The 138435-nt window shown below is 54.3% G+C and overlaps 7 protein-coding genes, 3 long non-coding RNA genes, 1 pseudogene and 1 gene segment (V, D, J or C); 4 read left to right on the forward strand and 8 right to left on the reverse strand.

Annotated features, from left to right (window-relative positions):
• Positions 1-2848: 2848 nt before the first annotated feature.
• LOC135317403 (feather keratin Cos1-1/Cos1-3/Cos2-1-like) lies at positions 2849-5668 on the reverse strand. The gene is made up of 2 exons (XM_064473699.1): positions 5603-5668; positions 2849-3175 (listed from the first exon to the last, which is right to left on the reverse strand). Exons 1-2 carry the CDS (start codon positions 5666-5668, stop codon positions 2849-2851), a joined length of 393 nt encoding a protein of 130 aa, XP_064329769.1.
• Positions 5669-30493: 24825 nt separating this feature from the next.
• LOC135317404 (olfactory receptor 6F1-like) lies at positions 30494-31271 on the reverse strand. Its single transcript, XM_064473701.1, is given in 3 exon segments — positions 30494-30549; positions 30552-30575; positions 30578-31271. Coding segments are annotated over 3 exon segments (705 nt in total). The 5' UTR covers positions 31203-31271.
• Positions 31272-35207: 3936 nt separating this feature from the next.
• Positions 35208-53766, reverse strand: LOC135317218 (feather keratin Cos1-1/Cos1-3/Cos2-1-like). 2 transcript variants are annotated; one of them, XM_064473094.1, is made up of 2 exons: positions 53301-53743; positions 35208-35635 (listed from the first exon to the last, which is right to left on the reverse strand). In XM_064473094.1, exon 2 carries the CDS (start codon positions 35612-35614, stop codon positions 35309-35311), a length of 306 nt encoding a protein of 101 aa, XP_064329164.1. In that variant the 5' UTR covers positions 35615-35635; positions 53301-53743; the 3' UTR covers positions 35208-35308. The 2 variants fall into 2 exon arrangements, 1 of the variants encoding a protein (XP_064329164.1); XR_010376278.1 differs by lacking the exon at positions 35208-35635 and adding an exon at positions 50713-53062 and having other exon boundaries at positions 53301-53766.
• On the reverse strand, positions 40122-40427 carry LOC135317405 (feather keratin Cos1-1/Cos1-3/Cos2-1-like). The gene has a single exon (XM_064473702.1). The coding sequence runs from the start codon at positions 40425-40427 to the stop codon at positions 40122-40124; it is 306 nt and encodes a 101-aa protein (XP_064329772.1).
• A 4700-nt stretch (positions 53767-58466) lies between the features above and the next one.
• LOC135317406 (feather keratin Cos1-1/Cos1-3/Cos2-1-like) lies at positions 58467-58772 on the reverse strand. Its single transcript, XM_064473703.1, has one exon. It carries the CDS (start codon positions 58770-58772, stop codon positions 58467-58469), a length of 306 nt encoding a protein of 101 aa, XP_064329773.1.
• A 9177-nt stretch (positions 58773-67949) lies between these two features.
• Positions 67950-69444, reverse strand: LOC135317312 (olfactory receptor 6F1-like; annotated as a pseudogene).
• Positions 69445-73115: 3671 nt separating this feature from the next.
• Positions 73116-74800, reverse strand: LOC135317194 (feather keratin Cos1-1/Cos1-3/Cos2-1-like). The gene is made up of 2 exons (XM_064473049.1): positions 73902-74800; positions 73116-73545 (listed from the first exon to the last, which is right to left on the reverse strand). The coding sequence occupies exons 1-2, from the start codon at positions 73977-73979 to the stop codon at positions 73219-73221; spliced, it is 405 nt and encodes a 134-aa protein (XP_064329119.1). The 5' UTR covers positions 73980-74800; the 3' UTR covers positions 73116-73218.
• Positions 74801-87730: 12930 nt separating this feature from the next.
• Positions 87731-93765, reverse strand: LOC135317407 (feather keratin Cos1-1/Cos1-3/Cos2-1-like). Its single transcript, XM_064473704.1, has 3 exons — positions 93664-93765; positions 90250-90363; positions 87731-88140 (listed from the first exon to the last, which is right to left on the reverse strand). Exons 1-3 carry the CDS (start codon positions 93763-93765, stop codon positions 87832-87834), a joined length of 525 nt encoding a protein of 174 aa, XP_064329774.1. The 3' UTR covers positions 87731-87831.
• An 8166-nt stretch (positions 93766-101931) lies between these two features.
• LOC135317199 (uncharacterized) lies at positions 101932-103826 on the forward strand. The gene is made up of 2 exons (XR_010376274.1): positions 101932-102343; positions 103727-103826. It is a non-coding gene; the product is annotated as an uncharacterized LOC135317199 (long non-coding RNA).
• Positions 103827-119724: 15898 nt separating this feature from the next.
• Positions 119725-122717, forward strand: LOC135317200 (uncharacterized). 2 transcript variants are annotated; one of them, XR_010376275.1, is made up of 3 exons: positions 119725-119944; positions 120674-120779; positions 122392-122717. It is a non-coding gene; the product is annotated as an uncharacterized LOC135317200 (long non-coding RNA). The 2 variants fall into 2 exon arrangements; XR_010376276.1 differs by lacking the exon at positions 122392-122717 and adding an exon at positions 121755-122362.
• Positions 122718-125654: 2937 nt separating this feature from the next.
• Positions 125655-127549, forward strand: LOC135317198 (uncharacterized). Its single transcript, XR_010376273.1, has 2 exons — positions 125655-126066; positions 127450-127549. It is a non-coding gene; the product is annotated as an uncharacterized LOC135317198 (long non-coding RNA).
• Positions 127550-137799: 10250 nt separating this feature from the next.
• Positions 137800-138435, forward strand: part of LOC135317195 (immunoglobulin heavy variable 3-48-like) — a 2732-nt gene continuing 2096 nt past the window's right edge. Inside the window, 2 exon segments of the V gene segment in view lie at positions 137800-137970; positions 138397-138435. The exon segment at positions 138397-138435 is cut by the window's right edge and continues 2096 nt beyond it. Of these exon segments, the coding sequence occupies positions 137913-137970; positions 138397-138435 (97 nt within the window).

The raw sequence follows: 138435 nt of genomic DNA on the forward strand, positions 1-138435 counted from the left end.
CCTTGGCCACAAGGGCACATTGTTGCCTCACGGTCACCTTGCTGTCCACCAGCACCCCCAGGTCTTCTCAACAGAGCCGCTCTCCAGTAGATGAACCCCCAGCCTGTACTGGTGCAGGGGGTTGTTCCTCCCCAGCTGCATGACCTTGCACTTGCTTTTGTTGAATTTCATCAGGTTCCCCTCGGCCCAGCGCTCCAGCCTGTCCAGGTCTCATTGGGTGGCAGCACAGCCTTCTGGTGTATCAGCCACTCCTCCCAGGTTGCTATCATCAGCGAACTTGCCGAGGTTCCACTCTGTCCCATCGTCCAGGTCACTGATGGATATATTGAACAGGCCTGGACCCAGGAGAACACTGCTATTTACGGGCCTCCAACCAGACCCTGCCCTGTTGATCGCAAAGAACCTGCAGTCTATCCCCCCATTGCAAAATTAGAGACAAAAAGTGGTGCTGCTTCATTGATCTCAACAGCTGTGAAAAATATCTGTTTTGCTGGGAGTAACAGAGCACTTACAGTGGCAAGGGGCCTGACAGGTGCAGAATTCTTGTGCACAACAAAAGAGCTACAAGGCAAACTGGAGTGTCTGTGCACAGGAAGGTCATGCTGAGTGACATCCCCTTCACTGATTCATATCCCCTTGACACATTCATATAGGTACCAGCCTCCTGTCGGAGGGGGAAAAGAAAAGTAGAGTTTTAAACCAAGCCACAGCCTCAGATATTCCAAGACCTGTTTCCTCCTTTTACATCTTCATTATGGTGCTAAGGATGTCAGAAATGTGTTTGGAGCAAGAAACTCTTGCGAGCTTTGTCATACATTGTATAGCCACGGCCATAGATGTACATTTTGTGGACAGCTCTGCGGGTCTCGTGGCTGTGCATTTGCCCTGGGGATAAGGAAAAGGTGCCTCAGTTGCCGGCTGTTGTGCAGGTCTGGGGAATGCTTACAGAGGTGCAAGGCCATGCCTGTTAAAAAAGAAGTTGCTTGCTTGGCTATGATTTTCTGTGAGAAGTTTAAGGCCTAGGCAGAAAACCAGCACGAATGTAAAGCTGGAAGCGTGGGACGTGCTATGAACAGATGGGTAATGTAAAGCTGCAGGAGTGTTTCACAGCTGTGAACAAAAAGCCAGAAAAAGGGCAGGGCTATATTATCTATGACAGGGAGTGTATGCAGGAAACCGGGACACATGACCCAAACTCCATTTTCCTGTGGAATCAGCACCAGATGGACTTATGTATGTGCAGTTTCCTTATAGTATTCCCTGATCTGATCCTCTTCCACCAAGGATACGTTTCCCTTGTAGCAGACTTTCCCTCTGGCCTCACGGACGTAGGACTCTGAAGACTGATCTTGCTGGTAAAAACAGGCAAAAAAGGTGTTCAGCACCTAAACCTTTCCATGTTACATGTGTCCTTAGAGAAGCCCTTCCTGTTGCCTTTGACATCCCTTGCCAGATTCAGTCCCGGCTGGGCTTTGGCTTTCTCAGCCTCATCCCGGCATGCTGGGACAGTGCCCCTTTATTCCTCCCAGGTTACCTGTCCTTGCTTCCACCTTCGCTATGCTTCCTTCTTGTCTTTTGCTTTTGCCAGGAGCTCCTTCTTCATCCATGCCGGCCTCCTGGCACGCTTGCCTGACTTTCTGCTCATTGGGAGGGGCTGCTCCTGAGCTCGGAGGAGGTGGTCCTTAAATATCCACCAGATGTCTTGATCACCTCTTGCTTCTAGGACATGGTCCCACAGGACGTTTCCAAGCAGATCTTGGAAGACACCAAAGCCTGCTCTCCTAAAGCCTAGTGTTGTGAGCTTGCTATTTTCTCTCCTTGCTGCTCTCAGGAACCTTGTGGCCACAAGGAATGGCAGCTGTGCTGGCCATGGCCCCTAGATTGGGTGATGGAGGGGAGGGACAGGTGGAGTAAAGGACTGTGGGCCATCCCCAAGGCTATTTACCCATTCACAATTCCTGCTATCCTTTGGCAAAATCTTCTTCCAAGTCTCCTTGCCCAGCATGGCTCCAGCCAAAAGAAGAGAAGAACTCTTCCCCAAGAGCCTGTGGGACTGCTGACCACCTGGGGCCTCCCACATGCACACAGTTCTTCTGTGGAGGACAGCAGTTGCCACGATTCCTGCCCATATGACGTGCTCCAGGGCCAAGGGAGTATTTCTGAGCAGAGATGCAGCAAGGCAAGGCCACGTGTCCATTGACTATAGAGTAACTAGGGTTGTATTCCTCAGCTTCAAGAGGCAGAGCCTGAAAGAGGACTCTCTGTAGTGTGTCCCACCCTCCAATGCCTCTAGGAGTGATGAAGGGTCCCTCTGTGCCCCCACCTAATTCCTCCCACAAAGCAATGTCTTTCTCCCTCAGCAGGCAGTCTGCAGATGGAAAGACCACCTAAGGGACAGAAGCAGGGTTGCAGCAATTTTTTAATGAGTCTATAGAGGGAAATGAGGTCAGTCCAAGAGGAGGCCCCCAGTGTGGGGAGGAGCAGGAGCAGCCAAGAACCTGTTCTCCTTTTCCTGTGGCAGAGCTCCCACAGGGCATCTCTTGACCTGCCTGGCAAAGGGACACAGGCTAGCAGGTCATTCACGGCTGGATTCTGGGGTCCTCACAGCAGGCTTTGATGACAGCACAAGACAACAAAGGAAAGAGAGAAAAAGGGTGAGTGGGAGACAAGAAAGGCAAACATTGGCCACGTTTTCAGAGAGGCCAGGCTGGCCCCTTCCAGTCTGCCCTTGCAGGGCAAGCCAGAAATGACCAGCTCCTCTGAAAACAACGCCTTGAAGTTTGATCCTCTGTCCAGCACCATGTTCTGAGTTCCTGGAGGTCCTTATCCAAGGCTGTTGCCAGCATCTTTAGCAGGGAGGGCATCTGCTGCCACAGTAGCGGCTGGTAATGCAGGAGAGGTCAAAGCCCCCGGAGGAGATGGGCACTCCATCACAGCTGAGGATGCTGCCAACAGCAGCGGAGGTGGACGAGCCCACCACGGTGCTCTGTGGGAAGGAGCTGAGGATGGGGCCGGGCAGGGTCACCACCACAGCCGGGGGCTCGATGACGACAGTGGAGTTCTGGCACTGCCTGACACAGGGCTCATTGCAGCTGTTGGCCAGCGGGGTCGGGCCGCAGGGCTGGCAGGGCTGGCACTGGTCATAGCAGGACATGTCTTGGTGATGCAGGTACACCTGGGAAAGAGGTCAGGGAGGAAGCAAAACTTGGGGATGCATGAGGAGCAGCCTCTCACAACACCATGAGCGATGCAAAGAGAGTGCAGGGCTGGGAGGTGCAGGCTGTGCAGAGATGTATGAGGACTTCTTGGCCTCATCCTGCCTGGGGCCAAAAAGACCCACCAGCTCCTGTGTGGCTACTGCCTAGCCCCGAATTCCAGAAGCCACCTCAGTACAGTCCCAGCTTCCCTCCATGTCTAACCTTGTACCCACTTCCCTCTCCTGTGACAAGGAGACCCACAACCTGGCATAGGACAAAGCTGGTATCAGCTGACAGGTCTGCTGAGGTGAGACCTTCTTTCACAGGAAGCAGAGAAGGAGAAGGGGCTTCAGACTCACCTGACTCCCAAGGAGAAGGAGGCAAGAGAACTGAATGAGAGAGACAGGAGCTGGGCTAGCTTTTATCATGGGCCTTTACTGCCCCAGGCTGCCTGAAGCATCCCTTCCAGCGGTCATTATTTTCTGACAAGTTCACCTTGAATGCAAAACATCCCAGCTAACGCTGTGGGCTGTGTTTTGGTTTCTTGAATGGCTGTCTTTCCATTTCCTGATTTATGCCAGGCACATTCCCCAGGGAAGGTGTCTTTTGCGTGACAGGATCAGAGGACCAAGCATTTCCAGAGCAAAATACGTCAGTTTTTGCGCACATGAGCTTACGCTCACCCAAAGATCAACCCATACGTGTGCACTTATAGAGGTGTGCGCACACATGTTTCCAAAGGAGCCCATCTCCATACCAACATGTAATAAATATAAAAAAGAGAGAACATCCCCTTTGCTGCAGCCCCAGAAAGAATTCCCATCTTACAAGGAAAAGAAAAAGCATCCTGCAGCGTTAGAAGCTCCCGCCTGACTTTCGCCATCTCCAAGGAAGAACCCCAGCCCTTGCAAAGAGAGCAGTGCCACAGTGCCACACGCATGTGGCAGCGGAAGGGTGTATGTCTGGGGCAAGACAGACTCCCCTCAGGCTACAGACACTGAGACATCAGAAGTGATGTAGTAGTGAACCTGTCTCTAGGCTCCCTTTGAGCCAAATACCCTCTCTTCAAAAGGCAGACAAATGCAGAAGCAACATTAACTTACAGAGCAGCTGAAGAAATGGTTTGGCTGCCCTGTGAATGTTCATGCACCCTTCCTATTTTTTTTTTTTCCCTCAGTTTGAAATGATGCGCTGGCCTTTTTTCTTCTTGCGTTTTGCATGCAGGTGCAGGTGGTGTAATTGCCTGTACCAAGAGGGAGCTGCCTGCAGCCTCCTCTGTCACCACGAGCTGGCCGAGTTTAGCTTGCAGCCAAGGTTCCTACATGCAAAACACTTTCTGCTCATAATAACACAAGAGTAACAAGAGTGTATTTGGTTTACCTGGCAAGGTTTTGGTAGTGAAGGGGCTGCAGGGATGGCTTCTGTGAGAAGATGCCAGAAGCTGCACCTATGTCGGACGGAGCAAGGTCCAGTTCCTGGTGGCTGCAAGATGGACCTGCCACTGGCCAAAGCTAAGCCAATTAGCAACATATTTGTACCTAATGTGATAACATATTTAAGCACATTTTTGATAACATATTTAAGAAGGGGTAAAAACCATTGTGCAGCAGATGCAAGGGAGGAGTGAGAAAATGGGAAAGAAACCGCTCTGCAAATACCAAGGTCTGTGAGGAAAAGGGGGAGGAGGTGTAACCAGAGTGATGGAATTAACCAACCATGGATGTTGCTATACTCCTTGTACAGCCCTCTCCAACTGGACATTAAGTCTGGGGACATGGAGTATACCAATCAGTGTATTCTTTGATCTGTATTTTAGTCCCTAGATAATCATTAATGTGAACGAAACAATAGACAATGCGCTGCTGTCAGAAAAGGATGACAAAATGCGGTTTCGTGTAGCAGACTGAGAAAACTGGCCAGGACTGACAAGATTAAGAGGCAAGTAGGTAAGAGGTAATTCTGGCAGGGGGAGATCGCGGCCACTGACTCACGGAGCACCGACCCAAGTAACACCACCTACTCAGAGGAGAACAATGAAAGGACAACTGAGCCTGCGCAATAATTTAGATGTGAAGCGAGCAAGTTTGTTCCAATCACCGAAGAGAATAATATCGAGTATGTATGGATAAGATGAATATGTATATTTCTGGTCTATATAAATCACATGGGAAAGGTGTGTAAGGTATGTACGTTAGGAGGAGCGATCCCCCTTGCAGCCAGCGCCGTGAATAAAGAATGCCAGCCTTTTAACGCATCATTGGTGTTACGAGGTTTAATCCCGATTTCAGTGACAGAGGTGCTCCAGTTGCTGGAGCAGAGATTCCCCTGCAGCCTTGGAGAAGACAAGGGTGATGCAGCTTGTCCCTTTGCAGCCCATGCAGATCCATGATGGAGTGGATACCTACCTTCCAGGCCATGGAGGACCTCACGTCACGGCAGGTGGAGGTGCCCTGAAGGAAGGTGCAGCCCATGGAGAGGCTGAGCTGGAGCAATCTCTTGATAGAAACTGTGTCCCATGGAGAGAAGCCCACACAGGAGCAGCTTTTCTAGCAGGACCTGTGGACCCACAGGGGACCCACGCTGGAGCAGTCTGTTCCTGAAGGACTGCAGCCTGTGGAAAGGATGCATGCTGGAGCAGTTAGTGAGCTTCCCATGGGAAGTCCTTCCCACGCTGGAGAAGTTTGTGAAGGACTGTGTCCTGTGGAAGGGACCCCGCCCTAGAGCAGGGAAAGAGGATGCGGAGGAAGGAGCATCAGAGACGACGTGTGATGAACTGACACAACTCTCATTCACCTTCAAACTGCAGTGTTTGGGAGGAGGAAGTAGAAGATGTAGGAGTGAAGTTGAGCTGGGGAAGAAGGGAGGAGTGGGGGGAAGGTGCTTTTAGTTTTGCTTTATTTTTCACTGTCTTACTCTCTTACAGTTAATTCGCAAAAAATTACATTAATTTTCCAAGGTGAGTGTGTTTTGCCTGGGACAGTACTTGGCAAGTAATCTCCCTGCCTTTATCTTGACCCACGAGCTTTTCATCATGTTTTTCTCCCCCTGTCCTGTTGATGGAGGGATAGAGCATCTTGGTGGGCACCTGGCGGCCAGCCAAGATCAACCCACCACTGACAGATAAAGCAAAGAGAGCCAGCATAGAATAGCAGAGATATTATGGCTGGAAGTACCAGGGATGTCCTGTCCCTCTTATCCCTGTGCTGTGATTTCCAACACTGCTGCCTTTTCATTGCCAGGTATAGAGCATGCCCATTCCCCAGTGACGGCTTCTTGTGAGAGCTGGGATGAAAGGCCCCAGAATTTCTAGGGCAGGAATGCAGCAGTGCTGGTAGAAGTCAAGTCACAGCCGCTTTGCCTCAACACAACTTCTAGGCAGTGTGCTGGGCCTGCAGAGAGGCAGCTGAAGGCAGGCCCTCAGCCTCCTCACTGCCATGCGCAGGAAACCAGCGGCTGGTGTTTCCAGCCCCTGAGCTCGGAGGCAGCTCTGGGAAGCCGGTCCATCTCCTGGCTCAGGGCCCTGCAGCTCTCCCAGGCCGTGCCTGGCGCTGTGCGGGGTTCTTGTTGCGGGGGAGCCCTTGCTCCCCAGGAGGACGGGGAGAGCCCATTTCCCCGGAGAGAACCCTCTGCCCGTGCAGAGCCACTGAGCGCTGCGGGGCCGGGCGAGCCCCCGAGCGGCGCCGGCGCAGGGCGCAGCCCCGGGGCGGAGCTGGCGGCGGCGGAGGGGCCGAGGAGAGAAGAGGAGGGGGAGAGGAGGCGGCGCGGCCGGAGCAGAGAGCCGGGGCTGGCGGGGCGCAGCGAGGCGCGGGCGGCGGAGCGGCGGGATGCGGCGGTGCCGGGGCGCAGGGCTGGCGGGGCTGGCCGCCGTGCTCCTGGGTGCGCGGGGCTGGCGGCGGCGGCTGGGGGCCGGGGCGGTGCCCGGGATGTTCCCCAGGGAGCTCAGAGCCGACTCTTCCCTCTCCTTCTTCAGCGTGTCTTTCCCCCTCCCTGCCTCTCTGCCACCCGGCGTTCCTCTTCCCTGCTCTTTTTATTCTCCTGATTTCTTCTTCATTTCTGTCAGTGCCGCCTGCCTGCACGTACGCCTGCATTTCCCTGTACATTCAGCAGCTACCGTTGCCCTGAGGGTAGCCCTCTGTCCTTCACTCTCACACCCACTCTCCCTGCTCTTCCTCTCTCCATCCATCTATCCATGCCCCTGACGTTTCTCTAATATCCGCATGCATGAATTTCACATTCCCTCCCAGCCTTCTCCTGTCGCACCACACACCCACGCCAGGATCGCTCTCCATCTCTGCTCAGAGGTGCACGTCCCGATCTGTTCCTGTCCTGTCTCGCTGCCATTCTTCCTGATGCTTCTCTCCTAAAAGAGCCATCGGAGCTGGGCGATCTTTGACAACCCTTGTCCTTTCCTTCTCTTTTCTCGGCAGTGGCTGCTGGCAGAGCCCAGGTGCAGCAGGAGCCGTCGGCAGAGACCACCGAGGACACCGGCATCAACATCACCTGCTCACACCCCAGCATAAAGATCACCGACTATATCCACTGGTACCGTCAGCTCCCGGGCCGAGCCCCCGCATTCATCGCGTTCTCTCTTAAAGAGGCCAAAGAGCTGCGGGACCCCGCGGGGCGGCTGTGGGTGGCCCCAGACCGCCGCTCCAGCGCCCTGCGGCTCGCCCGGCCCCGGCGCGGGGACGCGGCGGTGTATTACTGCGCCGTGGGAGACACGGGGAGAGGAGCCGGGGCTGCGGCCGGGCACGAACCGGCGCGGGCGGGGCCGGGCGTGTGTGTCGGGGGCGGGGGGGCGGCCCCGGGCGGGCCCGCCAGGGGGCGCTGCCGCTCCGCCCGCCCGGCCCCGCCCGGCCCCGCCCGGCCCCGCCCGGCCCCGCCCGGCCCCGCCCGGCCCCGCCCGGCCCCGCCCGGCCCCGGGGCGCTTCCCCCGAGCGACCGGCCCCGGTAGCGGCCCCGGCCCCCGCCCTCCCACCGCGACGCAGACAGGAATCCCCCGCGCCAGCGGCGGCGCCAGCGGCAGCGGGGCAGGAAGCGCGAGCGGAGCGGTGGCGGTGTCCGGCCGTGCCCGGGAAGGAGCGATTGCAGCCGCCGGCCCCGCCGGCTCCCGGCGAGGAGCAGCGCCTTGCTGCTCGGCACGGGCAGGCGGGCAGCAGAGACCCTCCTGCCCGCGGGCAGCCCTCGCTCCTGCCGCTGGGACCGGCTGCTGCTGCCATGGAACATACGGGGCCTCTTCTCGGGCTTCTGACTTTCCTCGCTGCGACAGCCAAGCCTGAGCAGGTGCTTCCCTCTGCTCTGTCAACACCGGGACTCGGGGTCCAAGTTGCTAATGTACATCCTGGTTCAGGAAGGAACAGCCAGAAGGGCTTTCACATTTTGTCACTTTGTTAAAGCTCACATATACAACTAGAGCTGAGTCATCCAGCTACAAGCTTTCACAAAGCTTTCAGAATGTTCCTGCTAGTGATAGAAAGTAATCTCAAAGAGTCAAGAGTTCAAGCTCCACACAGGCAGGAGAAGGGGATGTCGAGGTCACAGGCACCTTCAATCACTCCCCACAGCAGCTTGGCTTTGAGACCGTGGGCTTGTTTGACAGGGTTCAGAACCTTTGGAGGTGACGTCCAGGTGACAGGGTAAACGCTTGGACTGGACACACTGACCGCAGCCTCAAGGGATGCCAGGTTCCTACTTGTGGAGTGAGTCTGAAACAGATTTGCTGAGTTGCCCCAAGGGGCTGGAGTTCTGAAGTGTGTGGGGGCTGGAAGGAGGCCTCTGCGAAGAGACTGTGGGCTCCACTCTGGTGCTAGGTTACTAATGCCGGAGTTGACATAGCAGAGAAGAGCCAGGAAGGGCTTTCACGTTGTCATTTTGTAAAGCTCGTGTGTGCAGTTCAAACACAACCCTTCAGTTACAGGCTTTCACGCACCTTTCAAAAAGGTCCTGCTAGCATTACAAAGTGGCTGGTGTCTGCTGATGCCGTGAAAAGCCAAAATCAGGACTCAATAGTCTGAATGACTATTAAGCAGGTATTCTTTTTTGCAATGCTGGACGCACAGGGGATCACTCCTCCTAATATGCGCGCCTGCACAGGGTTAGCTGCAGAATTTATACAAGCTTTACGTACATATTCATTAGTTTTCCCCCCACGGGAAAAGATATCAATATTCATTATTTCCCAAGAACTCAATATCATATGCAAATGTCCTTTGCGCAAGCCTGTTGGTGTCTCCGGGTGGCTGTCAGGGGTCTCTGGGTGAAGGATATACTCTTCCTCACCGTGTCCGCTAGTTAACTTTTGCTTTCGTGCAAAATCAGTTCTGAGATCACGTATATCCTGTCCTTGAGGGATGGTCTGTTCTCGTTTAGTGTTTTGCTCTGCAGTTCCTTATCTTTACGGTTCTGTACATCTGCTTCTTCTAAGGTCAAATGTCGTCATCGTAAATTTGTTTAGGCGCTTCTTGTTTTGAAGCCTTTCTGACTCCCCCAAAGGCACAAGCTTTTACTCATAACAGTTCTAACTCTGTCACTGCATTCCTGGGATGTGCATTTCTGGAATCTACTTTGTACACACATCTCTTGGTATATTGAATCTGTTTTGTAAAGCAACGAGCTGGCCCTGGAGAGGGGAAGCTCTGCTGGAAGCTGGCAGAAGCAGCCATGGTGGCAGGCCAACATGGTCTAATCAATGCAGTGACATCACCTCACTAGGCCATGACAGCAGATGATTGCAGTGAGGCCTTCTGAGGTGACAAAGAGAGTTTGTACCTCGTGGAAGAGAGTGGCTGGTGAAAGGGCCCGAAGGAGTAATGGGCAGAGGGAAAGAGGAAGCACGTGGAGAAAAGTTTCTCTGTGGGACGCTGGAAGGTATGGGAGAAGCCCATTTCCAGCTGGATGGGTAAGAATGATAAGGTTTGGATCCCACCTGGACGTGGAATTCAGGTCTGTCCTCCCGCTGGGATGTTCCCAAAGACCTGTCAGAGAGGATTCAGGGTCTTGCAGGGAATGCAGGACATCTCGAAGAGCAAGCAATAGATATATATGTTAGACTATGGGGGCACAAAATAACCCGTTCCAGAATGACAATTCCCATGACCTGAGGGCGTTTTTACCCATGCTACGTCTGAAACGGATTGCTCATTTGGCCAATCTTTCCCTTTTTCTTCATGTCTGTAACATCTCGGGCATCCTGAAAAGTGACCGCCATGACAGCATTGCTGCCGGTGTTGCAGGGAGACACTTCAGAGCCTGAGCTCAACGTGGGGCTTCTCCCATGAGCCTTGACTCAACAGACCCAATATTCTCTGGGGACAGGAGCCTTTCAGTGTCTTGAGAGACTCGAGCACCTCAGCAAGTTCAGCAGAGCTCACCGTAAAGGCGTGTGGAAGGTGAGCGCGGCTGGTTCACTAAGGCTGTCAGATCAAGTCTCTTTTCTTTTCAAAGGGATGAAAAATAGAAGGGAAAGTGAAACAAAGCACACAATCACACCAATCTCTAAGTGATAAGGGAGACCAGGAGGGAGACCAGAGCTCTACAGCCGCTAACTGATGGGCCATTAGGAAACTGCAGGTGTGGCTTTGAAGTGGATCAGGCTGAGCTTTGTAAGGGACAAGAGGTGACAAGAGGAAGATGAGGACTATGGATGTTTGAGGGGGGTCCTCTGGGACAAGACAACACTTCTGAAGGAATGCTTAGGGCAAGGGTCAAAGGTGGGGGCAGAGAGTGGACTGGGGAGGCAATAAAGAGGAGGAAAGAAACAGGAGCCAGCTCAACACAAGGAGGGGCTGGTCAGTGCACTTGGTGGCATGAGCCCTGCGCCTCATCACCACAGTCCCCCCTGACTTCTTATGAAATCCTTACTTAGCCATCCTTCTGTGCATCTTCACTCCCTTTCCCAGGTGGGAGTGCTGCAAGGTCTGAGTGCCAGTAACTGGAGAGAGCGGTGTGAAAGAGAGATGTGGGTGCCAGCCACAGGGCAGCCACCCAATGGCCATGGGGTCTGTAGGCTTGGGTGCCAGCCACTGGAGAAGGGGCTGCAGGTCACAGGGCCTTTCTCTTTTTGTGCCAGCAGCTTGAGGGACTGAAGGATAAGCAGTGGGCTTATGACTCCGGGGGGTGAGGGGTGTGTGTTTTCACTGGCAACTCTATGTCACAGGCATACCTTACCCAGTCAAACAAAGGGCCACTTAGACAACGAAGGGAGTGGAGCATGTCTCATTTGGGGAAAGGCTGAGAGAGCTGGGACTGTTCAGCTCACCCCTTCCCCTGTGGAATACTTTGTCCTTGTGACCTCTGGGTTGGTGGCATCCAGCAGCCCCACTGGAGCCAGGTTCCTCTCTCACAGTGTGGGTTAGGCCAGCAGAAGAAGACACAGCGAGAGCCCCTGGGCTGCTGCACAGCAGGGTTCATCCCCTCTTTCTGAGGACTTGGGGGAGGCCATTGTTCCCAGGCAGATGAAGAATGACAGAGGAGAAGTGACAGGAATGGAAGAGAGTTCTGTTCCCTAGAGGAAATAGCAGTGTCCCCAGAGAGGTGAGGACCCCAGGGAAAGATGTGATATCTCAGTGGGGAAGGAACCCCTGACCTCCCAAATGGCCCAGCAGTGAATGTGCAGAAGAGCAGCTGATTCTAGCTGGGGAGGCGAGGGCTGCACTGGCAGCTGACTGGGAACAGCCTCTTCCCATGACTGCACACCCCACAGCCCCCAGGCACCCTCACTGTGGAAATGTTCAGAATGCCCTTGGCTGAGGGAGCCCCAGGTGTTGCTGCTGGAGGAGGGAGAAAGCCAGAAGAAGCATTTCAGGCACAGGAAGAACAGGCCATTTCTCTTCCCCGCTCCTTCCTTTCCTCCCCCAACAGAGTCATTTCGGGCAGCTCTGTTATCTCAGGGCTGGGAGGTGGTTTTCTGTCTCTCTGTCACTCAACGAACACGCCAGGTTGGTCTCAGCATGCACCTCAGATATCTCGTCCTCATGGCCTTCCTAGGGCATCTTCTGGGTAAGTCCTGGCTATTTGTCAATGCATACTTCTTCTTCTGTGGAAATCCTTGCCAGCCTTTTCAGGTCCACATGGGAAAATCTTTTTCAGTAACAGGAAAATGCTGGGAAATGTCACCTCACATGCGTGGTTTTGCACTGGTCCTCTCACGACACTCTTACTGTTGGAAAGGAGAGAGGAGAGATACCTCAGACCCATTCTCCATCTCTTCTCTCCCCTTATGAGCCATTTCTCTCTGCCTCTCTCTTCTGATCCACCTGCTGTCACCGTGGGAGGTCTCAGGTGCCTCTGCAGTCCCACATTTCTCCCTTTCCATCACAAATTAGGAGATCCTGTCAATGCTGCTGCAGGGACTTTAAAGCTCTCACCCCACTGACATTGTTAGGGTCCTCAAGCCTGTCACCGGGCAGGCACAGACCTGCTGTGGCCTGCAGTTTCCTCCTGGTTGGCAACACAGCCCGATCTCCCTCTTTAGCTCAGCTGTGAGTTTAGTCAGGGAGCTAGGAGCCCTGGGATATGAGAGGGATGGGGAAGGAGGATGAACCTTTTTCCTGTAGCTTATGGGCCCCTCAACCTGCTGGTGGGGTGCTGGTCCAAGCACACAAAGTCCCTTAGACGCTGCGTGAGTAAATTCCTGTGAGCACGTGACTAAGTAGGCATATCAGTCACTGGCCAGACCCACCCAGGGGCACCCAGAAGGCATTTTGACAGAGAGTCGTGGCCGCCTTTGCTCTCTCCTAGACTAAAGAATTAAACTAGATTTGAGTCAAGTCATCAGGATGCCTCCAGATGTTCAGCCAGCCCAAGTGCCAAGTCTGTGCCTGAGGGGCAGATGTAAATTGCATAGAAAGCTCTGCTGTCTGGTAAAGTACAAGCTGCACAGACGTGAGCCATTGCATTTCCATATTAGTGATGTGTTCATTCGCTATTAAGAATCGCAGGCACATCCATCCTCCCCAAAAGCAACCGAGTGTCTTTTGTCTCGAGACAGAGACACCTTAAAAATGGTTCCATTATGTCTTTCCACCTTGAACGTCAGCCATGGCAGTTGACTTAAGGAGCTGCTGTACCTTTTTCTTCTCCTGTCTGCATGACTGATGGTAAAACAAAACAAAGCTTGATCCAGGCAGTTCCTAGCACATGGGCCCTCATTCCCCTGCTTTCTGCAGGCTGCAAATGCTGAGGGCTGCACACAGAGGTGAGGTTGAATTAATGAAATTGCTCCCCAGTTTATTTGCAGGTAAATGCATTTTCCTTAAAAGCCATAAAAACCCACCCTTAAATAGCAGCTGAGAGGAAAAGGAGGCTTTGTATCAGCATACCAGCATTTCAGTTGACGTGTCTGTGTTGAACTAGTTGCCTCCCCTCTCAGGAGCTTTTCCTGCCTCCCCTCTTGGGCTTTGCTTGTGAGGAGTTTGAAGACGTGCAGGGTCAGAGAGTGGGTCATGTCTCTGCCACCAAACCAATCCCGGAGGGAGGCCTTGGGCAGAGGCGTTTCAGTGGGCCCATCACCTTCCTGCAGCAGCTCCACAGGTGCCCTTCCACAGGGGGAAGATCCTCTCCAACCCCTCTGTGGGTAAAAGCAGTCATTTGGAAAGCTTCTGGCCACCCTTGGGACCCTCGGGCAGCAGCCCCAGCCTCCCTTCCTGCCGTCCCTCTCTCCTGCTTCCCTCTCCCTCTGCACAGCAACTGTGCCAGCCTTCAAGGTCATCTTCTGCCGAGCTGCCTCCCAGCACAGCTCCATGCAGAGCAGGAGGAACATCCGTCCCCAGGAGGACACCGTGATCCTCCCCCTGGCCTGCTGCAGTCCCCAGGCTGCTCCCTTGAGGACACCAGTGACCAGGCTCCTCAACCTCAGGACATGCTCAGGAGGGCATTTCTAGGGAGAGACACAGAAAGGCAGGCCACTGGCTCTGGAGCTGCCTTCCACAGCGTTGCAAATGCAGGCTTGTGGATATGGCTGACTACACCAAATTGTCACAAATACAACCTTGTGTATCCTGCCAGCTACACCAAATTGTTGGGAATACGATTTCTTACACAGCTTCAGTTATCAGTGTAAGGTTTATTAATACATTTGAGATAGGTCACAGTATCAGGTTGTATAACTCTTAGCAGCATCAGCCAATTTAAAACAGCAATTTGATGGCATTTTTTACAGTCAACATAGCGACTTAGTTAAAGAGTTGAGAATGGCATTACTTGCATGGAAGAGGTGCACAAAGGAGAGCTGAGGTCTACTCAAGTTAGAATGATTCAGAGGGATCGTGGATGCAGGGGATAAGAAGGACCCTCTCGTTGAGTCACGAGGTTCAGAATAGACCCCCTTGCCTTCTAAACTTCTTGCAGAGAGAAGCCTAGGTGCAGCTACGTCCAATCTTAGTCTCAGACTTGGTCAATGGTTTATGTGAATAGGAATAATATATAGTAAAATTGCACATGCACACCCACCCCCTAAGGTTAACATGTGAATAAAAATCAGCTTTTTGTGAGTTTCATAAATTGCTCAATTTTATGTGCCGATATTCATCAGTGCGCTGCCGGAAAGGCTCACAAAATCAGGCCTGAGATGCCTTGCGAAATCGTCAACAGATGATCCTTCAGTCATCATGAAATCTACCCTGAGAGGCGTCCCAGCCCAGGGGGAGATGCAGGGTCACACAGCCCCCTGTGGTCCTGGAGAGCTCAAAGGGTCTCCCTCTTGGATCGCTAGTTATAGGATCGAGATGATCGGCTTTGGCAGAAGGGGCCCAAAGCTAATTCTGGCCCCAATTCTGGTACACAAGTCAGGCAGCAGATAGCCCCGGTGTGGACAGAGACTGCCTGAGGCCCAAGGCATTATGACTAAGAAAACAACAGAATAGGGCTCATCCTGGGATCTCGGAGTGGCCAAGGGGGGCTGCACCACCACACACAGTTCCCAGGATCAGTGCCCTAAAACGGCCCACAGCTTAGTGGCCCACACTCCCCTTCCTCTGGGAAAGGTGAAGGCCCCTCTTTTGCCTCCACTCTGGTCAGCCTAGATCAACAGCTGGCTCAGTGACCGCTTGGGAGAGTGTCCCCAGAGGGAAGGACAACACACAGAAGGAGGCTGGGATGCAGCAGAACTTTCATGCCACAAAGGATGAAAAGGAAGTCACTCTGAGTGGACTGCCACTGTGAAGAGAGCATCGGGACAGTCGAGATTTCGTGCCCTTTGGCTGTAGGAGAGTTCCTGCAGAGCATCCCTTGGCTTGCACTGAGAAGGAAAGGGTGCTGCAGGCCTCCCTTAAGCTGTCAGACATGGGCCGTGTTTTCAGGCTGATCCCTTCCAGCCATACTTTGCTCAATCTTGCTGAAAGAGAATGGCCAGGCGCTCCATCCTCCCTTCACTCACATGTCAGCACACATAGGAACACACGTGCACGCACACCCAATTGCACAGGGAGCCCTGTGCACGCACACACATTCGCCCCCAGGCTTGTCGTCACATAGGTGTTCGCATGTGCTTATACACACCTGCACACTCACCCTTGCATATGGATGCAAGCTCATGTACAAACACAGCTATGTATGTGCTCATCTGCAGACACATACGCCCATACACAGATGCACACAGGCACGCTGACACTACACACACTTGCTCACCTGCAAAGATGAACGTGTACACAAACACATGAACATGCACACATGGAAATGCACTTGGCCACACACACACTCACCCTCATGGGTGCACTTGCAGATGAACACGCAAATGCAAACACACAGGCACCGACCGTCCTGGTTTCAGCTGGGACAGAGTTAATTTTCCTCCTAGTAGCTGGTACAGTGCTGTGTTTTGGATTTAGTATGAGAGTAATGTTGGTAACACGCTGATGTCTGAGTTGTTGCTGGGTAGTGCTTGTACTAGTCAAGGACTTTTTCAGCTCCCCATGCTCTGCCGGGTGCACAAGAAGCCAAGAGAGCAGGGAGCACAGCCAGGACAGCTGATCCCAACTGGCCAATGGGATATTCCACACCATATGGCACAGTATATAAGCTGGTGGGAGTTGGTCGGGGCGGGACTGCTGCTTGGGAATAGGCTGGGCAATTGTTGGTGGGTGATGAGCAACTGCATTGTGTATTACTTGTTTTGTGTATTCTTTTATCATCATTATTATAATTATTTTCCCTTCTTTTTCTGTCCTATTGAACTGTCTTTATCTCAACCCATTAATTTGACTTTTGTTTAATTTTTCCTATTCTCTCCCCCCTCCCCCTGGAGTCAGGGGGTGAGCAAATAACCCTATGCTGTTTAGCTGCCTGCCGGGTTAAACCACAACAGGCACAAATACACCCACAGGCACAGGCAGATGCATGTGCACAGGAGGAAGCCCAGCCTCCCCACACACTCTGAGAACCAGGGCTCCACAGGCCAGCTCGCTGCCTCTGTGCCCCTGACAACCTTAGGCACGTCCGTGTATGAGAGACAAAATCCAGGTTAGAGACCACCCCCATTGCTGCAGCTCCAGGCGTTCTCCACTTTGCAAGCCAAAGTAATCTCAAAGCCTTACAAGCTCCAGCCCATCCCTGGTGATCGCTGTAGGGTTGCTGTGGAGGTCTGGGACCAGTTCCAGCTTCCGTGCAGGGAGAGGTGCTGCCCTGACATGCTGACATGGCAGCAAAGGACTGTGTGTCTGGGGTGAGCCAGATGGCCTGCAGCTGCAAATGCTGAGGCTGGGGCCTGAGAGGGGAAGCTGGCCTGATGAAGTTGCCTTAAGATAAACACCCTCTCTTCCAAAGCCAAAGGTGAATTCCCAGGTGGCATCAGGAGGAGATTTCAAACTGCCTGAGCCAAGCCCTGACACCTGTCAGTTAATCTGGCTTGTTGGAGCTCGTGGAGCGGCACTGCTGGACAATTCTGCCTCCCATCTGCACTGGAGCTGTGTCCAGAGCCACAGGAGTGGTGGCAGGAGGCTGTGCCCAGCACCGCCACAGGCATCAGGAGCCACAGCCTTGTGCCCTGAGAGCCTCCCAGCAGGGCTGGCATTTCACAAGGGTCCTCACCTGACATGGAAGGCTCCTATCTGGGTCTCCGCAGCTGTGACCTGCCTCCCTTGGAAGGAGTGCTGCTCCTAGCTATGCTCTGCAAGTGTAGCATCAGGAAGCAAGGTGCCAGCCAGATGGGTTTCTTAGCCATCTTCTCACAAAGCAGCTGCAGCGTTGCTTAGGCTAAAGCAGCTGCTGCTATTCCGAGCCACTGGGCAGCCATAATAGATGTTCCATGTGTGTTAAAAGCACGCCTGTGTCAGGATTTTCCATTGTTGGCTGCTGAGCTCGGCAGTTGCTGCTCTCATGGACTCCTTGTCCTGTCACTACAGGCCCTACTAAAAAGTCTTTCTCCATCTTTCTTTTAAACACCCTTTATATATTGAAAGACCACAGTGAGGTCTCCCTGCATCTATCTCTTCCTCTGGCTGAACAACCCCAACTCTCTCAGCCTCTCTTCATAGGAGAGGTGTTCCAGCCTTTGGATCATTTTCATGGCCATCCCCTGGAGGGCCCACTTTAACAGGTCCATGTCTGTCTGTCTTGGGAACCCCAGAACGGGGCATAGTACTCCAGGTTGGGTGTCACAAGAAGAGCGTAGAGGAGGAGAATCACCTCCCGTGACCTGCTGGCCGCGCTTGTTTTGATGCAGCTCAGGACGTAGCTCAGGCTGTCTGGGCAGCAAGCATACATTGCTGATTCATGTCCAATGTTTTTTCCACCAGTACCCCCAGGTCCATCTCTGCAGGGCTCCTCTCAATGAAATCACCCCCCAACCTGTGCTGATACTGGGGATTGCCCCAACCCAGGTGCAGGACCTTGCACTTGGTCTTGTTGAACTTCATGAGGTTCATGAACTTCATGATTAGAATCTTAGACTTCAAGAGAGCCAACTTTGGCCTCTTCAGAGACCTGCTTGGAGGAATCCCATGGGCTAGGGCTCTAGAAGGGAGCGGGGTCCAAGACAGACAGTGAATATTCAGGGACCACTTCCTCCGAGCTCAAGATGGGTGCATCCCTAGGAGGAAGAAGTCACGCAAAGGATCTGGAGATCTGCAAGGATGAGCAAAGAGCTTCTAGAGAAACTCAGATGGAAGAGGGAGATTCACAGTATGTGGAAAAAGGGACTGGCCACTTGGGAAGAATATAGGAATGTTGTCAGGGTATGCAGAGATGCAATGAGGAAGGCCAAGGCCCACTTGCAACTAAATCTGGCGAGGGATGTCAAAGATAACAGGAAGGGCTTCTTTAAATACATCAGCAGTCAAAGGAAGACTGGGGATACAGTGGGCCCACTGCTGGACAAGGAAGGGACCATGGTGATGCAGGATGCAAAGAAGGCAGAATTACTGGATGCCTTCTTTGCTTTGGTCTTTACTGCTAAGGCTGGCCCTCGGGCATCCCAGCCCCCAGGGGAGAGAGAAAAAACCTGGAGAAAGGAGGACTTGTTTTTGGTTGGGGAAGATTGGGTCAGAGATCACCTAGGACGAGAGGCAACAGGCACAATTTGGAACCTGGGAAATTCCATTTAGATATTAGAAGCTCCCTTTATTTTTAATTTTTTTTTTTTTGACCCTGAAAATTGTCAGGTACTGGAATGCACTGTCCACAGATGTTGTGCAGGCTCCGGCCTTGGAAAATTTCAAGACTTGACAGAGACAGCCCTGACCAGCCTCATCTAATGAGACCTGCTCTGAGGCGGGACTTGGAATGGGTGATTTGCAGAGGTCTTGTCCGACCTAAACTATGCTATGCAAAGAGTAAAAGTAGTGTGGCAGGTTTGTTTCTTAAAGTCTAGGAGTAAGGAGAGGACAAAAGCAGATTCCACTGGTTTTGAGGAAACTGAGAGTGGAAGGGTTATGGCCAAGTGGAAGGACGGCTTGCTTGGGTTTGAGTGTGGGTTTTTTCCTACAACAAGCGTTTCAGAAGCCGCTTTATAAGATGGGATGGGCAGTGTGGCAGGAAACTTCCTTTGTTGGTTCCTGAGATAGCTTTTGGAGATAGAGGGAGAAAGGCCACCGTGCTGGGGGTGCTGAGTGGGGCAGCTGGTGTCTGGAGGGTTTGGGTGCGTTGACCATTGCGTTTGTGAGAGCTGCAGCCTTGGGGTGTGCTGACAGGAGCTTGGGGCTAGACACCGTGCAGGAGCCAGGAGAGGCCACCCCAGCCAAGGCCTCGCGGCCTTCCCCCAGCCCCGCCTCATCTCTTCTGCAGTGGGAGCAGGCTGCACGGCTCGATCCAAGATCTCAGTGGGGGAGCAGAGCACCAGGCAGAGGTGGGCAACAGGCCCTGCCAGGAGAAGGGCTGGCCTTGGGGAAAGCTGCCTCGTGGCTGGGGGAAGGCCAGGCATGACAGAGCAGCAGTGGGAGGTTGGGCACTGGCTGCTGCCCTTGGGGTACCCTGTGTGGTGGGATCTGGGGGTGTGTGAGAGGCATGAGGGCCCTGGTGTGTGGCCTGGCCAGGCTGATTTCATCAGCAGCCTGGGAGTCACCTCAGCCCTGTGCAGGCAACTGTCTGGGAGGTGGAGGTTGTATAGGATGTATAGGATGTATAGGTAGAATTCCCCTCTTTACAGGCTTGTCATCTGCTGACCTCTCAGAGCCTCCAGCAGCACTGGGCTCCTCACTGGGGGATAGCAGTGGTCAGTTCCCCTCCTGCAGGACGTGATCCGAGGCCAAGGGGCCGTATCTGAGCAGAGATGCCAGAATGCAAGGCTTGATCTCCACTGGCTGTGGAGGATCTGAGTATGTCTTCCTCAGCTCCAAGAGACAGTGACTGGAAGGACCCCACTGCCATCTGTCCCACCCTCCCATTCTGCTGGGAAGGATGAAGAGTCCACTTGTGCCCTCACCTTCTCCCCCTGCCAACAAAGGCAATGCCTTCCATCCTTGGCAACACGAGACAATGTCCACCAAGGAAAGGATTATGTGGAGGCAGAGGCTGGGATGCAGAAAACTTTAATGACCTTTAAGGGGAAACAGGTTCAATTCTAGAGGATGCTGCCAGTGCAGGGAGAGCACCAGCGGCTGCTGAAAGTCTGTTCCCATTGCCCATGGTGAAGATTCTGCAGGGCATCCATCTGCCTGTCCCACAGAGGGAGAGGGGTCAGCAGATGCCCCTGGTGGGCTCTGGGAGTTTTAGCTCAGAAGACAAGAAAGAGATGGGAGGGAGTGGAAGGCAGGAGATTGAGAGTTTGGCCATGTTTGAGAGGGCTCCAGCTGCCCTCCTTTTGGGTGGGAGCACTGGATGTTCAGCCTCTCTGAAATCAATGGCCAGGAGCTCTGTCCTCAGTTTAGCAAGAGCTTTTGGGTTCTGGGCAATCCTTGTCCAGGCTGTCACCTGTGGCTTTAGCAGGGAGGGCACCTTCTGCCACAGTAGCGGCTGGTAATGCAGGAGAGGTCCAAGCCCCCGGAGGAGATGGGCACTCCATCACAGCTCAGGATGCTGCCAACAGCAGCGGAGGTGGACGAGCCCACCACGGTGCTCTGTGGGAAGGAGCTGAGGATGGGGCCGGGCAGGGTCACCACCACAGCCGGGGGCTCAATGACGACAGTGGAGTTCTGGCACTGCCTGACACAGGGCTCATTGCAGCTGTTGGCCAGCGGGGTCGGGCCGCAGGGCCGGCATGGCAGGCACTGGCTGCAGCAGGACATGTCTTGGGTCCAGAGATGCACCTCCTAGAGAGGGTAGGGAGGAAGCAGAACACAGGCTTGTGTGAGGAGCAGCCAAGTTGACTACCGAGCGGGCAGCTGAAAACTGTGCCAGGAGCCACACTGTCTTCATTCTCCTACAAAGAGCAGCGTTGCCCTGGTTGCTTTCTCCTAGTTCTTTAACCAAGAGCCCCCTCAGCCACATCCCATCCTCTCTCTAGCACACATTCCTCCTCATTCGCTCTCCCATGACAAGGAGCTCCAGGGCCCAGCACAGGACCAGACAACATCAGCTCAAATGTCCACCAAGGAGAGATCTCACTTTGGAAAAGGAGGAGAAAGGGCTCAAGGCTCACTTGTTCCCAAGGAGAAGGAGAGGCAAGAGAAGTGGATGAGAGAGCAGGGACTCAGGCTCGCTTTATACCTGCCTTTCATTGCCACAGGACCACAGGCGCCCTTTGCAGAGGTAACAATTTCCTGACAAGTTCATATTGAATGCAAACTATCGCAGCTAATGGTATGTGCTGTGCTGTGATTTCCTGCGCTACCGCTCTTTCATTTCCAGATTTCTGCCATGCCCATTCCCCAGTGACGGTTTCTTCTGAGCACTGGGATGACAGGCCCCAGGATTTCTAGGGCAGGAATGCAGCAGTGCTGGCAGACGACTCAGCTCAAGTACTGGATGGATCCAGAGCAGGGAACTGGCATCAGCCTGGGTCACTCTGGTGGGGCTGTTTGAAGTGTTGTTTTCAGGAAGAAGCTCCAGCGATCCTCAGCTGGACGTCCAGGGGTTGTCTGCAGGTTTTGACCCCATCCTGCATAGCAACACCCTCAGGAAAAAAGTCTGGCATGTTTTGACTCGTCCTGTCTCTGTGAAGTCTGTGAGCACACTACCAATGCCATGGGCATGCCTGGTGCCTTGCCCTTCCCCACAATGCTCTAGTCCTCCTGTGGTTGTCTCCAGCTGTCCTAAGCAAGGCCCGTGACTGGTTGTGTTCCTCCATGTGCCCCTGTCTTGTGTGCGCTTGTGTGCAGCCAGGTTGGTGTGGATGCACGCAGAAGAAGAGCTCTGTGTGTAATTCCACGGTGATATGTATAAGCGTGTGTGTCCTTCTGTGTCCCTCATCATGAGGAAATGTGCTGATCATGGCAGGGACGCTCTCCACTGCTCTGTCCATGAGCACCACAAAGCAGCATTTTCCCAGGGTCAGAAGGAGACTGAGTGTACTTGAGCAGCGATGGCACCAGACTACTAGACATCTGTGCAGGGAAGAGGCGGGGAAATGCAGCCTCTGTCTCCTGAGCCCTCCTTTTCCTGCCCCTCCGAAGCTCAGACTCCGCTGCTGCCAATTTCAGACCACAGCAGGGATGGTTTCACTCCAGGTTGGATCCGTAGTTTTACTCAGTACAAACAAATTGGGAGTGCCTCAGCACGGCTGGCAGTCCCCCACCCTGCCTCTCCACGCCAGGACATAGCAGTTCTCCCAGAGCTGCAGAGTTCAAAAGGATGGGGATTGCTTTATGGGCAAGGAGAAAGGCTGAAGAATCGTGCTGAGCATTGTGCTGGCCATCCCTGCAGAGTGGACCTGCTTCCAATGCCGTAACGGTGGTGCCTGGTATGGGACACAGGCCCCTCTCATGGCCAAGCCAATGCCAAACGTATTTATGCATCGACCAGGTGCTGCGTGAGGCAGGGGCTGAAACCTTGTCCCAAACAGGTGCTGAGCAAAACGAACATGAAGGCTGCTATAGCTGTGCTGTGAGTGGAAGGCCAGACCCTGTGGCTTGCACAGCAAAGCCAAAGAACCAATGACTGCTTTGGACTTCAGCCCACAAATGCCTTCATGCCCCGCACAGGAATCTTGGTCTGAGTGCCCAGCAACTGCCCCTGGGAGGGAAGGGACATTGCATTTGAGATGGCATCCTGCTGTCCTGCAGGGGTGTCTAGAAGAGAGCTCCTTTCTGACAAGGACTGGACATGGCGTGTAAAGTTCCTGAGCCCATGTCCCTGCCTGAATGTCTGCCTGCCTGGGCTCGGGTCTGACTTGGAGACAGGGCAGTTGAGGGCTTCCTCCCTTCCCTGTAGTGACCTTCGGTGAGATCAGTGCCAGGGAGCTCTGCTGGGAGAGCACAGCCGGAGCTGATTCCCCTCTCAGGGGAGCTGCTTTTGAGCTGACGCTCTAGTGTAGCCCTTGTACTCTCCCTGGAGGCACAGTTGCTTCCCAAATCCATTCCTCTCACGTCCCAGGTCCTTGAGGTGGTGGTTATTTCAGGAAGCTGATTTGCCACGCTGCCTTCTCAGCTCCCACCTTCTGTCTGTCCTACACCTGCGCTCCACGAATGCAGAGTGCATCGGCATGGCTCCAAAGCGGGTGGGAGATGTCATGCCGGGGCCGTGCTTTCCCTGAGGAAGGTACTTCTCCCAACACTTCCTTCATCAGGGCAGTACTGGTGCCACAGGGAACCCCCAGCCCCGGGCAGCCCCGGGGGATCCCACAACCGGGCTGTGCCGCCAGAGGAAGTGCTCCCTCTGCCAGCAGGGATGGTCTCTGTGACAGGCTCGGAGTGGGTGAGCCCGGGGTGCCGAGACCAGCCGGGTCCTCTGCCTCTCGCGACCCTTGCCCGTTCTCATGACCGCGTACCCTGATGGAGAATTCCGGCGCCCCCAGATGCCTGAGAAAGACGGGCAGGAGGCCGTAGATTATCGGGTCAAAGTGAGACCGCAGCGTGTCAGCCCCGCACTGCCTGGTGCCATCGCGCTCCTGTCGCGCCCGCTCCAGCCCCGCCTCCCCCGTGGGCAGCAACGCCGGCGACCGCCGCTCCCCGCCGCCCTCGGCCCCGCTCTGCGTCTGCCAAGGCCCGGGCGAGCCCCCGAGCGGCGCCGGCGCAGGGCGCAGCCCCGGGGCGGAGCTGGCGGCGGCGGAGGGGCCGAGGAGAGAAGAGGAGGGGGAGAGGAGGCGGCGCGGCCGGAGCAGAGAGCCGGGGCTGGCGGGGCGCAGCGAGGCGCGGGCGGCGGAGCGGCGGGATGCGGCGGTGCCGGGGCGCAGGGCTGGCGGGGCTGGCCGCCGTGCTCCTGGGTGCGCGGGGCTGGCGGCGGCGGCTGGGGGCCGGGGCGGTGCCCGGGATGTTCCCCAGGGAGCTCAGAGCCGACTCTTCCCTCTCCTTCTTCAGCGTGTCTTTCCCCCTCCCTGCCTCTCTGCCACCCGGCGTTCCTCTTCCCTGCTCTTTTTATTCTCCTGATTTCTTCTTCATTTCTGTCAGTAACGCCTGCCTGCACGTACGCCTGCATTTCCCTGTACATTCAGCAGCTACCGTTGCCCTGAGGGTAGCCCTCTGTCCTTCACTCTCACACCCACCCTCCCTGCTCTTCCTCTCTCCATCCATCTATCCATGCCCCTGACGTTTCTCTAATATCCGCATGCATGAATTTCACATTCCCTCCCAGCCTTCTCCTGTCGCACCACACACCCACGCCAGGATCGCTCTCCATCTCTGCTCAGAGGTGCATGTCCCGAGCTGTTCCTGTCCTGTCTCGCTGCCATTCTTCCTGATGCTTCTCTCCTAAAAGAGCCATCGGAGCTGGGCGATCTTTGACAACCCTTGTCCTTTCCTTCTCTTTTCTCGGCAGTGGCTGCTGGCAGAGCCCAGGTGCAGCAGGAGCCGTCGGCAGAGACCACCGAGGACACCGGCATCAACATCACCTGCTCACACCCCAACATAAAGACCTCCGACGCTATCCACTGGTACCGTCAGCTCCCGGGCCGAGCCCCCGCATTCATCGCGCTCGCTGTAAAAGGGGCCAAAGAGCTGCGGGACCCCGCGGGGCGGCTGTGGGTGGCCCCAGACCGCCGCTCCAGCGCCCTGCGGCTCGCCCGGCCCCGGCGCGGGGACGCGGCGGTGTATTACTGCGCCGTGGGAGACACGGGGAGAGGAGCCGGGGCTGCGGCCGGGCACGAACCGGCGCGGGCGGGGCCGGGCGTGTGTGTCGGGGGCGGGGGGGCGGCCCCGGGCGGGCCCGCCAGGGGGCGCTGCCGCTCCGCCCGCCCGGCCCCGCCCGGCCCCGCCCGGCCCCGCCCGGCCCCGCCCGGCCCCGCCCGGCCCCGCCCGGCCCCGCCCGGCCCCGGGGCGCTTCCCCCGAGCGACCGGCCCCGGTAGCGGCCCCGGCCCCCGCCCTCCCACCGCGACGCAGACAGGAATCCCCCGCGCCAGCGGCGGCGCCAGCGGCAGCGGGGCAGGAAGCGCGAGCGGAGCGGTGGCGGTGTCCGGCCGTGCCCGGGAAGGAGCGATTGCAGCCGCCGGCCCCGCCGGCTCCCGGCGAGGAGCAGCGCCTTGCTGCTCGGCACGGGCAGGCGGGCAGCAGAGACCCTCCTGCCGCAGGGACCGGGCGCTGCTGCTGCTCAGCGAGCAGGGGCTGGGCATCTCTTTCGCCCCACTAACATAGCCAGGCCCTCTTAGAACACCAAGGCCCAAATGAGTAAGTGCTAACACAAGCCACTGCTTTGAAACCACAAGCACAAGTGGTTTTTTACTATTGACTTTGTCAAACTCTGGGCTCAGATACACACTTCCTAACTCGGCCCTCCAGCTCCACAGCCCGCTTCCCAGGCACTCCTGCTGCTGGTCCAAAGGCATCCTGGAGATGCAGCAGTTCTACCTCAGCATCAATATGAGAAGGAGATCCCGATTGTCAGAGACACCTTCACGTGGATCCCGCGGTTGCCGGTGTTTGGGGCATAGAGCTTGTTGCACAGGACTCCCCTTAACCTCAGACCTAGAGCCACAAAGCGATGGGCTAGGTTGCCCTACGGGGCTGAAGGTCTGAGGCGAGTGAGAGCTGGAAGGAGGCCTCTGGGCATGGGGTGCTGGGCCCAGCCAGTCCCCAGTGAGGCCTGTGTGGCTGTAGGAGCTGGCAGAGCTGGCAAGTCCATGCTCAGAGGCTTCAGAGGCAGCGAGGAAAGGTACAGCCCTCTTCCCTGCCTCAGCCGGGGAATGTTGTGGCAGCTAGAGCTGTATTGCAAAGGAACTCCTGGCAGGTTTGCAGTCACTGGAGAGCAGAGGGCAGCCCACTGTCATTCTGCCATGGCCTCAACTGAAGAGCAGTACCCTGAAGTGCCCGTGGGAGCAAGGTTGGAATGGGGGCTGCTCTGCTAATAACCTGCTTCCTGCAGTCCCTGCCAGCTCTGTGAGCAAAGGGGCCTGGGTGAGAAGGGGCAGAGGAGCCCTGCTCCCGGCAGCCAACAGCAGAAGATATGAAATCAAGTGACCGTTTTGCTTGCCTGGGTATTGTGGTTCTGGGGCCCAAGGCGGGACAAGCTGCTGGAGGTTGTGGGTAGGTGAAGGGACAAAGAGGGGCTGCCTGTACAACAGGGAGCTGTGTGCCGCGTCCTCCCCCTGCCAGAGTGAGGGAGTTTGTCTGTCCCTGCGCAGCTGGTTTCTGCAGCAGATGCACGTTACAGAGATGTTGCTCTTGGAGTGCCTTCTCTATGGGCAGAGGAGAGGGGAGAGAGTGTGCCACCCCTGGGGCCAGGCACTTCAGTGTGTGCCAGGTCCTCTCTCCATCCAGGCACTCCCAGGGACAGGGTGGACAAGGGTGGGCACAGGGGTGCCTTCTCCATCTCCTGCAGAGCTGGGTGCAGGCCTGTGCAGCTGGCTAGGTGGTTGATGTCAGACATTCACAAGGGATGCCTGTCCCTTTGACATGAGCCCGTTACCTCGCTAGAGAGCCTTTTTGTGGTAGAGGCTGGGGGACAGACCCAAAGAGGCCTGCCTGGAGCAGCAGGGAGGGAGTTTTGCTCCACCCTCTGGGCTGTGGTTTGGAGGCCTCTTTGATCTGGCAGAGGCAGGGGAAGAGGTAGGGTTGCAAGCATCAGAACCCTCATGCTGGCAGGTCCCTAGGCACCCCATGAAGGGAGAGTGTGACATGGTCCTCATTTTCCTGGCAGCCCTGGTGGAACTGGCAGACTTTGGTGAGATGCAACTTTCAAGCTGGGGAGAATGAGGCCAGAGTTTGCGCAGCTGGTGGTGGAAGGGAGGAGATGTGAGTCCTGGCTCCGTGGGGGATCTGCGAGTGTTTCTGTAGGGAGAGTAGGGGCTGCAGGTGGCTACGGCAAATAACCTGGGAGATGTCAGAAGTAATGGGCATCAGAGGAGCAATAAGAACTGCCCTGAAATTCGCAGGCACTCAGCATTCCTGAGTGTGCTGCTAACACAGATGAAGCCTGAAGGAAAGAAAGATGCATGGGAATGGAGCAATGCGGCGTATAGGAGCTTCTCTCCTAGGTGTATTGGATACAATGCTACCAATGTCTGTAGGGGTGGTCGTAAACCTTGGGCAACACATGGAGCAGGCTAGCTCAATGCAAGAAGAGCTGAAATGCCATACAAGGACAGGGCAAGGGCAGAGGATGCGGTGTGTCATATGGAGGAACTCTTCGAGCAAGATGATGTGGTGAGAGGTGGGAGAGGAACAGCTGATGTCTTCTGCTGCTGAAGGAGAGACCAGTAGCTAACATAGGTCAGGGGCAGATGTGGGGAGAATGAGTGGACTGAAAGACCAGTGAGTATGGCTGAAAAGCAGGCTGATCTGGGGTGTGAGGAGCGACAAGAACCTGCAGAAAGCAGTGTGCAGGGCCAACCAGCTCAGCCTTTCAGAGGCTTGGAGAAGTGATATGGAAACTGGGGACAGTGAGCAGGCTGACGAAGTGATAGACAGAAAGGTACACAGGCAAGCAAAGCTGAAAACTCTTTCTGGCTTTACAGGTCATGCCCAAAGGGACGCTGTGCTCCAGTTCCCAGCAAAAATGACCGTCCAGGAGGGACACAATGCAACTCTGCACTGCAACTTCTCCACCAGCTATTCCAATCCTTACATCATCTGGTACCAGCAGCACCAGACCCAGTCCCCTCAGGTGCTGCTGCAGGTGGACAAATGGAAACCTCAGGTGGATTCAGGGAGGTTCTCCTCCAAGCTGTCTGCAGAGGACTCCCAGGTGTCTCTGGATGTGCAGGGTGCTGAGCTCCAGGACAGCGCTGCCTACTTCTGTGCACTGAGCCCACACTGGTGCCCACAGCTTGCAGCGCTGCACAGAAACGTGGTGGGGTGCTCTGAGGAGTGGTTCCCTCCCTGCCACTGCTTGCATGCAGCCCTGAGCTCAGCCTGCCCAGCAGTGGCACCTGGGGGCTGTGGTGAGGCTGGGCCTCTGCCTCCCCAGCCTGTGCACCTGCAAAGCACATGCCAGCCTGGATTTTACAGCTGTGTCTAGATCCAGGGTCTTTGATGATGAAAATGGACAAAGAAACCTGACCTGGGGCAGACCCATTGGAGGCTACACCATAAACAAACCAAACCAGGCTTGGGAATGCCCTCTGCTTAAAATGGCTGGTACACTGCAGTGAGTACCCAGGGCAGGTAACCTGTCAGCTTGTCTTCTTGTTCCCCTTCCCTGTGCCTCCACTGATGGCCACAGCTGGAGAATGAAGCTTGTGGCAGGAGTCACAACTGCTCTCAGGCTTTTGCCCCGTGGCCATAGTGGCCCAAGGAGAGAAGAGCCTTTCCTTGCCCTGCACCTGGGTGTCAGCAAGTGAAAAAGACACATCAGCCAGGTGCTGGACAAGCTTCTCTGTTCAAACCCTTCCTGCACTAATCCACTGCCAGCAAGTGGTCCCAATCCATTCCATGTTTCCTCTCCTTCTCAGGGAAATCACCAGTGCTCAGCTGGGAAGAAACCCTATGTCCCTGAATCCATGCTGGTTTCTCTGTCCAATGGATGGGAACCACATGTCCGTGACCTTGTTTCTTCCCACAGGGGACAGGACTGTTTCTGGGGACCTATTCTCAGGTGATCCCACCCCAGCACTGCATGGGGAAGCTCAGCTGGAGGGTGCTGACTTTCCAGCTGGATCCTACCCTCTGAATTGGAGTCTGTTGCTCAGGAAGCATGATCCCCTTCACCTGAGAAAGCCTAGGGTACTTGGTTGTTGTCCCACTGCTGTTCCAGGATGGCCTGCCTTCCCAGGCGATGTGGGTCTGATCCACCAGCCCTGTTGGAGGCTTTGCACGCCCCTATTTACCTCAGAGGGCTCTAGGCAGCGTTGATGGGGAATGGCCAGCAGCCCTCAGTGGCTTGCACCCCACTGTGCCTCGGGTCCCTTGGACATTTCAGGTGCTGCTTTTGGTTGCTCTCTGAGGCTGCAGAGGGCCTCAACACTGCACTGACACAATTCTCCCCCAAAAGCAAGGAATGACAAACAGTGCGGGCTACTCAAGGGTAGAGACAGGCTCAGGCTCTTTCTCCGTCCCCAGTGGGCTGTCCCAGGGATTTTCCCAAATGCCATTGGGAAAGAGAGCCCAGCTGACAAGGGTGGGCATCAGCTTGTCCTTGGGCACTGGTGCCTGGGCCCGGCTGCAGGTCTAAGAGCCAAGTGCCCAGGACAGGTGGACACAGGAGAATCGCCTCCCGAAGCACCCCTGCTTGCAGAAGGGAGGATTAGAATTTCGGTCTGGACTCAATCATCTCACCTGGAGAGCTCTACCCTCAGGCAAAATCAATGCCACACTGTCCATAAAGGTGTGCCTGGCATGTTGGTGCCTCCTCCTTATGGTCATGTGGACGCCCTTTGCTGTCAGGGAGCAGGAAGAAGAGCTTTGAGAGTGTGATTCGTCTCTTCTGAAATGACACTCACAGGAAGGGGAAAAGCAAGTGCCCTTTGGAAGTGCTAACGTCCTCCCAGTGAGTGTAGAGAGAGTCTTGCTACCCAGCCGGCATTTCACAGCTCTGCAGTTTGGGGACTTTGCCAATCTCATTGAAGTGATTCCACAACAAAGCCCAAAGTGTGAGGAAGGACGGACTGTTCCAGCCCAGTGTGGGGGTGTAGATGTGGAATTGCCCAGACTCTTTTAGTGTGAGGCATAGAGATTTGGATGTTTTTCATTAGAGATGTACAAGGCCATTCAGATACTGGATAGAGGGAAGGAAGGGGAGTGCATATTTTGTTGACTGCCTTATGCTAGGAATACTGGCTCTAGGTAGCGATGCCAGATACTGCCAGATTTTATCTTGAACCAGGGCATGATTCTGCGAAACAGCCATGAGGATGGGGCACAGATGCATCCAGAAAACGTGGGACTAAATGGAGAAATACATGTCCATCTCCTAAAGCAGTGAGCCGGCTGCTGGGACTTCTTTAGGGGATTGATATGAATCCCTGACAAAATGAAGGACTTGGGAAACTGGAATACAAACCTGTGTGAGGACCACTCCTCCAGGGTTCTGTTGAACTGTGTCTGGATGGGGTTTGTGACCCTTTCCAAGCACTGGTCTTTAGAGCACTGCGAGGCCGCCTGAATTTACCCAGGAGTGACCAGAGGGAGGTGGGAGCATCAGAACCGAGGCTCAGCCCAGCCTAAGATGGCTGTAAGGTGAGTGAGCTGAGCTCACTGCGGGATTGGTGGCTTCTCCCTCCCTGTGATGCTCAGGTGCACTTACACCTCCGTGAGGACCTTCTGCAGGGCAGAAGCTGTGGGAGGGAGCGGGTGAATCTGTTTGCTTCCACTGAGGCTCTTTGAGAAGCCACTTCACTTCTCCTGGAAAGCCCACCCCAGAGCTTGCTTCACTTCTTTCTTCCTGAGTGTGTAAATGAAGGGGTTCAACAAGGAGTTAAGACTGTGTTAAAGGGAATCGCAAGTTTGTTCAGATCCAGGAGTTCTCAGCCGATGGCTTGACATACAGAAGAGGGTGGAGCCGTACCAGATCATGATGACACGGAGATGGGCAGGGCAAATGGAAAAAGCCTTTTCCTGGCCATGGGCTGACTGGATTCTCAGCATGGAAGGGGTGACGTACATGTAGGACAGAAGGGTGAGCACACAGGAGGCCACCACAATAATTACGGAGACAAGGAAGGTCACTAGCTCCATGGGCCGTATGTCACTGCAAGAGAGGGCAAGGCAGGAATCTATATTGCAGGGGAAATGATTGAGGACATCTGGAGCACCTAGCGTTAGTCTGGATGTCAGAAAGGTCAGCAGCGAGATGGCCAGAAAGCCTCCCAGCCAGGAGCTGAGTGCCAGCCGAGCAGAGAGGACACTGCTCATCACAGAGCTGTATCTCAAGGGGCAGGACATGGCTAAGTGGTGGTCATAGGCCATGACAGAGAGGAGAAAACACTCAGTGGAGCCTAGGGAGAGAAGAAGGAACAACTGGAGGATGCTGACACTGGAGGAGATGGTCTCGCTAGTCCCCAGCATGCCTCCTATGGCTGTGGGAGCAACGCCCATAGCGTACCACATCTCCAGAAAGGAGAGATTACGGAGGACAAAGTACACCGAGGTAGGGAGGTTGCTGTTCTTCCACATGAGGGCTATGGTGGATGCCTTGCCTCCTACTGTCAGGGAGTACGTCAGTGCAAATACAACCACAGGGAGACCTGGGAATGCCACCTGCCTGGGAAACCAAGAAGGACAAATTCTTTCTTCCACACTTGTCCCAGTTGCCATGTGCCCCCCAAGCACCGAGGTTCATCTGCAGAGCCAGGAAAGTTTCTGCGTGAGTCTGCATGCCTGTGCTGGTCCTTCAGATGCTACTAGTAGTGCAACAAAGCCATCATCCCTGACAAAGTAGTTGGTGCAGAGCACAGGAAAACAGCACGTACGCTAAGTTAAAATCGTTGGGGAAACCCTTTGCTGCAGAAACACATTTGGACACTTAGATCTGACCCTGAAGGTCAGGCCTACACCATCAAATGACCATGGGGAATTATTTCTTAGATCGAGCGCGGGCATTTCCTTCAGATGATGTTGAATGCAATTGCTTCCATGAGATGAAAATCCCACTTAGGAAACTGTGGAGAGCAGGCTGAGGGTCTCCAGCTACCTGAAAGGCTGTTGCAGAGGAAGGGAAGAACATCCCTGCACTCTTCAAGGCAGGAAATACGGAGCTGCAATCTCCGTAAATGAGACCAAGGGAACAGAAAAACCATCATGACAACGTGGCGCTGGAAGAGATTTTCTGACCTCTTCAGTTGATCACAGGGGCTTCCAAGTGAGATGGCAGCAGCACAGGGCAGCAGACTAGCATGACAGTCATTACACAAGGACTCGTGGTCTTGTCTCTTTGCTCTCTTCCACGTCTCAGCACAGGAAGCTTTTGGAAATAGCTCCATTATCTCCACTGACATCTGCTTCTCAGCATGTCTATGAAGGGTAAGACGCACCTCTTTGTAATTCTGCCATCTCAGAGTTGGGGGAAGGACTTCTGCTGACCAAGTTGAAAGGTGTATGATGAAATACTCTTATCGCAGCTCCTCAGCTTACCCCCCTTCTTTGGGTGGAGAAAAGACACTTGCGAGAGAGAAATGGCTCAGCTTGCCTCATATACAGGCCTAAAAGCCCTCTAGAAGTGCCAGGTTGTTTCTGAGGACTCAGGCAGGAGTCCAGCGAGCGGCTCCGATGGATAAGTCGGACATCTCAACTTGGGAAGAGGTATCCATGCCTCAGTGATTGAAGGCAAAAGTCTCTGAGCTGCATGCCCTCCAAGGCAGCTCTGCTGAGAAGCCAGCTGAACCGAGGGCTCTCATCCAAGCCCTCCCTGCAGACAAGGGGGGATTCTTCATCAGCTCTCTAGGGGAGAATCGGTTTCATCCTCAGCTGGGTGTCTAAGACAGGTGGAGCTGCATCACCACCTGAAGGATCCCTTTCCCTCCTTTCTTCCTCTTTAGGCATTTACATACCAGGAATTTCATGTGGCTCAAGAGCAGAGGAAAGCCTCCTTAATCCCCTTCAATATGCAAGGCATTGGAAGTCTATGCTACATGTCTTGGGTGGGCTTCACTCACCAGGTGCTCAGCCAATGGAAATGATCCAACAACTTCTCTTCGTGCACCGTCCTCCACATGAAGCCATGGACCCCTTGGCTGAGGGACAACATTGGGAAGAAGTTGATTTACTGGAGGATGGATGCCAGACTAGACAGCTGGCGTAAACAGCACACACACTCGCACACGCACAAGTCTTGACCTCTAGGCACCTAGAGTTAGTTGAGAAGCCTCACACCCAAAGAGCGGCTGTCTACACCGTCCAGGGTCACCACACAGGTGTTAGACTTGACAGAGTCATCTTCTGCAAGTCCTGTGTCCAAGGCTCCAACGTGGCTGAGGGGAGACTGGTCTGCACTTGGTGTGAAGGGCATACGCAGCTAATGAGAGTAACGTGCCCATCTTGAGCCCACTCACCCACACTAAAGCTTTCTCGCTGCCATCTGTCTGTCCTCGAGTACCTTGGACATGGGTATGGGGTTTAACCGTGGGATGGGGGTGCTTGGAAGGCTAAGTAGATGTGGGCTTATTGCTCAGTGAGGAAGGGGACCTGGTGACAAATGACGGGGAAAAGGCTCATGTACTCAATGCCTGTTTGTCCTCAGTGTTTATGCTACGGCTTCTCCTCAGGCCTACGACATCCCTCAGTCCCCCGCAGACTCTGTGGGAGCGACGCAGCAGCCGCAGTAGAAGAAGAAAGAGCTAAGGAGCTCTTCCCACCATTGGGACATACACAAGTTCATGGGATTGCTTGGGATGCATCCGAGGGTGTTCAAGGAGCTGACTGGGCAGTCACTTCTCAGTCCCTGGGATGAACATGAAGCAAATACTCTCAGAAGCCTTTTCTCACCTCACGAAAGGCAGAAAGGGGGTTGGGAGCAGGTCACGTGAGACAACTGAGGGCAAAATATTCTTCACCAACCCCATTGCTTTCTATGAGGAGGTGACTGGCATTGCGGGGAAGGGGAGGGCCACTGGCTGTGGTGTACCTTGACTCTAGCAATACCTTTGATCTACCCTCAGGGCTGCACACTCATGCACACCTATACGCACACAGAGGTATGCACACTCACAGGCATGCACACACGCAATATGTGTGAGGTCAGACTCCTGCTTAGATATGAAAAACAAATCCCACCAAATGATCGATGTATTGGATAGAGTCCTACCACTGTAAGCACTTCTACAAGGAGTCTGCAAATGTGCATCCAGAGCCAACTCCTTATATACACCGGCAGCAGCACCGATCCTATGAGTGCTGCATGAGGCACCTCAGCCTGGCTTTGGGTCTATCCTCCAGCACCAGCTCTGCTGCCCAAAGGTGGCCACTGAGCATTCACGCTCCAGGATTGCTACAGGACAGTGCTGCGCCTGGTTCTTGTCTCCACACCGTCACCAAGGGAAACTGCCCTGCCTTTCACGGACCCCTTCTGTCTCTGGCATTCCTGCTGCCAGCCACTTTAACCCTTTCTGCATTTGGGCCATTTTCCCGGCGTGGCAGATCGTTCCTTGGTCACAGGTTACCACTGCTGAGCAGTTACAATCTGAATTTCCCCTGCAGTGTGCACACAAATTCACACACACGAGCACAACCGCACACGTGAGCTTACGCTCACCCAAAGATCAACCCATACGTGTGCACTTACAGAGGTGTGCGCACACACGTTTCCAAAGGAGCCCATCTCCATACCAACATGTAATAAATAGAAAAGAGAACATCCCCATTGCTGCAGCCCCAGAAAAAAGCATCCTGCAGTGTAAGAAGCTCCCGCCTGACTTTCGCCATCTCCAAGGAAGAACCCTAGCCCTTGCAAAGAGAGCAGTGCCACAGTGCCACACGCTCGTGGCAGCGGAAGGGTGTATGTCTGGGGCAAGACAGACTCCCCTCAGGCTACAGACACTGAGACATCAGAAGTGATGTAGTAGTGAACCTGTCTCTAGGCTCCCTTTGAGCCAAATACCCTCTCTTCAAAAGGCAGACAAATGCCCTTCCTCAGGGGGCTCATGGGGCTTCTGAGCCCTCAGGGCCTCCTGCCTTGCTGGGCATTGGTGGGCAGAGACACAGCAGGGCAAGGCCTGATGGTCACTGGCAGCAAAGCAGCCAGAAATGTCTTCCTCAGCTCCGAGGGATGGTGCCCAACAGTGGAGCCACTGCGGCATGTCCCAACCCCCCAATCCTCTCTGAATGAACAAGGGTGTCCTTGTGCCCTCACCCCTTTCCACCACAGAACAACACCCCTCTGCTTTGGCAGCTTGGAGAGTGTCCACAGAGGGAAGGACCACATGGAGGCCAGGCTTGAATGCAGCACAACTTTAATGAGTCCAGAGAGGGAAGCAAAGTCACTCTGAGTGGAGGACAGCGATGCAGGGAGCCCCAGAGGCAGCCGAGAGTGTGCGGTCGTTGGCCATGGAGAAGTTCCTTCACAAAGTCTTTCTGCCTGCCCCATAGATGGAGAGGAGACAGATGGTCCCCACCAGGCTGGCCTTTGTGTGCCCTTGCTGCCAAGGGGAACCAAAGCCAACAAAGTAAAGGGAGACAAAGGCAAGGTCGCTGAGATGTGCTGAAAACACAATCCAGGAGAGCAATTCTCTGCCCAGCACCATATTCTGAGTTCCTCAGGCTGTCTCCCTGGGGCTTTCCCAGCATCTTTAGCAGGGGAGGCACCTTCTGCCACAGTAGCGGCTGGTAATGCAGGAGAGGTCCAAGCCCCCGGAGGAGATGGGCACTCCATCACAGCTCAGGATGCTGCCAACAGCAGCGGAGGTGGACGAGCCCACCACGGTGCTCTGTGGGAAGGAGCTGAGGATGGGGCCGGGCAGGGTCACCACCACGGGAGAGGGCTCGATGACGACAGTGGAGTTCTGGCACTGCCTGACACAGGGCTCATTGCAGCTGTTGGCCAGCGGGGTCGGGCCGCAGGGCCGGCATGGCAGGCACTGGCTGTAGCAGGACATGTCTTGGGTCCAGAGATGCACCTGAGAGATAGACCAGAGAAGACTCAAAGCACAGGTACATGTGAGGAGCAGTCTGGCATGAGTCCATCACCAAAGTCAAAGGCACCTGCTGAGCCAGGAGGTAGGAACTGGGCAGTGAGGCAAAAGGGTTTCTTCGCCTTATGCAGACGTGGTACTGCAAAGTGTTGCCAGGCCCAACGAGGCTGCTGCCTGCCTCTTAAAAGAAAAGCCCCCTCTACCAAGTTCCAGACACTCTCTGAGTCAGACCACCACCGTTCTTCCCCATCTCAAGCAGCACCGCGACCCAGCATAGGATGGAGGAGCACACATCTGCATACACAGAAAAAGCACCTGAGGAAAGGGCTTCAGTCTCACCTGCTTTCCAAGGAGAAGGAGGCAAGAGAAGTGGATGAGAGAGCGAGGAGTTGGGCTGCCTTTTATGGTGGCCCTGACCTGCTCCAGGCCCAGACGTAGCTTCTACGGAAGTGCCAATTTTCTAAGGTGTTCATGATGGACGGAAAACATCCCGGGTAATGACATGGTCTGGGTGGTTGTTTTCCCAAAGCTGCCTTTTCATTTCCTGGCTTATGCCATGCCCATTCCCCCACGGAGGCTTCTTCTGAGTGCTGGGATCGATCGAGAGGCCCCAGGATTTCCGGGGCAGGAATGCCACAGTGCTGGTGGAAGAATCAGCTCACGTGCCGGATGGGTGCAGCGCGGGCAAATGCTGCTGGCCTGGGGTGCACTAGCGGGGTTGCCTGTGGCTGTATTGACTAGAAGGGGCCCAGCTGCTCCCAGCCCTGCAATCTTTGGCTGGTCACCCCAGGGCTTTTTGGTGTGAGGATATGCCATGTCTTTCTTTTTCCCTCCCTCCCTCCCTCCCTCCCTCCCTTCCCCGCCCCTCCCAACTTGCTCTGATGATCACCTGTGGTCAGCACTGGGTCAGAACTCTCCAACAAAGTAAGAGAGAGCTGTGTTTTGATCAGACTTTCCACCTGGCTCTTGTTATTGTGAAAGCCTGTGGGAGTGGGGTATGCAGAATCACAGGAACACAGGATCACAGAATGTTAGGGGTTGGCAGGGTCCTCTGGAGATCATCTTGTCCAACCCCCCTTCTTGAGCAAGCACACCCAGAGCAGGGGGCACAGGAACACATCCAGGCAGGGGTTTTGAATGTCTCCAGAGAAGGAGGATCCACCATGTCTCTGGGCAGCCTGTTCTACTGCTCATCACCCTCACAGGAAAGGAGTTTTTTTCTCATATTTAAGTGGAACTTCCCGTGTTCCAGCTTGCGCCCATTGCCCCTTGTCCTGTCATTGGCACTACTGAAAAGAGTCCAGTCCCATCGTCCCGACACCCACCCTTTCGATATTTATAAGTATTGATGAGATCCCCCCCTCAGTCTTCTCTTCTCCAGGCTGAACAAACACAGGCCTCTCAGCCTTTCCTCATAAGGGTGATCCTCCAGTCCCCTGATCATCTTGGTAGCTCCGCGCTGGACTTGCTCAAGCTTTCCCTGACCTTCTTAAAGTGGGGGGCCCAAAACTGGACACAGTACTCCAAATGTGGTCTCACTAGGGCAGAGTAGAGGGGGTGCATAACTTCCCTCGACCTGCTGGCCACACTCCTTTTAATGCAGCCCAGGATACCATTGGCCGCCTTGGCCACAAGGGCACATTGTTGCCTCACGGTCACCTTGCTGTCCACCAGCACCCCCAGGTCTTCTCAACAGAGCCGCTCTCCAGTAGATGAACCCCCAGCCTGTACTGGTGCAGGGGGTTGTTCCTCCCCAGCTGCATGACCTTGCAACTTGCTTTTGTTGTATTTCATCAGGTTCCATTCGGCCCAGCGCTCCAGCCTGTCCAGGTCTCGTTGGGTGGCAGCACAGCCTTCTGGTGTATCAGCCACTCCTCCCAGGTTGCTATCATCAGCGAACTTGCCGAGGTTCCACTCTGTCCCATCGTCCAGGTCACTGATGGATATATTGAACAGGCCTGGACCCAGGAGAACACTGCTATTTACGGGCCTCCAACCAGACCCTGCCCTGTTGATCGCAAAGAACCTGCAGTCTATCCCCCCATTGCAAAATTAGAGACAAAAAGTGGTGCTGCTTCATTGATCTCAACAGCTGTGAAAAATATCTGTTTTGCTGGGAGTAACAGAGCACTTACAGTGGCAAGGGGCCTGACAGGTGCAGAACTCTTGTGCACAACAAAAGAGCTACAAGGCAAACTGGGGTGTCTGTGCACAGGAAGGTCATGCTGAGTGACAGCCCCTTCACTGATTCATATCCCCTTGACACATTCATATAGGTACCAGCCTCCTGTCGGAGGGGGAAAAGAAAAGTGGAGTTTTAAACCAAGCCACAGCCTCAGATATTCCAAGACCTGTTTCCTCCTTTTACATCTTCATTATGGTGCTAAGGATGTCAGAAATGTGTTTGGAGCAAGAAACTCTTGCGAGCTTTGTCATACATTGTATAGCCACGGCCATAGATGTACATTTTGTGGACAGCTCTGCGGGTCTCGTGGCTGTGCATTTGCCCTGGGGATAAGGAAAAGGTGCCTCAGCTGCCGGCTGTTGTGCAGGTCTGGGGAATGCTTACAGAGGTGCAAGGCCATGCCTGTTAAAAAAGAAGTTGCTTGCTTGGCTATGATTTTCTGTGAGAAGTTTAAGGCCTAGGCAGAAAACCAGCACGAATGTAAAGCTGGAAGCGTGGGACGTGCTATGAACAGATGGGTAATGTAAAGCAGCATGAGTGTTTCACAGCTGTGAACAAAAAGCCAGAAAAAGGGCAGGGCTATATTATCTATGACAGGGAGTGTATGCAGGAAACCGGGACACATGACCCAAACTCCATTTTCCTGTGGAATCAGCACCAGATGGACTTATGTATGTGCAGTTTCCTTATAGTATTCCCTGATCTGATCCTCTTCCACCAAGGATACGTTTCCCTTGTAGCAGACTTTCCCTCTGGCCTCACGGACGTAGGACTCTGAAGACTGATCTTGCTGGTAAAAACAGGCAAAAAAGGTGTTCAGCACCTAAACCTTTCCATGTTACATGTGTCCTTAGAGAAGCCCTTCCTGTTGCCTTTGACATCCCTTGCCAGATTCAGTCCCGGCTGGGCTTTGGCTTTCTCAGCCTCATCCCGGCATGCTGGGACAGTGCCCCTTTATTCCTCCCAGGTTACCTGTCCTTGCTTCCACCTTCGCTATGCTTCCTTCTTGTCTTTTGCTTTTGCTAGGAGCTCCTTCTTCATCCATGCCGGCCTCCTGGCACGCTTGCCTGACTTTCTGCTCATTGGGAGGGGCTGCTCCTGAGCTCGGAGGAGGTGGTCCTTAAATATCCACCAGATGTCTTGATCACCTCTTGCTTCTAGGACATGGTCCCACAGGACTTTTCCAAGCAGATCTTGGAAGACACCAAAGCCTGCTCTCCTAAAGCCTAGTGTTGTGAGCTTGCTATTTTCTCTCCTTGCTGCTCTCAGGAACCTTGTGGCCACAAGGAATGGCAGCTGTGCTGGCCATGGCCCCTAGATTGGGTGATGGAGGGGAGGGACAGGTGGAGTAAAGGACTGTGGGCCATCCCCAAGGCTATTTACCCATTCACAATTCCTGCTATCCTTTGGCAAAATCTTCTTCCAAGTCTCCTTGCCCAGCATGGCTCCAGCCAAAAGAAGAGAAGAACTCTTCCCCAAGAGCCTGTGGGACTGCTGACCACCTGGGGCCTCCCACATGCACACAGTTCTTCTGTGGAGGACAGCAGTTGCCACGATTCCTGCCCATATGACGTGCTCCAGGGCCAAGGGAGTATTTCTGAGCAGAGATGCAGCAAGGCAAGGCCACGTGTCCATTGACTATAGAGTAACTAGGGTTGTATTCCTCAGCTTCAAGAGGCAGAGCCTGAAAGAGGACTCTCTGTAGTGTGTCCCACCCTCCAATGCCTCTAGGAGTGATGAAGGGTCCCTCTGTGCCCCCACCTAATTCCTCCCACAAAGCAATGTCTTTCTCCCTCAGCAGGCAGTCTGCAGATGGAAAGACCACCTAAGGGACAGAAGCAGGGTTGCAGCAATTTTTTAATGAGTCTATAGAGGGAAATGAGGTCAGTCCAAGAGGAGGCCCCCAGTGTGGGGAGGAGCAGGAGCAGCCAAGAACCTGTTCTCCTTTTCCTGTGGCAGAGCTCCCACAGGGCATCTCTTGACCTGTCTGGCAAAGGGACACAGGCTAGCAGGTCATTCGCGGCTGGATTCTGGGGTCCTCACAGCAGGCTTTGATGACAGCACAAGACAACAAAGAAAAGAGAGAAAAAGGGTGAGTGGGAGACAAGAAAGGCAAACATTGGCCACGTTTTCAGAGAGGCCAGGCTGGCCCCTTCCAGTCTGCCCTTGCAGGGCAAGCCAGAAATGACCAGCTCCTCTGAAAACAACGCCTTGAAGTTTGATCCTCTGTCCAGCACCATGTTCTGAGTTTCTGGAGGTCCTTATCCAAGGCTGTTGCCAGCATCTTTAGCAGGGAGGGCATCTGCTGCCACAGTAGCGGCTGGTAATGCAGGAGAGGTCCAAGCCCCCGGAGGAGATGGGCACTCCATCACAGCTCAGGATGCTGCCAACAGCAGCGGAGGTGGACGAGCCCACCACGGTGCTCTGTGGGAAGGAGCTGAGGATGGGGCCGGGCAGGGTCACCACCACAGCCGGGGGCTCGATGACGACAGTGGAGTTCTGGCACTGCCTGACACAGGGCTCATTGCAGCTGTTGGCCAGCGGGGTCGGGCCGCAGGGCTGGCAGGGCTGGCACTGGTCATAGCAGGACATGTCTTGGTGATGCAGGTACACCTGGGAAAGAGGTCAGGGAGGAAGCAAAACTTGGGGATGCATGAGGAGCAGCCTCTCCCAACACCATGAGCGATGCAAAGAGAGTGCAGGGCTGGGAGGTGCAGGCTGTGCAGAGATGTATGAGGACTTCTTGGCCTCATCCTGCCTGGGGCCAAAAAGACCCACCAGCTCCTGTGTGGCTACTGCCTAGCCCCGAATTCCAGAAGCCACCTCAGTACAGTCCCAGCTTCCCTCCATGTCTAACCTTGTACCCACTTCCCTCTCCTGTGACAAGGAGACCCACAACCTGGCATAGGACAAAGCTGGTATCAGCTGAGAGGTCTGCTGAGGTGAGACCTTCTTTCACAGGAAGCAGAGAAGGAGAAGGGGCTTCAGACTCACCTGACTCCCAAGGAGAAGGAGGCAAGAGAACTGAATGAGAGAGACAGGAGCTGGGCTAGCTTTTATCATGGGCCTTTACTGCCCCAGGCTGCCTGAAGCATCCCTTCCAGCGGTCATTATTTTCTGACAAGTTCACCTTGAATGCAAAACATCCCAGCTAACGCTGTGGGCTGTGTTTTGGTTTCTTGAATGGCTGTCTTTCCATTTCCTGATTTATGCCAGGCACATTCCCCAGGGAAGGTGTCTTTTGCGTGACAGGATCAGAGGACCAAGCATTTCCAGAGCAAAATACGTCAGTTTTTGCGCACATGAGCTTACGCTCACCCAAAGATCAACCCATACGTGTGCACTTATAGAGGTGTGCGCACACATGTTTCCAAAGGAGCCCATCTCCATACCAACATGTAATAAATAGAAAAAAGAGAGAACATCCCCTTTGCTGCAGCCCCAGAAAGAATTCCCATCTTACAAGGAAAAGAAAAAGCATCCTGCAGCGTTAGAAGCTCCCGCCTGACTTTCGCCATCTCCAAGGAAGAACCCCAGCCCTTGCAAAGAGAGCAGTGCCACAGTGCCACACGCATGTGGCAGCGGAAGGGTGTATGTCTGGGGCAAGACAGACTCCCCTCAGGCTACAGACACTGAGACATCAGAAGTGATGTAGTAGTGAACCTGTCTCTAGGCTCCCTTTGAGCCAAATACCCTCTCTTCAAAAGGCAGACAAATGCAGAAGCAACATTAACTTACAGAGCAGCTGAAGAAATGGTTTGGCTGCCCTGTGAATGTTCATGCACCCTTCCTATTTTTTTTTTTCCCTCAGTTTGAAATGATGCGCTGGCCTTTTTTCTTCTTGCGTTTTGCATGCAGGTGCAGGTGGTGTAATTGCCTGTACCAAGAGGGAGCTGCCTGCAGCCTCCTCTGTCACCACGAGCTGGCCGAGTTTAGCTTGCAGCCAAGGTTCCTACATGCAAAACACTTTCTGCTCATAATAACACAAGAGTAACAAGAGTGTATTTGGTTTACCTGGCAAGGTTTTGGTAGTGAAGGGGCTGCAGGGATGGCTTCTGTGAGAAGATGCCAGAAGCTGCACCTATGTCGGACGGAGCAAGGTCCAGTTCCTGGTGGCTGCAAGATGGACCTGCCACTGGCCAAAGCTAAGCCAATTAGCAACATATTTGTACCTAATGTGATAACATATTTAAGCACCTTTTTGATAACATATTTAAGAAGGGGTAAAAACCATTGTGCAGCAGATGCAAGAGAGGAGTGAGAAAAACCACTCTGCAGACACTAAGCTCTGTGAGGAAAAGGGGGAGGAGGAGGGGCTCCAGGTACTGGAGCAGAGATTCCCCTGCAGCCTTGGAGAAGACAATGGTGACCAGGAAGGTCATCCTGGCCCTCTGGCCCTTGGGAGACCATCTGTGGAGTGCTGCATGCAGGTTGGGGCTCCCCTCTCGAGAAGGATAGCCACATACTGAAGTGAGTCCAACAAAGGCCACCAGGGTGGGTAGGGGGTTGGCAATGTGAGAGGAGAAGAGCCTGAGCGAGCTGGGCCGGCCCATCTTGGAGAAGGGAAGGCTCAGGGGAGACCTTGCTTTCTGCAACTGCTTCTTCAGAGGAGACAGGGAAGATGGACATGGACTCAGATTCAGGCCACAGGGAGTACCTTCTTAGAGTGGAGGCAACGGACAGCAGCTGGGACATGGAGAAATCTGATTAAGCAGTAGCTTAAAAGAAGTAACAAGAACTGGAATGGGTTTCCCAGAGAGGCTGTGCAATCTCCACCCTGGGAGCTGTTCAAGGCATGACTGACTGTGACCTGGAGCAACCTGCTCTAATGGGATTGGTTCTGAGTAGGAGATTGACCTAGACGACCTCTGGAGGTGCCTTCTCACCTACATTTAGACCGTGTAACTCCCACCTTGCCCCTCCCCTCCCTGTCCCCAGCACACCCATGGGCACAGGTGTCCTCACAGACACTTTGCCAACACAACTTCTAGGCAGTGTGCTGGGCCTGCAGAGAGGCAGCTGAAGGCAGGCCCTCAGCCTCCTCACTGCCATGCGCAGGAAACCAGTGGCTGGTGTTTCCAGCCCCTGAGCTCGGAGGCAGCTCTGGGAAGCCGGTCCATCTCCTGGCTCAGGGCCCTGCAGCTCTCCCAGGCCGTGCCTGGCGCTGTGCGGGGTTCTTGTTGCGGGGGAGCCCTTGCTCCCCAGGAGGACGGGGAGAGCCCATTTCCCCGGAGAGAAACCTCTGCCCGTGCAGAGCCACTGAGCGCTGCGGGGCCGGGCGAGCCCCCGAGCGGCGCCGGCGCAGGGCGCAGCCCCGGGGCGGAGCTGGCGGCGGCGGAGGGGCCGAGGAGAGAAGAGGAGGGGGAGAGGAGGCGGCGCGGCCGGAGCAGAGAGCCGGGGCTGGCGGGGCGCAGCGAGGCGCGGGCGGCGGAGCGGCGGGATGCGGCGGTGCCGGGGCGCAGGGCTGGCGGGGCTGGCCGCCGTGCTCCTGGGTGCGCGGGGCTGGCGGCGGCGGCTGGGGGCCGGGGCGGTGCCCGGGATGTTCCCCAGGGAGCTCAGAGCCGACTCTTCCCTCTCCTTCTTCAGCGTGTCTTTCCCCCTCCCTGCCTCTCTGCCACCCGGCGTTCCTCTTCCCTGCTCTTTTTATTCTCCTGATTTCTTCTTCATTTCTGTCAGTAACGCCTGCCTGCACGTACGCCTGCATTTCCCTGTACATTCAGCAGCTACCGTTGCCCTGAGGGTAGCCCTCTGTCCTTCACTCTCACACCCACCCTCCCTGCTCTTCCTCTCTCCATCCATCTATCCATGCCCCTGACGTTTCTCTAATATCCGCATGCATGAATTTCACATTCCCTCCCAGCCTTCTCCTGTCGCACCACACACCCACGCCAGGATCGCTCTCCATCTCTGCTCAGAGGTGCATGTCCCGAGCTGTTCCTGTCCTGTCTCGCTGCCATTCTTCCTGATGCTTCTCTCCTAAAAGAGCCATCGGAGCTGGGCGATCTTTGACAACCCTTGTCCTTTCCTTCTCTTTTCTCGGCAGTGGCTGCTGGCAGAGCCCAGGTGCAGCAGGAGCCGTCGGCAGAGACCACCGAGGACACCGGCATCAACATCACCTGCTCACACCCCAACATAAAGACCACCGACTATATCTACTGGTACCGTCAGCTCCCGGGCCGAGCCCCCGCATTCATCGCGTTCTCTCTTAAAGAGTCCAAAGAGCTGCGGGACCCCGCGGGGCGGCTGTGGGTGGCCCCAGACCGCCGCTCCAGCGCCCTGCGGCTCGCCCGGCCCCGGCGCGGGGACGCGGCGGTGTATTACTGCGCCGTGGGAGACACGGGGAGAGGAGCCGGGGCTGCGGCCGGGCACGAACCGGCGCGGGCGGGGCCGGGCGTGTGTGTCGGGGGCGGGGGGGCGGCCCCGGGCGGGCCCGCCAGGGGGCGCTGCCGCTCCGCCCGCCCGGCCCCGCCCGGCCCCGCCCGGCCCCGCCCGGCCCCGCCCGGCCCCGGGGCGCTTCCCCCGAGCGACCGGCCCCGGTAGCGGCCCCGGCCCCCGCCCTCCCACCGCGACGCAGACAGGAATCCCCCGCGCCAGCGGCGGCGCCAGCGGCAGCGGGGCAGGAAGCGCGAGCGGAGCGGTGGCGGTGTCCGGCCGTGCCCGGGAAGGAGCGATTGCAGCCGCCGGCCCCGCCGGCTCCCGGCGAGGAGCAGCGCCTTGCTGCTCGGCACGGGCAGGCGGGCAGCAGAGATCCTCTAAATACTCTAAAAGCAGATGTTCAATGAAACACTTAATCATCCCATTTTTGAGAGCCTTGATGACGACGAGTTATTTTTCGTACTTTGCCAAATTGATAAATTATATATGCCAAACACCAAACCTACTGGAAGCTGCAACACAAGGTTTCTTTTTCAGTATACAAGCTTTCAAGATTTCAGCCGGCATGCTCTGTTCTGGGTTCATAGTAACACATTGCTCTAATCTAAAAATCTCTTGTATATATTTTGGATCATCAGTTATAAAAGATTCCCTACCACTTGATAAGGAACGAGTAGCACTAGACTGATTTTATCCCAATTTCTGATAAAAAGGAATCTAACAATGTTACAGTCTTAGTGTATGCTTGAATTCTAATGAGCTGATACCACGTCACCCACATGTACCACTTGCCATCCTTTGGAACAGAGTATTGTTGCTAAAAATGGACAAAAGTGGCTCTAAGACTTTTAGACCATTCCACCAATGGCAAAAGGAGACACGCGGATGGATACACACGGTGTCATGTCTCCTGTAAAGGAGGCCCCTCCAGTGCCCCAACACTGAAAGGTTTTTTTAAGGAGACTGACCTTGAATTTGCACCAGAAGAAACACAACTTCAACCCCAAACTCCCCAGGAACTTCCATAATACTGTGTGTATTTATTAATCACGTTTAGACCACATTTGGAGACAGTCTTGGAAGCTTTGGTGATGGAAATCCTTAGGATTATATAGAATCAGAAAACACCAAGGCAAGTAATGCTAATTTCGGTCCCTATACCTGCAGCATAGCCTTGGGGAACTGAATAAATCTATCTTTAGTTCAGATTCCCCGTATGCTGTCTGGGAATATTAAGGCTTGTTAGCTGCTGCAGGGAAGCATAATGAAGTCTAAACTAATAAAGTACCTGGATGCATAAACAAGCAGCTATTGATTTTTTTAAGCACTCCATGTACATTACTCTAAGTGTAGGTAGATCTATTAATTACCACATAGTACAAGATGACAGAGTGGATTTGTGTAAGCTGAAATGGTTCACAGCCATTTAATAGTATAACCCGGCTGTCCCTACCCCTGCCATTCAGCAACAATTAGGCTTCCTGGCATCTCCCTGAAGAACGCCAATGAAATTGTTAATTGTGGCTTGCCAAGCCCAAGTGTTAGAGAAAATTATGCTGTGACAAAAGGATCAAACCTTTAGTCTACATAGGGTCCAGGGCATGTCCTGGACTCCAGCTGCCACTGCAGAAGTGCAAGGCCCTCTAACAAGCTCTGTGTCCTAGTTGCCAGCCTCCGACTGCTACCTCTGGTAGAGCAGGGCCAAACAGCACTAGACACCTATCTTCAGGCAACTATCTCATGCCACGTCCCTCTTTGTCTATCACAAAGAAGAAATAGGATGTGAAACCCAAACATCGGAGTGTGGGCAGCAAGCTCCAGGTGAGCCTTCCTGAACAGGGGGTGTGCCAGATGACCTCCAGGGATCCTTTGGAAATGCAGCATTTGCGTGATTCCCTAAGGCAAGACATAAGGAGGGTCGGAGAAAAAAGGCCTTCTTATCCTTCAAAAGAGAAGCTTAGGAGAGAGCTTTCTGGTGCTTCTAAGACTTGGCTGGAGGATGAAGAGCCAGAGGAAGCCAAACTCTTCTTGAGCACATCAATAGTGCAAAGGACAATGGACAGTCTGGAACAGGGGAACTTCCTCTTAGAAATCTGGAATTGTGGGGTTTTTAACCGCGAGGGTGGTGCATGGGTGTAGATGGATCCCAGTAGGAACGGCACTCGTGCTTCACAAGGTCTTGATTAAAATGCCATTAAGTGGAGGTAACAGAAGAAGGAAAATGGGGATCAGCTTCAGATGCTCTGTACCCCAATTTATGGAGCACGAGATGGACCTGTGGTAAGGGGACGGCACAAGGTGCAGATCCCACCCACGATGAAATTCACTGTCATTGTTGTGCTTGGAGTTTTCCTGGGATTTTCTTACACATAGGCAGCTCTATTCATCATCCCTACTGGAGAGCAAAGGGTCATTTATATAAAAACACGGTGCTTCACTCCTGGAGAAAGACAAGGACATGCTCAAGGCATCATTGCCAAGCGTGCCAAGAGATTCTATACAGCACAGCACAGCATAGCGTGCATCTGTGCCTACTCAGGTCGGGGTCATGCGGTTCCCGAGCTTCTCCATGAACAATTGCCTAGTGGTTACTGGGGGCCACCGCATGTGAGCAAATGGATTCCCTGGTTCATGAGGTACTTCTGTTTGGTGAGAGAGAGAAATGTCACACTACCTGGAGGGCTTGAAAGGGACGGTCAGGGCCTGCAGGGCTTTAAGTGTCATTCTTCAGGTGCCAGAGACCTACATCCTAGAGTTGTGCCAGGAGAGGCCTTGGGGCAGACTCTGATGGAAGCAGATGCAGCCAAGCCAGACAATGTGTAGGGGAAGGTGAGAGAAGAGACACAAGCACGAAGGAAGGAGAGGCTCCCAGGGATGTGGCCCTGGGCTCAGCAAGAATGCTTGCACGTTGAGGGCTCTGCCTCTATTTCTCCTCTCATTTGCAATGCCAAAGCCCTAATGTTGGTGTAGATGTCTTATGACTGCTGTGCAGTCCAAGAAGACAGATCCACCTCAGGAGCCCCTTGGAGGGTAAGCTTCAGCGAGAGCCCCTGGCAGCTGCACAGCAGGGTTCATCCCCTCTTTCTTATGTCTTGGGGGAGGGGCATTGTTCCCAGGCAGATGAAGAATAATGCTCCATTTCTCCCTAAGTCTCTCTTCTGAGCCACCTCCTGTCACCGTGGGAGATCTCAGCTGTCTCTGCGGTCCCATATTTCTCCTTTCCTTTGAAAATTAGGAGATCCTGTCAATGCTGCTGCAGGGACTTTAAACCTCGCATCCCATGGACATTGTTAGGGTCTAGTCTGTCTCCTGGCAGGCGCAGACCTGCTGTGGGCTCCAGTTTCCACGTAAATACCTGTAAGGAGGCTGTGAAGAAGGCAGAGCCAGGCTCTTCTCCCTGATGCCCGTGGCAGGAATAGCGGCACAGGGCACAAAGTGAATTAAAGGAAGCTCTGTCTGAACACCAGGAAACCCCTTTTCACTGTGACACTGAGGGAGCAATGACACAGGACTCCCAGAGATGGTGTACAGTGTCCATCCTGGGAGGCACTGAAAAGCTCTCTGGACATTGTCCAGGACATGTTGTGAGCAGCGGCACAAGAGCGAAGGAAGGAGAGACTCCCAGGGAAGTGGTCCTGAGGTCAGCAAGGGTGTTTTAATGTTGAGCTCTTTAATGTGAGCTCTTTCTCCTCTCAGTAGAAGTGCATAAATGCTCATCTTCCTGTACGTGTGGGCAGAGTGGCCAGGGCCCCCCTGTTGTGGAAGTGCTGAGAATGCCCTTGGCTGAGGGAGCCACAGGTGTTGCTGCTGGAGGAGGGACAAACCCAGAAGGAGCATTTCAGGCACAGGAAGAACAGGCCCTTTCTCTTCCCCGCTTCTTCCTTTGCTCCCCCAACAGAGTTGTTACCAGCAGCCCTGTTATCTCGGGGCTGGGAGGTGCCTTTGTGACACTCTCTCACTCAACAAACAGGCAAGTCGGTCTCAGCATGCAGCTCCGCTACCTCATCCTGATTGCCTTTCTGGGGCAGCTGCTGGGTAAGTCCTGCCTTTTCATAAATGAATACGTCCTCTTTCCTTGTGGAAACTCTCACCAGCCTGATCAGGTCCATGCATGGAAATTCTCTTGAATAAGAGGAAAAGACTGGGAAATGTTGCCTCGCATTTGGAGTTTTGCACCAGTTCTCTCAAGATGCTCTTACTGTTGGAAAGGACAGGAGAAGAGATGAGAGAGAAGATACCTCAGAGCCCTGCTCCTTCTTTTCTTTCCCCTTCAGTCCATCTCGCTCTGCCTCTCTTTTTCTCATCCACCTGCCTCTGCAGCCTCAGGTTTCTCCCATTCCAACACAAATTAGCAGATCCTGCCAAAGCTGCCACAGGGATGTTAAATGTGTCACCTGGCTGTGGCTCTTTGCTGCTTGTCATGGCCCCCAGTTTTCTCCTGGTTGTCAACTCAGCCTGGGATCCCTCTTTCTACCGAGGGAGCTCGGAGCCCTCAGATGTGAGAGGGATGGGGAAGAAAGAGGAGCAGGGACACAGCACAGCTCTCCTCAGGGTCCATGCCGGGATGAGAGCTCTGATCTCCTGCCCAAAGCTACTCTCCACATGGCTGTACCCAGGCCTCAGGGTTTTCCTGCAGGGCAAGGGACAGGGAACCTCCTCCACCAGGGCTTTGCATCCACTCCTGGGTTGCTACCCATAGCCTTTCCCACAGCAGAGCTGCTGACCTTCACCTTTCTTCCAGGCACCATGGGGCAGACCACCGTCACCCAGCAAGAAGGACAAGTCACAGTAAAGCAGAGAGGCACCTTCCGAACAAACTGCACATACCAGACCTCTGACTTTCGAGGCTTGCTGTGGTACCAGCAGAGGAAAGGCCAAGCTCCCCAGCTGGTCTCGTATCAGGGAACATCAGGCTCCAAGGCAAACGGCCGCCTCACCACATCGCTGAACACCACAGAGAAATACAGCCTCCTGGAGCTGGAGGAAGTCGAGGTCTCTGACAGTGCCTTGTACCTCTGTGCTGTGCAAGACACCGTGGTGCAGGGAGCTTCCTTGGCTGTGCCACAAGCCAGGGGAGGGAGGGGATGTGCCTGTGCACGGCTGAGCTTGGCGGAAGGGGCCCTCAGCTCTCTCCTGGCAGTGCTGTTTCCCCATCGCACCCTGAGCTCTGCAGGGCAAGATCCTCTTTCTGAAAGGGGCCGGTGTCCGTGCCTGTGGAGATGGCTGAAGGTGACGTAGGGCAGAGCCTGCTGGCAACCAGGATGCCAGGGGCTTGTTCTCAGCCCCTCACACTCAGTGTTAGTGAATTGCTGCAGACCAGTTCCTAAGGAGGAAGTCTAAGCACTGACCAGCCCTACCCAGGGGCCCCTAGAGGGCCCTTTGACAGGAATTTCTGGGGTTTGTTGCTCTTTTCCATAAGTAAATACTGAAACTGGATTTGAGTCAAGTCATCGGGTTCATCCAGGTGTTCAGCCAGTTCAAGTGCAAAGGCTGTGCCTGAAGGGCAGAGCAAAGCACACAGAACAGCCACAGTTGCCAAATCCTCCAGGTTTCTCCACATTTGCAGCCAATAAGTGAAGAGACCAACACACAAGTGAAGGCTTCCAAGCCCCTGATCTCCTTACAGGCTCCTGAGGGTGAAATCCCTAAGAGAATGGGATGTTTGGCACTGTCTGCTAAAGCCATGACGAGGAACTATGGGAGCCTGGCAAAACAGAAGCTGAGGGCCGGAGACAGAAACTGAGAGATAGAGAAGCACTTGTTTTACGACTGTATCCTTGAGGAGAGCTGAGACACTGACCAAAGCAAACATCCCACCTCAGAAGATGCTGAGAACAGGCTGATAACCTCTGTAGTCAAGGAGAACAACTAATTGGGATGTAGATAAGAACTGAAACAAAGGGCCCAGCAGGGGAACTCTCCTTGTGATTATACTGAAAATCAGGCCCACAGGCCAGGAACCACCCCCGCTCCTAGTAAGTCCCTTAACCTATGAGCAGGTGCAGTACATTAAAGTGAGCTGTACTGTTACATCAAAGGGAGAAAGAAATTAACCCATTATTAGCTGAGGCGTGTGAATATTAGCTGTGATTGACATATTTAACTGTATAAATGCCGAGCAGTTTCTCGGTGCGGTGTGCTAGCTTTGTGGGTTACCACCTAGCACCAACCCTTGCACAAAAGTGACTTGAATAAAATACCTCCGCCCTGTGTGTCGTTTGGCGTTTTGCACACCGGGTGGAACGAACCTGCTTTTCAGGATAACCAGGGGAGCGATCTATGCTCATCCGCAGCCCCTACACAGGGAGCGGTGTTGTAGTGATGAGCTGGCACGGCAGCAGGGGACTGTGTGTCTGGGACAAGCCAGACTTGCAGCAGGCTGCTGCAGGGGAAGTTTTCTGTTACCCCTTGAGGTGAATTAAACACACATCTTTGCTTAAATAATTAAAAAAGATAATTAATGAACACTAGATTGCACAGACTCCTACGACCACAAGCAGTTCTACAAGGAGTGTGCAAAGGTGTGTCAGGAGCCAATTCCTTACGTACACGGGCAGCAGCAGCAGCCCTGTGAGCAGTTCCATGGGATGCCTCAGCCTGACATTGGGTCTATCCTCCAGCACCAGCTCTGCTGCCCAAAGGTGGCCACTGAGCATCACACTCCAGGATTGCTACAAGGCAGTGCTGCAGCTCTTTCTTATCTCATCACCAAGGGAAACTGCACCCCCTTACAGGGAGTCCTTTTGTCTCCGGCTTTCCTGCTGCCAGCCACTTTAACCTCTTACGAAGTTGGGCCTTCTTGACCTCCATGAGAGAGCATTTCTTGGTCACAAATTACCATTGCTGAGCACTTACCATTTTAATTTCCCCTTCACAGCAAATGCTGAAGGTGGGCATGGGAAACGGGGCTGTGCTCTCACAGCTGTATTCTGTGTGGTAGTTTGATGTGCTCAGGCTTGAGGTAACTCTGCTCTCCGTGACATAACGTTTCCTGTCCATTTCAGACATCAGTTTATGCAGGCAGGGTCTTAAATGTTCCCATGGCACTCTACGTGAAGGTGCAGTGTTATTGTCAGGGATGTAAGCATGCACGGAGCGCTCTGCTGTCTGGTAAGGTACAAGCTGCACAGACACGAGCCATTGCATTTACATATTCGCGATTTGTCCATCTTGACCACTGTTAAGATCCGCAGGCACATTCATCCTCCCCAGCAGCAACCAGGTGTCTTTTGTCTCGAGACTCACATCAGCAGGTGTCTCATCTACCCCTCTGGTAGAAACAAAGAATGCATGACAACCTCCCTGGTGGTCTTTGTGACCTCCTGCAGGGAGACATGGGGGTCTGGAACCAGCCCCCCCAGCTCCTCTGCAAGCATCAATGCCGCAGCAGAGGAGGACTCTATGTCTCCTCCCAGTCCAGCTTCCTGCAGGCTGAAAATGCTGAGCTCTGCACAGAGGACTGACCTTGAATTCATAAAGTTGCTCCCAAGTTTATTTGCCGGTAAATACATTCTCTACAAAACAAAACAAAACAAAACAAAAAACCCAAACCCTAATAGCAGCTGAGAGGAAAAGGAGACTTTGTATCAGCATACCAGCATTTCAGTTGACGTGTCTGTGTTGAACTAGTTGCCTCCCCTCTCAGGAGCTTTTCCTGCCTCCCCTCTTGGGCTTTGCTTGTGAGGAGTTTGAAGATGTGCAGGGTCAGAGAGTGGGTCATGTCTCTGCCGCCAAACCAATCCCGGAGGGAGGCCTTGGGCAGAGGCGTTTCAGTGGGCCCATCACCTTCCTGCAGCTGTTCCACAGGTGCCCTTCCACAGGGGGAAGATCCTCTCCAACCCCTCTGTGGGTAAAAGCAGTCATTTGGAAAGCTTCTGGCCACCCTTGGGACCCTCGGGCAGCAGCCCCAGCCTCCCTTCCTGCCGTCCCTCTCTCCTGCTTCCCTCTCCCTCTGCACAGCAACTGTGCCAGCCTTCAAGGTCATCTTCTGCCGAGCTGCCTCCCAGCACAGCTCCATGCAGAGCAGGAGGAACATCCGTCCCCAGGAGGACACCGTGATCCTCCCCCTGGCCTGCTGCAGTCCCCAGGCTGCTCCCTTGAGGACACCAGTGACCAGGCTCCCCAACCTCAGGACATGCTCAGGAGGGCATTTCTAGGGAGAGACAAAGCCAGGCAGGTCACTGGCTCTGGAGCTGCCTTCCACAGTGCCCAGGAATAGTGTTGGAAAGGGCCTCGAGGCAATGTGTCCCACACTCCCCTTCCTCTGCGAGATGTGAAGGCCCCTCTTTTGCCTCCACTCTGATCAGCCTAGATCAACAGCTGGCTCAGTGACCGCTTGGGAGAGTCCCTGTAGTGCAGGGGCCACCTCAGCCAGTCCCTCACGTCTCTCCAAGCCAAGCGCTCTTCCCCTTGCAATGTCCCATAAGAAGGAGCTGCAAGCCCAACAGCATGGCAGAGAGGGTACCAGCTGAGATGGCCATTGAGGCAAGGCCTCATCCTGGAGCAAAGGGTGGAGAAGGAGCTTCCCTCATGTGGTCCTCAATGCAGGAGGAGGCAAGAGAAGCGGATGAAGGAGCGAGGAGTTGTACTTGCTTTCACAAGGGTTCTGCACTTGCCGAGGTCCACCGGCATCCTTTGTGGAGGTAATAATCTTCTCCGTGCTCATCCCTTAATCAAAATGTCCCAGCTAATGACGCAGGCTGTGTTTTGATTTCCTGCAGTGCTACCTTTTAATTTTAACCTTTCTACCATGCTGCTTCATTCATGGAGTGCTGGGATGATGAGCCCAAGGATTTCCAGGGCAGAAACACATCAGTGTGGGCAGCAGATGCAAACCAAGTGCCAGAGGGTTCCTGTGCAGGCAAACAATGTGAGGCCGAGTCACTCTGCTGGGGTGCCTTGTGTCCCTGTTTGCTAGGAGGGGCTCAGCTGCTTCTAGCCCTGCAGCCCTCAGCCCCACACTCCCAGGCTCCCATCCATTGGGTCATGTCACACCCTTCTCGCTCCCTCCCTCCCTCCCTCCCTTCTCGCCTCCCTGCCTCTTCCCTCCCTGGCCCCAACACACCCACGAGTCCATTTCTCCACACTCACCTTGCAAAGGCCTCAGGCTCTGGGCTGCCGAGAGGCACCCGGAGGGAGGCTCTCATCCTGGTCTTTGCTATCCCCGTGAAGTCGGGGGACACTCGTTCCAGCCCCTGAGCTCTGGGACTGGGATGCCTACCACCTCCAGATGCCATGGCCGCTCGGCTGTCCCAGGCTAAGGACGTAGCCGTGCAGACTCAGCCCTGGTGCAGACTCTCCAGGTGGGCTTCCACTTTCTCCTCCTCTGCTGACGGAGGGGTTTTAGCCTTTTCCCACCTCTTCTTCTTTTGGACCTGCCTCCTGGGCTGGGCTGGAAGAAGGGGAGGGGCCAGTTCCCAAGTGTCAGCACTCCTGCTTCCTAGCAAACACGACTGCAAGCACAGGGGCTGTTTCCCAGATAACCTCCAGCACGGATGGTGCAGCCGCCCTGGGCAAACCTGGACACTCACCGCAACTCGCCCCCGTGGGATGTCTGAGCCAGCCCAGAGCTTCACAACAACTTTTGGTTGGACTCTTGTTCTCACCTCTTGACATCACCAGTGAATGGAAGGAATTGCACAGCCACGGACATGCAGATGCACGTCAGAAAATGCTCACACCCACACGCACAGGGTGCACACACGTGCCCATCCCCAGGGTCACAAAGGTGTTTGTGGTCACAAGCATGCACGTACGCAAGTGCACATGGGCGCTTGTACACATATAAGAGTGGAAGCACACCTGTGTACCTGCACAAACACAAACACCTGCACTGAGAACCATGGCTGTGGGAGGGATAATCTCCCGATCAACCCTGAACTTGCGCAGGACTTGCTGCTCCAGCTAGATCCCTGTGACTTGACAGGGCCTGATGGGCTTCATCCGAGGGTATTTAAAAAGCTGGCTGATGTCATAGCAAGAACTCTCTCACTGATTTTTGCTCTTGGAAACCTGGGGAGGTCCCAGCTGACTGGAAGCTGGCAAGTGTTGTCCCAGTCTTCAAGAAAGGCAACAGGGAAGACCCCGGCAACGACAAAGCCCATCAGTCTCACTTCTCTGCCTGGCAGATTTATGGAGAAGGTTATTCTGGGAATTATTGAAAAACACTGCAAAGACAACGCAGTCATTGGTCCCAGCCAGCATGGGTTCACGAGGGGAAAGTAAGATGTAAGAAAGATGTAAGCTTTTTGGATTTCAGTAAAGCTTTTGATACTGTCTCTCACAGTCTCCTCCTGGACAAACTGTCCAGCATAGAGCTGGATCAACACGTAATGCAGCGGGTGAGCAACTGGCTGACAGGTTGGGCTCACAGGGTCATAGTAAATGGGGTCACATCGGGCTGGTGGCCAGTCACTAGCGGGGTTCTGCAGGGATCCATCTTGTGGCCGGTACTCTTTAATCTCTTCATTAATGGCTTGGATGCAGGACTGGAAGGAATACCAGTTAAGTTTGCTGATGACACAAAATTGGGAGGAGCTCTTGACACTCTCAAGGGCAGAAAACACACGTGAATGAACCCCCAGTTACACAGGAACCCCTGCGCCTGCACACACATTCACCCCAATACTTGCCATCACGTAAGAGTTCACACATGCTTATATGCACTTGCACACTCATACTTGCAGGCAGATATATATGCAAGCTCGTGTACAAACACAGATATATATGTGCTCGTCTGCAGACACAGATGCCCGTCCACCGACACACACAGGCACACTGACAACACACACACACTTACTTGCTCACCTGCAAAAATGTGCATGTGTACAAACATATGCACATAGACACACTGAAGCGCACTTGGTCACGCACACCCGCCCTGGCAGACACTCACCCTCACGGGTGCATTTGCAAATGAACGTGCCAACGCGAGCACACAGGCACAAAGGCACCCACAGGCACAGACGGATGCCCGGGCACACGAGCAAGCCAAGCCTCCGCACACACTCTCAGAACCAGGGCTCCACTGGCCAGCTCTCTGCCTCTGTGCCCCTGACAACTTTAAGCAAGTCCTTGAAAGCTCAGGGCTATGAAGGTAAATAGGCACCAGCCATCCCTGGTGGATTTGAGGACAGCAGAGGGCTTTGGGGCCTTTGTGGGTTCGACCAAAGTTGTTCAATTGATTGTGATTTCACTACAGGAGGAGAGAAGGTGCATTGGGGTCCAAGCTGCAGGGCCTTTTTAGAAATTCAGCCCGTTCACCTCCAGAGTCCATGTAAGAGAGACAAACATCAAAGCTAGAGACCATCCCCATTGCTGCAGCTCCGGGCGTTCTCCACTTTGCAAGCCTTGCAAGCTCCAGCCCATCCCTGGTGATGCGTTGTGTATTACTTATTTTGTCCCAGAGATAGGGTGAAAGCTTGGGTACGCCTTGTAGAGACATGTTTGCCAAGACCATGTCTCAGAGGTAGTCAGAAGGAGAAGTGCAGGGTTGCCCAAGGGCTTGAAGGGCTGAGGTCTGCTGAAGATGAAAGCCATCCCCTGACTGGACAGTTCTTTGTCCAGCTGGTTCCCAGGAAGCCTGCATGGCTCGAGCAGCTCACTCAGCTGTTCAAAGTCCATGTTCTTGGGCTTCAGAAGCAGAGAGGGAAACCTGGTGTCTGCAATGGCAGAGGTCCCTCTCTTGAACTGGCAATGGATCCCTTCTCAGGCTTTCCTTGCAGGGGTTTCCAGACAGCACCTCAGTGGTGGTGTCCTGGAGCCCAGGGCAGCACTAGCAGCTGGGGGTTGTCCATTTGGGTACTTGAAGGGTTGGATGGAGCCTGTCTGCAAAGCAGAGGGCAACAACACGCGGTGTGTTGTGGTTAGGCTGTGTGTGTCTGTGCCTCCCCAGCCCCTCTGCCAGTGAGGAAAGCTCTTGGGACATCTATGGGTGTGACATTTTCAGCCAAGTCCAAGCCCAGGCACTTGGGACACAGGAGTGGGTACTCAGCAGAAGTAGCCTACCTGCCTGAATTGCTCCTCTGCTTCCCTCAGTATCCACGGATGGTAGTCGCTGGAGGGAAAGGCTCTTGGCAGGAGCCGTGAGTGCTCCTGTGATTGATTCCCTGGTGAAATTAGCACAAGGAAGGAAAAAAAACCATCTAGGAACTGCCTGAACCTGGAGCCTGCAATATCAGACTGTTCAGGTACGTGGATCAGGCTTTGGTAGCTTATAGGAAGTGGGGCTTGCGGGAGAGATTCCAGCAGAAGCCCCCAGGGCAGTCAGGGGAGCTTGAGGACATGACACACTGAGACAGGAGAACAAGGCTCAAGGCAGACCTTATGGGTGTCTACAGTTATGTGCTGTGAGGGTGAGGAAAAGAGGGAGCCAGGCTCTTCCCAAAGGTGCACAGTGGTAGGACGAGAGGCAACAGGCACAATTTGGAACCTGGGAAATACCATTTAGATATTAGAAGCTCCCTTTATTTTTAATTTTTTTTTGACCCTGAAAATTGTCAGGTACTGGAATGCACTGTCCACAGATGTTGTGCAGGCTCCGGCCTTGGAAAATTTCGAGATTTGACAGAGACAGCCCTGACCAGCCTCATCTAATGAGACCTGCTCTGAGGCGGGACTTGGAATGGGTGATTTGCAGAGGTCTTGTCCGACCTAAACTATGCTATGCAAAGAGTAAAAGTAGTGTGGCAGGTTTGTTTCTTAAAGTCTAGGAGTAAGGAGAGGACAAATGCAGATTCCACTGGTTTTGAGGAAACTGAGAGTGGAAGGGTTATGGCCAAGTGGAAGGACGGCTTGCTTGGGTTTGAGTGTGGGTTTTTTCCTACAACAAGCGTTTCATAAGCCGCTTTATGAGATGGGATGGGCAGTGTGGCAGGAAACTTCCTCTGTTGGTTCCTGAGATAGCTTTTGGAGATAGAGGGAGAAAGGCCACCGTGCTGGGGGTGCTGAGTGGGGCAGCTGGTGTCTGGAGGGTTTGGGTGCGTTGACCATTGCGTTTGTGAGAGCTGCAGCCTTGGGGTGTGCTGACAGGAGCTTGGGGCTAGACACCGTGCAGGAGCCAGGAGAGGCCACCCCAGCCAAGGCCTCGCGGCCTTCCCCCAGCCCCGCCTCATCTCTTCTGCAGTGGGAGCAGGCTGCACGGCTCGATCCAAGATCTCAGTGGGGGAGCAGAGCACCAGGCAGAGGTGGGCAACAGGCCCTGCCAGGAGAAGGGCTGGCCTTGGGGAAAGCTGCCTCGTGGCTGGGGGAAGGCCAGGCATGACAGAGCAGCAGTGGGAGGTTGGGCACTGGCTGCTGCCCTTGGGGTACCCTGTGTGGTGGGATCTGGGGGTGTGTGAGAGGCATGAGGGCCCTGGTGTGTGGCCTGGCCAGGCTGATTTCATCACCAGCCTGGGAGTCACCTCAGCCCTGTGCAGGCAACTGTCTGGGAGGTGGAGGTTGTATAGGATGTATAGGATGTATAGGTAGAATTCCCCTCTTTACAGGCTTGTCATCTGCTGACCTCTCAGAGCCTCCAGCAGCACTGGGCTCCTCACTGGGGGATAGCAGTGGTCAGTTCCCCTCCTGCAGGATGAGATCCGAGGCCAAGGGGCCATATCTGAGCAGAGATGCCAGAATGCAAGGCTTGATCTCCACTGGCTGTGGAGGATCTGAGTATGTCTTCCTCAGCTCCAAGAGACAGTGACTGGAAGGACCCCACTGCCATCTGTCCCACCCTCCCATTCTGCTGGGAAGGATGAAGAGTCCACTTGTGCCCTCACCTTCTCCCCCTGCCAACAAAGGCAATGCCTTCCATCCTTGGCAACACGAGACAATGTCTACCAAGGAAAGGATTATGTGGAGGCAGAGGCTGGGATGCAGAAAACTTTAATGACCATGAAGGGGAAACAGGTTCAATTCTAGAGGATGCTGCCAGTGCAGGGAGAGCACCAGCGGCTGCTGAAAGTCTGTTCCCATTGCCCATGGTGAAGATTCCGCAGGGCATCCATCTGCCTGTCCCACAGAGGGAGAGGGGTCAGCAGATGCCCCAGGTTGGCTCTGGGAGTTTTAGCTCAGAAGACAAGAAAGAGATGGGAGGGAGTGGAAGGCAGGAGATTGAGAGTTTGGCCATGTTTGAGAGGGCTCCAGCTGCCCTCCTTTTGGGTGGGAGCACTGGACGTTCAGCCTCTCTGAAGTCAATAGCCAGGAGCTCTGTCCTCAGTTTAGCAAGAGCTTTTGGGTTCTGGGCAATCCTTGTCCAGGCTGTCACCAGTGGCTTTAGCAGGGAGGGCACCTTCTGCCACAGTAGCGGCTGGTAATGCAGGAGAGGTCCAAGCCCCCGGAGGAGATGGGCACTCCATCACAGCTCAGGATGCTGCCAACAGCAGCGGAGGTGGACGAGCCCACCACGGTGCTCTGTGGGAAGGAGCTGAGGATGGGGCCGGGCAGGGTCACCACCACAGCCGGGGGCTCGATGACGACGGTGGAGTCCTGGCACTGCCTGACACAGGGCTCATTGCAGCTGTTGGCCAGCGGGGTCGGGCCGCAGGGCCGGCATGGCAGGCGCTGGCTGCAGCAGGACATGTCTTGGGTCCAGAGATGCACCTCCTAGAGAGGGTAGGGAGGAAGCAGAACACAGGCTTGTGTGAGGAGCAGCCAAGTTGACTACCGAGTGGGCAGCTGAAAACTGTGCCAGGAGCCACACTGTCTTCATTCTCCTACAAAGAGCAGCGTTGCCCTGGTTGCTTTCTCCTAGTTCTTTAACCAAGAGCCCCCTCAGCCACATCCCATCCTCTCTCTAGCACACATTCCTCCTCATTCCCTCTCCCATGACAAGGAGCTCCAGGGCCCAGCACAGGACCAGACAACATCAGCTCAAATGTCCACCAAGGAGAGATCTCACTTTGGCAAAGGAGGAGAAAGGGCTCAAGGCTCACTTGTTCCCAAGGAGAAGGAGAGGCAAGAGAAGTGGATGAGAGAGCAGGGACTCAGGCTCGCTTTATACCTGCCTTTCATTGCCACAGGACCACAGGCGCCCTTTGCAGAGGTAACAATTTCCTGACAAGTTCATATTGAATGCAAACTATCGCAGCTAATGGTATGTGCTGTGCTGTGATTTCCTGCGCTACCGCTCTTTCATTTCCAGATTTCTGCCATGCCCATTCCCCAGTGACGGTTTCTTCTGAGCACTGGGATGACAGGCCCCAGGATTTCTAGGGCAGGAATGCAGCAGTGCTGGCAGACGACTCAGCTCAAGTACTGGATGGATCCAGAGCAGGGAACTGGCATCAGCCTGGGTCACTCTGGTGGGGCTGTTTGAAGTGTTGTTTTCAGGAAGAAGCTCCAGCGATCCTCAGCTGGACGTCCAGGGGTTGTCTGCAGGTTTTGACCCCATCCTGCATAGCAACACCCTCAGGAAAAAAGTCTGGCATGTTTTGACTCGTCCTGTGTCTGTGAAGTCTGTGAGCACACTACCAATGCCATGGGCATGCCTGGTGCCTTGCCCTTCCCCACAATGCTCTAGTCCTCCTGTGGTTGTCTCCAGCTGTCCTAAGCAAGGCCCGTGACTGGTTGTGTTCCTCCATGTGCCCCTGTCTTGTGTGCGCTTGTGTGCAGCCAGGTTGGTGTGGATGCATGCAGAAGAAGAGATCTGTGTGTAATTCCACAGTGATATGTATAAGCGTGTGTGTCCTTCTGTGTCCCTCATCATGAGGAAATGTGCTGATCATGGCAGGGACGCTCTCCACTGCTCTGTCCATGAGCACCACAAAGCAGCATTTTCCCAGGGTCAGAAGGAGACTGAGTGTACTTGAGCAGCGATGGCACCAGACTACTAGACATCTGTGCAGGGAAGAGGCGTGGAAATGCAGCCTCTGTCTCCTGAGCCCTCCTTTTCCTGCCCCTCCGAAGCTCAGACTCCGCTGCTGCCAATTTCAGACCACAGCAGGGATGGTTTCACTCCAGGTTGGATCCGTAGTTTTACTCAGTACAAACAAATTGGGAGTGCCTCAGCACGGCTGGCAGTCCCCCACCCTGCCTCTCCACGCCAGGACATAGCAGTTCTCCCAGAGCTGCAGAGTTCAAAAGGATGGGGATTGCTTTATGGGCAAGGAGAAAGGCTGAAGAATCGTGCTGAGCATTGTGCTGGCCATCCCTGCAGAGTGGACCTGCTTCCAATGCCGTAACGGTGGTGCCTGGTATGGGACACAGGCCCCTCTCATGGCCAAGCCAATGCCAAACGTATTTATGCATCGACCAGGTGCTGCGTGAGGCAGGGGCTGAAACCTTGTCCCAAACAGGTGCTGAGCAAAACGAACATGAAGGCTGCTATAGCTGTGCTGTGAGTGGAAGGCCAGACCCTGTGGCTTGCACAGCAAAGCCAAAGAACCAATGACTGCTTTGGACTTCAGCCCCCAAATGCCTTCATGCCCCGCACAGGAATCTTGGTCTGAGTGCCCAGCAACTGCCCCTGGGAGGGAAGGGACATTGCATTTGAGATGGCATCCTGCTGTCCTGCAGGGGTGTCTAGAAGAGAGCTCCTTTCTGACAAGGACTGGACATGGCGTGTAAAGTTCCTGAGCCCATGTCCCTGCCTGAATGTCTGCCTGCCTGGGCTCGGGTCTGACTTGGAGACAGGGCAGCTGAGGGCTTCCTCCCTTCCCTGTAGTGACCTTCGGTGAGATCAGTGCCAGGGAGCTCTGCTGGGAGAGCACAGCCGGAGCTGATTCCCCTCTCAGGGGAGCTGCTTTTGAGCTGACACTCTAGTGTAGCCCTTGTACTCTCCCTGGAGGCACAGTTGCTTCCCAAATCCATTCCTCTCACGTCCCAGGTCCTTGAGGTGGTGGTTATTTCAGGAAGCTGATTTGCCACGCTGCCTTCTCAGCTCCCACCTTCTGTCTGTCCTACACCTGCGCTCCACGAATGCAGAGTGCATCGGCATGGCTCCAAAGCGGGTGGGAGATGTCATGCCGGGGCCGTGCTTTCCCTGAGGAAGGTACTTCTCCCAACACTTCCTTCATCAGGGCAGTACTGGTGCCACAGGGAACCCCCAGCCCCGGGCAGCCCCGGGGGATCCCACAACCGGGCTGTGCCGCCAGAGGAAGTGCTCCCTCTGCCAGCAGGGATGGTCTCTGTGACAGGCTCGGAGTGGGTGAGCCCGGGGTGCTGAGACCAGCCGGGTCCTCTGCCTCTCGCGACCCTTGCCCGTTCTCATGACCGCGTACCCTGATGGAGAATTCCGGCGCCCCCAGATGCCTGAGAAAGACGGGCAGGAGGCCGTAGATTATCGGGTCAAAGTGAGACCGCAGCGTGTCAGCCCCGCACTGCCTGGTGCCATCGCGCTCCTGTCGCGCCCGCTCCAGCCCCGCCTCCCCCGTGGGCAGCAACGCCGGCGACCGCCGCTCCCCGCCGCCCTCGGCCCCGCTCTGCGTCTGCCAAGGCCCGGGCGAGCCCCCGAGCGGCGCCGGCGCAGGGCGCAGCCCCGGGGCGGAGCTGGCGGCGGCGGAGGGGCCGAGGAGAGAAGAGGAGGGGGAGAGGAGGCGGCGCGGCCGGAGCAGAGAGCCGGGGCTGGCGGGGCGCAGCGAGGCGCGGGCGGCGGAGCGGCGGGATGCGGCGGTGCCGGGGCGCAGGGCTGGCGGGGCTGGCCGCCGTGCTCCTGGGTGCGCGGGGCTGGCGGCGGCGGCTGGGGGCCGGGGCGGTGCCCGGGATGTTCCCCAGGGAGCTCAGAGCCAACTCTTCCCTCTCCTTCTTCAGCGTGTCTTTCCCCCTCCCTGCCTCTCTGCCACCCGGCGTTCCTCTTCCCTGCTCTTTTTATTCTCCTGATTTCTTCTTCATTTCTGTCAGTAACGCCTGCCTGCACGTACGCCTGCATTTCCCTGTACATTCAGCAGCTACCGTTGCCCTGAGGGTAGCCCTCTGTCCTTCACTCTCACACCCACTCTCCCTGCTCTTCCTCTCTCCATCCATCTATCCATGCCCCTGACGTTTCTCTAATATCCGCATGCATGAATTTCACATTCCCTCCCAGCCTTCTCCTGTCGCACCACACACCCACGCCAGGATCGCTCTCCATCTCTGCTCAGAGGTGCATGTCCCGAGCTGTTCCTGTCCTGTCTCGCTGCCATTCTTCCTGATGCTTCTCTCCTAAAAGAGCCATCGGAGCTGGGCCATCTTTGACAACCCTTGTCCTTTCCTTCTCTTGTCTCGGCAGTGGCTGCTGGCAGAGCCCAGGTGCAGCAGGAGCCGTCGGCAGAGACCACCGAGGGCACCGGCATCAACATCACCTGCTCACACCCCAACATAAAGACCTCCGACTATATCTACTGGTACCGTCAGCTCCCGGGCCGAGCCCCCGCATTCATCGCGCTCGCTGTAAAAGGGGCCAAAGAGCTGCGGGACCCCGCGGGGCGGCTGTGGGTGGCCCCAGACCGCCGCTCCAGCGCCCTGCGGCTCGCCCGGCCCCGGCGCGGGGACGCGGCGGTGTATTACTGCGCCGTGGGAGACACGGGGAGAGGAGCCGGGGCTGCGGCCGGGCACGAACCGGCGCGGGCGGGGCCGGGCGTGTGTGTCGGGGGCGGGGGGGCGGCCCCGGGCGGGCCCGCCAGGGGGCGCTGCCGCTCCGCCCGCCCGGCCCCGCCCGGCCCCGCCCGGCCCCGCCCGGCCCCGCCCGGCCCCGCCCGGCCCCGCCCGGCCCCGGGGCGCTTCCCCCGAGCGACCGGCCCCGGTAGCGGCCCCGGCCCCCGCCCTCCCACCGCGACGCAGACAGGAATCCCCCGCGCCAGCGGCGGCGCCAGCGGCAGCGGGGCAGGAAGCGCGAGCGGAGCGGTGGCGGTGTCCGGCCGTGCCCGGGAAGGAGCGATTGCAGCCGCCGGCCCCGCCGGCTCCCGGCGAGGAGCAGCGCCTTGCTGCTCGGCACGGGCAGGCGGGCAGCAGAGACCCTCCTGCCGCAGGGACCGGGCGCTGCTGCTGCTCAGCGAGCAGGGGCCGGGCATCTCTTTCGCCCCACTAACATAGCCAGGCCCTCTTAGAACACCAAGGCCCAAATGAGTAAGTGCTAACACAAGCCACTGCTTTGAAACCACAAGCACAAGTGGTTTCTTACTGGTGAGTTTGTCAAACTCTGGGCTCAGATACACACTTCCTAACTCGGCCCTCCACCTCCACAGCCCGCTTCCCAGGCACTCCTGCTGCTGGTCGAAAGGCATCCTGGAGATGCAGCAGTTCTACCTCAGCATCAATATGAGAAGGAGATCCCGATTGTCAGAGACACCTTCACGTGGATCCCGCAGTTGCCGGTGTTTGGGGCATAGAGCTTGTTGCACAGGACTCCCCTTAACCTCAGACCGAGAGCCACAAAGCGATGGGCTAGGTTGCCCTACGGGGCTGAAGGTCTGAGGCGAGTGAGAGCTGGAAGGAGGCCTCTGGGCATGGGGTGCTGGGCCCAGCCAGTCCCCAGTGAGGCCTGTGTGGCTGTAGGAGCTGGCAGAGCTGGCAAGTCCATGCTCAGAGGCTTCAGAGGCAGCGAGGAAAGGTACAGCCCTCTCCCTGCCTCAGCCGGGGAATGTTGTGGCAGCTAGAGCTGTATTACAAAGGAACTCCTGGCAGGTTTGCAGTCACTGGAGAGCAGAGGGCAGCCCACTGTCATTCTGCCATGGCCTCAACTGAAGAGCAGTACCCTGAAGTGCCCGTGGGAGCAAGGTTGGAATGGGGGCTGCTCTGCTAATAACCTGCTTCCTGCAGTCCCTGCCAGCTCTGTGAGCAAAGGGGCCTGGGTGAGAAGGGGCAGAGGAGCCCTGCTCCCGGCAGCCAACAGCAGAAGATATGAAATCAAGTGACCGTTTTGCTTGCCTGGCTATTGTGGTTCTGGGGCCCAAGGCGGGACAAGCTGCTGGAGGTTGTGGGTAGGTGAAGGGACAAAGAGGGGCTGCCTGTACAACAGGGAGCTGTGTGCCGCGTCCTCCCCCTGCCAGAGTGAGGGAGTTTGTCTGTCCCTGCGCAGCTGGTTTCTGCAGCAGATGCACGTTACAGAGATGTTGCTCTTGGAGTGCCTTCTCTATGGGCAGAGGAGAGGGGAGAGAGTGTGCCACCCCTGGGGCCAGGCACTTCAGTGTGTGCCAGGTCCTCTCTCCATCCAGGCACTCCCAGGGACAGGGTGGACAAGGGTGGGCACAGGGGTGCCTTCTCCATCTCCTGCAGAGCTGGGTGCAGGCCTGTGCAGCTGGCTAGGTGGTTGATGTCAGACATTCACAAGGGATGCCTGTCCCTTTGACATGAGCCCGTTACCTCGCTAGAGAGCCTTTTTGTGGTAGAGGCTGGGGGACAGACCCAAAGAGGCCTGCCTGGAGCAGCAGGGAGGGAGTTTTGCTCCACCCTCTGGGCTGTGGTTTGGAGGCCTCTTTGATCTGGCAGAGGCAGAAGAAGAGGTAGGGTTGCAAGCATCAGAACCCTCATGCTGGCAGGTCCCTAGGCACCCCATGAAGGGAGAGTGTGACATGGTCCTCATTTTCCTGGCAGCCCTGGTGGAACTGGCAGACTTTGGTGAGATGCAACTTTCAAGCTGGGGAGAATGAGGCCAGAGTTTGTGCAGCTGGTGGTGGAAGGGAGGAGATGTGAGTCCTGGCTCCGTGGGGGATCTGCGAGTGTTTCTGTAGGGAGAGTAGGGGCTGCAGGTGGCTACGGCAAATAACCTGGGAGATGTCAGAAGTAATGGGCATCAGAGGAGCAATAAGAACTGCCCTGAAATTCGCAGGCACTCAGCATTCCTGAGTGTGCTGCTAACACAGATGAAGCCTGAAGGAAAGAAAGATGCATGGGAATGGAGCAATGCGGCGTATAGGAGCTTCTCTCCTAGGTGTATTGGATACAATGCTACCAATGTCTGTAGGGGTGGTCGTAAACCTTGGGCAACACATGGAGCAGGCTAGCTCAATGCAAGAAGAGCTGAAATGCCATACAAGGACAGGGCAAGGGCAGAGGATGCGGTGTGTCATATGGAGGAACTCTTCGAGCAAGATGATGTGGAGAGAGGTGGGAGAGGAACAGCTGATGTCTTCTGCTGCGGAAGGAGAGACCAGTAGCTAACATAGGTCAGGGGCAGATGTGGGGAGAATGAGTGGACTGAAAGACCAGTGAGTATGGCTGAAAAGCAGGCTGATCTGGGGTGTGAGGAGCGACAAGAACCTGCAGAAAGCAGTGTGCAGGGCCAACCAGCTCAGCCTTTCAGAGGCTTGGAGAAGTGATATGGAAACTGGGGACAGTGAGCAGGCTGACGAAGTGATAGACAGAAAGGTACACAGGCAAGCAAAGCTGAAAACTCTTTCTGGCTTTACAGGTCATGCCCAAAGGGACACTGTGCTCCAGTTCCCAGCAAAAATGACCGTCCAGGAGGGACACAATGCAACTCTGCACTGCAACTTCTCCACCAGCTATTCCAATCCTTACATCATCTGGTACCAGCAGCACCAGACCCAGTCCCCTCAGGTGCTGCTGCAGGTGGACAAATGGAAACCTCAGGTGGATTCAGGGAGGTTCTCCTCCAAGCTGTCTGCAGAGGACTCCCAGGTGTCTCTGGATGTGCAGGGTGCCGAGCTCCAGGACAGCGCTGCCTACTTCTGTGCACTGAGCCCACACTGGTGCCCACAGCTTGCAGCGCTGCACAGAAACGTGGTGGGGCTCTGAGGAGTGGTTCCCTCCCTGCCACTGCTTGCATGCAGCCCTGAGCTCAGCCTGCCCAGCAGTGGCACCTGGGGGCTGTGGTGAGGCTGGGCCTCTGCCTCCCCAGCCTGTGCACCTGCAAAGCACATGCCAGCCTGGATTTTACAGCTGTGTCTAGATCCAGGGTCTTTGATGATGAAAATGGACAAAGAACCCTGACCTGGGGCAGACCCATTGGAGGCTACACCATAAACAAACCAAACCAGGCTTGGGAATGCCCTCGGCTTAAAATAGCTGGTACACTGCAGTGAGTACCCAGGGCAGGTAACCTGTCAGCTTGTCTTCTTGTTCCCCTTCCCTGTGCCTCCACTGATGGCCACAGCTGGAGAATGAAGCTTGTGGCAGGAGTCACAACTGCTCTCAGGCTTTTGCCCCGTGGCCATAGTGGCCCAAGGAGAGAAGAGCCTTTCCTTGCCCTGCACCTGGGTGTCAGCAAGTGAAAAAGACACATCAGCCAGGTGCTGGACAAGATTCTCTGTTCAAACCCTTCCTGCACTAATCCACTGCCAGCAAGTGGTCCCAATCCATTCCATGATTCGTCTCCTTCTCAGGGAAATCACCAGTGCTCAGCTGGGAAGAAACCTTATGTCCCTGAATCCATGCTGGTTTCTCTGTCCAATGGATGGGAACCACATGTCCGTGACCTTGTTTCTTCCCACAGGGGACAGGACTGTTTCTGGGGACCTATTCTCAGGTGATCCCACCCCAGCACTGCATGGGGAAGCTCAGCTGGAGGGTGCTGACTTTCCAGCTGGATCCTACCCTCTGAATTGGAGTCTGTTGCTCAGGAAGCATGATCCCCTTCACCTGAGAAAGCCTAGGGTACTTGGTTGTTGTCCCACTGCTGTTCCAGGATGGCCTGCCTTCCCAGGCGATGTGGGTCTGATCCACCAGCCCTGTTGGAGGCTTTGCACGCCCCTATTTACCTCAGAGGGCTCTAGGCAGCGTTGATGGGGAATGGCCAGCAGCCCTCAGTGGCTTGCACCCCACTGTGCCTCGGGTCCCTTGGGCATTTCAGGTGCTGCTTTTGGTTGCTCTCTGAGGCTGCAGAGGGCCTCAACACTCCACTGACACAATTCTCCCCCAAAAGCAAGGAATGACAAACAGTGAGGGCTACTCAAGGGTAGAGACAGGCTCAGGCTCTTTCTCCGTCCCCAGTGGGCTGTCCCAGGGATTTTCCTAAATGCCATTGGGAAAGAGAGCCCAGCTGACAAGGGTGGGCATCAGCTTGTCCTTGGGCACTGGTGCCTGGGCCTGGCTGCAGGTCTAAGAGCCAAGTGCCCAGGACAGGTGGACACAGGAGAATCGCCTCCCGAAGCACCCCTGCTTGCAGAAGGGAGGATTAGAATTTCGGTCTGGACTCAATCATCTCACCTGGAGAGCTCTACACTCAGGCAAAATCAATGCCACACTGTCCATAAAGGTGTGCCTGGCATGTTGGTGCCTCCTCCTTATGGTCATGTGGACGCCCTTTGCTGTCAGGGAGCAGGAAGAAGAGCTTTGAGAGTGTGATTCATCTTTTCTGAAATGACACTCACAGGAAGGGGAAAAGCAAGTGCCCTTTGGAAGTGCTAACGTCCTCCCAGTGAGTGTAGAGAGAGTCTTGCTACCCAGCCGGCATTTCACAGCTCTGCAGTTTGGGGACTTTGCCAATCTCATTGAAGTGATTCCACAACAAAGCCCAAAGTGTGAGGAAGGACGGACTGTTCCAGCCCAGTGTGGGGGTGTAGATGTGGAATTGCCCAGACTCATTTAGTGTGAGGCATAGAGATTTGGATGTTTTTCATTAGAGATGTACAAGTCCATTCAGATACTGGATAGAGGGAAGGAAGGGGAGTGCATATTTTGTTGACTGCCTTATGCTAGGAATACTGGCTCTAGGAAGCGATGATAGATATTGCCAGATTTTATCTTGAACCAGGGCATGATTCTGCAAAACAGCCATGAGGATGGGGCACAGATGCATCCAGAAAACGTCAGACTAAATGGAGAAATACATGTCCATCTCCTAAAGCAGTGAGCCGGCTGCTGGGACTTCTTTAGGGGATTGATATGAATCCCTGACAAAATGAAGGACTTGGGAAACTGGAATACAAACCTGTGTGAGGACCACTCCTCCAGGGTTCTGTTGAACTGTGTCTGGATGGGGTTTGTGACCCTTTCCAAGCACTGGTCTTTAGAGCACTGCGAGGCCGCCTGAATTTACCCAGGAGTGACCAGAGGGAGGTGGGAGCATCAGAACCGAGGCTCAGCCCAGCCTAAGATGGCTGTAAGGTGAGTGAGATGAGCTCGCTGCGGGATTGGTGGCTTCTCCCTCCCTGTGATGCTCAGGTGCACTTACACCTCCGTGAGGACCTTCTGCAGGGCAGAAGCTGTGGGAGGGAGCGGGTGAATCTGTTTGCTTCCACTGAGGCTCTTTGAGAAGCCACTTCACTTCTTCTGGAAAGCCCACCCCAGAGCTTGCTTCACTTCTTTCTTCCTGAGTGTGTAAATGAAGGGGTTCAACAAGGAGTTAAGACTGTGTTAAAGGGAATCGCAAGTTTGTTCAGATCCAGGAGTTCTCAGCCGCTGGCTTGACATACAGAAGAGGGTGGAGCCGTACCAGATCATGATGACACGGAGATGGGCAGAGCAAATGGAAAAAGCCTTTTCCTGGCCATGGGCTGACTGGATTCTCAGCATGGAAGGGGTGACGTACATGTAGGACAGAAGGGTGAGCACACAGGAGGCCACCACAATAATTACGGAGACAAGGAAGGTCACTAGCTCCATGGGCCGTATGTCACTGCAGGAGAGGGCAAGGCAGGAATCTATATTGCAGGGGAAATGATTGAGGACATCTGGAGCACCTAGCGTTAGTCTGGATGTCAGAAAGGTCAGCAGCGAGATGGCCAGAAAGCCTCCCAGCCAGGAGCTGAGTGCCAGCCGAGCAGAGAGGACACTGCTCATCACAGAGCTGTATCTCAAGGGGCAGGACATGGCTAAGTGGTGGTCATAGGCCATGACAGAGAGGAGAAAACACTCAGTGGAGCCTAGGGAGAGAAGAAGGAACAACTGGAGGATGCTGACACTGGAGGAGACGGTCTCGCTAGTCCCCAGCATGCCTCCTATGGCTGTGGGAGCAACGCCCATAGCGTACCACATCTCCAGAAAGGAGAGATTACGGAGGACAAAGTACACCGAGGTAGGGAGGTTGCTGTTCTTCCACATGAGGGCTATGGTGGATGCCTTGCCTCCTACTGTCAGGGAGTACGTCAGTGCAAATACCACCACAGGGAGACCTGGGAATGCCACCTGCCTGGGAAACCAAGAAGGACAAATTCTTTCTTCCACACTTGTCCCATTTGCCATGTGCCCCCCAAGCACCGAGGTTCATCTGCAGAGCCAGGAAAGTTTCTGTGTGAGTCTGCATGCCTGTGCTGGTCCTTCAGATGCTACTAGTAGTGCAACAAAGCCATCATCCCTGACAAAGTAGTTGGTGCAGAGCACGGGAAAACAGCACGTACGCTAAGTTAAAATCGTTGGGGAAACCCTTTGCTGCAGAAACACATTTGGACACTTAGATCTGACCCTGAAGGTCAGGCCTACACCATCAAATGACCATGGGGAATTATTTCTTAGATCGAGCGCGGGCATTTCCTTCAGATGATGTTGAATGCAATTGCTTCCATGAGATGAAAATCCCACTTAGGAAACTGTGGAGAGCAGGCTGAGGGTCTCCAGCTACCTGAAAGGCTGTTGCAGAGGAAGGGAAGAACATCCCTGCACTCTTCAAGGCAGGAAATACGGAGCTGCAATCTCCGTAAACGAGACCAAGGGAACAGAAAAACCATCATGACAACGTGGCGCTGGAAGAGATTTTCTGACCTCTTCAGTTGATCACAGGGGCTTCCAACTGAGATGGCAGCAGCACAGGGCAGCAGACTAGCATGACAGTCATTACACAAGGACTCGTGGTCTTGTCTCTTTGCTCTCTTCCACGTCTCAGCACAGGAAGCTTTTGGAAATAGCTCCGTTATCTCCACTGACATCTGCTTCTCAGCATGTCTATGAAGGGTAAGACGCACCTCTTTGTAATTCTGCCATCTCAGAGTCGGGGGAAGGACTTCTGCTGACCAAGTTGAAAGGTGTATGATGAAATACTCTTATCGCAGCTCCTCAGCTTAGCCCCCTTCTTTGGGTGGAGAAAAGACACTTGCGAGCGAGAAATGGCTCAGCTTGCCTCATATACAGGCCTAAAAGCCCTCTAGAAGTGCCAGGTTGTTTCTGAGGACTCAGGCAGGAGTCCAGCGAGCGGCTCCGATGGATAAGTCGGACATCTCAACTTGGGAAGAGGTATCCATGCCTCAGTGATTGAAGGCAAAAGTCTCTGAGCTGCATGCCCTCCAAGGCAGCTCTGCTGAGAAGCCAGCTGAACCGAGGGCTCTCATCCAAGCCCTCCCTGCAGACAAGGGGGGATTCTTCATCAGCTCTCTAGGGGAGAATCGGTTTCATCCTCAGCTGGGTGTCTAAGACAGGTGGAGCTGCATCACCACCTGAAGGATCCCTTTCCCTCCTTTCTTCCTCTTTAGGCATTTACATACCAGGAATTTCATGTGGCTCAAGAGCAGAGGAAAGCCTCCTTAATCCCCTTCAATATGCAAGGCATTGGAAGTCTATGCTACATGTCTTGGGTGGGCTTCACTCACCAGGTGCTCAGCCAATGGAAATGATCCAACAACTTCTCTTCGTGCACCGTCCTCCACATGAAGCCATGGACCCCTTGGCTGAGGGAGAACATTGGGAAGAAGTTGATTTACTGGAGGATGGATGCCAGACTAGACAGCTGGCTTAAACAGCACACACACTCGCACACGCACAAGTCTTGACCTCTAGGCACCTAGAGTTAGTTGAGAAGCCTCACACCCAAAGAGCGGCTGTCTACACTGTCCAGGGTCACCACACAGGTGTTAGACTTGACAGAGTCATCTTCTGCAAGTCCTGTGTCCAAGGCTTCAACGTGGTTGAGGGGAGACTGGTCTGCACTTGGTGTGAAGGGCATACGCAGCTAATGAGAGTAACGTGCCCATCCTGAGCCCACTCACCCACACTAAAGCTTTCTCGCTGCCATCTGTCTGTCCTCGAGTACCTTGGACATGGGTATGGGGTTTAACCGTGGGATGGGGGTGCTTGGAAGGCTAAGTAGATGTGGGCTTATTGCTCAGTGAGGAAGGGGACCTGGTGACAAATGACGGGGAAAAGGCTCATGTACTCAATGCCTGTTTGTCCTCAGTGTTTATGCTACGGCTTCTCCTCAGGCCTACGACATCCCTCAGTCCCCCGCAGACTCTGTGGGAGCGACGCAGCAGCCGCAGTAGAAGAAGAAAGAGCTAAGGAGCTCTTCCCACCATTGGGACATACACAAGTTCATGGGATTGCTTGGGATGCATCCGAGGGTGTTCAAGGAGCTGACTGGGCAGTCACTTCTCAGTCCCTGGGATGAACATGAAGCAAATACTCTCAGAAGCCTTTTCTCAACTCACGAAAGGCAGAAAGGGGGTTGGGAGCAGGTCACGTGAGACAACTGAGGGCAAAATATTCTTCACCAACCCCATTGCTTTCTATGAGGAGGTGACTGGCATTGCGGGGAAGGGGAGGGCCACTGGCTGTGGTGTACCTTGACTCTAGCAATACCTTTGATCTACCCTCAGGGCTGCACACTCATGCACACCTATACGCACACAGAGGTATGCACACTCACAGGCATGCACACACGCAATATGTGTGAGGTCAGACTCCTGCTTAGATATGAAGAACAAATCCCACCAAATGATCGATGTATTGGATAGAGTCCTACCACTGTAAGCACTTCTACAAGGAGTCTGCAAATGTGCATCCAGAGCCAACTCCTTATATACACCGGCAGCAGCACCAATCCTATGAGTGCTGCATGAGGCACCTCAGCCTGGCTTTGGGTCTATCCTCCAGCACCAGCTCTGCTGCCCAAAGGTGGCCACTGAGCATTCACGCTCCAGGATTGCTACAGGACAGTGCTGCGCCTGGTTCTTGTCTCCACACCGTCACCAAGGGAAACTGCCCTGCCTTTCACGGACCCCTTCTGTCTCTGGCATTCCTGCTGCCAGCCACTTTAACCCTTTCTGCATTTGGGCCATTTTCCCGGCGTGGCAGATCGTTCCTTGGTCACAGGTTACCGCTGCTGAGCAGTTACAATCTGAATTTCCCCTGCAGTGTGCACACAAATTCACACACACGAGCACAACCGCACACGTGAGCTTACGCTCACCCAAAGATCAACCCATACGTGTGCACTTATAGAGGTGTGCGCACACGTTTCCAAAGGAGCCCATCTCCATACCAACATGTAATAAATATAAAAAAGAGAGAACATCCCCTTTGCTGCAGCCCCAGAAAAAAGCATCCTGCAGTGTAAGAAGCTCCCGCCTGACTTTCATGATTTCCAAGGAAGAACCCTAGCCCTTGCAAAGAGAGCAGTGCCACAGTGCCACACGCATGTGGCAGCGGAAGGGTGTATGTCTGGGGCAAGACAGACTCCCCTCAGGCTACAGACACTGAGACATCAGAAGTGATGTAGTAGTGAACCTGTCTCTAGGCTCCCTTTGAGCTAAATACCCTCTCTTCAAAAGGCAGACAAATGCCCTTCCTCAGGGGGCTCTTGGGGCTTCTGAGCCCTCAGGGCCTCCTGCCTTGCTGGGCATTGGTGGGCAGAGACACAGCAGGGCAAGGCCTGATGGTCACTGGCAGCAAAGCAGCCAGAAATGTCTTCCTCAGCTCCGAGGGATGGTGCCCAACAGTGGAGCCACTGCGGCATGTCCCAACCCCCCAATCCTCTCTGAATGAACAAGGGTGTCCTTGTGCCCTCACCCCTTTCCACCACAGAACAACACCCCTCTGCTTTGGCAGCTTGGAGAGTGTCCACAGAGGGAAGGACCACATGGAGGCCAGGCTTGAATGCAGCACAACTTTAATGAGTCCAGAGAGGGAAGCAAAGTCACTCTGAGTGGAGGACAGCGATGCTGGGAGCCCCAGAGGCAGCCGAGAGTGTGCGGTCGTTGGCCATGGAGAAGTTCCTTCAGACAGTCTTTCTGCCTGCCCCATAGAGGGAGAGGAGACAGATGGTCCCCACCAGGCTGGCCTTTGTGGGCCCTTGCTGCCAAGGGGAACCAAAGCCAACAAAGTAAAGGGAGGCAAAGGCAAGGTCGCTGAGATGTGCTGAAAACACAATCCAGGAGAGCAATTCTCTGCCCAGCACCATATTCTGAGTTCCTCAGGCTGTCTCCCTGGGGCTTTCCCATCATCTTTAGCAGGGGAGGCACCTTCTGCCACAGTAGCGGCTGGTAATGCAGGAGAGGTCCAAGCCCCCGGAGGAGATGGGCACTCCATCACAGCTCAGGATGCTGCCAACAGCAGCGGAGGTGGACGAGCCCACCACGGTGCTCTGTGGGAAGGAGCTGAGGATGGGGCCGGGCAGGGTCACCACCACAGCCGGGGGCTCGATGACGACAGTGGAGTTCTGGCACTGCCTGACACAGGGCTCATTGCAGCTGTTGGCCAGCGGGGTCGGGCCGCAGGGCCGGCATGGCAGGCACTGGCTGTAGCAGGACATGTCTCTGGGCTGGAGGTGCACCTGGCAGAGAAGGCAGGGAGGAAGCAGAGCACAAGGATGGGTGAGGTGCAGCCTATTTCCCTGTCACAAAAGAGGCAAGGTACTACTGTGCGAGGACCTGAAAGCGGTGCCAGAAACCTCATGTTCTTCCTTCCCCCATGAAGTACAGCCTTGCCCATGGACGCCCTCTCCTAACTTGTAAACCAATGCCCCCTCTGACATGTCCCAGCCTCTCTCTAGCAGGCTTCCTCCCCACTTCTCTCTCCCGTGGCACGATGCTCCAAAGCCTGAGCACAGGCCACAGCCAGTAGCAGCTCAAGTGTCCATCAAGGAGAGATTTCACTTTGGAAGAGGAGAAGAAGGGGCTCAGGACTCACCTGTTCCCAAGGAGAAGGAGGCAAGAGAAGTGGATGAGAGAGCGGGGACTTGCGCTGGCTTTTATACCTGCCCTTCATTGCCGCAGGAACACAGGCACCCTTTGCAGAGGTAACAATTTCCTGACAAGCTCATCCTCAGTGCAGACTGTCACAGCTAATGATATGGGCTGTGCTGTGATTTCCAACACTGCTGCCTTTTCATTGCCAGGTATAGAGCATGCCCATTCCCCATTGAAGGCTTCTTGTGAGTGCTGGGATGAAAGGCCCCAGAATTTCTAGGGCAGGAATGCAGCAGTGCTGGTAGAAGTCAAGTCACAGCCGCTTTGCCTCAACACAACTTCTAGGCAGTGTGCTGGGCCTGCAGAGAGGCAGCTGAAGGCAGGCCCTCAGCCTCCTCACTGCCATGCGCAGGAAACCAGCGGCTGGTGTTTCCAGCCCCTGAGCTCGGAGGCAGCTCTGGGAAGCCGGTCCATCTCCTGGCTCAGGGCCCTGCAGCTCTCCCAGGCCGTGCCTGGCGCTGTGCGGGGTTCTTGTTGCGGGGGAGCCCTTGCTCCCCAGGAGGACGGGGAGAGCCCATTTCCCCGGAGAGAAACCTCTGCCCGTGCAGAGCCACTGAGCGCTGCGGGGCCGGGCGAGCCCCCGAGCGGCGCCGGCGCAGGGCGCAGCCCCGGGGCGGAGCTGGCGGCGGCGGAGGGGCCGAGGAGAGAAGAGGAGGGGGAGAGGAGGCGGCGCGGCCGGAGCAGAGAGCCGGGGCTGGCGGGGCGCAGCGAGGCGCGGGCGGCGGAGCGGCGGGATGCGGCGGTGCCGGGGCGCAGGGCTGGCGGGGCTGGCCGCCGTGCTCCTGGGTGCGCGGGGCTGGCGGCGGCGGCTGGGGGCCGGGGCGGTGCCCGGGATGTTCCCCAGGGAGCTCAGAGCCGACTCTTCCCTCTCCTTCTTCAGCGTGTCTTTCCCACTCCCTGCCTCTCTGCCACCCGGCGTTCCTCTTCCCTGCTCTTTTTATTCTCCTGATTTCTTCTTCATTTCTGTCAGTAACGCCTGCCTGCACGTACGCCTGCATTTCCCTGTACATTCAGCAGCTACCGTTGCCCTGAGGGTAGCCCTCTGTCCTTCACTCTCACACCCACTCTCCCTGCTCTTCCTCTCTCCATCCATCTATCCATGCCCCTGACGTTTCTCTAATATCCGCATGCATGAATTTCACATTCCCTCCCAGCCTTCTCCTGTCGCACCACACACCCACGCCAGGATCGCTCTCCATCTCTGCTCAGAGGTGCACGTCCCGATCTGTTCCTGTCCTGTCTCGCTGCCATTCTTCCTGATGCTTCTCTCCTAAAAGAGCCATCGGAGCTGGGCGATCTTTGACAACCCTTGTCCTTTCCTTCTCTTTTCTCGGCAGTGGCTGCTGGCAGAGCCCAGGTGCAGCAGGAGCCGTCGGCAGAGACCACCGAGGACACCGGCATCAACATCACCTGCTCACACCCCAACATAAAGACCGACGACGCTATCTACTGGTACCGTCAGCTCCCGGGCCGAGCCCCCGCATTCATCGCGCTCGCTGTAAAAGGGGCCAAAGAGCTGCGGGACCCCGCGGGGCGGCTGTGGGTGGCCCCAGACCGCCGCTCCAGCGCCCTGCGGCTCGCCCGGCCCCGGCGCGGGGACGCGGCGGTGTATTACTGCGCCGTGGGAGACACGGGGAGAGGAGCCGGGGCTGCGGCCGGGCACGAACCGGCGCGGGCGGGGCCGGGCGTGTGTGTCGGGGGCGGGGGGGCGGCCCCGGGCGGGCCCGCCAGGGGGCGCTGCCGCTCCGCCCGCCGGCCCCGTGCTCGGGGCAGCGGCACCTGCCGGCGTTACAGTGTTAGTGCCCGCTCGGATCCTCCCGCGCAGGGACCGCGTCACCCACAGGTACCCCGCGCCGTCACTGGGGCAGAGTGGTGTCGCTGAGGATGGAAAAGCGTTTAGACCGTTCCACCAATGGCAAAAGGAGACATGCGGATGGACACACACGGTGTCATGTCTCCTGTAAAGGAGGCCCCTCCAGTGCCCCAGCACTGAAAGGTTTTTTAAGGAGACTGACCTTGAATTTGCACCAGAAGAAAGACAACTTCAACCCCAAACTCCCCAGGAACTTCCATAATACTGTGTGTATTTATTAATCACGTTTAGACCACATTTGGAGACAGTCTTGGAAGCTTTGGTGATGGAAATCCTTAGGATTATATAGAATCAGAAAACACCAAGGCAAGTAATGCTAATTTCGGTCCCTATACCTGCAGCATAGCCTTGGGGAACTGAATAAACCTATCTTTAGTTCAGATTCCCCGTATGCTGTCTGGGAATAGTAAGGCTTGTTAGCTGCTGCAGGGAAGCATAATGAAGTCTAAACTAATAAAGTACCTGGATGCATAAACAAGCAGGTACAGCCAAGCCAGACAATGTGTAAGGGAAGGTGAGAGAAGAGACACAAGCACGAAGGAAGGAGAGGCTCCCAGGGATGTGGCCCTGGGCTCAGCAAGAATGCTTGCACGTTGAGGGCTCTGCCTCTATTTCTCCTCTCATTTGCAGTGCCAAAGTCCTAATGTTGGTGTAGATGTCTTATGTCTGCTGTGGAGTCCAAGAAGACAGATCCACCTCAGGAGCCCCTTGGAGGGTAAGCTTCAGCGAGAGCCCCTGGCAGCTGCACAGCAGGGTTCATCCCCTCTTTCTTATGTCTTGGGGGAGGGGCATTGTTCCCAGGCAGATGAAGAATAATGCTCCATTTCTCCCTAAGTCTCTCTTCTGAGCCACCTCCTGTCACCGTGGGAGATCTCAGCTGTCTCTGCGGTCCCATATTTCTCCTTTGCAATGAAAATTAGGAGATCCTGTCAACGCTGCTGCAGGGACTTTAAACCTCGCATCCCACGGACATTGTTAGGGTCCTCTAGTCTGTCTCCTGGCAGGCACAGACCTGCTGTGGGCTCCAGTTTCCACGTAAATACCTGTAAGGAGGCTGTGAAGAAGGCAGAGCCAGGCTCTTCTCCCTGATGCCCGTGGCAGGAATAGCGGCACAGGGCACAAAGTGAATTAAAGGAAGCTCTGTCTGAACACCAGGAAACCCCTTTTCACTGTGACACTGAGGGAGCAATGACACAGGACTCCCAGAGATGGTGTACAGTGTCCATCCTGGGAGGCACTGAAAAGCTCTCTGGACATTGTCCAGGACATGTTGTGAGCAGAGGCACAAGAGCGAAGGAAGGAGAGACTCCCAGGGAAGTGGTCCTGAGGTCAGCAAGGGTGTTTTAATGTTGAGCTCTTTAATGTGAGCTCTTTCTCCTCTCAGTAGAAGTGCATAAATGCTCATCTTCCTGTACGTGTGGGCAGAGTGGCCAGGGCCCCCCTGTTGTGGAAGTGCTGAGAATGCCCTTGGCTGAGGGAGCCACAGGTGTTGCTGCTGGAGGAGGGACAAACCCAGAAGGAGCATTTCAGGCACAGGAAGAACAGGCCCTTTCTCTTCCCCGCTTCTTCCTTTGCTCCCCCAACAGAGTCGTTACCAGCAGCCCTGTTATCTCGGGGCTGGGAGGTGCCTTTGTGACACTCTCTCACTCAACAAACAGGCAAGTCGGTCTCAGCATGCAGCTCCGCTACCTCATCCTGATTGCCTTTCTGGGGCAGCTGCTGGGTAAGTCCTGCCTTTTCATAAATGAATACGTCCTCTTTCCTTGTGGAAACTCTCACCAGCCTGATCAGGTCCATGCATGGAAATTCTCTTGAATAAGAGGAAAAGACTGGGAAATGTTGCCTCGCATTTGGAGTTTTGCACCAGTTCTCTCAAGATGCTCTTACTGTTGGAAAGGACAGGAGAAGAGATGAGAGAGAAGATACCTCAGAGCCCTGCTCCTTCTTTTCTTTCCCCTTCAGTCCATCTCTCTCTGCCTCTCTTTTTCTCATCCACCTGCCTCTGCAGCCTCAGGTTTCTCCCATTCCAACACAAATTAGCAGATCCTGCCAAAGCTGCCACAGGGATGTTAAATGTGTCACCTGGCTGTGGCTCTTTGCTGCTTGTCATGGCCCCCAGTTTTCTCCTGGTTGTCAACTCAGCCTGGGATCCCTCTTTCTACCGAGGGAGCTCGGAGCCCTCAGATGTGAGAGGGATGGGGAAGAAAGAGGAGCAGGGACACAGCACAGCTCTCCTCAGGGTCCATGCCGGGATGAGAGCTCTGATCTCCTGCCCAAAGCTACTCTCCACATGGCTGTACTCAGGCCTCAGGGTTTTCCTGCCGGGCAAGGGACAGGGAACCTCCTCCACCAGGGCTTTGCATCCACTCCTGGGTTGCTACCCATAGCCTTTCCCACAGCAGAGCTGCTGACCTTCACCTTTCTTCCAGGCACCATGGGGCAGACCACCGTCACCCAGCAAGAAGGACAAGTCACAGTAAAGCAGAGAGGCACCTTCCAAACAACCTGCACATACGAGACCTCTGACTTTCGAGGCTTGCTGTGGTACCAGCAGAGGAAAGGCCAAGCTCCCCAGCTGGTCTCGTATCAGGGAACATCAGGCTCCAAGGCAAACGGCCGCCTCACCACATCGCTGAACACCACAGAGAAATACAGCCTCCTGGAGCTGGAGGAAGTCGAGGTCTCTGACAGTGCCTTGTACCTCTGTGCTGTGCAAGACACCGTGGTGCAGGGAGCTTCCTTGGCTGTGCCACAAGCCAGGGGAGGGAGGGGATGTGCCTGTGCACGGCTGAGCTTGGCGGAAGGGGCCCTCAGCTCTCTCCTGGCAGTGCTGTTTCCCCATCGCACCCTGAGCTCTGCAGGGCAAGATCCTCTTTCTGAAAGGGGCCGGTGTCCGTGCCTGTGGAGATGGCTGAAGGTGACGTAGGGCAGAGCCTGCTGGCAACCAGGATGCCAGGGGCTTGTTCTCAGCCCCTCACACTCAGTGTTAGTGAATTGCTGCAGACCAGTTCCTAAGGAGGAAGTCTAAGCACTGACCAGCCCTACCCAGGGGCCCCTAGAGGGCCCTTTGACAGGAATTTCTGGGGTTTGTTGCTCTTTTCCATAAGTAAATACTGAAACTGGATTTGAGTCAAGTCATCGGGTTCATCCAGGTGTTCAGCCAGTTCAAGTGCAAAGGCTGTGCCTGAAGGGCAGAGCAAAGCACACAGAACAGCCACAGTTGCCAAATCCTCCAGGTTTCTCCACATTTGCAGCCAATAAGTGAAGAGACCAACACACAAGTGAAGGCTTCCAAGCCCCTGATCTCCTTACAGGCTCCTGAGGGTGAAATCCCTAAGAGAATGGGATGTTTGGCACTGTCTGCTAAAGCCATGACGAGGAACTATGGGAGCCTGGCAAAACAGAAGCTGAGGGCCGGAGACAGAAACTGAGAGGTAGAGAAGCACTTGTTTTACGACTGTATCCTTGAGGAGAGCTGAGACACTGACCAAAGCAAACATCCCACCTCAGAAGATGCTGAGAACAGGCTGATAACCTCTGTAGTCAAGGAGAACAACTAATTGGGATGTAGATAAGAACTGAAACAAAGGGCCCAGCAGGGGAACTCTCCTTGTGATTATACTGAAAATCAGGCCCACAGGCCAGGAACCACCCCCGCTCCTAGTAAGTCCCTTAACCTATGAGCAGGTGCAGTACATTAAAGTGAGCTGTACTGTTACATCAAAGGGAGAAAGAAATTAACCCATTATTAGCTGAGGCGTGTGAATATTAGCTGTGATTGACATATTTAACTGTATAAATGCCGAGCAGTTTCTCGGTGCGGTGTGCTAGCTTTGTGGGTTACCACCTAGCACCAACCCTTGCACAAAAGTGACTTGAATAAAATACCTCCGCCCTGTGTGTCGTTTGGCGTTTTGCACACCGGGTGGAACGAACCTGCTTTTCAGGATAACCAGGGGAGCGATCTATGATCATCCGCAGCCCCTACACAGGGAGCGGTGTTGTAGTGATGAGCTGGCACGGCAGCAGGGGACTGTGTGTCTGGGACAAGCCAGACTTGCAGCAGGCTGCTGCAGGGGAAGTTTTCTGTTACCCCTTGAGGTGAATTAAACACACATCTTTGCTTAAATAATTAAAAAAGATAATTAATGAACACTAGATTGCACAGACTCCTACGACCATAAGCAGTTCTACAAGGAGTGTGCAAAGGTGTGTCAGGAGCCAATTCCTTACGTACACTGGCAGCAGCAGCAGCCCTGTGAGCAGTTCCATGGGATGCCTCAGCCTGACATTGGGTCTATCCTCCAGCACCAGCTCTGCTGCCCAAAGGTGGCCACTGAGCATCACACTCCAGGATTGCTACAAGGCAGTGCTGCAGCTCTTTCTTATCTCATCACCAAGGGAAACTGCACCCCCTTACAGGGAGTCCTTTTGTCTCTGGCTTTCCTGCTGCCAGCCACTTTAACCTCTTACGAAGTTGGGCCTTCTTGACCTCCATGAGAGAGCATTTCTTGGTCACAAATTACCATTGCTGAGCACTTACCATTTTAATTTCCCCTTCACAGCAAATGCTGAAGGTGGGCATGAGAAACGGGGCTGTGCTCTCACAGCTGCATTCTGTGTGGTAGTTTGATGTGCTCAGGCTTGGGGTAACTCTGCTCTCCGTGACATAACGTTTCCTGTCCATTTCAGACATCAGTTTATGCAGGCAGGGTCTTAAATGTTCCCATGGCACTCTACGTGAAGGTGCAGTGTTATTGTCAGGGATGTAAGCATGCACGGAGCGCTCTGCTGTCTGGTAAGGTACAAGCTGCACAGACACGAGCCATTGCATTTACATATTCGCGATTTGTCCATCTTGACCACTGTTAAGATCCGCAGGCACATTCATCCTCCCCAGCAGCAACCAGGTGTCTTTTGTCTCGAGACTCACATCAGCAGGTGTCTCATCTACCCCTCTGGTAGAAACAAAGAATGCATGACAACCTCCCTGGTGGTCTTTGTGACCTCCTGCAGGGAGACATGGGGGTCTGGAACCAGCCCCCCCAGCTCCTCTGCAAGCAGCAATGCCGCAGCAGAGGAGGACTCTATGTCTCCTCCCAGTCCAGCTTCCTGCAGGCTGAAAATGCTGAGCTCTGCACAGAGGACTGACCTTGAATTCATAAAGTTGCTCCCAAGTTTATTTGCCGGTAAATACATTCTCTACAAAAGAAAAACAAAACAAAACAAAAAACCCAAACCCTAATAGCAGCTGAGAGGAAAAGGAGACTTTGTATCAGCATACCAGCATTTCAGTTGACGTGTCTGTGTTGAACTAGTTGCCTCCCCTCTCAGGAGCTTTTCCTGCCTCCCCTCTTGGGCTTTGCTTGTGAGGAGTTTGAAGATGTGCAGGGTCAGAGAGTGGGTCATGTCTCTGCCGCCAAACCAATCCCGGAGGGAGGCCTTGGGCAGAGGCGTTTCAGTGGGCCCATCACCTTCCTGCAGCAGTTCCACAGGTGCCCTTCCACAGGGGGAAGATCCTCTCCAACCCCTCTGTGGGTAAAAGCAGTCATTTGGAAAGCTTCTGGCCACCCTTGGGACCCTCGGGCAGCAGCCCCAGCCTCCCTTCCTGCCGTCCCTCTCTCCTGCTTCCCTCTCCCTCTGCACAGCAACTGTGCCAGCCTTCAAGGTCATCTTCTGCCGAGCTGCCTCCCAGCACAGCTCCATGCAGAGCAGGAGGAACATCCGTCCCCAGGAGGACACCGTGATCCTCCCCCTGGCCTGCTGCAGTCCCCAGGCTGCTCCCTTGAGGACACCAGTGACCAGGCTCCCCAACCTCAGGACATGCTCAGGAGGGCATTTCTAGGGAGAGACAAAGCCAGGCAGGTCACTGGCTCTGGAGCTGCCTTCCACAGTGCCCAGGAATAGTGTTGGAAAGGGCCTCGAGGCAATGTGTCCCACACTCCCCTTCCTCTGCGAGATGTGAAGGCTCCTCTTTTGCCTCCACTCTGATCAGCCTAGACTAACACCTTGCTCACTGAGCACTTGCAAAAGTGTCCCCAGAGGGAAGGACAACACACAGAAGGAGGCTGGGATGCAGCAGAACTTTCATGCCACAAAGGATGAAAAGGAAGTCACTCTGAGTGGACTGCCACTGTGAAGAGAGCATCGGGACAGTCAAGATTTCGTGCCCTTTGGCTGTAGGAGAGTTCCTGCAGAGCATCCCTTGGCTTGCACTGAGGAGGGAAGGGTGCTGCAGGCCTCCCTTAAGCTGTCAGACATGGGCCGTGTTTTCACACTGATCCCTTCCAGCCTTACTTTGCAAGGAGAACCAAAAATGCTCAAACTCTCTGAAAAAGAATGGCCTGAAGCTCCAACCTCACTTCACTCACACATCAGCAGACATAAAAATATGCGTGCTCGCACACCCAGTTACACAGGAACTCCTGTGCGTGCACACATATTCACCTCTCAGACTTGTCATCACAGAATTGTTCACCTGTGCTTATACACACTTGCATACTCACAGGTGCATGTAGATATATATGCAAGCTCATGTACAAAGTCATATGCAAGCTTGTGTGCTCGTCTGCACACACATATGCCCACACATATAAAATCACATGCACACTGTCCTTCAAAAATATGTGTGTACACAAACACATGAATGTACACACACGGAAATGCACTTGGCCACACGCACGCTGGCACACACTCACCCTCACTGTGTGCACTTGCAAATGAACACACAAATGCGAGCACACAGGCACAAATAAGCCCTCAGGCACAGATGGATGCATATGCACATGAGCCTCCTCCCACAATCTGAGAACCAGGGCTCCACTGGCCAGCTCTCTGCCTCTGTGCCCCTGACAACTTTAAGCAAGTCCTTGAAAGCGCAATGCTAAGGAGGTAAATCAGGCACCAGCCATCCCTGGTGGTTTAATGACAGCTGAGGGTTTTTGTGGGTTGGACAGAATTAATTTAATCAATTCTGTTCTTATTACAGGAAAGAGAGAAGGTGTATTGGGGTCCAAGAAGTGATGTCTTTTTTGGAAATTCAGCATGTTCATATGCAAATTTGGTGCATGAGAGACAAAATCCAGGTTAGAGACCACCCCCATTGCTGCAGCTCCAGGCGTTCTCCACTTTGCAAGTCAAAGTAATCCCAAAGCCTTACAAGCTCCAGCCCATCCCTGGTGATCGCTGTAGGGTTGCTGTGGAGGTCTGGGACCAGTTCCAGCTTCCGTGCAGGGAGAGGTGCTGCCCTGACATGCTGACATGGCAGCAAAGGACTGTGTGTCTGGGGTGAGCCAGATGGCCTGCAGCTGCAAATGCTGAGGCTGGGGCCTGAGAGGGGAAGCTGGCCTGATGAAGTTGCCTTAAGATAAACACCCTCTCTTCCAAAGCCAAAGAAATAATACTTAAAGTGGGCTTAAAAGAAAGATGGAGAGAGACGTTTTACCAGGGCCTGTAGTGACAGGACAAGTGATAATGGTTTTAAACTGAAAGAGAGTAGATTTAGACTGGACATTAGGAAGAATTTTTTTACAATAAGGGTGGCAAGACACTGGAACCATTGCCCAGAGAAGGTATGGCTGCCCCATCACTGGAAATGTTCAATGTCATATTGAACAGGGCTGTGAGCAACCTTATCTAGTGAGAGATGTCCCTGCCCATGGCAGGGGGGTTGGACTAGATGATCTTTCAAAGTCCCTTCCAAACCAAACCATTTTTTGATTCTATGGTCCTGTGATTCCATGATTCTATGACAGCCCTGGCCAGGCCTGCTGCAGGGTGCTGCCACTCTGCCTGCCAGAGCTGCCTTGCCCTGCCCAGCCCCACCCCACGCAGCTACAGACCCCAGGGTGGTTCCCCCACCACCCAGCATGAGCATGAGCATGAGCATTTGCAATGGTTAGGCACCAGCATCAGAATAGACATCAGGCTACTCCCAAACCTCCCCAGCATTTCCCCGCAGAGGGTCTCTTCCTGTGCTCAGAAGCCATTCCACAGTGCAGGAGCTTGAGCTCAACACAGGCATGAGAAAATTATGTGGAACCATAGATTCACAGAATCATTTAGGTTGCACAAGACCTTTAAGATCATCAAGTCCAACTGTAAAAAATGTCCCGAAGTGCCACATCTACTTTTCTGTTAAATACCTCCAGGGATGGTGACTCAACCACTTCCCTGGGCAGCCTGTTCCAATGTTTGACAATCCTTTCAGTGAAGAAATTTTTCCTAATATCCAAGCTAAACGTCCCCTGATGCAGCTTGAAGCCATGTCCTCTTATCCTCTCTTGCTACTTGTTACACGGGAGAAGAAACCAACAGCCACCTCAGTACAACCTCCTTTCAGGTAGTTGTAGAAAGCGAGTAGGTCTCCCCTCAGCCTCCTCTTCTCCAGACTAAACAACCTGAAGCACCTCAGCTGCTCCTCACAAGCCTTGTCCTCCAGACCCTTCACCAGCTTTGTTGCCCTTCTCTGGACACACTCGAGCAGCTCAATGTCCCTCTTGTCCTGAGAAGCCCAAAACTGAACACAAGATTCAAGGTGGGGCCTCACCAGTGCCGAGCACAGGGGCCCCATCCCTGCCCTGCTCCTGCTGGCCACACCATTGCTGACACAAGCCCGGGGGCTGGTGGCCTCCTTGGCCACCCGGGCACTGCTGGCTCATGCCCAGCCGGCTGTCAGCCAGCACCCCCAGGGCCTTCTCCGCCGGGCACTTCCCAGCCCCTCTGCCCCAGGCCGGTAGTGTTGCATGGGGTTGTTGTGACCCAAGTGCAGGACCCAGCACTTGGCCTGTTAAGTCTCATACAATTGGCCTTGGACCATTGATTCAGCCTGTCCAGGTCCCTCAGTAGAGCCTCTCTACTCTCAGGCTTCCTCCATAAGTTCCAGACCATGAGGCTGTTGCAGAGAATTTCCCACCACACCAAATGCAGAGCCTTCTGGTGTGCAGGAGTAGTACTGGAGATAGGGTGAAAGCTTGGGTACGCCTTGTAGAGACATGTTTGCCAAGACCATGTCTCAGAGGTAGTCAGAAGGAGAAGTGCAGGGTTGCCCAAGGGCTTGAAGGGCTGAGGTCTGCTGAAGATGAAAGCCATCCCCTGACTGGACAGTTCTTTGTCCAGCTGGTTCCCAGGAAGCCTGCATGGCTCGAGCAGCTCACTCAGCTGTTCAAAGTCCATGTTCTTGGGCTTCAGAAGCAGAGAGGGAAACCTGGTGTCTGCAATGGCAGAGGTCCCTCTCTTGAACTGGCAATGGATCCCTTCTCCAGGCTTTCCTTGCAGGGGTTTCCAGACAGCACCTCAGTGGTGGTGTCCTGGAGCCCAGGGCAGCACTAGCAGCTAGGGGTTGTCCATTTGGGTACTTGAAGGGTTGGATGGAGCCTGTCTGCAAAGCAGAGGGCAACAACATGCGGTGTGTTGTGGTTAGGCTGTGTGTGTCTGTGCCTCCCCAGCCTCTCTGCCAGTGAGGAAAGCTCTTGGGACATCTATGGGTGTGACATTTTCAGCCAAGTCCAAGCCCAGGCACTTGGGACACAGGAGTGGGTACTCAGCAGAAGTAGCCTACCTGCCTGAATTGCTCCTCTGCTTCCCTCAGTATCCACGGATGGTAGTCGCTGGAGGGAAAGGCTCTTGGCAGGAGATGTGAGTGCTCCTGTGATTGATTCCCTGGTGAAATTAGCACAAGGAAAGAAAAAAAACCATCTAGGAACTGCCTGAACCTGGAGCCTGCAATATCAGACTGTTCAGGTACGTGGATCAGGCTTTGGTAGCTTATAGGAAGTGGGGCTTGCGGGAGAGATTCCAGCAGAAGCCCCCAGGGCAGTCAGGGGGGCTTGAGGACATGACACACTGAGACAGGAGAGCAAGGCTCAAGGCAGACCTTATGGGTGTCTACAGTTATGTGCTGTGAGGATGAGGAAAAGATGGAGCCAGGCTCTTCCCAAAGGTGCACAGTGGTAGGACGAGAGGCAACAGGCACAATTTGGAACCTGGGAAATACCATTTAGATATTAGAAGCTCCCTTTATTTTAAATATTTTTTTGACCCTGAAAATTGTCAAGTACTGGAATGCACTGTCCACAGATGTTGCGCAGGCTCCGGCCTTGGAAAATTTCAAGACTTGACAGAGACAGCCCTGACCAGCCTCATCTAATGAGACCTGCTCTGAGGCGGGACTTGGAATGGGTGATTTGCAGAGGTCTTGTCCAACCTAAACTATGCTATGCAAAGAGTAAAAGTAGTGTGGCAGGTTTGTTTCTTAAAGTCTAGGAGTAAGGAGAGGACAAATGCAGATTCCACTGGTTTTGAGGAAACTGAGAGTGGAAGAGTTATGGCCAAGTGGAAGGACGGCTTGCTTGGGTTTGAGTGTGGGTTTTTTCCTACAACAAGCGTTTCAGAAGCCGCTTTATGAGATGGGATGGGCAGTGTGGCAGGAAACTTCCTCTGTTGGTTCCTGAGATAGCTTTTGGAGATAGAGGGAGAAAGGCCACCGTGCTGGGGGTGCTGAGTGGGGCAGTTGGTGTCTGGAGGGTTTGGGTGCGTTGACCATTGCGTTTGTGAGAGCTGCAGCCTTGGGGTGTGCTGACAGGAGCTTGGGGCTGGACACCGTGCAGGAGCCAGGAGAGGCCACCCCAGCCAAGGCCTCGCGGCCTTCCCCCAGCCCCGCCTCATCTCTTCTGCAGTGGGAGCAGGCTGCACGGCTCGATCCAAGATCTCAGTGGGGGAGCAGAGCACCAGGCAGAGGTGGGCAACAGGCCCTGCCAGGAGAAGGGCTGGCCTTGGGGAAAGCTGCCTCGTGGCTGGGGGAAGGCCAGGCATGACAGAGCAGCAGTGGGAGGTTGGGCACTGGCTGCTGCCCTTGGGGTACCCTGTGTGGTGGGATCTGGGGGTGTGTGAGAGGCATGAGGGCCCTGGTGTGTGGCCTGGCCAGGCTGATTTCATCACCAGCCTGGGAGTCACCTCAGCCCTGCACATCTGTGTAACTGCTGGATTGTGCAGGGAACTGTTTGGGGTCTAGAGGCTGTACAGGCTATGTGCCCTTGCTACCCTTGTCTTTGGGTGCAGGCCATGCCTGTTCATTCTGGACAGAGGTGGCAGGATGAGGAAAAGAAGATCTGGGTTTATTTCAAAAGGCTCTTTCTCACACTGTCGTCACTTCCATGGCCTTCCAGGCCACCTTCTGACTGAGTTTCTTTTCCTAGCGCAGGGCTATCCAAAGGAACAGGAGCTCCCTTCTTCACAGGCTTGTGAGCTGCTGAGCTGTCCGAGCCTCCAGAATCAGTAGGATCCTCTCTACGGGATAGCAGTGGTCAACCTCCCTGTCTGTAGGACATGCTCTGAGGCCAAGGGGCTGTATCTAATCAGAGATGCCAGAATACAGGGCCTGATCAGCTCTGGCTGTGGAGGGGCTGAGTATGTCTTCTGCTCCAAGAGACAGTGACTGGAAGGCGCTACTGCCATGTGTCCCACACTCCCCTTCCTCTGGGATTGTTGAATGGTCTGCTTCTGCCCCCACCTTATCCCTTGCCACAGAAGGCAAACCCTTTCTTCCTCAGCAATCCAATAAAATCTCCACCAAGAAAAGAAATATATGGAGGCAATGACTGGGATGCAGAAAACTTTAATGACTCTGAAGGAGAAAACGAGTTCCCTTCTAGAGAAGTTTTCCAGAGCAGGGAAAGCACAAGCAGCTGTCTGCGCCCATTGCCCAGCGTGGAGATCCCACCTGCATGCTGCATGGAGGGAGAAGTGTCAGAATATTCCACAGGTTGGCTCTGGGGGTCTCACGGTCCAGAAGAACAGAAGACAAGAAAGAGATAGGAAAGAGTGGAAAGCCAGGGAGTTAGACTTTGGCCATATTTTCAGAGAGCCCCAGCTGACCTCCTTTGGGAGGGTATCACTGGATGTTCAGCTTCTCTGAAATCAATGGCCAGGAGCTCTGTCCTCAGTTTAGCAAGAGCTTTTGGGTTCTGGGCAATCCTTGTCCAGGCTGTCACCCGTGGCTTTAGCAGGGAGGGCACCTTCTGCCACAGTAGCGGCTGGTAATGCAGGAGAGGTCAAAGCCCCCGGAGGAGATGGGCACTCCATCACAGCTCAGGATGCTGCCAACAGCAGCGGAGGTGGACGAGCCCACCACGGTGCTCTGTGGGAAGGAGCTGAGGATGGGGCCGGGCAGGGTCACCACCACGGGGGAGGGCTCGATGACGACAGTGGAGTTCTGGCACTGCCTGACACAGGGCTCATTGCAGCTGTTGGCCAGCGGGGTCGGGCCGCAGGGCCGGCATGGCAGGCACTGACTGTAGCCTCCATGTCTCTACTTCCTCCCCCTCCCACAACAAGCAGACCCAAGATCTGGCATAGGCCAAAGCTGGTGTCAGCTGAGAGGTCCATTGAGGTGAAACCTCCTTTCAGTGAAAGCAGAGAAGGAGAAGGGGCTTCAGACTCACCTGACTCCCAAGGAGAAGGAGGCAAGAGAACTGAATGAGAGACAGGAGCTGGGCTGGCTTTTACCATGGGCCTTTACTGCCCCAGGCTGCCTGAAGCATCCCTTCCAGCGGTCATTATTTTCTGACAAGTTCATCTTGAATGCAAAACATCCCAGCTAATGCTGTGGGCTGTGTTTTGGCTTCCTAAATTGCTGTGTTTTCATTTCCTGCTTTATGTCAGGCACATTCCCCAAGGAAGGCAGCTGTTGCTGGCAGGAGGAAAGGCTCTAGCATTTCCAAAGTAAAACACATCAGCATGGGCAGAGGACTCCACTCATATGCTGGAGCAGTCAAGTAAATTATGTCAGTCTGGGTCACACCTTTAGGTGTTTTTGCGGCCCTGATGGCAAGTAGTGGCCCATCTCCTGGGTTTGAAACTATCCCGCCTAACACTGCTCCCCGGAAAATTCTGCTGGCCTGTTTTGCCTCATTCTGTTCTGCACCAGGGTGGGAGGCATGGGGAGATATGTAGTGCAGGCTCCTTTCCATATCTCAGAAACAAAGGCCTGACAACAAACGGCATAATAAAATGCCTGATTTAGTAAGACAGAATAAAAAGAGGAACATAGATAGCAAGTAAGCCTCACATCCCTTCAGACACTGGGATCCCTGGATTCATGCAGCATTGTACAGACACAGCTGTATTTCCCCGACATGTTGTGCAGATCCCATCCAGAAAGAGCTTCTGGTTCACTCCCATGCTGTGGTGCCTTTTATTTTGTGTAATAAAAAAACCAAAACGAACCAAAACAAACCAAAACAAAAAAAACCCATACATCTTCTCCTTACACACTGGGAGGTTACTTCTGCCATAATACCCACCAGTGCACAGCAGCCCTGGCACAGGGTGCTCCAGAAGATTTCCTTGCTGCAGCTACTCATGCTAATGTATGGGCTTCTCAAGCCTTTAGTGCAAGCCCCAATAGAGTGGACATGTGTTGCCTGAGATCAGTGATTTCTCAAATATGATGTCTTCCACAAGGCTTCCAATACGCCATCCTTCTCTGTGCAGTCCCCCTGAATACCCAGACAACACCATTAGCATGTTCAGGTCCTTGTCCTTCCCCAGAATGCTCCCCAGTATCACTGCTAGGGCTGTCCCCAGGATTTCCCCAGTTGAGTGCACTATTAGTCATGCTTATGTATGTGTTCTCTTGTCTACACTTGTCTGCATTTGTGCAAGTGTTTGTCAGTGCAGGTTTTTACATGATTCTACGCCAGTGGGCATGAGGATGTGCATGTTTACGTGTCCTTGTGTGTCACTCATCACGAAGGAATTTGCCAGTCACAGCAGGGGCACTCTCCACTGCTCTGTCCACAAAATGCCAAGTTCCACAGAACAGCCAGAGTCAGAGGGAACCTGAGCGTAGCTGAACAATAGTAGAACAAACCTGGCAGAGAACTGCCCACAGCACAAGCACTGAAATGCAACCTTCTGTATTATCAGCCCCTGCAAAGTTCACACTCCACTACTGCTGATTTCAGGCCCCAACAATGATGGTTTGACACCAGTTTGGATTCTTAGTTTAATTCAGTATGATATTATTTGGAGTGCCTCTGCATAGCTGGAAGTCACCTCCCTGTTCTACACCAGCCCAAGATACAGCTGTTGTCCCAGGTGCTAGAGAGTGCAAAAGGATGGGGTTTCCTTTATGAGATCCTTATTTGAGGCAAGGAAACATTACTGGCTCATTGGCAACTTGATGTCCATCAGGACCACCCAGGTCATTTTCTGCAAAACTGCTTTATGGCTGAGCAGTCCCCAGCAGACACTGGTGCATGGGGTCGTTCTTCCCCAGGTGCAGGTCTTTGCCTTTGTGTCCAAAGGGTGAAGCATGGGTACCTAGTTGCCCTCCCACAGGCACTGCACCAAACCAGCTCCTTCCTGTTGTGGCTTTCAAGGTGCTCATATCAGCTGGGCAGTCTGTTGCAGTCACCTGCACCATCACCTCCTTCCACTGAAACCCATCCTGGTACCGGTCATTCAGGAGCAGTGAGCCCGCGTACCTACTGGGCACTGCCAGGTCCTCCAAGAACAGTGGCTGCTTTGTCTAGAGGATGTTCACCACCTGGGCAGATTTCAGCTGAGGGTCTGTGATTTACAGGGCCAACCTTACCTTGCAGTCTTGACTGACAGAGGAGTGTATTACTGTGGAATTAGATGCACAGCAGTGAAGGCTCCTCTCTCCATTGTTTGCAAAGTACCCACCAAAATGAGAAACACAGCAAAGGCTGCAGATTTGCCAGGAGGCTAGAGAGAGAGGAAGGTGCTGCCCAGGAGCAGTTATTCCCAGTGCCAGGGCTGCTCCTTGGCACTTCTTCGCTCACCAGTTCCAAACTGGTGATTTTGCCTCCCACCCCTGTCCTTGTCCCAGTCTCAGCCCCTTTCCACTGTGCCAGCAGTGCTGGGGAGCCTGAAGCCCTGACCTTATGCTTTGCACAGGTGTAGAGCTGCACTAGGGATGGAGCTACAGATCCCCCACTCCACCACCCCACCAGTCTGCCCTGCCCCAGACAGCACTGAGCCAACCCATCGGAATCAGGACTCCATCCCCCATTCTAGGAATGTATATGTTCACCCATTAAAATACCTTTCCTTCACCCTTGTCAGCTTCCTTCCCCTGTCTCTGAATCCTCATGCATGAATAAATACTGAACAGCTGTTTCCAAAATGACAGAAGATAAACTAAGATAAACCTGAAACCTTTTGAAAAGAAAACTACACCTGTGCTTCCCAGAGCCCTGAACGTTATGAGGAGCCGTTGTGCTTTCAAAAGCCCTCTCACCAACAAAGAGCACACAGAATCAGACATGCTCTACAGCAAGGGAGAGATGTTCCCTTACAGAGTAAATCTTACGAAGGGAGAGGGAAACCCAGGGAAAAGTGCAGGAAGCCAGTGAGATTGCCCACTCTCTGCTGCAAAGACAAGCAAAAACAAAAGGTGAATGGGCCTCATTCTTGCCCTCCTCACCCCAGAGGTGTGACTATGTGTCCTGGTTTCTGCTGGGATACAGTTAATTTTCTTCATAGTAGCTAGTATGGGGCTGTGTTTTGGATTTGTACTAAAGCCAGTGTTGATAATGCAGAGGTGTTTTAGTTGTTGCTGAGTAGCGCTTACACTGGTCAAGGACTTTTTCAGCTCCCCGTGCTCTGCCAGGTGCACAAGAGCTGGGAGGGGACACAGCCGGGACAGTGACCCCAACTGACCAAAGGGATATTCCATACCATATGACGTCATGCTCAGTATATGAAGCTGGGGGAAGAAGAAGGACGGGGCGGGATGTTTGCAGCTATGGCATTTTGTCTTCCCAAGTAACTGTCACGCCTGATGGAGCCCTGTTTTCCTGGAGATGGGTCAAGACCTGCCTACCCATAGGAAGGAGTGAATTCTTTGCTTTGCTTTGCTTGTGTGTGCGGCTTTTGCTTTACCTACTAAACTGTGTTTATCTCAACCCACGAGTTTCCTCACTTTTACTCTTCAGATTCTCTCCCCAGTCCCACCAGGGGGGAGTGAGTGAGTGGCTGCGTGGTTCTTTGTTGCAGGCTGGGGTTAAACCACGACAACACTATATCACACACTCTCTGGCCCACTCTGCAGGATGCAGCCATTTCATTGTGCTGCCTTGTTCTGTAGTGTGCTGAGAGTCTCCCGAGGGACAGGGATTCTGGAGCAGGGAAAAATGATCTTCACCATGGCCATGCCAGCATGTGTCCTGCTAATCCAGTCAGGTGAGTGTATTCATACACTTTGTATTGTCTCCTACGGTTTTCAGTAGGCTACGCAGAGGTCTGTGCTGACAAGATGATGAGGTCAGGGAGAAGTGCAGAGGGATGATGGAAGTAGATATCTGAACTTTCCTTTTCTTTGGAAAGACAGAATGGTTTGGGGAAAACACAACCTTAAACACAAAGCAAGTGACAGAAGGAAGTGATCTGCTCTGTAGATTCATTTCTGCCTGTGTTGCAGGTCTTGCTGGAGATGACCCCCAGAAGCAATGCTTCTCCAAGGTTTCAGCCACAGCTAGGCAGCGAGTGGTTCTGCCCTGCCAATCCACTACCAAGGAGAGTGAGAGCAGTTTGAATTTCTTCTGGTTCCGCCAGCTCCCAGGGGAAACCTTGACATTTCTCCTGCAAGCATTTAGAGCTTCAGGGAATGACAGGTTCCGCAACGGCAAATTCTCAACGGTCGTCTACAAAAATAAAACAGCCCCCTTAGAAATAGCAGCTGTCTCTGTCCAGGACACTGCGATTTATTACTGTGCTTTGAGACACCACGTTAAGCTAAGCCCCACTTCCTCTCATGCAAAATCTGCATCATCAAGAACAGCACAGGAAGGGTGAGGCTCAGCATCTTCCAACCTTGGCAGTGCTTTCATCCCTGAAATGATCCTCTCCTTCTTCTATCAACCTTTCCAACATCTCCCACACCAACTCCTCCCTACTTTTCTCAGAGACCCCATCTATGCAGAGGTATTCAGACCAGGGACTTAGAAACGCAGGACCATGGGACTGTTTGCAGATGAGCTGAGACACTCAGCATTCCTCACTTCCTCCCACAGAAACCTACACTCCTCAAGGAAATGATCAACATAGACATAGCCTCCAGTTGCAGCATCAATCCTTACCTGCTCTTGGTTCATCTGGGAGCTGACACTGCAGATCCCAGTGCTGCTGGGGTGGCAGCGTAACCCAGCTGCGGGCAGAGCCAGGGGATCCAGCCTCTGCTTTGCTCCTGGCCAGCCCTAGACCACAGACCTTCATCTAGCTTCTCTTTGCAGAGCAACCAAGGAAAAGGAAAGCAGCTTTTACCTTAATGCCTCAGCGCTGGGCTGGGTATCCTTCTCTGTGCTGAATATGGTTAAATGATGAGATCCTCCCTCACTCCAGTCAGCATAAAGTCAACTTATTTGGAAGATGCTAATAAAGAAAAAAGCTAAAGAAGGCATAGTAAAACTAATCTATACCTAAATGACCAATAACATAGCAACCCATGAGGCAAGAGGCTCTACATATTAATAACAGGTACTCCCTAACACCGCCCTGAGATCATCAAATAATGATGACTGATGAAGATTAATAAGATTGAAGATCAAAGATGATGACAATGATGATGATGTGGTTCCCTGGGGGCTGTGCTCACTGTTTGGTAGCATTCGAAGAAATTGAAGGCGCGTGCCCAGTGGGGGGTGGTCGCACCTTAGAGGTGGGCAACTTTTGGGGTGGAGGTGTGCTTTGGTATTATAATGCTATTATAATGAGCAAAGTTCACCAAAAGGACAGCATTTTGTCAACAGCATGACGGACTGTTGGCCCAGGGTAGCAAACACGCAGCGTACCAGCTCCATGGTACCTCCAGTTCCCATTTATCCCAGAGCCTGGCCGCGATGGCTCCACACCGCTCCACCCTCCGGGCAACGCCTCTTAGAGTCAATACACCAAGTTCTCCTGGCATCGCGACATCTATGGTTACCGGGGAACTTCCATGGAATGGATTCCTCACATAGCAGCTGCATCTTTTTATGTATCTCGCAGCTCACGCAGGGATTGCGATCAGGTGGTTACCATCTCATTTACGGATTCTGCCTGTTCCTCCTCCTGTTCTTGCGATGGCCCTGCTTCATATGCATCCCTTACTAAACAAGCTGATTTTCTTGTGTGTTTCTTCTTGTGTATAGGGGCGACTGATATGGCACAGGTTGCTTCTCTGCTTCAGCTGTACCCCAGTACCTGTTGTGGGGGTTGGAGCAGCCACAGTGCCTGTCATTTTGTCAACAGTGCCAGAGACCTTCTCTTCCCCTTGAGGGTTCTGAAGAGTGTTGAACAGGGCTCGGTGGGCATGGGCCAGGCCCCAGCATGTTGCAGTGATTTGTGTCTCCCTAGAATGGCCACGGTAACAACATACTTTTCCAAATACTTTACTATTTTTCAGAATTCTGCAGTTGTTCAGGGAGAAGTTCCAAAACACTGGAGGTGCCCACTCTGCTAGGTACTTGCCTGTACTATCCCACATACCCTGCCACCTGTAACTATCCAGCCTTGGGGCAGATCTCTGGATTATATGCTTAAATTGCTTATTAACCTTAGACAAAACTGGAAAAATATTCCCAAGATATGCCAATAGAAGTGTCTTAATTAACCAACGGTGTTGAAGGTACTGAAAAGCTGTGCTGTAGCTGGGCACCACTGAATGTGAATGACACTGAATGACATTCACAGACATGTGAATATTAGCTGTTACTGACACACTTAACTGTATGGATACCTTGTAGTTTCTTATGCAGGGTGCTGGCTTTGTGGGTTACCACCTAGCACCCATCTTTGCACAAAGTGAATTGAATAAAATACCTCTGCTCTGTGTGTACTTTGGCATTTTGCACACTAGACACATGGACCCGCTTTTTGGGATAACAGTTTTAGCGATCCAGATGGGGCTGCGCTGACAGCCTTGCCTGGATCGTCTCGCTCTGCCCAATGATGGGAAGTGGACTGATGTGACTCCAGCACGCACTGACCTTTTGATCAGGGACTCCATCGGCTCCGCTCCTGCAGTCAGGCAGTGGTTGACACAATGGTGCAATGCTTATCAGAGGAGGTATTTTAATGGGAAAAGGTGGGTAGAGTGAGACCTTTTAAGGAAGCAATAGGAGGTTATTTTGTAGTTGCTCTGCATAAGGCACTTCAGGAGAATTATGCAGAAGCAGCATGGTTTCATTTCTACACATTGTATTTGTGTGTGTACCACAGGGAAAAACCCTCATTTTGCATGTGGAAATCATGATGCAGGGAGAAAATCCCTTGTTTTGCCTTTGGAATGTATATATTCCCCCAGAGAATGCATGCAGAGCCCAGATATGCCTGCTAACTGGAAAGGCTTTTATGAGGAACCCCATCAAGGAGAACATTGAGGGTGTCGTGCAGCAGAGCTTCAGCCTTCCATGTGCTTGGGGCCGTGGGGAACCCAGCATGTCCTACCATGCCGGGCATCTCCAAGTGACCCAGGGCACCTTAGGCCACCCTGGCTCTGCATCCTCCGGCTGCTTCTTCCCACCTCAGGCCTCCAGCTTCAATGGGTTCCTCGACCCTCTGCAGCTCCCCTTCCCACACCCACCTTGGATCCCCTCCCCAGGGGGCCGTGATGGTTCTCCCATGAAAAGGGAGGGGAGGGGAAGGGTTCAGACAGTCTGTGGAGGGCCACTGTGGAGTGGGCAATGCTCCTCAAAATGGTGGTACCTGTCAGATTGTGACATTGTGTCAGGCCTCAGTAGGTGTCCCATCCTGTGGTGCTAGGGGGAGCTCTGGGATCCCAGTGTGGAGGATGAGCACAGGGAAGGGAGTGTCCGTGCTCTGCTGAGCAGCCCCTACTGCCTGAGGAAGCAAGTGGAGGGAGCAAGTGTGAGGAGCACATTTGGCTAGGGGTGTCCTGTGCAAGTGGAGCTGGGCTCAGGGGGGTCCCACCCAGGAGAAGCAGCACCACAGCAGTGCCAAGGGACAGGGGTCCAGTGGGAAGACCTCGTGCCACTCCTAGGGCTGGCTTCAAAGTCTCAGCAGCACTCCCCTGTCCTTCCTCAGAGGAAGGATGGGGGAGACCCTAGAAGCACATGTCACATTTTGCCCACCAGAGGATTTCCTGCCAAGCAAGCATCTGTTATTGCACCCTGCAGGGTGAGAGACACCCAAGACAGCGCCAACAGCTTCAACTTCGTGTGCTCCTACAGCCCCGCCTCTACCTTCAGTGTGGTCATAGAGCGAGGGAGTGAGTAGGAGGGACTAGGACTGACTGCAGGGACAGAGGCACAGACACAGAAGATGTGGGCTGAGCTGTACTGCAGGCAGAGAGGAGCTGGAGAGGGGTGAGACAGAGCGGGCCTGGCCATGTGGGCTGTCCTGTGTGGGGGGTTATTGCCCATCATAGGTAAGTGACAGGAAGGGGTGATGCCCTCACCCAGGAACTGAGCATGCCCCTGTGCTCTGCATGGCTCTGTGGAGCTGTGCTGACCTCTTGCAGCCTGACCTCTCCCCCAGCTCTACCTCCCCATGTACCCGCCTGGAGCATGGTTGCAACAGCCCTCCTCCTCTTCTAGCTCTCAGCTAGGCCCCCCCGTCCAGCCTGGCTCCTCTGCAGTGTGGGGACAGGCAGGGCACCTGCCTGCGACTCCCACATGTCGGGGCCTAATGCTTTGCACTTGGGCTGGCACCCTGCTCATGGGGCACTGTGACCCATCTTGCAAAGAGCAGGCCGAGGGTGTCAGCATAGGGCCCGAGCCCCACTTTTCTGTGAGAGGACCTTGTCCCCCCTGTGCACTTGCAGGGCTGTTTGAGGAATAGGAGATTGGGTTCCTCACCATCCAGCTGGGCAAAGCCAAAGGGATTTGTCCCCCAGGAGCAAAACCTTCCTGCTTCAAAAGGGAAAACCAGAAACAGTTCCCTGTCTGACAGGGAGAAGGAGGGAGGGAAATGTGGCGTCTCCCACCTCCCCAGCTCCTGGTACCAGCTCTATGCCCCTACCCATCTTTGTCTGCTGGGTTCAAAGAGAAGGATTTAGTCCTCCTGCTGGTCCAGTGCCATCGCAATGCCCAACCAGCATTGCCCTGACCTTTGCTGAATCTTGGAGTGATTGTGGCTTGCTCTTCTTCACTGCAGCAGTCACTGGCCAGGTGGCCTTGGAGCAACACGAGAGGGAACTGGCCGTGCGAGAGGGAGATGGAGTCACCTTCCAGTGCAGCATGAGTGGTGACAGCATGAGCAACTACTACATGTACTGGTACCGACAAGGTTCACGTGGCAGTCTGGACTGGATTTATGAGGGTGGTTCCTATGGAGAAGGTTTCCGGGATCGCTTCACTGGATCATTGCAGGGCTCCCAGAACAGGTTCACACTGCAGATCCGGGCAGCAAAGCCAGAGGATGAAGCAGTGTATTACTGTGCTGCTAGGCTCACGCTGGAGCAGCTCTGCAGCAGAGTCGACCAAAAACCAACTGACAGAGAATACCCACTTCTCAGCATTTCTTTCTAGCAGCTGCTAACCACAGGTTGGTGTCACGCAATGGCAGGTGCAGGAAACAGACCTGTGGCGTGCTTGTAGTACGAGGTGGTGAAGGGAAGCGTGGCTGAAGGGCTGAGACCAGTTGTGATGCAGGAGCATCTATTCTGGGAACTCCAGAGGCTGCACGGTGAAGTCTAGTGTAGTGGACGTTGCCTGGGCTCCTCTCCAACACGGCCCAGTCTCCCCTCCGCGGCTTGGCTGTAGAGCTCTGGGATCACGGAGGTGCAGCGCGGTAGCTTACAGGAGTACTGTAGTGGATGGAGCCAGGCTGTTTAGGAAAGACAGAGGGCAGATCAGCGTGGGTGGCCTTGTGGTGGGTGGCTGCTACAGATCAGCTGATGAAGAAGAAGCAGTAGACAAGGTGTGGTGGGTTGACCTTGGCTGGCCACCTGGTGCCCACCAAGCCACTCTATCAGTCCCTCCTCAACTGGGCGGGATGAAATAGACAATGAAAGGCTCATGGGTCATGATAAGGACAGGGAGATGAGGCAGCAATTACTGTCACAGGCAAAACTCAGTTGACTTGGAGAAATTAATTAAATTTCTTAAAATTGGAGGAGAGCAGGAGAATGGGAAATAAGAACAAATCTAAGACCACCTTCCCGACACCCCTTGCATTCTGCTGGGCTCAGCTTCACTCCTGACTTATCTACCTCCTCCCTCTGAGCAATGCAGAGAACAAGGAAAGGGGTTGAAGTCAGTTCATCAGCTGTTGTCTCTGCTGCTCCTGCCCTCTCATGCACTTCCCCTGCTCCATCGTGTGCTCTCAGCCATGGAACACAGCTCTTCATGAACTTCTCCAACGTGGGTCCTTCCCGTGCTCTGCAGTTCTTCCCAAACTCCTCCAGCCTGGGTCATTCCCACGGGGTGAATTCCTTCAGGAAAAGACTGTTCCAGTGTGGGTCCTCTGTGGGGCACAGGTCCTGCCAGAAAACCTGCTCCAGCGTGGGCTCCTCTCCACAGGACCGTGGGTTTTGCCAGAAGCCTGCTCCAGTGTGATCTCTCCACAGGGTCACAGCTTCCTTCAGGCACATCCACCTGCTCTGGTGTGGGCTCACCCTACGGGCTGCAGGGTGGATATCTGCTCCATGGTGGGCCTCCATGGGCTGCAGGCGGACAACCTCTGTTACCATGGTGTTCGCCACAGGCAGCAGGAAATTCTCTGCTCCAGCACCTGGAGCACTTCCCCTACGTCTTTCACTGTCCCTGTCAGCCAGCATGGGTTTGTGAAGTGGAAATTGTGCTTAACCAAATTGAAAGCATCCAACAATAAGATGAATGCTCTGTGCAAGGGTATTCTTCTTTGTTCCAGGCTTTCTCCCTGGACTCTGGGGCCTGGCATTCCTGAAGGATGGTCCTGCTGGTACGGAGGCAAATAAGGCATTCAGTACCTCAGCCCTTTTCCATGTCCTGTGTCACCATGTCCCCATCTGTTCAGCAGTGGGCCTGCATTTTCCCTAGCTTTGTTTAGCCATGCAGGCCTCCGGCATTTTTTCTTGACTCTTTGCTTGTAAGGATGGCCTGCTCTTGCGCTCAGGACTGGTGAGGCTGTGGACTGCTGCGTCCAGTTCTGCACCCCCAGCACAGGGAAGACATGGAGGTACCAGAGCAAATGCAATAAAGGTCCATGAAGATGAGGGAGGGAGCATCTGACGTACGAGGAGATCCTGAGTGAATTGGGCTTGTTTAGTGCGGAAGAGAAAATGGTGGTGGGGTGGGGGATGGTGGTGGTGGAGGGGGTTTGTCCATGTGTGTAAATACCTGAGGCTGAGTAGTGTTCATTCTTGGAGATATTCCTACCTGAACTGGAGAACATTGTAGGCAGCCTACCATCCCTAACCCTGGTAGGCAGCTAAACCCCACCCAGCTGCTCGCTTAGTCACCCGTAGAGGGACGGGGCAGAGAATCGGAAGGGTAAAAGTGACATGACCTGTGTGTTGAGATGAAAAGAAATAAGTAAAGCAAAAGCTGCACACACAAACCAAGCAAAATAATGAATTCATTCCCTACTTCCCATTGGCAGGCAGATATTTAGGCATTTCCAGGAAAGCAGGCCTCCATCACGCATAATGTTTTTTCGGAAAGACAAATGCATTAACTCCAAATATCCCCCTTTCCACCTTCTTTCCACCACATTTATCGCTTTGCGTGACTTCATGTGCTATGGGATATCCCTTTGGCCCGTTGTGGTCAGCTGTACAGCTGGTGGGGCAACATGAGAAACAGAGAAGTGCCTGACGCCGTGTAAGCACTGTTCAGCAACAGCTAAAACACTGGTGTGTTATCAACATGGTTTTGGACACAAAACATCACAGCTGCACATACAGGCTGCTACGGAGAAACTCCATCCCTGCCACACCCGGTGCACCTCCTCAGCACCGGTTGACTCTGCTTCATGCAGGAGGGTTAAATTAGACCTTTTGCAGAGGTCCATTACAGCCTCAATTCTTCCAGCATCCTAGGAGCAAAACTGGCTCCTCTTGTGCTCCCCTTTTGTTATGCCCTTTCTGGGGAGCCTGAAAGGACAGCATCAGGCCTGATGGCCGGCCAGAGCTGTTAAGCCACAGCTTTGGGGGCTGGAAATGCTTTGGGAGTACTCTTGCATCCTTTGGTTTCCGACTGGGGGGAAGATCTCTCAACTTTCTTCCTGAACCCATGCGCTGCCAACATGCCACTGTATACCCCCTGCAGTCCTCCAGCAGTGGCCTTTGGATGTGATTGAATTCCTTCCCCTCCCCTCCGTTCTGTCCAGGAACAGCCTCCAGCAACAGGCTGTGGCCAGCAGTTGGCCTCTCAGGCTCCAGGAAGCATCCAGTCAACCAGTCAAATGGGGATGCATGTAATTCCCCATCCTTCCAAAGCCAGGCTCTGGGTTTGTGTACGTGGTTGTAGACCTCATCACACATGTCTCTAGCTGCATCTGCAACTTTACAGAAGAACAACACATCCTAAGACCTAACAGGAGACCGTAAATACAGCAGATGCCAGCAATGCAGAAAACGGAACAATGGCTGAATAGCTCTCCTGACTCTTCTGCGTGCTACTTTTTTACCCACCTAAATTACTTCTCTATCACTTGCATGTTTCTCTCTTGCCTTCCAGCTTTGAACCTTGTAGCCAAAAGAGGAAAGGGAGTTTTCCTCAACAGTCCTATAGAAAGCTGTTCCTGGAAGTCATCAGGGCAGTAGCTGTGAAAGGCAAGGAGCCAACTGCAATCGCCCTTGCTTAGAGGAATGAACACTAGCTGAGGCTCTCAGCTTTTACCTCAGGGTCGGTGTGACCTGATGACCCAACCTTAGCCAGCTCTTCCCAACTCAGAACACCCCATACCGACAGCAAAACAATAGCAGATTTACCCTTCAATGAAACCAGGCATGTAACCATGGCCAGAACTGCAACGGACCATAATCCAGGCTAAAGCTCCACACCTGCACGGGACATGGGTTTAGAAGAATGAAGATTCACACCCCACTGACCCTAGGTCTGTACCGCCTGCACGGGAAGAAGCATGTACTGACCCAGCGTAGGACAAGTACGTTCCACTTATGCGAGCAATAGTCACTGCTTTTCTCTGTATCAGTCAAGGGCACGGCTATGCGCCGAGCTAAAACGTAAAAGAATAAATTCCCCTGGTAATTCTGTCCTAAGCATCCTTGCCTCCCTCCTTGCATGGCAAAGAGCTGACTTTACGTAGCAAAGCCTGAGTTTCAGTTTCCCCCTTTGCCCAGGCACATATCGCCTGCCAAGATGTGAATGTGCCTGCGAGTCTTTCAGAGAATCACAGGAAGGATGAATTTGGAAGGCCCCTCAGGAGGCCATCTGGTCCAAGCCCCCTGCTCAAGCAGGGCCACCATGGTCCAGTTGCTCAGGACCATGCCCAGACAGCTTGTGAATACCTCCAAGCATGGAGGCCCAGCAACCTCTCTGGGCAACCTGCGCCTGTGCTCGGTCACCCTGGCAGTGAAAAAGTGTTACCTAATGTTCAGAAGGAGCCTCCTGTGTTTCCCTTTGTGCGCATTGCCTCTTGACCTGTGTCTGAGCAGCGCTGAAAAGGGCCTGGCCCCATCTTCTTTGAAGCCTCCCTCTGATGTCAACACCGGTGGCAGCTTTGGCTGCGGTGATCATACGCTGGTGGAGTTTGCAGCCCTGAGGGATATGGGACAGGCAAAGAGTAAAGTCAGGACCCTGACTTTTAGGCAAGCCAAATTCCAGCTGTTCAAGGAGTTGGTCAACGCGACACCCAGGGAAACTGCCCGCAGGGACAAGGGAGCGGAACAGAGCTGGCAAATCTTTAAGGGTGCTTTCCACAGAGTGTAGGAGACCTCTGTGCCCATTTGTAAGACATCAGGAAAGGAAGGCAAGGGACCGCCATGGCTGAGTCAGTACGTGCTGGTCATACTAGAGGGCAAGAAGGAACTGCACGGGCAGTGGCAGCAGGGACAGGTCTCCTGGGAGCAGCACAGGGACGCTGCCAGGTTGAGTGGGGATGGGGTGAGGAAGGCCAAGGTGCAGCTGGAGCTCCTCCCCCGGTTCCGGGCTTTGCCGTTCCCCTTGTTGAACCGCACGGGGTTCCCGGTAGCCAACTTTTCCAGGCTCTGGAGGGCAGGGGCAGCGCTCGGCAGGGCGACGAGCCGGGACAGCGCCGGAGCCGCGCTGCGAGCCGAGGGCCAGGAGCCCCCGCCTGCCGGGGCGCCGCGCTCCTCCTCTGCCCGCGGCCCTGCCCCGCGTCCCGCCCCGCGCCCCCCTTCTCCTCGCCGAAGGGGCCGCGGCACCGGGGGCCGGGCCGGGCCGGGCCGTGTCTGTTGGGGGCGGCGAGGGGCCGAGGCGGCGGGGCGGGCAGGAGCGGGCACCGGCGCGGCTCCGCTCGGCTCCTCTCCGGCTCCCGCCGGGCCCGTCGGCGCCGGCCGGCCCCGGCGCGGCAGGGCACGATGGCGCCCGGGCTGGGGCCGTGGCTCCTGGCCTTGTGGCTGGCCGCGGGGCCGGCAGGTGAGAGGCGGGCGGGGAGGGCGGCGAGGCCGGGGCCGGGCCCGGGGCTGCGGCTGCCCGCGGGCGGCCCTGCCCGGCCCGGGGCCCCGGGGCTGCGGCCGCTCCCGCGCCGGGCGCGCTGTCGCCTGGCGCTCGCCTTCCTTAGCGGGGAAGCGGCGAGCGGGCGGCGCGGGCGGCACAGGCAGAGGCTGCGGGAGGCTTTCGGGCAGCGGGTCGGGCCCGAGTGTCGGGGGCAGGCGCGGCTCAGCCCCGAGGGGGGCAGGCGGGGCAGCGCCCCGGGCGCGGGGGGGGGGGGGGGGTTGCCGGGAGCCCCGCGGGGGGCGGCTGCGGCCGTGGCTGTGGCGGGGCGGGGGGCGCCGGGGCGGCGGGTGAAGGTCCTGGGGCGGTGGGCGCGCCCTGCCCGGCTGCCCGCGCTCTCCGTCCGCAGGGGTGTGGGCGCAGGTGAGGCTGCTGGAGTCCGGCGGAGGGCTGCGAGCGCCCGGGGGCTCCGTGCGCCTCTCCTGCCGCGGGTCCGGATTCGACTTCGGGAGCTATGCAGTGCGGTGGTACCGTCAGGCTCCCGGTGGCAGTCTCGAGTGGGTGTCGGTCTGCTGGCCTTCGGGTACTACAAATTACGGGGCAGCCGTGAAGGGTCGAGCCACGGCGTCCCGGGACAATTCCCAGTCCGAGTCATCTCTGTCCCTGCGTGCCCTGAACCCCCGGGACTCTGCCCGCTACTTCTGTGCCGTTCGCACGGAGACAGGAAATCCAGCAGAGCTTTAACACAAACCTTCTGTTGGGGTCCCGCTCTGGGCTCAGAGCTGGAAGGGAGGCACGTCCCACAGGATTTCAGTGCTGCGCTCAAAGCTCATGTAGTTATAGCACACAGGTTTCAAGTGTTTTTTACTGACAAGGAGATTTTACATGGTTCTATCCCCAAAGTTCTACCCCTTTTGCTTGCTTCTTCCCTTTGTAATGTCAGTCCTCATTCTTCTGACTTCAAAACTGCTTTGGCTTTGGAAACAAGTTTTGCTGATTCCATTGTTTCCTGGTAGGGCTGGTACCAGTCCTGGCCCAACTGGTGAGGTGTATAAATAGCCCTGCTCTGGTTTTGGTCATGGCTGAGGTCAACTCAGTCCAGCCCTCGAGTTTTACTCCCTGAGGAGCGAGCAGGGGAAACGGGGAAAGTACTGAGGGCCATTTGGGAGCTCCCTGCAAAAAAGGGGAAGTCTGTTGGTCTCTCCCGACTCTGAGAGTATAACGGGAGCAAGAGCTTGTGAGCCTGTGTGTTTGCAGCTGCTGGAGCATGGAGATGACAAGCAGATTCCCGGAGAAGTGGCTGAGTAGATAATACGATTGCTTGAGCTGTTCCTGCCTGTTCATCCTTGTCTTCTGGGGTTGCAGGTGCCCTTTCTCAGGTGCAGACAGAGGCCTCCGGCCCCACTGTGTGGGATGTCTCCGAGTCTGTCACGCTTACCTGCCACATCTCTGGTGCACCCATCAGCGACAGCAGCTACGCTTGGGACTGGATCCGACAGACTCCTGGCAGAGACCTGCAGCATATAGCGTTGCAGTATCCTTTCACAAGAGTCCAGCATATTGCTTCATCCTTCCAGGCGCAAGTCCGCACCTCTGCAGACCCGTTGAGGAACCAGCTGTCACTGGAAGTTGTCTCTCCATCAGCTGCAGACACGGCTACCTATTTCTGCAGCACCAGAGAGCTGGAAAAGGGCACAGTGCTTGAAACACAGGCAGGGCCAGGCCAGAACTTGAAGGAGGGGGTTTAAACCCAGCCAGGTCTTTTGTGGTTGGCTGCAGGAAGGCTTCTCAGGACTAGTCTAGGTTGGCTTTTCCTAGAAACAGGCACAGAGGTGCTGCAGCAGCAGCTGCAGAGTCTCCCACAAGCACACGTTAAAACCCATGAAGATATTGTTAACCTTCTTCCATTCTTCTCAGTCTCTCCCACAGACAGAAAGCAACAGAGAAAGAGGTTTGTTTAAGAAGCAGGACAGGGAGCATTGAAGAACCAAAGTTTGAACATGGAAATCCTGAACAGGTTTGGATTTTGACACCTCATGTTGTTCAGTCTACCCCAGAGCCTGCTGATGTAGGCAGGACAACAGAGGCTCAGGATACGCTTGTCTCTTCCGCGTCAGCTTACGCAAGGACACCCAGATTTCCACAGCCCATTCCTGACAGACTTGAATGTCTAGTGCGATGGTATGGGTAGACGTACAGGGGCCTACCCACGGAATAATTAATGCGTGCCTCCAAAGGCTGCAGGGCAATGTCAGCTGCAGGGCAATGCCCACCTGTACTGTGTGTCCGTGGAGGCTTATGAGTCCCTTGGACACCCAGTATTGCTGTTGTTTTGGTGCCAAGACTTTGCCCAACGGGGCTTGGCCTACAGATGTGGCTGGTATTTTCCAAATCCTGGAGATACCGGGCTGTGATGGTGTCGTGGTTCAGCTTCAGCTGGCAACTGAACACCACACAGCCACTCGCTCTCTCCCCACCCCACCCCACCCCTGTGGGATGGGAAAAAGAATCGACGAGCAAAAGCACTTGTGGGTTGAGATAAGCACAGTTTAATAATTACAATAAAATAATAATTATGATGATGATGATAATAATGTCAATAATGTTAATATAATAAAATGGAAAAGGAAGGGAAAGAAAAAAGGAAAATAAAACCACAGAAACACAAACGATACAATCACTCACCACCTGCCGACTGACACTGCCCGTCCCTGAGCCACGATTGCTGCCTCCCTCCCCCGGCCAGCCCCTCCCAGTTAACATACTGGGCATGACGTTACATGGTATGGACTATCCCTTTGGCCAGTTTGAATCCGCTCTCTCAGCTGTGCCCCCTCCCCTCCCGGCTGCCTGTGCCCCCAGCAGAGCATGGGAGGCTGGACATGTCCTTGACTAGTACAAGCACTACCCAGCAACAGCCCAAACATCTGTGTGTTATCTCAACGTTTTTTTTCCATGCTAAGTTCAAAGCACAGCACTATGCCAGCTAGAGTGAAGGAAGTTAACTCTATCCCAGCTAAAACCATGACAGTATGCACCCCTTATTCCATAGCATTTACATCATGCTCAGGTCCCATACTATTCAATACAATTTCAATAATCCTTGCCCACCTTCTCATCCTTTAATAGAATATACAGATTTCCATTGATCATTCCCCTGGTCTATGGACCACCTCTGTAAAATGCCTGTGAAATGTCCACTGAGTTCATTTAGTCCATGACTTCGGGTCTCATCTGTTGTAACAGTCTTTCAGAGAGGTGCTGTGTGTGGTGTTGGATTGTTGCATGCTGAAGTCAGTCCTTGTTCCATCACCGCTGCACTGGTAGTTCTTGTTCTCTCACTGCTGCACTTTGCTTGGCTCAATTGAAAGTTCATTTGTTGTTATTATTAATTGGGAGATTCCCACCGTGATACCATTGATATGGCATATAGCAACCACAGCAGTGATGCCGTACAATATTATATAGCAGTTAACAGCACACCGTTAGGTTCATTGGCTGTTTTCATGCAAAATCAAAGCCCCTTGAGGCACACACCGGACTCCTCCATCCTCCCGCATCACCCACCAAGAGCACCCAAGTCCTCAAGCAAATGCAGTCCCACAATGCAAAGCCCCTGCCTTTGCCTGAGGCAGGAAGAACCCAGACTGTTTTCCCCAACATATATTTTTTACGTGCACTACAGGGACTCCATCCCCTTCCACAGTACGTAGGATTTCTGACTGGGCAGGGCCAGCTCGCCTGGCAGATCCCCTCGTGTTGACGAACCAGGTGGCTTTTGCTAAATGTGTATCCCAGTGTTTAAATGTTCCCACCCCCCCATTGCTCTCAGTGTATTCTTTAATAGTCCGTTGTATCTTTTGATTTCCCCAGAGGCTGGTGCGTGACAGGGGGTGTGATACACCCACTCAATGCCGCGCTCTTTGGCCCAGGTGTCTATGAGGTTGTTTCGGAAATGAGTCCCATTGTCTGACTCAGTTCTCTCTGGGGTGCCATGTCGCCACAGGACTTGTTTTTCCAGACACAGGAAAGGCTTGCCTTGGCGGGTTTGTGGTGGTGTGATACAGTCAATTTGCCAGGCCTCCCCATATTTATATTTCAGCCATCGTCCCCCACACCGCAGAGGCTTTACCCGCTTCGCTTGCTTGATTGCAGCACACGTGTCACATTCATGGATAACCTGTGCAATAACGTCCATGGTCAAGTCCACCCCTCGATCACGAGCCCACTGTATGTTGCATCTCTCCCTTGATGGCCTGAGGTGTCATGGGCCCACTGAGCTAGAAATAGTTCACCCTTTTGCTGCCAGTCCAGACCCACCTCAGCCACTTCAATCTTGGCAGCCTGATCCACCTGCTGGTTGTTTCGATGTTCTTCAGTGGCCCGACTCTTGGGGACGTGAGCATCCACATGCTGTACCTTTACAACCAGGTTCTCTACCCGGGCAGCAATATCTTGCCCCAGTGCGGCAGCCCAGATGGGTTTGCCTCTGTGCTGCCAGTTGCTTTGCTTCCACTGCTGCAGCCAGCCCCACAGGGCATTTGCCACCATCCAGGAGTCAGTAGAGAGATAGAGCACTGGCCACTTTTCCCGTTCAGCGATGTCTAAGGCCAGCTGGATGGCCTTTACTTCTGCAAACTGGCTCGATTCACCTTCTCCTTCAGCAGGTTCTGCGACTTGTCGTGTAGGACTCCATACAGCAGCCTTCCGTCTCCGGTGCTTCCCCACAAGGCGACAGGACCCATCAGTGAGCAGGGCGTATTGCTTCTCATTTTCTGGCAGTTTGTTATACAGTGGGGCTTCTTCAGCACGCGTCACCCCCTCCTCTGGTGATATTCCAAAGTCTTTGCCTTCTGGCCAGTCCATGGTCACTTCCAAGATTCCTGGGCGACTGGGGTTTCCTACTCGAGCCCGCTGGGTGATCAGTGCAACCCATTTACTCCACGTAGCATCAGTTGCATGGTGTGTGGAGGGGATGTTTCCTTTGAACATCCAGCCCAGCACTGGCAGTCGGGGTGCCAGGAGCAGCTGTGCCTCAGTGCCAACCACTTCTGAAGCAGCTCGAACCCCTTCATATGCTGCCAATATCTCTTTTTCAGTTGGAGAATAGCGGGCTTCGGACCCTCTGTATCCCCGACTCCAAAACCCTAGGGGTCGACCCCGGGTCTCCCCGTGTGCTTTCTGCCAGAGGCTCCAGGTAGGGCCATTCTCCCCGGCTGCGGTGGAGAGCACATTTTTAATATCTTGTCCTGCCCGGACTGGCCCGAGAGCTACTGCATCAACTCTCTCTAGTTTAATCTGTTCAAAGGCCTGTTGCTCAGGGCCCCATTTGAAATCATTCTTAATCCGGGTCACTTGATAGAGAGGGCTTACGATCAGAGTGTAATGTGGAATATGCATTCTCCAAAAACCCACAACGCCCAAGAAAGCTTGTGTTTCCTCCTTGCTAGTTGGTGGAGACATGGCTGCTATTTTGTTGATCACATCCATTCGGATCTGATTATGCCCATCTTGCCATTTGATTCCTAAGAACTGATCTCCTGTGTGGGTCCCTTCACCTTACTTTGTTTTATGGCAAAACCAGCTTTCAGAAGGATTTGGACTATTTTCTCTCCTTTCTCAAAAACTTCTTCCGCTGTGTTGCCCCACACGATGATGTCATCAATGTAGGGAAGGTGTTCTGGAGTTTCTCTGTGTCCCAGTACAGTCTGAATTAGTCCATGGCAAATGGTAGGGCTGTGTTTCCACCCCTGGGGCAGTCGATTCCAGGTGTACTGGACGCCCCTCCAAGTGAAAGCAAACTATGACCTGCACTCTGCTGCCAGAGGGGTTGAGAAGAATGCATTAGCGATATCAATTGTGACACACCACTTGGCCGCCTTTGACTCCAGTTTGTACTGAAGTTCTAGCATGTCTGGCACAGCAGCACTCGGTGGCGGCGTGACTTTGTTCAGGCCACGATAGTCTACTGTTAGCCTCCACTCTCCATTAGACTCCCGCACTGGCCATATGGGACTGTTAGAGGGTGAGTGGGTCTTACTGATGACTCCTTGGCTCTTCAGTTGGTGAATGAGCTCATGGATGGGAATCAGAGTGTCTCGGTTGGTGCGATATTGCCGCTGATGCACTGTTGTGGTGGCAATTGGCAGCTGTTGTTCTTTGACCCTCAGCAGCCCCACAACAGAAGGGTCCTTTGAGAGGCAAGGTAGGCAAGGTAGACAGCTGTTCAGTTTCCTCCGTCTCCAAGGCAGCTACACCAAAAGCCCACCTGTACCCTTTTGGGTCCTTGAAATACCCTCTCCTGAGGCAGTCTATGCCAAGGATGCACGGAGCCTCTGGGCCAGTCACAATGGGGTGCTTCTGCCACTCATTGCCGGTGAGGCTCACTTCGGCCTCCAATAGAGTTATCTCTTGGGATCCCCCTGTCACTCCAGCAATGCTGATGGGCTCTGCCCCTATATTTCACAGAATCACGAATTAGAAGGAACCCCAGGGATCATCTAGTTTAGCCTTTCTAGGAAGAGCACAGTTTATACAAGATGGCCCAGCACCCTGTCCAGACGACTCTTGAAGGTGTCCAACGTGGTCGAGCCAACCCCTTCCCTGGGGAGATTATTCCAGTGGTGACTGTCCTCACTGTGAAAAATTTCCCTCTGGTGTCCAATCGGAATCTCCCCAAGAGCAACTTGTGTCCATCCCCCCGTGTCCTGTCCATGTGACTCTGTGTAAAAAGGGAGTCTCCATCTTCTTTGCAGCTGCCCCTTAAGTACTGGTACACGGGGATGAGATCCCCTCTGAGCCTCCTTTTCTCACGGCTGAACAAACCCAGCTCTCCCAGCCTATCCTCGTATGGCAGCTTCCCAGTCCTCAGATCATCGTGGTGGCCCTTCTCTGGACCCCTTCCAGCCTGTCCACATCCTTTTTGTATAGCGGGGACCAGAACTGCACACAGTGCTCCAGGGGTGGCCTGGCAAGCGCTGAGGAAAGTGGGATAATGATTTGTTTCTGCTGGCGATGCCCTTTTTGATGTAACCCAGCATCCTGTTGGCCTTCTTGGCCGCAGCAGCCACTGTTCACTCCTGTTGAGCTTTCTGTCCACCAGGACCCCCAGGTCCCTTCCCACAGAGCTGCTCTCCAGCCAGGTGGATCCCAGTCTGTGCTGCACTCCCGGATTATGTTTTCCCAGGTGTGTGATCTTACACTTTTCCTTGTTGAACTTATTACTATGTTCTTATCTCAACCCACAATTATTTTTTTTTTTGCTTTTGCTCTTCTGATTCTCTCCCCTGTCCCACCAGGGGGGAGTGAGCATTTGGCTGTGTGGTGTTTAGTTGCCAACTGGGGCTGAACCACGACAGTCCTTTTTGGCGCCCAACATGGGGCACAAAGGGTTTGAGATAATAACAGTTGCTGGACACAGCATTCATTCATCTGTTCTCAATATTAGTTTATCCATTCTGCACCATGCTGATTTTGAAATACACATTAAAAATTGCCATTGTTTTTTTGTAGTTTGCTGTGCTCTGCAGTGATTAGAGATGTTTTGCCTGGGAGATTTGTTATTAAAACACTGGCCTTGACCGTTATCGGTTATTTAGGTCTTGCATGGAAGCCGTTACTGTACTTTGGGTACCACCTCATGGAGACAATTAGCAATTATACCTCCTCCGATGAGAGGTTTTTTATGGAGGATATACAGAATGGCATCTTAGCTACCGTCTTCTATAACGCCTCCTCCTTCATAACAACAGCTTTTCAGTATCTTGAACATCCTTGGATAGTTAAGATACATCTGTTGATATTGCTTTGGCAGATTGTTTCGGTTTTGTCGAAGGTTAATAAGCAATTTAAGAATATCATCCCAAGATCTTCCCCAAGGCTCAATAGCTATGCGTGCCAGGGTATGTGGGATAGTATGGGCAAATGCCTAACACGGTGGGCACCCCAGTGACGTGGGACTTCACCCCCGAACAAGTGCAGAATCCTGAAAAAATAGTAGAATATTTGGAGGAAGTATGTTGTCACCCTGGCAATCCCAGAGAGATACAAATCACTGCAATGTGCTGGGGCCTGGCCCATGCCTACTCAGCCCTGTTTAACACTCTTCAGTACCCCCAAGGGGAAGAGAAGGCCTCTGGATCTAAAAAGGCAAAGACAAGGAAAGTGACAAGCACAGTGCCCACTCAAACCCCCACGACAGACGCTGCAGCTACTCAAAACCCCAGTGAGAAGCACTGCAGCTAAATCAGAGGACCAACCCGTGTCAGTATCAGTTGCCCCTATACACAGGACAAATCTTGGAAGAGAAAGTCAACTCGTTTAGAAAGAGATGATGAAGAAGCAGGGCCATCACAAGGAGGAGGAGGGGGAATAGGAAGAACTTGTACAAAAACCAGAAACTACCCGATCCCTGACCTTGAGTGAGTTGCGGGATATGCAAAAAGATTTTGGCCATCGTTCAAGTGAGCACATTGTCACCTGGCTGCTCCGATGCTGGGATAATCACAGGATCACAGAATCCCAGGTTGGAAGGGACCTCAGGGATAATCTAGTCCAACCTTTCTAGGAAGAGCACAGTCTAGACAAGATGGCCCAGCACCCTGTCCAGATGACTCTTGAAGGTGTCCAACGTGGCTGAATCAACCACTTCCCGGGGTGGTCACCCAATGGTGACTGTCCCTGTGTGCCTTGTGCCCCTGGGACTCTGCCCGCTACTTCTGTGCTGGTGGCACAGGGACAGGAATTCCAGGGGAGCTTTAACACAAGCCTGCTGGGACCAGGCCCAGGGTGTTGGAGCTGGGTGGCAGGGGAGTACCTAGGGTGGGGGGCTCAGGGCTGTTCCCAGGCAGTGAGGGGCCATCACTGTGCACCACAGGAGTTCCCGGCCTTTCCTGTACTCTGCAGTTTTAATTTATTGGCAGTTAAATGAGTAGGGTTGTGAGACACAAAAACAATACCCACCTTCCCCCGCATGCCCCTCTCCTTCCTCCCATGCCTAACTTCATACCTTCATTCCCGATTCCTCCACCTCCTCTCCCTGAGTGGCTCGTGGGTGATGGGGAATGGGGTTTAGGATCAGTTCACAACGCTTTGTCCCAGCTCTTACTTCCTGCCTCCCACGGTCTGCAACCCTTCACAAAATGGCTCTGGGGTGGTTCCTTATCAAGGTCTTCAGTCCTTGAGGAAAGAGCTGCTGCTGCGTGGATTCTCCTCAGGGACCAGTTCCAGTCAGGGCTTACTCACGTGTTCTGGCGTAGGATGCTGCACAGGTGGCAGGGAAATACCTGTTCCACCATGGTCTCTTCCAGGGGCTGCAGGGGAATCTCTGCTGTGACACCTGTAGCACCTCCTGCCCCTCCTTCACTGACTTGGCGTCTTCAGGGGTTTTTTCCTCACAATTTTTCTTACTTTTCTTTCCGAACAGACACTCTGCAGCATTTTTTTAGCTCTGTTGTAAATACACTCTCACAGAAGTGCCACCAGCTTGGCTCATTGGCTCAGCTTTGGCCAGCTGTGGGTCCTTTTTGGAGCTGGCTGGGATCACCTGTGTCAAACGCAGGGGCAGACCTGGCCTCCTCTCACAGAGGCCACCCGTGCAGCCCACCCTGCTTCCAGGCCCTTGCCACCTAAACCCCATACAGCTGCAAGGTCACATTGCTGGCTCATCTTCAACTTGGTGTCCAGAAGGAGCCTTAGGACCTTAGGGCGTCCACAGGTGGATGGCCCCCAGCACGTACTGCTACATGGGCTTGTTCCTCCCAGGTACTAGTTCCTTTCTGTTCTCTTGTGGGTTAACTCCAACAGGCAGCTAAAGCACCACACGGCCTCTCGCTCCCTGCCCCCTCAGCAGGATGGGCGAGAGAACTGGAAGTGTAAAAGAGAGAAAACTCATGGGCTGAGATCAAGGCAGTTTAAGAGGTGACGAAAAAGCTGCGTGCACAAGCCAAGCAAAAGAAGGAATTCATTCCCTGCTTCCCATCTGCAGGCGGGTGTTCAGCCATTTCCAGCAAGGCAGGCACTGCTCATGCATAACTGTTACTTGAAAAGGCAAATGCCCTAAATCTGAATAGCCTCCTTTCCTCCTTCTTTCCCTGAGTTGTATGGAAAATTCCTTTGTTCAGCTGGGATCAGCTGTCCTGGCTGTGTCCCCTCACAGCTTATTGGTGACTCCTGGCTTGCTTGCTGGTGAGGCAGCATGAGAAACAGGAAAGGCCTTGACACTGTGTAAGCACTGCTGAGCAGGAGGTTAAACATCCCTGTGTCATCAACACTGTCTTGCTCACAAATTCAAAGCATAGCGCCATGCGAGCTGCTATGAAGAAAAGTATCTCTATGCCAGACAAAACAGGTACACTTCACTGAACTGCGTGTGGTTCCTGACAGCCCATTTCTCCAGCCTGCGGAGGGCCCTCTGGATGGCAGCCCAGGCCTCTGGTGTAGCAGCCCAGGCCTCACAGTTTTGTTTCATCAAGAAATTTGCTGTGGGTGCTCTTTATTCCATCCTCCAGGTGACGCTGAAGATGTTAAGGAGGACTGGGCCCAGTGCTGACCCCCGGGGTACGTTGCTGGATACTGGCCTCCAGCTGGACTTCATGGCACTGGTCAGCACGCTTGGGGACAGGCTGCATGTCCAGTGTTCAGTCCAGATCATCATCTGCTAATCCAGCCCAGACTACATGAGCTTCTCTCGGAGGACCTGATGTTGGAGGACTGTGTTGAAAGCCTTCCTGAAGTCAAGGCAAACGATACCCGCTGCTCTCCCCTCATCTACAACGCCAGTCATTTCATCACAGAGGTTGGTTATCAAGTTGGTCCAGCATAACTCCTCCTTGGTGAATCCTGCTGACATTCTTTGTGAGCCTGGAAATGTTTTCAAGGGCTAGTTGCTCCATCATCTTCCTGGCCAGCCCGTCATTCTCTGGGACTTCCTTCTTGCCCTTCTTGAAGACAGCGGTGACATTTGCTTTCCTCCAGTCCTCCGGTATCTCTCCCAAGATTATTGAGAGTAACCTGGCAATGGCCTTGCTCCAGACTGACCTCCTGGTCTTGTCCCTGAAGACCCTGCATGATGCAGGATGATTTGCCCCAGGAGGTGCTGGAGCCTTCTGAATCTCGAAGAAAAGGCATAAACACTCCTGAGAATAGAGGACTCTCTTATGAACGTCCCAGGAAAATTGATAGGAAGTTTTGCAATCTTACATCCATTCTGACGCTGGGAACCCCACGCTGCTGCAGCATCAAACACACATGAGGTGGTATGAGCAGTACAGTAGGGCACAGAACACGCCTGCATCGACTCTAGACCATTTGTGACGTGGAACACTGCATCCTTGATGGTCAAGAGTCTCCCCGCTAGCACCACTCCACAGCACTGATCCACATGTTATTGAATGCTCTTAACAATATTGCGATTTGCAAGTTAGATGCAGAATCTAGCAGCCCTTCCTGACAGCCAGAAAGACTGGTTTTGGTTGGGACAGAGTTAATTTTCCTCACAGTGGCTGGTATGGGGCTATGTTTTGGATTTGTGCTGAAAACAGTGGTGATGATACAGGGATGTTTTTGTTATTGCTAAGCGGTGCTCACCCAGAGTCAAGGCCTTCTCTGCCTCTCACCCCACCTCACCAGTGAGTAGGGGGGGCTGCCCAAGAAGCTGGGAGGGGACACAGCTGGGACAGCTGACCCCAACTGACCAAAGGAATATTCCATGCCATATGATGTCATGCTCAGCAATAAAACTGAGAGAAGAAGGAGGATCAGGGGAGTTACGGTGTTTTTGTCTTCCCAAGTAACCGTTACGCGTGATGGAGCCCTGCTTTCCTGCAGATGGCTGAACACCTGCCTGCTCATGGGAAGTAGTGAATGAATTCCTTGTTTTGCTTTGCTTCCGCGTGCAACTTTTGCTTTACCTATTAAACTGTCTCAACCCATGAGCTTTCTCACTTTTACCCTTTTGATTCTCTCCCCTGCTCCACTGCGGGTAGAGTGAGTGACCGGCTGTGTGGTGCTCAGTTGCCAGCTGGGGTTAAACCATGACAGAGAGCAATTACTATAATTATTAATACCAGTATAGTGGCAAAAAACAAATAATGGGCATGAGAACAGTTGTTGAATGGCAGTGGTGGTGGAGGTAAAACCACCAAAGCTGTCCTACCACCTGGCAACGGCAGCGCTACCTGCTCGTTCAGCAGAGTGAATACCTCTACATTTTTGCCTTGATCATCAGATTCCAGCAAGAACAGTGTTTCAGGTTCCACATTTGCAGTAAACTGAAGATTGTTTAGGAAGCCTCCAGTTCCATACATTGGCAGTGAGAGGAGAGGGTCCGTTACTGCTGAATTAATTGGGGGAAGGATGGCATTTTTTCTGTTTCTCTGTCTAATTACAGACTGTTATTCTGTAGGGATTACTATTAATGGCTTTATTGTTCTAGTAACAGCACTAATCTCTGTTTATATCGATGGTTCTCTCATGGTCAAACAAAGTAATTGCATGGAATATGTGTGAAGTCTTACTGTCTGTAGGCGAACATGAGGTTCGTGGGCTGGTGGTAGGCTACAAGAGCAATTTTCCCATTTTGAGGGATGTTCCTTCATCCTGTGAGGCTGTTACGGTACATGTCTGCTGGTCGGCTCAGGATATAACTGGGTCTTCTGTGGCACCGTTTAGACACCATTTCTCCACAGCCCATTCCTGACATCCTTGAATGTCTAGTGGGACGGTATGAGCAGATGTAGAGGAGTCCACCCATGGAATAATTAATGCATACGTAAAAATTTTCCATTCTATATTTCCCCTGTAGGACAATTGCTCACCCATACTGTGTGTCCACAAAGGCTTATCAGTCCTTTGGAAAGGCCAGCATTGCGGTTTTGTCGGTGCCAAGATTTTGCCCAACGGGGCTTGGCCTACAGATGTGGTTGTTATGTTCCAAATCCTGGAGATACTGGGCTGTGATGGCTTTCAGACTTTGGCCATCCTTGTTTCATAGCAGCCAGTTGCCCACTTTGACTAAGGAAGCTGTGTGCTGTTATTTAGGCCGCATGCTCTGGCACGTGCCCCTGCCAGCCCAGCATCCTGTTGTCTATGCACTGACCATTGCTGCTAGGACAGCTGTTTGCAGTCTGACCGGTGCGGGTGCTGTCTCTCTCACTTCACGCAATGTTATGCATGCTCTGGGTGAACGGCTAGCTGTAATAGCTTTGGAGTATATGAGGAAGTAAGGGCATCTACACTGCAGTTCCAAGAGAGCTGATATTAATTTCCTTTTCAGGACTTCCATGTGAACAGAGCAGCCATAGCATGGTCAGGCACTACAGCTGGCATGCAAATACTCTGACTCGGGGGGCTACATGGACTCCTCCACAGGCCTATCTGTGTCCAAGTTTTACCAGGGTCTAGAAAGACCTACTCCTACTGTACGTCAGTCAGGTATCTGTGTCCTGAGCAGACAGGGAAGCATCTCATAACTCTTCCATGTCCACTTTGAAGCTATCCTTCCAGGCAGAGCGAGAGGTGAAACAGTAACCACAGCTTGATTAGCTAGCTAGTGCAGCAACATAACAGTTACTCAGCAGCTGGAGTTGTAGTGAAGATAAGAACATGCATCACGGCTGATGCCACATGCGTGGCAGATCCAGGCTCTTCCCCTGTGATTTGGCATCTGAGTTCATCCTCCGACAGGGGAATGTGCAGCACAGCACGTTGCAGAAGCTCCTTAGTTATGTGTAGCCCATTGTACACCTGTGCGCACTCAGGCCAACTTACCCCTGGAAAAGAGTCTTCTGGTTAGGACCACTGGAGATACCCAAATTGGTTGGGCTTTGGCAACGATGTTTCCCACTTCCATTTTTTCCACTTGGGCTGTTGCCACAAGCCAGTCAGAGTGCGGCTGTAGGTAAACTGCTCCGTTGGCTTTCTGGCATGTTTCAGATCCAACCAAGGAGGTCTGTGCAGTGGAGACGAGCAGGGCACATAGTGACTCTGCTTTGTGCTTACAGGTTCATCTTCTGCTAGATTCATGTAGCCTGCTACTCACAGCATCCCGTTAGGTGCAGGCAGCTCAGGCTCCCGAGGAAGGGCTGGGGATCTTCCTGCAGCCACATGGATCCTGTTGCCCACAAGACCTTTTCCCACCAGGCCAACCATAACTGCGGTACACTGGGCATTGCCACACTTGATTGGAGGGACAGCTTCTTGTGTTCTGGTGGGAGTGACAGAAAGGACACCCAAGGGGGACCGTGTCAGCTACTTGCTTTTTACTACCCATTGGCATTTAGGTTCAGAGTTGTCACAGGCCAGACCAGCGCCAAGGGTGTAATGGGGCTGTGCCTGGAGCATAGTGTGGGGTTATGGTGGGCCAGGCAGCGTGACAGGGGCACAGACAGGGGAACCGTGGTCAAAGCCATGGGAAGAAGGTGAGAGGCAGCAGTTGGGCTATGTGGACTCCCATGTCTGTGGGGTTTTTACCATCCAGGGTAAGAGGGATGGGGAGACCCAGCTCCTGAGAACTTGAGCCTATCCCTGCAGCCCTAGCATCTCCCACTCTCCATTTCTGGTGTTACTTCTGCATGGAATGGAGGAACAGAGAGCCTGGTGGCACTGGTCCCCAGCAGGACAGTCTTGCAGCCCTGTAGGAAACAGACAACAAATTGCAAGGGATGGGAGGGAGCGGTTTGGGGCAGAGCAAGAGACGAACAGCTCTGCAGTGCCGAGAGGAGGAGTAGGGGCAAAGAGTAGGAGTGGGGTCATTTCCACACCCTTGCACATAACATCTGCAAAGTAATGGAGGTGCCTGTGAGTCTTTCACAGAATCACAGGAAGGTTGAAGTTGGAAAGCACCTCTGGGGGTCATCTGGTCCATCCCGCCTGCTTAAGGAGGGCCACCTAGAGCCCGTTGCCCAAGACCATGTCTGGACAGTTTTTTGAATATCTCAAAGCATGGAGACTCCACAAAACCTCTGGGCAACCTGCGCCGGTCCTCAGTCAACATCACATTGAAAGTATGCTTCCTGATGTTCAGAAGGAGAATCCTGTGTTTCATTCTGTGTGCACTGCCTCTTGAGCTGTAGCTGAGCACCACTGAAAAGAGCCTGGCCACATCTTTACACTCTCTCTTCACATGTTTCCATATATTGAGATGTGCAATGAGCCTTCCCTTCTCGAGGACAAACAGCCTCAACTGCCCCTGCCCCTCCTCATGTGCAGCACCCGCATCCGTGTGTCTTGTCCCCGCGGGCAGGGGATGGGAGTGAGGCCAGGGCGGGCTGGGGGTGCGGGGCACGGGCAGGGTCCTGCGAGGGCTTGCTGTGGGCCGACAGCCTGTCCCTGGCACTGGCCGCTTCTGTGCCATTGACACGGAGACAGGGGTGGGTGGTTGTGAATATTAGCTGTTACTGATACATTTAACTGTATAAATACCTTGTAGTTTCTTCGTGTGGTGTGCTAGCTTTGCGTGTTGCCACGTAGCACCCATCTTTGCACAAAAATATATTGAATAAAATACCTCTGCTCTGTGTGTACTTTGGCATTTTGCACATTAGGCAAATGAACGCGCTTTTCAGGAAAAGAACACCAGCCTCAAATCCATGGCTTAATAGATTGGGTCTGCCTGATTCTTCCAACATCGCTGCCCTCAACTGGAAGGAAGGAGGAAAATGTAACCTGTGCCCCAGATTCCCCCACTAACTGTCCCCTAGCCTCTACTGATACCGGGGTTTGCCCCACCCAGGTGCAGGACCTTGGCCTTGTTGAACCTCATGAGGTTCTCACAGGCCCACCTCTCCAGCTTGTCCAGGTCTCTTTGGATGACATCCCAACCTTCTGGCGTGTCAACTGCACCGCTCAGCTTGGTGTCATCCGCAAACTTGCTGAGGGTGGACATGATCCCACTGTCTATGTCATTGATGAAGATATTCAACTGTACGGGCCCCAGGATGGACCGCTGAGGGACACCACTCATCACTGGGCTACATCTGGAGATTGAGCCATTGACCACTACCCTCCGGATGCGACCATCCAACCAATTCCTTATCCCCTGAAAAGTCTACCCATCAAACCCATTTACCCTGCTATTTCAAATCTGCTTTGGTGTTGGAAACAAGTTTGCTGTTTCCAGGCTTCTACAGTAAGGCTGGTACCCAGTCCTGGTCCAGCTGGTGAGGGGTGCAAAAAGCCCTGCTCTGGGTTTGGTCATGGCTCAGGTCGACTCATTCCAGCTCAAAGTTTTACTCCCTGAGGAGTGAGCAGAGGAAATGGGGAAAGTACAGAGGGCCATTTGGGAGCTCAGTGGGAAAGAGAGGGAGCTCTGAGACTCTAATGGTAACAAGAGCTTAAGGGCATGTGTGTTTGCAGCCGCTGGATCATGGAGATGACAAGCAGAAGCACAGGGAAGTGGTGGAGTAGATGAAGCAAGAGTTTGAGCCATTCCTGCCTCATCATCCACATGTTGAATATTCTTTTCACTATGTTGTCAGTATGTTTTCACTATGTTGGCTCCATGTGCATATGTGCTCCTGCGTGTACACTGAGGGCCAGCATCGGTTTTTATGAGGAACCCCATCAAGGAGAACATTGAGGGTGTCATGCAGCAGAGATTCAGCCTTCCATGCGCTTAGGGCCGTGGGGAACCCAGCATGTCCTACCATGCTGGGCATCTCCAAGTGACCCAGGGCACCTTAGGCCACCCTGGCTCTGCATCCTCCGGCTGCTTCTTCCCACCTCAGGCCTCCAGCTTCAATGGGTTCCTCCACCCTCTGCAGCTCCCCTTCCCACACCCACCTTGGATCCCCTCCCCAGGGGGCCGTGATGGTTCTCCCATGAAAAGGGAGGGGAGGGGAAGGGTTCAGACAGTCTGTGGAGGGCCACTGTGGAGTGGGCAATGCTCCTCAAAATGGTGGTACCTGTCAGATTGTGACATTGTGTCAGGCCTCAGTAGGTGTCCCATCCTGTGGTGCTAGGGGGAGCTCTGGGATCCCAGTGTGGAGGATGAGCACAGGGAAGGGAGTGTCCGTGCTCTGCTGAGCAGCCCCTACTGCCTGAGGAAGCAAGTGGAGGGAGCAGGTGTGAGGAGCACATTTGGCTAGGGGTGTCCTGTGCAAGTGGAGCTGGGCTCAGGGGGGTCCCACCCAGGAGAAGCAGCACCACAGCAGTGCCAAGGGACAGGGGTCCAGTGGGAAGACCTCGTGCCACTCCTAGGGCTGGCTTCAAAGTCTCAGCAGCACTCCCCTGTCCTTCCTCAGAGGAAGGATGGGGGAGACCCTAGAAGCACATGTCACATTTTGCCCACCAGAGGATTTCCTGCCAAGCAAGCATCTGTTATTGCACCCTGCAGGGTGAGAGACACCCAAGACAGCGCCAACAGCTTCAACTTCGTGTGGTCCTACAGCCCCGCCTCTACCTTCAGTGTGGTCATAGAGCGAGGGAGTGAGTAGGAGGGACTAGGACTGACTGCAGGGACAGAGGCACAGACACAGAAGATGTGGGCTGAGCTGTACTGCAGGCAGAGAGGAGCTGGAGAGGGGTGAGACAGAGCGGGCCTGGCCATGTGGGCTGTCCTGTGGGGGGGGTTATTGCCCATCATAGGTAAGTGACAGGAAGGGGTGATGCCCTCACCCAGGAACTGAGCATGCCCCTGTGCTCTGCATGGCTCTGTGGAGCTGTGCTGACCTCTTGCAGCCTGACCTCTCCCCCAGCTCTACCTCCCCATGTACCCGCCTGGAGCATGGTTGCAACAGCCCTCCTCCTCTTCTAGCTCTCAGCTAGGCCCCCCCGTCCAGCCTGGCTCCTCTGCAGTGTGGGGACAGGCAGGGCACCTGCCTGCGACTCCCACATGTCGGGGCCTAATGCTTTGCACTTGGGCTGGCACCCTGCTCATGGGGCACTGTGACCCATCTTGCAAAGAGCAGGCCGAGGGTGTCAGCATAGGGCCCGAGCCCCACTTTTCTGTGAGAGGACCTTGTCCCCCCTGTGCACTTGCAGGGCTGTTTGAGGAATAGGAGGTTGGGTTCCTCACCATCCAGCTGGGCAAAGCCAAAGGGATTTGTCCCCCAGGAGCAAAACCTTCCTGCTTCAAAAGGGAAAACCAGAAACAGTTCCCTGTCTGACAGGGAGAAGGAGGGAGGGAAATGTGGCGTCTCCCACCTCCCCAGCTCCTGGTACCAGCTCTATGCCTCTACCCATCTTTGTCTGCTGGGTTCAAAGAGAAGGATTTAGTCCTCCTGCTGGTCCAGTGCCATCGCAATGCCCCCACTAGTATTACTCTGACCTTGGCTCATTCTTGGGGTAATCATGGCTAGTTTTCACTCACTGCAGCAGTCACTGGCCAGGTGGCCTTGGAGCAACACGAGAGGGAACTGGCCGTGCAAGGGGGAGATGGAGTCACCTTCCAGTGCAGCATGAGTGGCGGCAGCATGAGCAGGTACTACATGTTGTGGTACCGAAAGGGTTCACGTGGCAGTCTGGACTGGATCTACAATGAGGATGGTTCCTATGGAGAAGGTTTCCAGGATCGCTTCACTGGATCATTGCAGAGCTCCCAGAACAGGTTCACACTGCAGATCCGGGCAGCAAAGCCAGAGGATGAAGCAGTGTATTACTGTGCTGCTAGGCTCACGCTGGAGCAGCTCTGCAGCAGAGTCGACCAAAAACCAACTGACAGAGAATACCCACTTCTCAGCATTTCTTCTAGCAGCTGCTAACCACAGGTTGGTGTCACGCAATGGCAGGTGCAGGAAACAGACCTGTGGCGTGCTTGTAGTACGAGGTGGTGAAGGGAAGCGTGGCTGAAGGGCTGAGACCAGTTGTGATGCAGGAGCATCTATTCTGGGAACTCCAGAGGCTGCACGGTGAAGTCTAGTGTAGTGGACGTTGCCTGGGCTCCTCTCCAACACGGCCCAGTCTCCCCTCCGCGGCTTGGCTGTAGAGCTCTGGGATCACGGAGGTGCAGCGCGGTAGCTTACAGGAGTACTGTAGTGGATGGAGCCAGGCTGTTTAGGAAAGACAGAGGGCAGATCAGCGTGGGTGGCCTTGTGGTGGGTGGCTGCTACAGATCAGCCGATCAAGAAGAAGCAGTAGACAAGGTGTGGTGGGTTGACCTTGGCTGGCCACCTGGTGCCCACCAAGCCACTCTGTCAGTCCCTCCTCAACTGGACGGGATGAAATAGACAATGAAAGGCTCATGGCTCATGATAAGGACAGGGAGATGAGGCAGCAATTACTGTCACAGGCAAAACTCAGTTGACTTGGAGAAATTAATTAAATTTCTTAAAATTGGAGGAGAGCAGGAGAATGGGAAATAAGAACAAATCTAAGACCACCTTCCCGACACCCCTTGCATTCTGCTGGGCTCAGCTTCACTCCTGACTTATCTACCTCCTCCCTCTGAGCAATGCAGAGAACAAGGAAAGGGGTTGAAGTCAGTTCATCAGCTGTTGTCTCTGCTGCTCCTGCCCTCTCATGCACTTCCCCTGCTCCATCGTGTGCTCTCAGCCATGGAACACAGCTCTTCATGAACTTCTCCAACGTGGGTCCTTCCCGTGCTCTGCAGTTCTTCACAAACTCCTCCAGCCTGGGTCATTCCCACGGGGTGAATTCCTTCAGGAAAAGACTGTTCCAGTGTGGGTCCTCTGTGGGGCACAGGTCCTGCCAGAAAACCTGCTCCAGCGTGGGCTCCTCTCCACAGGACCGTGGGTTTTGCCAGAAGCCTGCTCCAGTGTGATCTCTCCACAGGGTCACAGCTTCCTTCAGGCACATCCACCTGCTCTGGTGTGGGCTCACCCTACGGGCTGCAGGGTGGATATCTGCTCCATGGTGGGCCTCCATGGGCTGCAGGCGGACAACCTCTGTTACCATGGTGTTCGCCACAGGCAGCAGGAAATTCTCTGCTCCAGCACCTGGAGCACTTCCCCTACGTCTTTCACTGTCCCTGTCAGCCAGCATGGGTTTGTGAAGTGGAAATTGTGCTTAACCAAATTGAAAGCATCCAACATTAAGATGAATGCTCTGTGCAAGGGTATTCTTCTTTGTTCCAGGCTTTCTCCCTGGACTCTGGGGCCTGGCATTCCTGAAGGATGGTCCTGCTGGTACGGAGGCAAATAAGGCATTCAGTACCTCAGCCCTTTTCCATGTCCTGTGTCACCATGTCCCCATCTGTTCAGCAGTGGGCCTGCATTTTCCCTAGCTTTGTTTAGCCATGCAGGCCTCCGGCATTTTTTCTTGACTCTTTGCTTGTAAGGATGGCCTGCTCTTGCGCTCAGGACTGGTGAGGCTGTGGACTGCTGCGTCCAGTTCTGCACCCCCAGCACAGGGAAGACATGGAGGTACCAGAGCAAATGCAATAAAGGTCCATGAAGATGAGGGAGGGATCATCTGACGTACGAGGAGATCCTGAGTGAATTGGGCTTGTTTAGTGCGGAAGAGAAAATGGTGGTGGGGTGGGGGATGGTGGTGGTGGAGGGGGTTTGTCCATGTGTGTAAATACCTGAGGCTGAGTAGTGTTCATTCTTGGAGATATTCCTACCTGAACTGGAGAACATTGTAGGCAGCCTACCATCCCTAACCCTGGTAGGCAGCTAAACCCCACCCAGCTGCTCGCTTAGTCACCCGTAGAGGGACGGGGCAGAGAATCGGAAGGGTAAAAGTGACATGACCTGTGTGTTGAGATGAAAAGAAATAAGTAAAGCAAAAGCTGCACACACAAACCAAGCAAAATAATGAATTCATTCCCTACTTCCCATTGGCAGGCAGATGTTTAGGCATTTCCAGGAAAGCAGGCCTCCATCACGCATAATGTTTTTTTCGGAAAGACAAATGCATTAACTCCAAATATCCCCCTTTCCACCTTCTTTCCACCACATTTATCGCTTTGCGTGACTTCATGTGCTATGGGATATCCCTTTGGCCCGTTGTGGTCAGCTGTACAGCTGGTGGGGCAACATGAGAAACAGAGAAGTGCCTGACGCCGTGTAAGCACTGTTCAGCAACAGCTAAAACACTGGTGTGTTATCAACATGGTTTTGGACACAAAACATCACAGCTGCACATACAGGCTGCTACGGAGAAACTCCATCCCTGCCACACCCGGTGCACCTCCTCAGCACCGGTTGACTCTGCTTCATGCAGGAGGGTTAAATTAGACCTTTTGCAGAGGTCCATTACAGCCTCAATTCTTCCAGCATCCTAGGAGCAAAACTGGCTCCTCTTGTGCTCCCCTTTTGTTATGCCCTTTCTGGGGAGCCTGAAAGGACAGCATCAGGCCTGATGGCCGGCCAGAGCTGTTAAGCCACAGCTTTGGGGGCTGGAAATGCTTTGGGAGTACTCTTGCATCCTTTGGTTTCCGACTGGGGGGAAGATCTCTCAACTTTCTTCCTGAACCCATGCGCTGCCAACATGCCACTGTATACCCCCTGCAGTCCTCCAGCAGTGGCCTTTGGATGTGATTGAATTCCTTCCCCTCCCCTCCGTTCTGTCCAGGAACAGCCTCCAGCAACAGGCTGTGGCCAGCAGTTGGCCTCTCAGGCTCCAGGAAGCATCCAGTCAACCAGTCAAATGGGGATGCATGTAATTCCCCATCCTTCCAAAGCCAGGCTCTGGGTTTGTGTACGTGGTTGTAGACCTCATCACACATGTCTCTAGCTGCATCTGCAACTTTACAGAAGAACAACACATCCTAAGACCTAACAGGAGACCGTAAATACAGCAGATGCCAGCAATGCAGAAAACGGAACAATGGCTGAATAGCTCTCCTGACTCTTCTGCGTGCTACTTTTTTACCCACCTAAATTACTTCTCTATCACTTGCATGTTTCTCTCTTGCCTTCCAGCTTTGAACCTTGTAGCCAAAAGAGGAAAGGGAGTTTTCCTCAACAGTCCTATAGAAAGCTGTTCCTGGAAGTCATCAGGGCAGTAGCTGTGAAAGGCAAGGAGCCAACTGCAGTCGCCCTTGCTTAGAGGAATGAACACTAGCTGAGGCTCTCGGCTTTTACCTCAGGGTCGGTGTGACCTGATGACCCAACCTTAGCCAGCTCTTCCCAACTCAGAACACCCCATACCGACAGCAAAACAATAGCAGATTTACCCTTCAATGAAACCAGGCATGTAACCATGGCCAGAACTGCAACGGACCATAATCCAGGCTAAAGCTCCACACCTGCACGGGACATGGGTTTAGAAGAATGAAGATTCACACCCCACTGACCCTAGGTCTGTACCGCCTGCACGGGAAGAAGCATGTACTGACCCAGCGTAGGACAAGTACGTTCCACTTATGCGAGCAATAGTCACTGCTTTTCTCTGTATCAGTCAAGGGCACGGCTATGCGCAGAGCTAAAACGTAAAAGAATAAATTCCCTTGGTAATTCTGTCCTAAGCATCCTTGCCTCCCTCCTTGCACGGCAAAGAGCTGACTTTACGTAGCAAAGCCTGAGTTTCAGTTTCCCCCTTTGCCCAGGCACATATCGCCTGCCAAGATGTGAATGTGCCTGCGAGTCTTTCAGAGAATCACAGGAAGGATGAATTTGGAAGGCCCCTCAGGAGGCCATCTGGTCCAAGCCCCCTGCTCAAGCAGGGCCACCATGGTCCAGTTGCTCAGGACCATGCCCAGACAGCTTGTGAATACCTCCAAGCATGGAGGCCCAGCAACCTCTCTGGGCAACCTGCGCCTGTGCTCGGTCACCCTGGCAGTGAAAAAGTGTTACCTAATGTTCAGAAGGAGCCTCCTGTGTTTCCCTTTGTGCGCATTGCCTCTTGACCTGTGTCTGAGCAGCGCTGAAAAGGGCCTGGCCCCATCTTCTTTGAAGCCTCCCTCTGATGTCAACACCGGTGGCAGCTTTGGCTGCGGTGATCATACGCTGGTGGAGTTTGCAGCCCTGAGGGATATGGGACAGGCAAAGAGTAAAGTCAGGACCCTGACTTTTAGGCAAGCCAAATTCCAGCTGTTCAAGGAGTTGGTCAACGCGACACCCAGGGAAACTGCCCGCAGGGACAAGGGAGCGGAACAGAGCTGGCAAATCTTTAAGGGCCCTTTCCACAGAGTGTAGGAGACCTCTGTGCCCATTTGTAAGACATCAGGAAAGGAAGGCAAGGGACCGCCATGGCTGAGTCAGTACGTGCTGGTCATACTAGAGGGCAAGAAGGAACTGCACGGGCAGTGGCAGCAGGGACAGGTCTCCTGGGAGCAGCACAGGGACGCTGCCAGGTTGAGTGGGGATGGGGTGAGGAAGGCCAAGGTGCAGCTGGAGCTCCTCCCCCGGTTCCGGGCTTTGCCGTTCCCCTTGTTGAACCGCACGGGGTTCCCGGTAGCCAACTTTTCCAGGCTCTGGAGGGCAGGGGCAGCGCTCGGCAGGGCGACGAGCCGGGACAGCGCCGGAGCCGCGCTGCGAGCCGAGGGCCAGGAGCCCCCGCCTGCCGGGGCGCCGCGCTCCTCCTCTGCCCGCGGCCCTGCCCCGCGTCCCGCCCCGCGCCCCCCTTCTCCTCGCCGAAGGGGCCGCGGCACCGGGGGCCGGGCCGGGCCGGGCCGTGTCTGTTGGGGGCGGCGAGGGGCCGAGGCGGCGGGGCGGGCAGGAGCGGGCACCGGCGCGGCTCCGCTCGGCTCCTCTCCGGCTCCCGCCGGGCCCGTCGGCGCCGGCCGGCCCCGGCGCGGCAGGGCACGATGGCGCCCGGGCTGGGGCCGTGGCTCCTGGCCTTGTGGCTGGCCGCGGGGCCGGCAGGTGAGAGGCGGGCGGGGAGGGCGGCGAGGCCGGGGCCGGGCCCGGGGCTGCGGCTGCCCGCGGGCGGCCCTGCCCGGCCCGGGGCCCCGGGGCTGCGGCCGCTCCCGCGCCGGGCGCGCTGTCGCCTGGCGCTCGCCTTCCTTAGCGGGGAAGCGGCGAGCGGGCGGCGCGGGCGGCACAGGCAGAGGCTGCGGGAGGCTTTCGGGCAGCGGGTCGGGCCCGAGTGTCGGGGGCAGGCGCGGCTCAGCCCCGAGGGGGGCAGGCGGGGCAGCGCCCCGGGCGCGGGGGGGGGGGGGGGGTTGCCGGGAGCCCCGCGGGGGGCGGCTGCGGCCGTGGCTGTGGCGGGGCGGGGGGCGCCGGGGCGGCGGGTGAAGGTCCTGGGGCGGTGGGCGCGCCCTGCCCGGCTGCCCGCGCTCTCCGTCCGCAGGGGTGTGGGCGCAGGTGAGGCTGCTGGAGTCCGGCGGAGGGCTGCGAGCGCCCGGGGGCTCCGTGCGCCTCTCCTGCCGCGGGTCCGGATTCGACTTCGGGAGCTATGCAGTGCGGTGGTACCGTCAGGCTCCCGGTGGCAGTCTCGAGTGGGTGTCGGTCTGCTGGCCTTCGGGTACTACAAATTACGGGGCAGCCGTGAAGGGTCGAGCCACGGCGTCCCGGGACAATTCCCAGTCCGAGTCATCTCTGTCCCTGCGTGCCCTGAACCCCCGGGACTCTGCCCGCTACTTCTGTGCCGTTCGCACGGAGACAGGAAATCCAGCAGAGCTTTAACACAAACCTTCTGTTGGGGTCCCGCTCTGGGCTCAGAGCTGGAAGGGAGGCACGTCCCACAGGATTTCAGTGCTGCGCTCAAAGCTCATGTAGTTATAGCACACAGGTTTCAAGTGTTTTTTACTGACAAGGAGATTTTACATGGTTCTATCCCCAAAGTTCTACCCCTTTTGCTTGCTTCTTCCCTTTGTAATGTCAGTCCTCATTCTTCTGACTTCAAAACTGCTTTGGCTTTGGAAACAAGTTTTGCTGATTCCATTGTTTCCTGGTAGGGCTGGTACCAGTCCTGGCCCAACTGGTGAGGTGTATAAATAGCCCTGCTCTGGTTTTGGTCATGGCTGAGGTCAACTCAGTCCAGCCCTCGAGTTTTACTCCCTGAGGAGCGAGCAGGGGAAACGGGGAAAGTACTGAGGGCCATTTGGGAGCTCCCTGCAAAAAAGGGGAAGTCTGTTGGTCTCTCCCGACTCTGAGAGTATAACGGGAGCAAGAGCTTGTGAGCCTGTGTGTTTGCAGCTGCTGGAGCATGGAGATGACAAGCAGATTCCCGGAGAAGTGGCTGAGTAGATAATACGATTGCTTGAGCTGTTCCTGCCTGTTCATCCTTGTCTTCTGGGGTTGCAGGTGCCCTTTCTCAGGTGCAGACAGAGGCCTCCGGCCCCACTGTGTGGGATGTCTCCGAGTCTGTCACGCTTACCTGCCACATCTCTGGTGCACCCATCAGCGACAGCAGCTACGCTTGGGACTGGATCCGACAGACTCCTGGCAGAGACCTGCAGCATATAGCGTTGCAGTATCCTTTCACAAGAGTCCAGCATATTGCTTCATCCTTCCAGGCGCAAGTCCGCACCTCTGCAGACCCGTTGAGGAACCAGCTGTCACTGGAAGTTGTCTCTCCATCAGCTGCAGACACGGCTACCTATTTCTGCAGCACCAGAGAGCTGGAAAAGGGCACAGTGCTTGAAACACAGGCAGGGCCAGGCCAGAACTTGAAGGAGGGGGTTTAAACCCAGCCAGGTCTTTTGTGGTTGGCTGCAGGAAGGCTTCTCAGGACTAGTCTAGGTTGGCTTTTCCTAGAAACAGGCACAGAGGTGCTGCAGCAGCAGCTGCAGAGTCTCCCACAAGCACACGTTAAAACCCATGAAGATATTGTTAACCTTCTTCCATTCTTCTCAGTCTCTCCCACAGACAGAAAGCAACAGAGAAAGAGGTTTGTTTAAGAAGCAGGACAGGGAGCATTGAAGAACCAAAGTTTGAACATGGAAATCCTGAACAGGTTTGGATTTTGACACCTCATGTTGTTCAGTCTACCCCAGAGCCTGCTGATGTAGGCAGGACAACAGAGGCTCAGGATACGCTTGTCTCTTCCGCGTCAGCTTACGCAAGGACACCCAGATTTCCACAGCCCATTCCTGACAGACTTGAATGTCTAGTGCGATGGTATGGGTAGACGTACAGGGGCCTACCCACGGAATAATTAATGCGTGCCTCCAAAGGCTGCAGGGCAATGTCAGCTGCAGGGCAATGCCCACCTGTACTGTGTGTCCGTGGAGGCTTATGAGTCCCTTGGACACCCAGTATTGCTGTTGTTTTGGTGCCAAGACTTTGCCCAACGGGGCTTGGCCTACAGATGTGGCTGGTATTTTCCAAATCCTGGAGATACCGGGCTGTGATGGTGTCGTGGTTCAGCTTCAGCTGGCAACTGAACACCACACAGCCACTCGCTCACTCCCCACCCCACCCCACCCCTGTGGGATGGGAAAAAGAATCGACGAGCAAAAGCACTTGTGGGTTGAGATAAGCACAGTTTAATAATTACAATAAAATAATAATTATGATGATGATGATAATAATGTCAATAATGTTAATATAATAAAATGGAAAAGGAAGGGAAAGAAAAAAGGAAAATAAAACCACAGAAACACAAACGATACAATCACTCACCACCTGCCGACTGACACTGCCCGTCCCTGAGCCACGATTGCTGCCTCCCTCCCCCGGCCAGCCCCTCCCAGTTAACATACTGGGCATGACGTTACATGGTATGGACTATCCCTTTGGTCAGTTTGAATCCGCTCTCTCAGCTGTGCCCCCTCCCCTCCCGGCTGCCTGTGCCCCCAGCAGAGCATGGGAGGCTGGACATGTCCTTGACTAGTACAAGCACTACCCAGCAACAGCCCAAACATCTGTGTGTTATCTCAACGTTTTTTTTCCATGCTAAGTTCAAAGCACAGCACTATGCCAGCTAGAGTGAAGGAAGTTAACTCTATCCCAGCTAAAACCATGACAGTATGCACCCCTTATTCCATAGCATTTACATCATGCTCAGGTCCCATACTATTCAATACAATTTCAATAATCCTTGCCCACCTTCTCATCCTTTAATAGAATATACAGATTTCCATTGATCATTCCCCTGGTCTATGGACCACCTCTGTAAAATGCCTGTGAAATGTCCACTGAGTTCATTTAGTCCATGACTTCGGGTCTCATCTGTTGTAACAGTCTTTCAGAGAGGTGCTGTGTGTGGTGTTGGATTGTTGCATGCTGAAGTCAGTCCTTGTTCCATCACCGCTGCACTGGTAGTTCTTGTTCTCTCACTGCTGCACTTTGCTTGGCTCAATTGAAAGTTCATTTGTTGTTATTATTAATTGGGAGATTCCCACCGTGATACCATTGATATGGCATATAGCAACCACAGCAGTGATGCCGTACAATATTATATAGCAGTTAACAGCACACCGTTAGGTTCATTGGCTGTTTTCATGCAAAATCAAAGCCCCTTGAGGCACACACCGGACTCCTCCATCCTCCCGCATCACCCACCAAGAGCACCCAAGTCCTCAAGCAAATGCAGTCCCACAATGCAAAGCCCCTGCCTTTGCCTGAGGCAGGACGAACCCAGACTGTTTTCCCCAACATATATTTTTTACGTGCACTACAGGGACTCCATCCCCTTCCACAGTACGTAGGATTTCTGACTGGGCAGGGCCAGCTCGCCTGGCAGATCCCCTCGTGTTGACGAACCAGGTGGCTTTTGCTAAATGTGTATCCCAGTGTTTAAATGTTCCCACCCCCCCATTGCTCTCAGTGTATTCTTTAATAGTCCGTTGTATCTTTTGATTTCCCCAGAGGCTGGTGCGTGACAGGGGGTGTGATACACCCACTCAATGCCGTGCTCTTTGGCCCAGGTGTCTATGAGGGTGTTTCGGAAATGAGTCCCATTGTCTGACTCAGTTCTCTCTGGGGTGCCATGTCGCCACAGGACTTGTTTTTCCAGACACAGGAAAGGCTTGCCTTGGCGGGTTTGTGGTGGTGTGATACAGTCAATTTGCCAGGCCTCCCCATATTTGTATTTCAGCCATCGTCCCCCACACCGCAGAGGCTTTACCCGCTTCGCTTGCTTGATTGCAGCGCACGTGTCACATTCATGGATAACCTGTGCAATAGCGTCCATGGTCAAGTCCACCCCTCGATCACGAGCCCACCTGTATGTTGCATCTCTCCCTTGATGGCCTGAGGTGTCATGGGCCCACCGAGCTAGAAATAGTTCACCCTTTTGCTGCCAGTCCAGACCCACCTCAGCCACTTCAATCTTGGCAGCCTGATCCACCTGCTGTTTGTTTCGATGTTCTTCAGTGGCCCGACTCTTGGGGACGTGAGCATCCACATGCCGTACCTTTACAACCAGGTTCTCTACCCGGGCAGCAATATCTTGCCCCAGTGCGGCAGCCCAGATGGGTTTGCCTCTGCGCTGCCAGTTCTGCTTCCACTGCTGCAGCCAGCCCCACAGGGCATTTGCCACCATCCAGGAGTCAGTAGAGAGATCGAGCACTGGCCACTTCTCCCGTTCAGCGATGTCTAAGGCCAGCTGGATGGCCTTGACCTCTGCAAACTGGCTCCATTCACCTTCTCCTTCAGCAGGTTCTGCGACTTGTCGTGTAGGACTCCATACAGCAGCCTTCCATCTCCGGTGCTTTCCCACAAGGCGACAGGACCCATCAGTGAGCAGGGCGTATTGCTTCTCATCTTCTGGCAGTTGGTTATACGGTGGGGCTTCTTCAGCACGCGTCACCCCCTCCTCTGGTGATATTCCAAAGTCTTTGCCTTCTGGCCAGTCCATAATCACTTCCAAGACTCCTGGGCGACTGGGGTTTCCTACTCGAGCCCGCTGGGTGATCAGTGCAACCCATTTACTCCACGTAGCATCAGTTGCATGGTGTGTGGAGGGGACGTTTCCTTTGAACATCCAGCCCAGCACTGGCAGTCGGGGTGCCAGGAGCAGCTGTGCCTCAGTGCCAACCACTTCTGAAGCAGCTCGAACCCCTTCATATGCTGCCAATATCTCTTTTTCAGTTGGAGAATAGCGGGCTTCGGACCCTCTGTATCCCCGACTCCAAAACCCTAGGGGTCGACCCCGGGTCTCCCCGTGTGCTTTCTGCCAGAGGCTCCAGGTAGGGCCATTCTCCCCGGCTGCGGTGGAGAGCACATTTTTTACATCTTGTCCTGCCCAGACTGGCCCGAGAGCTACTGCATCAACTCTCTCTAGTTTAATCTGTTCAAAGGCCTGTTGCGCAGGGCCCCATTTGAAATCATTCTTATTCCGGGTCACTTGATAGAGAGGGCTTACGATCAGAGTGTAATGTGGAATATGCATTCTCCAAAAACCCACAACGCCCAAGAAAGCTTGTGTTTCCTCCTTGCTAGTTGGTGGAGACATGGCTGCTATTTTGTTCATCACATCCATTGGAATATGACGACATCCATTCTGCCATTTTATTGCTAAGAACTGGATCTCCTGTGCGGGTCCCTTCACCTTACTTTGTTTTATGGCAAAACCAGCTTTCAGAATGACTTGGAATATTTTCTTCCTTTCCTCAAAAACTTCTTCCGCTGTGTTGCCCCACACGATGATGTCATCAATGTAGGGAAGGTGTTCTGGAGTTTTGTCCCTGTTCCAGTGCAGCCTGGATCGGTCCATGGCAAATGGTAGGGCTGTGTTTCCACCCCTGGGGCAGTCGATTCCAGGTGTACTGGACACCCCTCCAAGTGAAAGCAAACTGTGGCCTGCACTCTGCTGCCAGAGGGGTTGAGAAGAATGCATTAGTGATATCAGTTGTGACACACCACTTGGCTGTCTTGGACTCCAGTTTGTACTGAAGTTCTAGCATGTCTGGCACAGCAGCACTCTGTGGCGGCGTGACTTCGTTCAGGCCACGATAGTCTACTGTTAGCCTCCACTCTCCATTAGACTTCTGCACTGGTCCTATGGGGCTATTAATGGGTGAGTGGGTCTTACTGATGACTCCTTGGCTCTCCAGTCGAAGAATGATCTCGTGGATGGGAATCAGAGTGTCTCGGTTGGTGCGATATTGCCGTCGGTGCACTGTTGTGGTGGCAGTCGGCACATGTTGTTCTTTGACCTTCAGCAGCCCCACCACAGAAGGGTCCTTTGAGAGGCCAGGCAAGGTAGACAGCTGTTTAGTTTCCTCCGTCTCCAAGGCAGCTACACCAAAAGCCCACCTGTACCCTTTTGGGTCCTTGAAATACCCTCTCCTGAGGCAGTCTATGCCAAGGATGCACGGAGCCTCTGGGCCAGTCACAATGGGGTGCTTCTGCCACTCGTTCCTGGTTAGCCTCACTTTGGCCTCCAATACAGTTAGCTCTTGGGATCCCCCTGTCACTCCAGCAATGCTGATGGGCTCTGCCCCTATAGAGTTGGATGGCGTTAAGGTGCACTGTGCGCCAGTGTCCACTAAAGCTTTATACTCCTGTGGGTCGGATGTGCCAGGCCATCGGATCCACACAGTCCAGCAAGCCTGGTTGTCCCTTTCCTCCACCCGGCTGGAGGCAGGGCCCCTCTAGTCCTGATCAAAGTATTTGTCACTAACTTCTTGTAAATACGAATCACAAGTGTCTCTAATTAAGATCAGAAATAATATCAGCACTTTTGCTCCTCTGTCTGGGGAATTGCTCACTGGAAACTGGAGCAGCGGCATCCCTGGAGGAATTCCCCTAAATGATTGTTTTCCTTGCACCTCACATACCTGTGCCTCTAGGGTCGACGTAGGTTTTCCATCCCACTTCTTCATGTCCTTTCTGTAGTCATGCAGGTAGAACCATAGGGTGCCCCGTTGTGTGTGTCCTCGCTCTTGAGCAGAGGGATGCTTACTCCTAATGGCTGAGATACTGGTCTGTACAGGTAGGGAGTAGGACATAACTTCGAGGTGCTGGACCTCTTGGGATAGTTTCTCAACAGCTGAGACAAGGGAGGAAGAGAGATTTGCTTCATTATTCTGGAGTTCATCGATCAACACCGCCACTGTTTGTGCCTCGACACCTTTCCAGGCTATTATTGCAAATCAGTTTCCATGCGTCAACGGCGCACTCCGTACAAACTTCTGCCACATGGTCGTGTGACCTTAGCTTCATCTGGATCTTTGGATGACTGTTGATAGTCTAGATCACTATAAATCACCTCAAGCACGGCTAGTTCCCTCGGGCACTGGATACCTTTCTCCACGGTCATCCATTTTCCTAGGTGAAATCCAATATCTTCCTTGAAGGGTATCTTTCTCTCACACCAAAGAGGAGTCACCTCCAGAGGCTGAGGGCTTGTTTCCCTTTTCCAATTGCTTTGCCAATGCCCGCTTCCCTAGTAAGGGATCCCAGTTGTTTGGCTTCCTGTCCCTCTAAATCCAGGCTTCTGGCCCCGTTATGAGCAAACAGTGGCTGCTGCGGCCAAGAAGGCCAACAGGATGCTGGGTTACATCAAAAAGGGCATCACCAGCAGAGATAAAGAAATCATTATCCTACTCTACTCAGTGCTTGTCAGACCACACCTGGAGCACCGTGTACAGTTCTGGTCCCCACTCAACAAAAAGGATGTGGCCAGGCTGGAAGGGGTCCAGAGAAGGGCCACCAAGATGATCTGAGGACTGGGAAGCTGCCGTATGAGGATAGGCTGGGAGAGCTGGGTTTGTTGAGCCTTGAGAAAAGGAGGCTCAGAGGGGATCTCATCCCCATGTACCAGTACTTCAGGGGTAGTTACAGAGAAGATGGAGACTCCCTTTTTACAAGGAGTCCCATGGAGAGGACAAGGGGGGATGGACACAAGTTGCTCTTGGGGAGATTCCGATTGGACACCAGAGGAAAATTTTTCACAGTGAGGACAGTCACCATTGGAATAATCTCCTCAGGGAAGGGGTTGGCTCGGCCACGTTGGACACCTTCAAGAGTCATCTGGACAGGGTGCTGGGCCGTCTTGTATAAACTGTGCTCTTCCCAGAAAGGTTGGACTAGATGATCGCTGAGGTCCCTTCCCACCTGGGATTCTCTGATTCTGTGATAATTATAATATACAAATTATAATAACGATGATAATTATAGTAATAAGACTAATTATAATGTAATAAAAAGAAAAAGGGAAAAAAACAGAAACACAAATGATACAACCGCTCACCACCTGCCGATTGATGCTGCCCGTCCCAAGCTGCGATTCCTGCTTCCCTCCCACGGCCAGCCCCTCCCAGGTAACATACTGGACATGACGTTACATGAGCTAGAATGTCCCTTTGGCCAGTTTGATTCTTCTCTCTCAGCTGTGCCCCCTGCCCTCCTGGCTTCTTGTGCCCCCAGCAGAGCACGGGAAGCTGGAAGAGTCCTTGACTAGTACAAGCGCTACCCAGCAACAGCCAAAGCATTGGCGTGTTATCAGCATTGTTATCATACCAAGTCCAAAGCACAGCACTATGCCAGCTGCAGTGAAGAAAAGTAACTCTATCCCAGCTAAAACCATGACACACTCTCTCTGCCTAGGGACATGCCAATTGAGCTGGAGCTGCCCAGTCAGAACCCTTACGTACTGTGGAAGGGGATGGAGTCCCTGTAGTGCACATAAAAAATATGCTGGGGGAAACAGTCTGGGTTATTCCTGCCACAGGCAAAGGCAAACTCATACGTGGGATTGCTTTTGCTCAAGGACCTGGCCATGACACAGGGATCCCCCTAGCAAGGGTTGGAGGGACAGAGGTGCCAAGTTCTGTTGCTTTCCTTCTTCCTTAAGCACAGTGAGATGGTGCGTAATGATATGTGGAAGGAAGTGCCCTGCTCTTCTGCAAGGGCCTGCCAGGGCAGAGGAGGACCACAAAGAACATTTTGGTCCTGTGCCCTCACTCTGCCTGTGGACACCCTGCTCTGCCCCTGCCTGCTGGACGTGCAGAGGAAAAAGTGTCAGGCAGTACAGCCCAGTGTGATGAGGTCTCTGAAAGGCAGGACCCAGGGGGTGTGGGAGAGCCAGAAGAGAGGGCACTTGAGTGGGTGTCCTTATTCAGCCAACCCTTGGGTGTTCTGAAGAAGTATGGTGCAGCAGTGGAAGGGCAAGCCATGGTGTCCTGGGATAAATCCAGTTCTGAGTCCTCTCTGTCCCTGTGTGCCTTGTGCCCCTGGGACTCTGCCCGCTACTTCTGTGCTGGTGGCACAGGGACAGGAAATCCAGGGGAGCTTTAACACAAGCCTGCTGGGGCCCAGCCCAGGGTGTTGGAGCTGGGTGGCAGGGGAGTACCTAGGGTGGGGGGCTCAGGGCCGTTCCCAGGCAGTGAGGGGCCATCACTGTGCACCACAGGAGTTCCCGGCCTTTCCTGTACTCTGCAGTTTTAATTTATTGGCAGTTAAATGAGTAGGGTTGTGAGACACAAAAACAATACCCACCTTCCCCCGCATGCCCCTCTCCTTCCTCCCATGCCTAACTTCATACCTTCATTCCCGATTCCTCCACCTCCTCTCCCTGAGTGGCTCGTGGGTGATGGGGAATGGGGTTTAGGATCAGTTCACAACGCTTTGTCCCAGCTCTTACTTCCTGCCTCCCACGGTCTGCAACCCTTCACAAAATGGCTCTGGGGTGGTTCCTTATCAAGGTCTTCAGTCCTTGAGGAAAGAGCTGCTGCTGCGTGGATTCTCCTCAGGGACCAGTTCCAGTCAGGGCTTACTCACGTGTTCTGGCGTAGGATGCTGCACAGGTGGCAGGGAAATACCTGTTCCACCATGGTCTCTTCCAGGGGCTGCAGGGGAATCTCTGCTGTGACACCTGTAGCACCTCCTGCCCCTCCTTCACTGACTTGGCGTCTTCAGGGGTTTTTTCCTCACAATTTTTCTTACTTTTCTTTCCGAACAGACACTCTGCAGCATTTTTTTTTAGCTCTGTCGTAAATACACTCTCACAGAAGTGCCACCAGCTTGGCTCATTGGCTCAGCTTTGGCCAGCTGTGGGTCCTTTTTGGAGCTGGCTGGGATCACCTGTGTCAAACGCAGGGGCAGACCTGGCCTCCTCTCACAGAGGCCACCCGTGCAGCCCACCCTGCTTCCAGGCCCTTGCCACCTAAACCCCATACAGCTGCAAGGTCACATTGCTGGCTCATCTTCAACTTGGTGTCCAGAAGGAGCCTTAGGACCTTAGGGCGTCTCCAGGTGGATGGCCCCCAGCACGTACTGCTACATGGGCTTGTTCCTCCCAGGTACTAGTTCCTTTCTGTTCTCTTGTGGGTTAACTCCAACAGGCAGCTAAAGCACCACACGGCCTCTCGCTCCCTGCCCCCTCAGCAGGATGGGCGAGAGAACTGGAAGTGTAAAAGAGAGAAAACTCATGGGCTGAGATCAAGGCAGTTTAAGAGGTGACGAAAAAGCTGCGTGCACAAGCCAAGCAAAAGAAGGAATTCATTCCCTGCTTCCCATCTGCAGGCGGGTGTTCAGCCATTTCCAGGGAAGCAGGCCTCCCTCACGCAAACTGTGACCTGGAAACACAAATGCCACAACTCCGTATGTTCCCCTTTCAGAACACGTCCCTGAGGTTTTGTTGGTGAGCCCCATGTCATATGGTATGGAAAACTCCTTTGCTTGTTTGGATCAGCTGTCTTGGCTATGTCTCCTGTCAGCATCTTGTGCGTCCCAGGTTTACCCGCTGTTCAGGGCAGTATGAAAATCAGAGACGGCCTTGACACTGTGTGAGCATCAAGCAATGTTTTTGGGCAATAGCTAAAAATTGTTTCAGCAATAGCTAAAACATTCCGCTGTCATCAACACTGTTTTGCTCACAAATTCAAACCGTAGCACCATGTGAGGTACTATGAAGAGAACTAACTACTGCAGCCCCAACAGGTACACCTCACTGAGCTGTGTGAAGTTCCTGTCAGCCCGTTTCAGCCCATTTCTCCAGCCTGCGGAGGGCCCTCTGGATGGCAGCCCAGGCCTCTGGTGTAGCAGCCCAGGCCTCACAGTTTTGTTTCATCAAGAAATTTGCTGTGGGTGCTCTTTATTCCATCCTCCAGGTGACGCTGAAGATGTTAAGGAGGACTGGGCCCAGTGCTGACCCCCGGGGTACGTTGCTGGATACTGGCCTCCAGCTGGACTTCATGGCACTGGTCAGCACGCTTGGGGACAGGCTGCATGTCCAGTGTTCATTCTGGGAAAGAGACTGCCAGAAACGGGAGGGATGACCAGGGACTTGCAAGGGTGCGGTGGTGGTGGGGAAGAGGGAGCTCTGCGATACGGGAAGGAGGAGTGTGGGGCAAGGGGTAAGGCGTGGGAGTTGTTTCTCCACCACGTATCTTGGTGGACCAACGGGCAGGGGATGGGAGTGAGGCCAGGGCGGGCTGGGGGTGCGGGGCACGGGCAGGGTCCTGCGAGGGGTGGCTGCGGGCCGACAGCCCGTCCCTGGCGCTGGGGCCGGGGCCGGTCCCGGCTGCGCCTGGCGGAGGCGCCGACCCCCCTTGGGCAGCGCTCGGCAGGGCGACGAGCCGGGACAGCGCCGGAGCCGCGCTGCGAGCCGAGGGCCAGGAGCCCCCGCCTGCCGGGGCGCCGCGCTCCTCCTCTGCCCGCGGCCCTGCCCCGCGTCCCGCCCCGCGCCCCCCTTCTCCTCGCCGAAGGGGCCGCGGCACCGGGGGCCGGGCCGGGCCGGGCCGTGTCTGTTGGGGGCGGCGAGGGGCCGAGGCGGCGGGGCGGGCAGGAGCGGGCACCGGCGCGGCTCCGCTCGGCTCCTCTCCGGCTCCCGCCGGGCCCGTCGGCGCCGGCCGGCCCCGGCGCGGCAGGGCACGATGGCGCCCGGGCTGGGGCCGTGGCTCCTGGCCTTGTGGCTGGCCGCGGGGCCGGCAGGTGAGAGGCGGGCGGGGAGGGCGGCGAGGCCGGGGCCGGGCCCGGGGCTGCGGCTGCCCGCGGGCGGCCCTGCCCGGCCCGGGGCCCCGGGGCTGCGGCCGCTCCCGCGCCGGGCGCGCTGTCGCCTGGCGCTCGCCTTCCTTAGCGGGGAAGCGGCGAGCGGGCGGCGCGGGCGGCACAGGCAGAGGCTGCGGGAGGCTTTCGGGCAGCGGGTCGGGCCCGAGTGTCGGGGGCAGGCGCGGCTCAGCCCCGAGGGGGGCAGGCGGGGCAGCGCCCCGGGCGCGGGGGGGGGGGGGGGTTGCCGGGAGCCCCGCGGGGGGCGGCTGCGGCCGTGGCTGTGGCGGGGCGGGGGGCGCCGGGGCGGCGGGTGAAGGTCCTGGGGCGGTGGGCGCGCCCTGCCCGGCTGCCCGCGCTCTCCGTCCGCAGGGGTGTGGGCGCAGGTGAGGCTGCTGGAGTCCGGCGGAG

This window comes from Phalacrocorax carbo, chromosome 25, assembly GCF_963921805.1.
Source record: "Phalacrocorax carbo chromosome 25, bPhaCar2.1, whole genome shotgun sequence".
NCBI lineage: Eukaryota > Metazoa > Chordata > Aves > Suliformes > Phalacrocoracidae > Phalacrocorax > Phalacrocorax carbo.

Bases quoted from the DNA above. Each gene is read 5' to 3' on its own strand.
- LOC135317403 (XM_064473699.1), bottom strand. From the start codon at position 5,668: ATGGGCTGCACCTTCCTTCAGGGCACCTCCACCTGCCGTGACGTGAGG. The intron at 3,176-5,602 runs GTAGGTATCCAC...CCTCTTTCCCAG, and splicing joins GGTCCTCCATGGCCTGGAAG to GTGTACCTGCATCACCAAGA.
- LOC135317218 (XM_064473094.1), bottom strand. From the start codon at position 35,614: ATGTCCTGCTACAGCCAGTGCCTGCCATGCCGGCCCTGCGGCCCGACC.
- LOC135317405 (XM_064473702.1), bottom strand. From the start codon at position 40,427: ATGTCCTGCTATGACCAGTGCCAGCCCTGCCAGCCCTGCGGCCCGACC.
- LOC135317406 (XM_064473703.1), bottom strand. From the start codon at position 58,772: ATGTCCTGCTGCAGCCAGCGCCTGCCATGCCGGCCCTGCGGCCCGACC.
- LOC135317194 (XM_064473049.1), bottom strand. From the start codon at position 73,979: ATGAAGGGCAGGTATAAAAGCCAGCGCAAGTCCCCGCTCTCTCATCCA. The intron at 73,546-73,901 runs GTGAGTCCTGAG...CTTCTCTGCCAG, and splicing joins CTCCTTCTCCTTGGGAACAG to GTGCACCTCCAGCCCAGAGA.
- LOC135317407 (XM_064473704.1), bottom strand. From the start codon at position 93,765: ATGCCAGGAGAACTTGGTGTATTGACTCTAAGAGGCGTTGCCCGGAGG. The intron at 90,364-93,663 runs GTACCATGGAGC...AACATCCTCTAG, and splicing joins GGGATAAATGGGAACTGGAG to ACAAAGCAGCCACTGTTCTT. The intron at 88,141-90,249 runs GTGACTGCAACA...GGGAGGAAGTAG, and splicing joins GGAAGGAGGTGATGGTGCAG to AGACATGGAGGCTACAGTCA.